Source organism: Mastigoproctus giganteus, chromosome 7, assembly GCF_048544385.1.
Source record: "Mastigoproctus giganteus isolate SK-2022 chromosome 7, ASM4854438v1, whole genome shotgun sequence".
Classification (NCBI taxonomy): domain Eukaryota; kingdom Metazoa; phylum Arthropoda; class Arachnida; order Uropygi; family Thelyphonidae; genus Mastigoproctus; species Mastigoproctus giganteus.
The window spans coordinates 230072610-230216788 of record NC_143581.1 but is presented as its reverse complement, the minus strand read 5'-3'; the positions used below and the strand labels follow the sequence as shown (position 1 = coordinate 230216788).

General features: G+C 36.6%; 1 protein-coding gene across 1 annotated transcript; it reads right to left on the bottom strand.

Moving 5' to 3' along the window:
• Positions 1 to 57207: 57207 nt before the first annotated feature.
• Positions 57208 to 131028, bottom strand: ChT (choline transporter). Its single transcript, XM_090377472.1, has 8 exons — positions 130840 to 131028; positions 93199 to 93306; positions 92860 to 93015; positions 90874 to 91022; positions 90559 to 90708; positions 90143 to 90272; positions 62339 to 62556; positions 57208 to 58196 (listed from the first exon to the last, which is right to left on the bottom strand). The coding sequence occupies exons 1-8, from the start codon at positions 131012 to 131014 to the stop codon at positions 57528 to 57530; spliced, it is 1755 nt and encodes a 584-aa protein (XP_090233598.1). The 5' UTR covers positions 131015 to 131028; the 3' UTR covers positions 57208 to 57527.
• Positions 131029 to 144179: the final 13151 nt, after the last annotated feature.

Below are 144179 nucleotides of genomic sequence, written 5' to 3'. Positions count from 1 at the left end.
AACCCTTCCCTTTACCCTTAATGATAGTTACCTCTCTGAGTAAATCCCACTTCAGCATACTGTGATCACTGCCACCTAGTGGTTCCTTTGTCTGCAGATTCTTAATGCGTAAAGAATCATTACTGATAATCATATCAAGAGTATTACTTCCTCTAGTTGCCTCCCGAGAACATGCTGATGTAGAAAATAATCAAATAAATCTGAGGTTGGTCACTCGCACTAGTGTGCGAGTGACCAACCTCAAATTCCAGTCAATATCTGGCAATCTGATTTACTGTCCCACTCTATTTCTCTGTACATTTGTTCATTGTACTCATCAGAGTCATTAGGCCTACTCCTACTCTCAATTTTGTTTTCCCAGTGCTTATGTCGCACACCAAACTGACCCAACATTGCACTGTCCACCCATGTCAACTGGATGCACTTCCTTAGATTTGATGTGTTTCTTAACTTAACCATTCTACCTTCCTATCCTGTCTACCCTTTCTGTACATATTATGTCCCAAATTCCAATTCTGCATTCCTATATCTGTGTGATACCATGTCTCTGATATCCCAACAATATCTGCCTTTGATGTTCTGAACAATACCTCAAATTCATCAAATTTATTTACCAAACTCCTAGAATTAGTGTACATGCAAGTATACATGCACCTGTTCCTGTTCTTAGTTACTCTAACACTTAGTTGCCCATGTATTTACTTTTTGTGCGATGGCTCCCAGCAGTCCTAGTAATCCCCAGCATCTTGTTTTCAGACTTGTGCTCATTTGAAGAGAAGCAGCACACGAATCACTTTCACCTCTGCCTATTATTAATCTATTAGTCTGTGTATCCCCCCCCCAGGTGTTATATGCCAAATGGCTGTGATGAGTATACCAAACAACTATACATTTAAATAGAATGGGACAGTAAATCAGAATCTCATATAATGGGGGATTTTAAGATTCTGGATATCAACTAGAATATGTGGGTTGGTAACTCACACAGTAGCAGAACTTTTGGACTTTTTTGGATTTACTGGATAACTGTTTCCTGCACCAGCATACTAGCAAAGTAACTCTTTATCTGGTTATCAGCAGTGACTGGTGATGTATTATGAATCTCTAAATAAAGAACCACTAGTTGGCAATGATCATAATCTATTGTGTAGGATTTACTTGAGGAAAACTAGTGTCGAGGGTAAAGAAAAGAGATTTTGTTTTCATAAAGGTGGCTACAATAGTCTTATCCTGAAAGAGGCCTCTGAGGTCGGGAAAATCCATGTCTAAGAAATAAGTAAACTTAGACACCAACCATTAGATGAATTTTATTGTAACTAAAGTTTTTAAAAATAAATATCAAAAAACAATTTATATAATTTACAATAAACTGATGGCTGTATATTGCGGAATGCTAAAACTATAATAAAATATTTACTATAAAATATGCTAAAATATGCTCTCAAGAGTGTCAGCTCCCTTCCTGAACAGTGATAAGACTTCCTGCAACATCTCCTTATACAACAGGCTCACGGTACCTCCACATGTGGTATTCCTCCACGTGATTCCGTCGGCGCATGGGCAGAACCGGAAGCGGACATAGCTCGGGTATGTGGCAAACAAAATCGTTCATCTGTACTGCAGACAACTGCTTCAAAAATAGGATGTATGCGTATACCTCTGTCTCTATTCATGGTATTCTTACTGGATGAGCCAATCTGTAAACCCTCTAGCCACTTACGCTCCCAGTACCCATGCATGTTGTCCACGATGATCGCATCCTCTGGGGAGCTGCTTCTCCCAAAAATGTTCGGCCACAGCAGACTTGTCATCGGCGGTTTTTATAGCATTTAAATGCTCCCCCAGATGATCCCTGAGCCATCGTTTTGTTTCCCCCCACATAACACTCGCCACAATCCAGGCATTCTATTCTGTATACAACTCCACTACTGAGGTCTTTTGGTATATGGTCTTTCACCTGGGACACAGCTGTGCACAGCCTCTGCCCAGGAAGCTGTACACAGCGTATCTTATATAACCCCATAAAATTCTTTTTAGATGCTCAGTAAGGCCCGGATAATAGGGGATGTATGCGGTGGCTACCGAAACGAATGGCTCTCTACGTTCAGACACTCTACTATATCTGTCCAGGATCCTCTGGGGGCATCCGCATTTTCTAAGGTCTGCTGTGACACAATTAATTTCCTTTTCTTTATCCTCAGAGGTGGTGCAGTGTGATCACGCTCTATCAAATAGAGCTTTTACTACACTGTTCTTATATTGTCCAGCTTGTGCTGAGTTGTAGTGGGTGTATTGGCCTCTACACATGGGTTTCTTAAGTCTGGAACCCATCCCAGAGACCAATACATCCAAAAATGACAGGGTACCGCCTATTTCCACCTCTGAGGTAAATTTTATAAATTGGGAGAAGCTATTAAGCCAGCAAACTGCATCATCCTCCCTCCCTCCCCTTCTGGACCAGGGCAAAAATATCATCAACATATCTCTTCCAATTTCTAATAGGAAACGAACGCCCACTAAAAACCCTACTTTCTAACTCCTCCATGGCCAAATTGGCCACGGTGGTACTAATGGGCGAACCCATGGCCGTACCATGAACCTGTTTGTACATAGTTCCTTGACATAACATGGTAGTACTAGCCAGACATAATTCCACCCCGGCACAAATATCCTCTATACCAAGCAGTGATCTGTTACCAAGTGAGACATTCTCATTATCATTTATAGTCAAATTCCCCACAAAATTTACAAACTGTCTACTGTCTTTAATAACATATTCGGACTGCCCCACTTGAGCGCAATTAATTTAGCCAAGTATCCCGATAGAGCATATGAAGGACTCCCTATAAATGATACTATGGGTCTCAGAGGTACTTCAGCCTTATGACTTTTGGCAGTCCATAAAACCTAGGGAGTTGACTACCTGTAGTGCATAATGCCCAGAAAGTCTCCTTGGAAATCTTCTCCGTAATTCAACCAAGATTGCACTAATTTATTGACTCGCTGTTCCAGGCCCACCAACGGCTTCCTCTGGGTCACCTTATAAGTATTATTATCTTACAGAAGATCCAATGCCTTATTATTTTTGAAGCAGTTGTCCACAGTACGGACGAACGATTTTGTTTGCCATGTACCCGAGCCATGTCCGGTTCTGCCCATGCGTCAAGGGAATCACGTGGAGGAATACCACATGTGGAGGTACCGTGAGCCTGTTATATAAGGAGATGTTGTAGGAAGTCTTATCACTGTTGAGGAAGGGAGCTGACTCGAAAGCTTCAGGCTTTTAGCGCTTTTAATTTTTATATTTTAGCATATTTTATAGTAAATATTTTATTATAGTTTTAGCATTCCACAATATACAGCCATCAGTTTATTGTAAATTAGAGTAAATTATATAAATTGTTTTTTGATATTTATTTGTAAAAACTTTAGTTACAATAAAATTCATCTAATGGTTGGTGTATAAGTTCACTTATTTCTTAGACATACAATAGTCTTATGTGGTTTTTAAATCATTATTAATTTTTAAAGTAATAAAGGTAATTTTTAAAGCATTAAAATCTAAGTGTTCAAGGAAGAAATCATACAAGCTACTAAGCTTTTTATACCAGCTAGGAGATATTGTTCAAGGTTTAGATCTAAATGGAAGTCTGATGAAATTATAAGACTAAGGAAGGGGATTAGGTGAACTAAGGCAGATTATGAGAAGTTTTCAGCTAAGAATGCAAAGAAAAGTAGCAAAGGATTCTTTGCTTATGTTAACACTAGAAGAAAAGAAATGATGCACACTGATAGACTAGATATGAATGGCGGTTGACAAATGAGGACCTTGCAGCAAAAAGGGTGCAGTTCCAAAATTGCTAACTTTTTGGAAATTAAAAATACTTAAGAAAACTACTCCCTGGAGATTCAAAAAAATTGTCCATAACATAGTGTCACATAATTTTCAGTTACTAACATTTTAGAATATTCATAACCTCACATTTTTTGGGAAGGCTTCAAAAGTTGGGAGCTCCACCCTTTTTGCACCAATAATTAAAATTAAGAAAATTTAATTTTTTTAAAATAAAACACATTTTTTGTAATCTTCTTTATTTACATATCAGAACTGTTTGAATAATAAGCAATATAAACACAAACAAACTCATAGAAATGGAAAACAAAATTTAAAGGAAAGAAATGGGAAGCATTCAAAGATAAAGGAACCACTAGGTGGCAGTGATCACAGTGGGATTTACTCAAAGAGGTAACTACCATCAAGGGCAAAGGGAAGGGTTATTGCTTTCGTAAAGGCGACTACGATGGTCTGAGACAGTATTTAAATCCTATACAGTGGGACCAACAGAAGATGTTACCAACAGCAAATTCAAAATGGGAAGCATTCAAAGAACTTATCTTGGAAGCTACTAGGCTTTACATACCAACTAAGAAATATTGTTCAAGGTTTAGGCCTAAATGGATGTCAGATGAACTAATGAGACAAATGACAGAGAAGAAAAATGCATGGGATACATATAAATTAACACGTGACACAGAAGCCTATGATAGATACAAGTTGATCTGTAACCAAGTTACAAAGGGGGTTAGGCAGGCAAAGGCAGATTGCGAAAAATCTTTGGCAAGGGATGCAAAGAAAAACAGCAAAGAGTTCTTTACTTATGTAAACTCTAGAAGGAAGGGGATGAATCAGATTGGTCCACTTGATATCGATGGGTCAACTGTTGATGATCCTGCTCAGGTAGCTAACAAACTAAATGAATATTTTGCATCGACATTCACACATGAGGAGTTATTCAGCGAGGGGAATGCCAGAGGTGTATTCAACTCTGGCAGTAAGCTAGAGAATCTTGTAATAACTGAGAGTAAAGTGGAGGAGAAATTGTTGAAGATAAAACACAAGAAAGGCACCTGGGGTGGATGGGATCTATCCAGTTATATTAAAGGAGGCAGCATAGGAAGTAAGCAAACCCTTAGCCATAATTATGAGAGCTTCCTTGGACTCAGGGGAGGTACCCACAGACTGGAGATGTGCAAATGTGACCCCAATTCACAAAGGAGGATCAAAGGCCGACACGAGTAATTATAGACCTGTGAGTTTAACTTCTGTTCCAGGAAAATTAATGGAGGTACTGGTTAAAGAAGCACTGGAACAGAACTTAAACTCACAGGTCTATACCTGTGACCAATTTGATTGGATACTATGATGCAGTCACAAAAGAACTGGATGCAGGGAATAACTTTGATATTATATACTTGGATCTTAGAAAGGCTTTTGATGCTGTTACACATGGAAGACTGCTGCACAAATTGGAGCAGTGATTGGAGGCAAATTGCTGCTACGGATAAAGGGGTGGTTGAGGGGGAGAAGACAGAGTGGTAATCAATGGACACTGCTCATCGTGGACTAATGTTATTAGTGGAGTCCCTCGGGGTTCAGCATTGGGTCCGTTATTGTTTTCTGTATTTATAAATAATATTGATGATGGTATATCAAGCTTAATGTCCAAGTTTGCAGACGATACAAAGGTTGACAGGGTTGTTAAGGACATTACTGATGCAATGCTGCTGCAACAGGATCTGGAAAGGTTGAGCAGATGGGCTGAGAGGTGGTAAATGAAGTTTAACATTGACAAATGTAAAGTGCTACGTATGGGAAACAGCAACCCTAGAGCAACATATCAACTCTGTGGTACTGCACTGACAGTGGCAGGGAATGAAAAGGACCTGGGGTAATTGTGCAGGCAGATATGAAGTTCTCTGAGCAGTGCAGACTGGCTGCAAGAGTAGCTCATGGTGTCTTATCAATGATATACAAGAATTTTTCTAGCAGGGATAAGGAGGTGATTATTCCCTTGTATAAGGCAATGGTCAGGCCATACCTTGAGTACTGTATACAGGTCTGGAGACCTCATTTCAAGAAGGATGTAGAGCTGCTGGAACGAGTACAGAGAAGGGCAACAAGATTAGTGAATGGAACAAAGGCTTAAGTTTTGCAAATTACAGTGTCTCGAGACTAGGCACCGGCGAGGTGCCTAGTCTGATAGATGTGTATAACGCCTTGAATGGTTTGAGCATGCTCAATGCTGATGGGATTCTTCCTCTTGCTCAGAATAATCACCTGAGAGAGCATAAATTCAAATTGAGGAAAGACAGATGTAGGATATATGTGGGGAAATTTGCCTTTAGCCAGCAAGTAGTTGGTTGGTGGAACAGACTTCCATCCCTTGTTGTGGAAGTTGATAGTCTAAATAAATTTAAGGCTCAGCTGGACAGGTATTTCGAAAGAATGGAAGGGTGAATTGGAAGTTTTTTTTTTTTTTTTTTTTTTTGGCTGATTGATGTTGCATAAGCTTGCTTTCTTGCATAATATGCCTCTGCTAATGCTAATTCATGTAATTTTTAATTTGAACCAAGTTCTCTTGAATCACTATATCATTTATATTCTATTCATTCACCAGATGTGGTAAAATCAATGTGCTGGAAGAAAGAGGTAGATCTGGAGCTGCCTCTTTCTTCCACCATAAAACTGTGGAGGTAGATACATTTAGAGCTATTACTGACTACCTACTCATTGTATCTGCACCCTTCTTGTACCAATAAATGCAAGTAATTTTTTATTTTACATATATTACATACATTAACTCAAAAGTGACCAAAAATGGAGTTGCATCCTTCTTGCTGTAGGGTCCTCAATTCTGTTCAGGTTACTGACAATTTTTAGGAATAGAAGTTAAATGATTTTGTAATAACAGGGAACTGTTGAAGCTAAAAGTATGAAAGGCACCTGGGCCTGACAGAATCTATCCAGTTATATTTAAAGAAGCAGGAAAAGAGGTTAACAAATGTTGTGGAAGTTGATAGTGTAAACAAATTCAAGAAGAAAGAACTAGACAAACTACTGGAGAAAATGGATAGGTGAAATGGGAATTTTTTTTTTTTTTTCCGGCTGATGCTGTATAAGCTTGCTTTCTTGTATCGTATATGCTAATCTTTTGCAATAATTATGAGAGGACTCAGAGATTGCTACAGATTGGAGATGTGCAAATTTGTAAATCCTATTCACAAAGTGGAAACGAAGTGGAAAGTAAGTCAATATAGACCTCTAAACTTGACTTCTGTTGCAGGGAAAATAATGGTTAAAACAAGTGGTTAAAGAATTGATGCAGGAACATCTTAATAGGAAACAGCAATCACAATGTAGCTTGTTGAGGAAGTTCTTGTGTGACTAGTCTAATTAGCTACTGTGAGGTAGTTACAAAGAACTTTGATGCAAAAAATGATTTTAACATCATATACTTACGTTTCAATAAAGCTTGTGAAAGTTTAGCAGTAGTGGCATGTGACACAATAAAGCAAGTGCTATGAGCTTATGCAGCATCAGCCAGAAAAAAAAATTTACTAAACAATTCCATCTAAATGTTTGTCCAGTTCCTCCTTAAATTTATTTAACCTATCAACTTCCACAACGACAGATGGAAGTTTGTTCCAGCAATTAACCACCCACTGGCTAAAGGCAAATTTCTGCACATCTATTCTACATCTGTCTTTCCTCAATTTGAATTTATGCTCCCTTACGTTTGTAATCTGAACAAGTGGAAGAATCCCATCAGAATTCAGTGTGCTCAACCCATTCAAGGCCTTATACACCTCAATCAGATCACCTTGCAGAAGCCTAGTCTCCAGCCACTGCAATTTGCAGAACTTAAGCCTCTCGTGGTAAGAGGATCCCTTCACCAATCTTGTTGCCCTTCTCTGTACACGCTCAAGCAAATCTACATCCTTCCTAAAATGAGGCCTCCAGACCTGAACACAGCACTCAAGGCATGGCCTGACCATTGCCTTATACAGAGGGACAATCACCTCCTTTTCCCCGCTAGCAATATTCCTGTATATCATTAACAAAACCCCATGACCTGCCTTGGCAGCCTGTCTGCATTGTTCAGAAAACTTCATATCTGACTGCATAATTATGTCTTTTTCATTTTCTACCACCTTAAGTGTAGTACCACACAGTTGGTACATTTCTCTGGGGTTACTTCTACCCACATGCAGTATTTTGCATTTGTCAATGTTAAACTTCAGTTGCCACTTCTCAGCCCATTTGCCCAAATTTTCTAGATCCTGTTGCAGTAGCACACTGCCACTACTGTCATTAATAAGCCTGCCAACTTTGTATCATTTGCAAACTTTGACACTAAGCCTGATATACCTTCATCAATATCATTGATAAATATACAAAACAACAGTGGACCCAACACTGAACCCTGTGGGACTCCACTAATAACATTAGTCCACAAAGAGCAGCACCCATTGATTACCACCCTCTATCTTCTCCCACTCAACCATCATTTTATCCATTGTAGCAACTTACTCTTAATACCATTCTGCTCCAATTTGTACAGTAGTCTTCCAGGTGCAACAGTGTCAAACGCTTTCCTGAAATCCAAGTATATGATATCAAAATTATTTTTTACATCCGGTTCCTTTGTAACCACATCATAATACCCAATCAAATTTGTCAGACAAGACTTTCCCTTAACAAACCCATGCTGTGTCTGAATTATTGTTGAAGTCTTGTCTAGATGATCCTGCAATGCATCTTTAACCAGACTCCATTATTTTACCCGGAACAGAAGCTAAACTAACGTCTGTAATTACTCATGTCATCCTTCGATCACCCTTTGTGAACTGGGGGATACATTTGCACATCTCCAGTCGGTGAGGACCTCCCCTGAATCCAAGGATGCTCTCATAATTATGGCTATGGGTTTGCTTACCTCCTTTGCCACCTCCTTTAATATAACTGGATAGATCCCATCCACCCGAGGTGCCTTTCTTATGTTTAACTTCAACAATTTCTCCTCCACTTTGTTCTGTTATTACAAAATCATTAAGCACCCTGCGACAATTTGATAACCTTGCATTTTCAAGCCTTAATAACTTCTGATGTTCACAGAAGTTATTAAGTTATTTCACACATGAGGAGTTATTAAGAGACTGTAGATGCAAAATACTCATTCAGTTTGTTTGCTATCTGAGCAGGATCATCAACAGTCAAACCATCTATATCAAGTGGACTAATCAAATTCATCCCCTTCCTTTTAGTTTATGTAAGTAAAGAAATCCTTGCTGTTTTTCTTAGCATCCTTTGCCAAAGATTTCTCATAATCTGCCTTCGCCTTCCTAACCTCCTTTGTGACTTGATTACAGACTAGCTTATATCTGCTATAGACTTCTGTGTTGCCTGATAATTTATATGCATCCCATGCATTTTTCTTCTCTGTCACGACTCTCATTAGTTCATTTGACAACCATTTAGGCCTAAACCTTGAACAACATTTCTTAATAGGTTGAAACATTTTTAGCTTCCAAGGTTAATTCCTTGAATGCTTCTGACTTAGAATTTGCTGTTGGTAACATCATCAGTTGATCCCACTGTACAGAATTTAAAACTGGCTGAGACCACTGTAGTCACCTTTACGGAAGCAAAAACCCTTTTCTTTACCCCTGATAGTAATTATATCTTTAAGTAAATCCCACATCAGTACACTGTGATTACTGCCACCCAGTGGTTCCTTTATCTGCAAATTCTTAATACACGAATGATCACTGCCATCTAGTGGTTCCTTTAACTGCAAATTCTTAATACACGAATGATCACTGCTGATTACCAGATCAAGAGTATTACCCTCTCTGGTTGCCTCACAAACATGCTGCTACAGAAAACAATCATCGTAATGCTTGTCCAATAAATCCACAAAAGTGGATTTATTGGACAAGCATTAGGGGCAAGCTACTGCTAGGGATGACTGAATAGCAGGAGATAGTGGTTATGAATGGAGTTCCACAGGGTTTGTGCTTTTCTCCCTTGCTGTTTTCAGTACTTATTAATAAACTAGCTGATGATATACACATTTGTAGGATAATTAATGACAGTAATCAGGTTTGCTTGATCGTCGTAGGATTTTAGGTGCATCAGCGACTTAGTTTATATTGTACCATATATATATATATATATATATATATATATATATATATATATATATATATATATATATATATATATATATATTGTCTGTAAATTGTGTGTTCTATGGTCAATTTGTCTGTTTGCTGAATGAAAAAAAACCCAAGTTTTCAGGAGCAAAAATCATGCTACCCTCACCTGAGATCAAATAACTCAGCTACATTGTGAAAAAGGCCCATAAAAATTCCTCACATCATCTACGGAATTCAAACTCGGGTCTTTTCCACCCGTGTGGGGAGGATGGTAATTCTACCAACTGTGCTATTTGCAAGGGCATGATAATCAGGATATGTCGCTCCACTAAGATCCGAATAAATTAGGAAGACTGACTGAAAAGTATTAATTGAGGTTTAACATTGATAAATGCAAGTAATTGATAAATACAATTCCAAAATAATATATACCAACCGGGTGATATCATGCTCAAAGTAGTGGAAAATGAAAATGACAGCTAGTGGTAATAGTACAGTTCATTATGAATTTCTCTGAGCACAACAGACAGGCTGCTAGGGCAGCCCATAGTGTCTTGTCAATGATAAACAGCAATTTTACGAGAAGAGACAAGGAGGTGATTATCCTGTTATATAAGGAAATAGTTAAGCTGCACCTTGAGTACCACAAATAGATCTCATTTTAGGAAGAATACAGATCTATTGTAATGCATGCAGAGAAGGGCAGCAAAATTAATCAGGGGTGCTCTTACTTAAGTTCTATAAATTGCAGCAGCTAAAGTATGCACCTGTGAGGAGACCTGATTGATGTGTTTAAACCTTTAAATAAAACTAAATGCTGATGACATCCCCCTCTCGCTCTCAGATGACATGCACAAGGAGATATGGCGCCTCTGTAGCCGGGTGGGCAGGAGCAGCAGTGCATAGCACACACTTCTTGATTAGACCGGAGTTCAAGCCAGTGACTACCAAATGCGGAGGATGCGGAAAGGTCAGGGAATGACCACCGCATATCCCAGAGCAATATGGCCTTAGTTGCTAATGCTCCTAAAAACCAAATAACAAACAAACAAGGAGATATAAATTTAAATTAGAAAAGGGTGAGTGGAGGAAAAATTTTCCAAAATTTGGTTTCTGGAACAGGCTGTTATCTAGTGTCATGGAAGTTAGTAGATTGAATAAATTTAACAAAGGATTAAGCAAATTATCAGAAGGGATGGACAAATGAAGCGTGTAATTTGTATTTTCTGATGCTATGTAGGTTTGCTTCCTTGCATCATTTTGCTACTAGAATATAAATTGAGATGCCACACATTGATTCTTGTCATCAGGAATCAATGTGGAATCTAAAAATGTCACCAATTATTAATTAGTTGTGTGTTGATGTTGTATCATTAATATTGACAATGTTTAACTTACTTAATGTAATACTTTGTATACAGTAAAGTTCACTTGATAACGTTATGTGGATTAATGTTATATTTCAAATTATTTCATTATGAGCAACCATATTAATATCCTCTCAACAGACTAATGAAAAGCAACACTTTTCCAAATTATTTCATTAAGAATTTTCTGTTATTAGCTTTCATTAGATGCAACTAAACTGAAACAGGTTTAATGTATGCAAAGGAGATTTGAGGCAAAAACAAGGATTTAGTTTAAAACTGTTTCTCGTTAAAAAAAAAAAAATTTACTGTGGTCAAATTCATAATATTCCTGAAAAGCACTGAAGCTTACAGTTTGATAAGAATACCCACTTAATTTTTTATGTTGAAATTATTGGAATAAATCACACCTCAAATGCAAAATGTATAGTTAAAATATCTACTATATCTTAACTATAGATATATAGGTGACAATGTAACTTGACTTTTAGAGTTAGATATACTGTTTGATGCTATTGTAAATTGTAAATATTGTAATTTTGAAATTAATGAATGCTAGATCTTGTGCAACTATGATCTTTGCTTGCCTTATTGCAAAAAAAAAAAAAGAAAAAATTCCCATCAAGAATTAACAATTACATTATAAACAATAATAAATTTTTCCTGAATATTAATTACAATCAGTAAAATTATGGGATTTTAGCAAGCTGTGACATTGCTGTGCAATACTAAGTGTAGTTAACAATATCTAGTCCTACTATTTTAGCAACTTTGAAACTTTTCATTTGCTAATAATTGCCTTTATTGGAATATGTAATCCTAAAACATTATCTAGGTGTTAAGTCACAGAAACGTAAGATTGGATTACCACCAAAATTAAAATAACTGATTTTCTGAAAGAAGAGAAGAATGCAATATTTTGTGGCCAGTGAGCTCTTTTATAATTGCTTCTAAGCAATTCAAATGAAAGGAATCAATAGAAATAAGCTATAATTGCAACAACTCCAAATATTTCTGATGAAAATGAGCATCAGAAATTGAAAGAATAAACAGACTATATGTACAACCCCAGGGGCTCACATTTAGTGAGTATGGGCTTGGCACACCCAGGGTCCTGAGCTGGATATCATCATTTTTCTCTTTCTTGGTGATTCCTTTCTACTCCCCTCTCTCTCTCAGGGTAACTCGGAAATTTTTTTTTTTTTTGGCCAGTGCAGCATAAGCCTCAGGCTTCCTTGTACCATATGGCTAATAATAATAATAATAGTGTCTTGAACATTACGATGGAGAAATTAGTGTGAATTCATATTAGATGTCCTAAACATTGACAGTAGCCCAGAAGGCAGGCATCTGATTTTCTAGAAAAATTTAAACACTGTTGAAGAAAATCATGAAACATTTCTTTCTACAATTGACTTGACACGAAACATGTTCACCAATTGGACTTTTGATATAAATCACGAATTAATACAGTAGAAACTGGATGACTCATGCCTTTGAAAAGAATGCCATGATGTGGGAAACATGAAATTTTTAGCGCTTTTTTTTTTTTTTTTTTTTTAGCACATATTTCTCAAGGAATAAAGAAACCGTAATGAGAAGACTGTTGGTGATCTAACTGAAGCTATAGCTGCCTTTCCTAACTTTCTGGGAAAAAAAAATTAAGAGGATACAAAAATTTTAAATCAAGGATGCATAATCCCTCTCACATGTTGAAATGAATGACAAGGTATGAAAACTACAACACTGTTCGGCAATTGAATTTTTGACAAAAGAAAGGAATATTAAAATTCATGAGATGTTCATTGCAATGAATTGAATCCAGGCAGGGCCGGCCCGAACAAAAGCGGGGCCCGGTGCAAAGTTGACATGCGGAGCCTTGATACAAATTCGTACAACAAAATAATTTATTGCATTTTAATATTTATTACATTGCACAAATTGGTTTAGTAAGGATGACATGAAAATGATAAATAATTAAATTATTTTAATAAACTTAACATTTCAATCACAAAAAACTCTTTAATAAATCAAATAAGAAAAATAATTGCTTCATATACTTATAAAATACAATTTCGTATGCGACTTAATCGAATAAGGTCCCAATATGTGACTTTTGTTTCAATTTCTTACATGTTTTATAGCAAATTCGTTGATAATATCATCATAATTTAGATTTTTGGTTATTTCGGATTCGATAGATAAAATGGCTAAGGAGGTGAATCGTTCTTGACTAATGCTAGATCTCAAGTAATTTTTTTATTATTTTCAATCTTGAGAAGGATCTTTCTGCAGATGCGACGGTAATTGGTAAGGTTAATATAATTTTCAGAACAGTAACAAAATTTGGATACAATTCAAATAAATTATTTTTCAGTAAATATTGTAATATGTGTAATATTGTGATCCTAGAAGGCAAAACTCGACGACAAATTTTGATTTCATTAAATAAATCAATGCAATCAATATCGTCTTGCAAGGTAGCATTTAAGTCTTTGCAACATTTAAGAAGATCGTTTTCAGTCAGTTTTTGAATATTATCTGAATTATATAAAAAACCATATGATGTCTCATGTTCGTGATAAATTTCGAATCTTTTCTTAAAAGAAATAATCGCACTATCAATTATGACTAGAAAATATTGAATTATGAAATATTCTTCGCCTGATGAAATAGGCTAATCGGTTCCTTCATAACAAAATTGCTTTGTTTTTCGTCCAGTTCTTTAATTCTTAAATTCAGATGTCACTTGTAATTCTTCAGCTATTTCCTTTGCTGTTATTAAAGAAGATTTGAATCCCGATTCACGATACTGTTCAAAAAAATTTAAAAGGCCTTTTAAATGTGAATTTGCAGTACCGATATCTATATTTGAATTTTGAAATATCTTGCTCACAATATTTACTTCATTCGTACAGTATGTCATACCAAATGACCAAACTTAATAAAAATTCAAATGAAGTAAGTTTATTTTCGATTGATTGGATTTCGTTTTCATGTCACTGGTATGTTCATAAAGGTATTTCAAAGCTAGAGAAAATTGTGGTAGTTGGTATCTCACACATTTCACACTTTCGAGGCGACATTCCCACCTCGTTGCTGACAGTGGTTTTGGAGTAAGATGTTTGACATGCTCTTTTAAGATATCCCAGCATATCACAGAACTTGCAAAAATATTATACAGGGTGATTCACTACCAGTGCGACAAACTTGCAGGAGGTGTGGGTGGCACAAAGACGAATCGGAATCACATAGCATTGCAGGGTCCGAAATGCCTTCGTCACGCGGTAGAGGACGTTGAACGGGAGGTCGCGTGAACAGCGATCCCGCTGGAAGTCAGCATTTGCGAACCGTTTCTGTTGAAGAAACCAAGTAGCAAAAGTCCTCCGGAGTGGATAACCCGCAAGCTCCAATGATTGGAATTGCAGATGGTATGAACTCATTTGGTTTGTTGACAGTATCCTCCATACAGTGGATTGGGAAATACCCAATCGTTGGCTTATCGCTCGAGTACTCGTACTCGGATTGCCTTCTGCAAGACATAGGACATTCTCCTCATTGTCTGGCGTCCTCGTCGTTCGCTCTTGATTCATGGTACCTCTCGTGAAACAACCAGTCTCACCGTAACCTTCTGTGCACACGTGCGAAAATCGTATGATGAGGAGCACGCCTGTGCGGGAAACGTTCCTGGCACAAGCGCAGAGCGGCGCGCTCGTTACAGTCCGCAGCTCCATACGCGAGGTGCATGTCGGCCAGTTCAACATTTGAATACTCGTCCATACTACTGCCTCGGGATACCGGTTCGCAAATGCTGACTTCCAGCGGGATCGCTGTTCACGCGACCTCCCGTTCAACGTCCTCTACCGCATGACAAAGGCATTTCGGACCCTGCAATGCTATGTGATTCCGATTCGTCTTTGTGCCCCCTACACTTCCTGCAAGTTTGTCGCACTGGTAGTGAATCACCCTGTATATGCTTTGTAAAGTCTCAAAAAATGAATTTGCAAGAGAAGATAATTTTGAAATGTCTCCAAGAACTAAATTCAAATTATGACTTCTGCAGGGCATATACTGTGCTTTGGAATTCCTTTGCAGGATAAGTGCTTTGGTCAAACCAGTATTATTAACTTAAAATTTTCTCAGAAGAAAATTTAAGTCGACTTTTTGAATAATTTCGAATTCACTCGATCTGTCGAAGGTAGAAAGTGAAAAAGGGCCGAGAAAACCTAGTCGGTGGTATATATAGCCTTTAGAGTACGATAACTATGCAAACACTGGCAACATATAATAATCGTACGTCTGAGCGACTTGTAAGGAAAGATATTTTAAATATATTTGAAAGAAAATATATTTTTCCGTGTTCTTTGGAGAATTCTTGGCGGGCTTTCAGATAATGTTAATAACATGATTATTGACATTTTATTTCTTATGTATATTAAAAATATGGCCATTTTATGGCGATGTCGCTAGATTTTGCGACAGTATTAAAACAAAAAAAAAAAAAATGAAACCATTTTTATTTTGCAAAATCAGTCAGCGGCGCGGGGCCTTCAGAAACGCGGGGCCTTGTGCGCTCGCACCGTTCGCACCCCCCTCGGGCCGGCTCTGAATCCAGGTGTGCACTGTTTGAGAATGAAGCTTCATCCAAATTCCACTATACTAATCTAGTTCCTATTAATTTCTTCTTGTTCCAACATTTTAAATAATACCTCCCTACCTATATATACCTATATATAGCATCCAATAACACGTGTGTAGATCCAGTAGCATAGCTACTGGATCTACACATGTGTTATTGGATGCTAGTTCTTTGCCAAAACATGTTCTTTCCCGGAGGCAAAGAACATGTTTGGGCCCCTACTTAATTTATGAAAATTGCAAAAACAGGAGACAGCCAAAGACGCCAGACTCCTAAAGGGCCCGGGCCCAGTGGCAATCGCCTTGCCTGCCTACATGGTAGCTACGCCACTGTGTAGATTTGTCTGTATGGTTACTGTTCTATTAATGACTTGAGGACTGAAATTTTATTTGGAAGATTATCTACCTTTAAGTCAACTGAAATAAAGGATTGAGTTAAAGAGTTAAAAATTATAGGGGAAATATGTTATCTTTTCTCTTTGCCCCTTCTTCAACATCAGACCATAATTGTAACAGAATGGAGTAATAAATGTTCTGACTGGTAAATTCATATTTAAATTTTATGCTGAAAATAGTATTGTAAATAAATATTTGTTCTTGTTAGTAATATATTAAAAAAAATAAATAAACCATATTTTTGCATCTCAGATTTATTCATTATTTTAACAATTACCATACATATGTACGTACATACAACAATATATATATTATATCTCTATGTAGTAACAACACTACTACATAAATGATTTGTCTGACTCAGTCTCAGCTGCTGTCAGAATTTCAATACTGTTTGGCAGTTACTGATTTGTCTACTGTACAAAAATATATGCATGGTTACTTCACAGTTGATTCACAGAGGGGTTTGGGTATCATCACTGGAGGCAGAAAAAATTGTGTAATGCTGGCTATACACTAAATGCACATAGCAAGGATAGCAGTAAGTGGGCAAGGCAAAGCATGATTTTCAGCAACAAGAACTCTGAAATTATCCCCTCTTACAACCATTAAGCAGTTCAATAAAGCATTTATATCACAAGGAACACATTTTTCAAAATGCAGTAACTTTTCATTAGTGCAAAGACTGTAAAAATTAAATTTTTGTCACTTAAAGCATTTTTAAACCAATATTTTCAAAATAAATTTCAGGCACAGAGACCTCATGCTATATGATAATTTTTTTCCAATCTTTTTTAGGAAAGACTGCAACAAACACAACATATTAACATACAGTAGTGTACAGGACTAATAAAATAATAAATTAACCTTAATGTACATTTCTTGTGTGATGGGAATGCCCAACTTTTGGGAACACATTTTATCATGATTTAATTGTATGAATCAGACATTTTTTTGCTTTTTTGTTATAATTACTTTAAAATATGGCATTCAAAGTTTAATTATGAGCTAAATACAAAATGCCTTTATCTACAATACAAAAATGTACTACTTCATACAACACTTTTTCTTGTCATCAGAAGTGCATTTTGTAAATCAAGATATTGTCCAATGAAAAACTATATTGCCAGTAGAGACTAATTGTTTTATTCACTACTATTTAGTGAACACCTTGGACACATTCTTAGTTGAACTTGGCCCATTATGCTGCTTAAGCACCACAAAACATTAAAAAGCCAACCAACCAACCAACCAACCATTTATTGAACTTGGACAAATATTATTTGATATGCTTATACAGAGGAAGTCTTGTTATGCTGTCTCCATAGTTTTATATTTTTATATAAATATCCCTGTGGTGTATTATTTGCATAAATGTTTTCTACTTTTATTTTTTTTATATTAAATTATTTTATTATCTAACTTCACCTTTTTTTAAATTACTTGGTTAATATATATATATAAAATATATATATATATATCCTTGCAGAAATGCAATTTTTTTTAAATATGTAATGTAAGTACAGCCCCCTACTGTATTTATCTATATATTTCTGAATACAGTAATATATGGATTATGACAATTCATGGGGACTACATTTCCACAGATGGCAAAGGGAGGGTAGGTCACAAAATATTTTTGTATAAAATTTATTTGAGTACTAAATGAATATATTTGATACATATTTATTGGTTAATGATACTTTTAGGTGTATACTGAGTATAAATATAGAATTTATCATTTTGGAGTCTGTGTATAAATAACTTTTACTGTCAACAATTGAGGTTAAACACTATGCTCACTTGGTAGTACAAAAGTCATGTGAATGACTTTTGTACATAGTGTTCCAAATTTTTACCAATGGCTCAAGGTAGTCAATGTGCAGAATTCAAAGTTAAATAATGAAAATAAAACTAAACTCCTTTTCATCACACACATGAGGGAAGCCTCATGTGTGTGATGAAAATCAATTCTGTCAATTTCTATTGGCAGAAATGATCATATGATCATTTCTGCCAATAGAAATTTTATATCTAAAATCAAAATCCTGCAGATTTTGATTTTAGATATAAAATGAAAAAGAACTCTGATGGCCAGTGGCATAACTAGGGTATGGCAACTGTGACCCTGACCACAGGCACCAATTCATAATTAGTGCTGAATGTAGCTAAAGACTTAGAATAACTCAATTTATAATTTAATTGCATTTTAATTAATATTATAATTAATTCAAAAATATTAATATTATAGTTAGATTATTTTTATAAAATCAAAGGTGCATTTCTATATTTGGCTATAGATGTTAAAATTCATAGTTTCATTAGCAGAAACCTATAAAATTCATTAGCAGAAACCTATAAAATTCATTCATAGGTTTCTGCTAATGGCAGATAATTTTTAATGAACTGCAGCATCATTTCCATTTGTAATCATCACCATGATTACAAAATCACCTCAGGGGCTCACATCTGGTGAGTACGGGCTTGCCACACCCAGGGTCCTGAGCTGGATATCATCATTCTTCTCTTTCTTAGTGATTCCTTTCTACCTCTCTCTTTCTTTCTCTCCCTCTCTCAGGGTAATTCAGGAATTTTTTTTTTGGCTGGTGCAGCATAAGCCTCAGGCTTCCTTGAACCATATGGCTAATAATAATAATGATAATAAAATAAGATTACATGTTGAACTGACAACTGTACACAACACTATACATCCTTCCACTCCCCACACACTTTTTAAATCTCTGGCCTTCGCAGAGTTCTGTGCTATACAAACAGAGTACACAATGCGGAGATGGGGGAAACCCCTGGTGCAGTCAGACAACTAACACACTTTGCACTTGTTGAACTGACTGACAGGCATTTCCAAGTATGACAAAGTTTAAATAACAGGAGCTGCCAAGTAAAGTCAGATTTGGTGAATGATCAGGTGATTTGAATATACTTTTCCTGTTTGATTAGCAACAGAAAAAGTATAATAAAAGTAGAAACCAAAAATAGTCAAAGCAGCTGCTCCACAATCCAGAAAACAAGGTCTTAAAGTTAACAATGAATAAGTAAATCAGTGAACAGCAAAGTTCTCTTTATCAGAATTATTGTTAAGTTTTTCTCCCCCTGCCTCCTATGAAAATGCCCAAGTTTTGCATATTATAAAAAAAAAAAAAAGATTCTATGCTGTTTTATTATTTCATGCATTTTATAAAAGACTTAATATCTAAAAAATAAATAAATAATATGAAACTCAAAACAATATCACTATGACATGAACAACTAGATTACTAAATTTTTTGCGGCAATAAGGGATTTGTCTCTTTTGGACCTAAAATTTTAATCATGAGGATGATAATAAAATAAGATTACAGATTGAACTGACTCAACGGTACACACGATCGATACTCAACGATCCCTTGAAGGAATCTGGAACTTCACAAAACATGTTTTCTCGCTGTGAATCGACTAGCAACTTTTTTGTGTTAAAAACACAAAAGGTTGTAGTTCCATCACCATCTTTTAGGTCATAAGTTGGGCATTCCTATCTTTCAACAAACCGTGATTTAGGTATCAAATGGAATAAATGGTCACTATACAGCTTGGATTTATTATCAGTATTAAATCTATCATTCACCTTCACAAAAATTCAAATGTCACCTTTATTACTGGTGCATATATATACACAAGTAGACTTAAAATATGAAATCTATGATACATTTACTTGTTCTTTTTTATTGCTTCTAATACAATCATCAATATTTTTCACACCCCGTTAAGTACATCTTGGGCACAAAATGAAATCTTAAGAATAATTACGTGAAAATTAGAATTTTTGTTTTTCCCTTATTTATCTTCAAATTTAAGATAACTCAAAGCATATAAATATTTTTGAGTAAATCCAATATTTCTTTGGTCACTGACCAGTAAATAACCATTGGCAGAATTTTAATATTCTATATAAAATACACTGAAAGTGATAATGCCTAGTAACAAAAATTTTAACACATAAAACTAAAAGCTTTTATTTTGCTCCATATATTTGGCATTACAGCACTCAAATCTGATTCACATCATATTCTGAATGGTTTGCAGTTGTTTCTGATTTGTGAAAAAACAAACCAAATGTCTTGCAAAGTACCACAACCCTTGGTGACGTAATTTTTTGTTTGAAAATTACCACAATCCTTAATTTTTTTTTTCTTATTCTATTAAAAGATGTGTGAAATAATGAGTTGAATTGTGTAGGAATAATTTTCATATTTAGTCATATTCAAAGCTGCCCTCTGAATATGATTTCTGAGAAGGAAAACAAAAAAAACATAAATCAACCATTATGCAATAATATAACAAATTTTGTAAAACTAGCAGCATTAAACACTTAGACAGGCTCCCATTCAACTTGCACTTTTTACTTAAGGTAACCTTGCAAGCATTAATGCCAGTCCAAAGTAATATACTGACTCACACTGAAGAGCGGTGTGACTGTAGCTAAAAATATTTTTCAAAATTGAATCTACAAAGTGTAAGTCTGGCTGGATTGTTATCAGAACTTACAGAATAATACAGGACAGGAACAAATCCCCATGTCCAGCACCTTTACATTCTAAGAAAGTTTGTGTGTGGTGTACAGTATTATAGATGTGGAATTTGATCAGTTTAATGAATACTGATCTTCAAATGTTTATATGAAATATGGTTTAGAAATTTATTACTGTCCTGAAGTTCGGCAGACCAAAGCTTACCTAGTATATACAGGATCATGCCATAGGCCATACAATTAATTGACAATCTGAGCCTAAATTTCTTGGCTGCCTTTTTTCAACCAGATCATAATCCCTTAGGAGAATCATAAGACCATAATAAATTAAAAACAAAATCTCAAAAAATTTAATCTCAAAGGAAATAGTTCTTTATGATCAGTAAGGAAGTATTGGAATGTTCACAAATTCTGATCACTTAGAAAAGGGACTGCCAGAATAAACAGGATAAGAAACACTACCAGACTTTTCTTGTCACTTTTTTTTCTGATTAATATTCAGAAAACCATCAGTCACTTATTAGTGTAATACAAATCTATTTAAATATAGATTGTAAGATGTATACATTTATGCCGAAATAATACCAGACAAGTTTCATTATCTCTGTGAATGTATGAGTTCTGGTACTTTACAAAATATCACGTACATTATAAAATTCTGACAAAACTGAAAATGGTCATTTTAAGTAACTTTTTATCAGAATGATAAATGAGGAAATTAAGATTTATAGTCAATAAAATGTACCAGGTGGTACATTTTACTAAAGACAAAATACTACAATGTACCACAAAGTCCCTTTGCATGGAATATTTTCTTCTCTGACAACTGCAAAAAATAAGTCTGGAAACAAAATATAATACAATATTTCTGAACAATAAAAGCATATATTTTTGGAATAAGTATATATTCTGTGCAGTAGGATTTTATGGCTATTCTACAATACAAATAGGCAAAGCAAAATTACCAAATGAAAATATTAAAAAGCACATTACTATAAAGACATAAAATGATTTGACTGTATATAAGAAAAGCTTTTCACTCATAATTTATTTCATTATATTTCAGTTAAATAACAAACAAATAGTCAATAAAATTATTAAGTGGACAAGGGAAATGCATTAAGAATAACTTCTTTTCCCTCATATGATATGTGTGGAGATTCTGATGATGTGAATGAATAAATACCAAATTGGATCAAACAACTGTGCATATCAAAATCAGTTTTTTTTTTTTTTTTATTGTGGGGGAAACTGCTTTTATCTCTGGACTAATGGAAAAGTTCAATGGTATGTAGCAGTTTAGTGTGCGTTTACTCAACACACACACCTACAGTATTTTATTTTCCTAAAAAATCTTGACATAAAAATATTTTCCTATTGTTGAAAATGAATTTTCATTATTAAGAACACTCATCATCAGCCATTACATCAATAAAACATTCATTATTTTAGGCATGCTGCCAGTGTGTAAATATTCACTACTTTCTTAGCAGGGGGGGGGAGCATCCAAAGATTCCCTCTTAATATTATTTTTCTCTTAGAGAAATACAAATGTTACAATATAATCTTAACTATGCATTGAGTTCCATAAATTGTAAATCAAACAAAGAGAAAGCACTAAAATGAAATTTTTGATTTACACTGATTATTATATGGCCCATCCTTGACTTTAAGTAATATTTAAGCAGCTGTTTTCAACAACAGGTCACTCTTTGTGTGACAGGAATTTACAGTTAGTCAACAGAGTTGTCAGAAAAGTTAACTATAAATTTTTAATTATAAATATAACAGTTCTCCAAGTGCAACAGATTGCCCCAAGATATATCTCTATAAGGAGAGAGAATTTTTCAATCTTCTGATAACAAAGGAAGAAATTTAGCCTTCAACATTACATTCTGTACAATAATTATGTTCAAACAGTATCTGAAAAGCTTTTGAAAAACTAAGGCAGTATCAGAACAGTTATTATGTACTGTATTTTGTTTCAAGAACATGCCACATTTAGTGCATATATATAATTTTATAATAAGGTACCTATTTTTAATGTGAATTCTTATTACTATTCATAAGTGTTATAAAATGAATATTATTATGCAGGGTGGGTTACAGTCTACTACTCATATAAGGAAACTTTTAACTCTCACACAATACAACTACTTAATATTTGACAATGTTTCTGAATTCCATGTTGGAGCCTGTCATCAGGCCTAAGTACTGGGATTAATGAGAAGACCAAATTACTCAAAGTCAGCACATATGTTGACTATGCATCTCATTATTAGATCATCAAAATGATCTAATAATGAGATAGAAGCTATATTATGTAACTGTAGTGCCATCCTCCAAGTTGATTCGGTGTGTATCTCAATTTAAACTGTCTAGACATGAAAGCATTAGAAAAGAAACTTGTATTAAGTTATACTTTTCAAACAAAAGTGGTTGAAAAGAAAAACTTAGTACATCATTAACTGTAAAGTACTTTGATTGTACTTTGCTGTTGTTTCTACCTTACTTCTAGTACACAATCCTTTGTATACAGTAATTACTGTATTCAGTGGCTTAATTAGTATTAATTTTATCACATTAATTCTTTATGAGCAATCATGTTCATAAAGCATGTGAAGCCCCCTCTCAGGGCCGGCCCCAAAATTTGCACACCCTGATCAAGAATTACTTGCGAGTCCTGTTTGTTATTTCCTTACCTTCAGAAGTTAAAAACAATACAGATATTATTCAAAGCGAGTATAACAAAAATTACATTTTTAAATAACGTCCTATGTTCGATATCAAATGAAATACTGTATACACATTGAGAATGAACTATGTGCTCTACTGCTAGAAATTTTCAAGTCTACTCGTGTAAGCACTCTTGGAGTGACAATAATATAGGTAACTAGACATTAAGACAATGGTAGGCCCGTTGATAGAAATGCAGAAACGACGTGGATGATATTATTATTTAGACCATTTGAGTGCAGGGCCCTGTTTGACAGAACCAGTTGAACACGTTTGGCCCTGGCCCCTCTCCCACACTGTAACTATTTTTATTTTGAGCATGGTAATTCAAAATTAACTAACTGTTTGGGGGTTTTATTTCACTGCTCGGCCAAATGAGACACAGACGGCTGAAAAAATGAACAGAATCTTAGAGAAACCAAAGTGATCCCCCCATATAAAATTCTAATCACCAAAGAAAACCTAAAGAATTGCTTCCTTGGATTCTCTTTGGAACCTAAGGAATTGTCTTCCTAAATTGCCTTCCTGTTTTAATACTGTATCATAAACTTATAAAACTTGGTATGACACTGGGTGAAAATGCTTCTATTTCAAGATCCACTAGACCCATTAAGCAGAATAAATTCTTTCCTACTATAATTTCTTTGACCAAGGGAAGGAAGCCAATGTGATTGACGCCCTTTCCTTCTAGTGTTTATATAAGTAAAGAAGGCTTTGCTGTTTTTCTTTATATAATTTTTTCCAAAGATTTCTCGTAATTTGCCTTGGTTTGCCTACAGACTACTTTATATCTACCATAGGCTTCTGTATCACCTGATAATTTATATGCATCTTTCTTCTCTTTCACATGTCTCATTAGATCATCTGACCTCTTCATTAGGATGACTTCATTAGTTATGGGAATATAGAAGTTCAAATTAGTACATAGATGGTTAGTGAATTCATTGAATTCAATAAATTAAAACCATATATAGTGGTTTTAATTTATACATATGGGAAGTTTTTTTACAGAACTTCATATCTTTCAGGGATGGATTTCACTTATATGGATATGGTTTCAGATATGTCTTTCTTTTTTATGTTTAATATGATTGATTTCTACATATTTGACATTAATTTACTTTTCTTTTATTTTCAGAGTTATGTTAGTGTAGTTCTGATCAGTTCAATGGGTTTTTTTATCAGTTTATTTTATGGTTTAATTTGTTTTGATATTCTATAGTTCTGTTTATTAATTAATGGGATCTTTTGGTTCAAGAATTATAGTAAGAAATTTGTTGTTTTATGTACATAATAGGTCTTGAAATGGAAGCATTTTCACTCAAAGAGACCAAATGAAGGCAATCGATGATCTGCCCAACGAGGCCACTGCTAGACTGGATAAAGTCACATTGTTCATAGTTAAGACGCATAGCCCATTTATAATAAATATATATCACTACACATCTATCAGCAAATAATAAAATCTGGAGTGTTCTCGCAAACTTGGGGAAATTAAAGTGTAACCTAAACACCGATGATTAAAAACCCAAAATTCTCTAAAGATCACAAGTCAGCTGTTGTAAGTTGTACCCTACAGAAGATCTTTGAAAAAGCAATGTTTCCAACCATAAACCAAGACTGCTTCAGCAACAGCCATATAAGTCATTCCAGCTAGATCGGTAACAACAAACTGTTTTTTCATGCAGAGAGTATTAAACAATAAAAAACAAAAGCATATTACTTTATTTGGATATTAATGTAGCATACAACAATATTTCAATTCCAATGCTCATTGAAATTTTAAAAAATTATTTTAATATAAGAGTAAACTTGCTGAACATAAATAAAGGACCCTTACTGTTTAGCACCAACAGCTACAACCTTCTTTTACCATTACTCAAGGAGTCCCATAGGGAGAAGCTATTTTGGCCACCCTTTTCATGGTCACACTTGAGCCTATTTATTGACTGGAATTGAACTTTAGAATGTCTGCTGATGATGTTAAGTTGTTAATTACATCCAAAGACCTGAATCAGTATATGTTTGTCAGCTGGTGAATCTGAGAATATAAGAACTATCTAGAGCTACTAGGCTTTCACATTTCACATAAATCAATCTGAATGACCACAGTGAACAAGCAAAGAAACAATAATATCTCAATGCAGATCTAGTATAGCAAAAGTGTATTCTCACTACATCTGAGTCTGAAGCAGGCAACAACTCAATTTTGCTCAATACTTTGCTTACATGAAGTCAAAAACATAGGCTGCTTTATGAGCTACTAGATGTGAACTTGTAAAATTTACAAAACCTCTCCTAGAAACCCAATACATTTCAAAGCACGTCCTTCCTATTTCATATCTGTATTTCAAATTTGAGCCTGTGTTCCTGATTCACACTTGATCCAGTCTTGGATTGAGTATTGCTCATAGGATAGCTTAATAGAGTAGCTGGCCATCCTCTACTTAAATTTTAGCATTATTTGCTAATAGCATATTCTGTTATTTGCCTTACAATCTAGATAAGGCAAATAATCAATAGAATATAAAGTGTGGAAATAAAGTTCCTGGATTGATGCTGTTTCAGTCATGTTCAATGAATTTGAATATAAACAAAAGTGGTACGTAGAAATTTGTGCAAACTTCCTACAACAGAGGCTGACAGCGTTGAAAGTAACAACCAGTTTTGTTAGTAGCATTAACATTCCATGTTACAATTTTGTAATGGAGCAATGAACCAAATATCAAATTTTTCCTTTAAAATGGGAAAATGCATGACTGGTACATATGAAATGTTAAAATGTGTACAGTGAAAAAGCATTAAGTTGTATCAATGTTGTTTTAATGGCATAAGCGGTTCAAGGATAGACATGAGAATACTCATGAGAGCATATGTCAACCTCTCGAAATGATAATATAGTTGCAAAAGTTTGGGAAATTGTGGCAAGAGATCATTGCTTGACCCTCAGAATGATGGCTTGATGAGTTGGATATGAATAAGGAGATGATTTGTCAAATTCTGTATGAAGATTTAGGGAAAAGGAAGGTTAGTACAAAATTTGTGCCACACAGCCTCATGGATGAGCAGAAACAATAAAGAGTGTCATCATGTAAAGATTTCATCCAGACTTGTCAAGACAATTTTAATTTCCTCACATGTATCTTTACTGGAAATGAGTGTTGGGTGTTTTAGTACAACCCAAAGACAAAGCATCAGAGCAAATGGTCTGATGATACTGCCAGAAATGACATCCAAGAGAAAGTTAAATTTCTTTTGGATGGTGGGAAGGATTCTATATGAACAGTAAGACTACATCTCTTTATGCACTGATTTACCCTTAGCTAACTGAAACCATATTTCAAATGGCGTACAGTGTTTACTTTAAAAAGATCAATATTTCTTTTAATGGACAAGTGTACAGTCATTATCCTTTTGGGATAGTGATGTGGGAAAAACTAATAAAATATTTGTGAAATATGTATACATTTCTAATGAAATATGTATATTCTGTGGTCTTTTTAGTGACTTAAAGCTATCTGAAATTATGTGTTTGACATAATCAAATACTGCCATTTTCAAATGATGATTTTAATTCAAGGTTTGTGCTGACAGTGGCAGCATACCCTTTCCAGTATGAGAATGGGAGTGTGGAGAGAGGAACACGTATAAACATGGTGACAAACTGCAAAGAATTACTAACAATGATGCAGCTGGAAATTCTGTCCAATTAATTTTCAAGATTGGTTACTGTGGAGTTTAGGTGCATCAGCAACTTAGACTATATTACGGCATATAATACATCCGTAAATTGTGTTTGTTCTGTGGTTGATTTGCTGTTTGCTGGACAAAATACCAGAGTTTCTGTGAGAAAGAACCATGCTACCCTCACATGACACCAACTAAATCAGCCATTTTGTGAAAAAGACCAATAAAAATTCCTTGTGTCATTGACAGGATTTGAACTCAGGTCTTTTCCACCCAGTGCTGGGAGAATGGTGTTTATACCAATTGGGTTTATGCCGTGGGAATGCATTTCCCCTTGATAACATCTAAATGTATTTATGTAAAAAAATGTGCATCATTTATGTAGGAACTACCTGTATTATCTGTTCCTGCATTACCAGCATTAACAAAGGCAAATTGATTGAAGGTAGGTAGACTTATTTAGCCATAGTAAGCTAAACTTTTGCACTATAAAAAAAATTAAAAAAAAAAAAAAAAAACTCCTTTACTATGCCACTGATATCTCATATTGTGAGGCTACTGCTTTGACATTGTACTACAAATAAACAGCCCTTCCAAAATGAGAAATATATTACTATTCATTTTTAACAAATTCAATTATAATTAATTTAAACTTGAGTATGTAAAGCCTTATTCTTTAAAATAACCAAGTTGAAACCTCATAAATCCTTATAGCATCACTCATATCTGTGAATATTTACATCACTAGGTTTCTCAAGTATTGAAATAATGGGTGCCTACTTACACACCAATGAACGAGATAATCCCCATAACAGCCATGCAGTGCTGGAACACAATACAAATAAAGAGAAATATATTTCTCATTTTTGGGAGATCTGTTTGTTTGCAGTGCAACAGTAATTTACAATGTTGCCCACATATAAATAGAAATTAATGCCACAATAAAAGACTGGGTCTTTTACAGTGCAATTTTTATTTGTTATTAATAAGCAAGGGCAGACTGTATTAATACATGGAACAATCTGCTAGGATTACCAACACTTGTCTTGAGGCAGATCAGGAAAAAAAAAACTCTTTCAGGAGTGGGAGGGAGAAAGGGTAAGAGGGTACAACAATTAACAATAATAAATAAAATCTAAACTAGTCTTTTAATTAAGTTTTAATTTGCACAGCAACAGACAAAACTGAGAATGTATAACTCAAATATTTATCAACTCAAACTTACTTGATTGAGTAAGGTCAGTGGGGTTGTTGCAGAAGTGGATAGTTTGTATAAAATCAAGAAACAGCTAGACAAATTCTTAAAAGCTATGAATGGAATAATTGCAGTGTTTTTTTTTTTTTTTGGCTGATGCTATATAAGCTTGCATTCTTTCATCATTTTCCGCTGCTGCTACTACTACTACTAATATCTATAATTTTGTGTAATAAAGATTATTAACTTAGACCTGATTGATAAAATTATATATTTTAGTGCTTTGTCCCAGCTGTGTAAACTGTAATAAAAGTATTACGTTTATCCTCCAAGTTTAAAATTAGTGTCAAAAATTATAGTGACACTAATTTTACATTAATATTATTTATTATTAGTATTATTATTATTTTATTTATATATTAATTGGCTAATAAAAACATTATGCACTACTATGGAAACAAGGTAAAATTATTATAATGTGTGTGAAAAAAATAATGGGTAGGATAATACATTTTTAGCACCTTAACACTCCCTAAGCATATAATTTTTATTGTGATGCCATCTACTTGCCTAAAATAATTAGCTTTCATACTTTGGCTGCAGTTTTACTATAGTGACTTTGATGTTGGCACAGCAGATGATACTGGATGCAAAATACACCATGCAACCATTAATGTTGGAGAAATGTAGTAATAGTAGTAGTAGTGGCATGTGACAAGAAAGCAAGTGTATGAGCTTATGCAGAATCAGGCAAAAAAAAAAAAAAAAAAATGACACCATTCCCTCCAAATGCCTGTCCAGTTCCTCCTTAAATTTATTTAACCTATCAACTTCCACAATGACAGATCGAAGTTTGTTCCAGCAATTAACCACCCACAAGCTAAATGCAAATTTCTGCACATCTATTCTACATCAGTCTTTTCTTTTTCTTAATTTGAATTTATGCCCCCTTAGGTTCGTAATCTGAACAAGTGGAAGGATCCCATCAGAATTCAGTGTGCTCAACCCATTCAAGGCCTTATACACCTCAATCAGATCAATGTGCAGGTGCCTAGTCTCCAGCCACTGCAATTTGCAGAACTTAAGCCTCTCTTGGTAAGATAATCCCTTCATTCCCCTCACCAATCTTGTTGCCCTTCTCTGTACACGCTCAAGTAAATTTACATCTTCCCTAAAATGAGGCCTCCAGACCTGTACGCAGTACTCAAGGTGTAGCCTGACCACTGCCTTATACAGAGGGACAATCACCTCCTTCTCCCTGCTAGCAAAATTCCTATATATCATTGACAAAACCCCATGACCTTGAAGGTTAAACTTCAGTTGCCACTTCTTAGCCCATCTGCCCAAATTATCTAGATCCTGTTGCAGTAGTACACTGCCATTACTGTCATTAACAATCCTGCCAACCTTTGTATCATCTGCAAACTTCGACATTAAGCCTGATATACCTTCATCAATATCATTGATAAATATACAAAACAACAGTGGACCCAACACCGAACCCTGTGGGACTCCACTAATAATATTAGTCCACGAAGAGCAGCACCCATTGATTACCACCCTCTGTCTTCTCCCACTTAACCATCCTTTTATCCATTGTAGCAACTTACCCTTAATACCATTCTGCTCCAATTTGTACTATAGTCTTTCATGCGCAACAGTGTCAAAAGCTTTCCTGAAATCCAAATATATGATATCAAAATTATTTTTTGCATCCAGTTCCTTTGTAACCACATCATAGTATCCTATCAAATTTGTCAGACAAGACTTTCCCTTAACAAACCCATGCTGTGTCTGAATTATTGCTGCAGTCTTGTCTAGATGATCCTGCAATGCATCTTTAACCAGTGACTCCATTATTTTACCCGAAACAGAAGTTAAACTAACTGGTCTGTAATTACTCGTGTCACCCTTCGATCCCCCTTTGTGAATTGGGAATACATTTGCACATCTCCAGTCCGTGGGAACCTCCCCTGAGTCCAAGGATGCTCTCATAATCATGGCTAAGGGTTTGCTTAGTTGCTTTGCTGTCTCCTTTAATATAACTGGATAGATCTCATCCACCCCACGTGCTTTTCTTATGTTTAACTTCAACAATTTCTCCTCCACTTTGCTTTCAGTTATTACAAAATCATTAAGTATCCTGCTACAATTTGATAACCTTCTGCCATTTTCAAACCTTAATAATTCCTCATGTGTGAATGCAGATGCAATATACTCATTCAGTTTGTTTGCTTTCTGAGCAGGATCATCAACAGTCGAACCATCGATGTCAAGTGGACTAAATATTATAGCTGTTCTAAGTGTGTTTTTTTGGGCTTTTTTTTTTTTTTTTTTTCAGTACTGGGTTACAAACTAAGGTAATCCCAGAAAATCAGATGTTCTGGCAATTCCACTGTTATTGCATCTTATTAAAAATATTAAATTAAGCTGATTATTAAATGTTAACTCAAACAATGGTTGTCTGTTTTTTGTAAAGTATGATGTTTTACAACTATTACAGTTTTCTAAGACAATTTTAATTAATTCAAAATATACTAATTTATTGTAATTATACTACAGTAATTTTTTTTTTTTTGCTGCAATTTTTATTTCTTTTTATTATTTGCATAGCCCACCTGTTATAGACAATAATAATGTTTAAGAATCCTAATGATTTGCTTTAAATAGAAAAGGGTCATGCTACATTTATGCAGCAAGTGGTCACATGCTGGTATATTTTGCTAATTAAAAAATGCAAAATAAATTGGTGGATAGGAAGGGAAAAGAATGGTACAATGTGGCACCCAGAAATATTGAAATGGTAAGTTGCATATTACACACTGGTAGTTTTTATAAACAATCAACACTTGTCAGTACAATTATATAATATAAAATAAATGTTCTTGTGGGCTTTACTTTTTTTTAAGAAATGAAGTTGGTATAAATTATAAGTTGTTTTAATTACTAGGCACTATTTTAATTGGCTACAAAACAATATTATTATTATTTATCCTATACACAATTGAACATGTTGGCACATGCAGTTATGTACTGTTACAATTTTATGTTACTGGTGTGGGTTCTGTATCTTCATATGGATGAAACAATGCAAAGTAGTTATTAATGAATGGATATATAATTCCTATTAATAGATATATAATAAAAAAAAAATAATGTGCAAAACTTATAAATAGGATGGATAGTGACACGTTGAAAAAAATTGTAAAGAACTAGAGTCCCCTCTGCAAACAAAGTAGAAAAAGGCCAAGAAGAAGATGGAAGGATGATCTATCCTAAACCTAACAAGCAGCATGCAACATGGGAAAAGAAGGGGTGGGTAGTAGCAGTCAGCATACTGATAATGGAGACCTATATTCAGCAGAGCTCCCGTGAGTCCAGGCTTACAGTGTCAGAGACATGGGTTTCAAGAACAAATACAGTATGTTTTACTTTGTGTTCATATGGATGAGACAATGCACAACTATATGATTATAGCAACATTTTATATATTATTTAGTGTTAAATTTAATTAAAGCACTACATTAGTAGTGCTTAAAATTTATTATTTACAGGTAATGTTTTTTTGGCTGGAAACTTTCAAAAATCAGAATACAATTTACAGCGCTAAGTTTGAAACCATCTCCTTTATATAGAAAAATAATATAAAAAATATGCCAGTTCCAAAATAACACCATAGAATATTCAAGCTAGAGAATTCAAGCACAATGAAACTAATTATACAGCATATATATAATTATTATTATTACATCTTTTATTAACTCCGATATATTCCGTTTCTTTTTTCTTTTTTTTTTTTTAATAAAAACAAAATTGAGCATCATGCATGAGTTTTTGAATTCCCCATCCCTCAACCTGAAATCTCAAAGTGAATAACATAATCAGTATCGGAACCGAGGAATTATTTTAATGAGACCATTTCAAATAGTTATTTTTATCATATTTTTGGCAATTTAATTGCTGTATTACCTGTTTTAACCACAACAAGCATTGTATGCGAGACGTACTGCCACACCCAGAATCTAATGATATGAGATAGTTTATTGTTCTTGAATTTCACACAAACAAAATCAGTTAGTTACTCAATAACCCTATTTTCCAACCTAACGCACATGCATAGCCTGTTACAATTAAACTATGACATTCAATTGGCCATGCAATTAGTAACCACCTCTGTGCGTGTGTGGTGCCATTTATGACTAATTAATTTTAATCGACCAGCCCAGTGGTTTTCAACCTTTTTTTTAATAACGGCACACCTAAGTAATTTATTTTATTTTGAGGCACCCCTACTCAATTTTCTGCCTGTTAGATCCGATTCTCTGTGTGTGTGTATATATGTATAATATTAAAAAATATATGTTATATGATATTTATTACGATAATATAATTATAAAAATTACATTTCATAATACAAATTATATATATACAGTACATAATTTTATTCTTTATAGAGAGATACTAAGTAAACATCAATTATAGATCACCACAACATTAAAAAGATACTGTACACCTTTTTATAATGATATAAACATATAAATTAAAAAATAATAATAAGTTTAAGTAACTTAAACCCAAATTACGTGGCACCCCTGGAATGTTGTTGCGACGCTCCGGTTGAAAACCACTGGTCTAGCCTCTGAAGCCTTAAACATTCTCCTGTGCATGCTTTGCACAATGTTCTCGTAGATAATTTTCCTTTCTGTTATTAACCGACATCATTAGACTTAGTTGCCTAAATCCCAGCAATTTATTATATTTAATTCATCCACTTACAAATATTGCATACTGCAGCATTTCAATATACTGTAGTCACAATGTACGGGTCAGCTTTCCAAAGCAAGTGTTGCATCTGTTTGTTTGTGTATGTGGCGCAAGGGCAACACGGCCATAATGCGCCTATGGTAAAGTTCAATGCACTGTTTTTATGAATAGCGGTTGAAGTTTAGGGTGCATTATAGTATAGCAAAATGTATCCGTTTGAGGGGTGTTGCAAAGAGTATCACCAAATTTTTCTATCATATCAGCATTGTTCTCGCTCTGATTACCTTTTAATGCACATATTAATGAAACATTGAAATATTGTCCTTGAGTAACACATCAAAATGTACAACATTTATTTTTTCACTTACTTCATACTCGGCGCCCTGGTGGGTAGCATGTTGGTAAGTTCGCTGTCATTCCCACACCGGGTAAAAAACACGTAAGTTCAAGTCCCGTCGATGACGTGAGGAATTTTTATGGACCTTTTCACAACGTGGCTGAGTTAGTCGGTCTCAGGCGAGGTAGCATGACTATTTCCTCCAGGAAACTTGGGTTTTTGTACAGCAAACAAAAAATCGACCACAGAACACATGCAATTTACAGACATAATATATAGGATGCAATATGGTCTAAGTCGCTGATACGACTTAGACCTAAAACGTTACAACAACCCATCATCTTCGTCTATCAACCATCCTCTCAATTCATCCATCATTGCTTTCCACAATTTCAGTCTGTGCCTCTTCCCATCAACTTTTCCATCATCATCACCCATTCACCTCTCCACACATGACCAATCCAATTTCTCTTTCGCCTTCTGGTCACGTCAGTCAAACATTTCTTCTTATTCACCTTCTCAGACCTCATTTCATCAATTCATTTTATCTTTTCCATCTTCTCCATACCCACATTTAAAAAAAAAAAAAAAACTTTCCAAACTTCCAATATCTTTCAATCTCAGTTTCCATACCAGACTTCGTACCAATATTTTCGTAAACCAATTCCTAACCACCCACATAATATTCTTCTTCTTTGCTTCTCAAAAACTCGTTTACCCAGTGTTATTCTTTTTTCTATGTTGCTCTTTGCTTCTTCCAAAATTAGGCTTTCCAAATACTCTATCTATATATTCGCTCACTTGTTCGATTAACTTTCCTATTTCAATATTTAACATAAGCTTTGCTCTTCCCACTCATGTCCTTTGTCTTCTCGGTATTTATTCTCATTACGACCTATCACCACTTCCTTTCAGCCTATTAACAAATTTTTACAATTCTTTATGCTATATCATCTGCAAATTTAACGCTCTTAATAACACTTCCCCCAACCTTCACTCATACAATTCTCCATCAGCCATATTTCCTTTATCAAATGCCTCCTTAACCATTTCTTCTACCTACTAATTTTTGTCTCCATTATAATCTGCTACTCATTCTTTTATCTTTCCGCTTCAGTTCTTTCCCGTATATTCAATCTGATCAAAAGCCTTCTTCAAATCTATGAAACATATATCTTTGTTCACTTCCAGATGTCTTTCTGTCAACATTCTCATCACACCAATTAATCCCTTATTTTTTTTCTCCTCCTGAAACCAAAATGTCCTTCGAGGTTTCCCCACATTCTTCTTATCATCATGCTATTTAATATTTTTGGTATTATCTTTGCTGAATGAGGTACAAAACTAAGGTACAAAACTAATAGTTTTGTACCTTTGCATTTCACTCATGGCTTTCTTATTTATTTGCATCATTACTGTGGTCTTAAAATCTTTTGGCAATTCCTCTTGCTCATGCATTAACCTACATTGACCCCAGGCTTCCTTGCACCATATGGCTAATAATAATATCCTTTAAAACTACAATTATATTGCTCCATTACGATGGCCACAACATAGATTCCACTTTGCTCCATTATCACTGGTCCTCAACTGGTACATAATGTATCGGCATCAAAAAAAAAAAAAAAAAAAAGTCTGGGAAAGAGTGCTCTCCAAATTTGGCGTACAATGCCATAATTAATAATGCCTTTACCTTGCAGAAAGGAGCACCTGCGACCATTTATTATTTATAGCAAGTAAAGTGGTTATTAGGTTTGAATAGGTATTGGTTTTGTTACTAAATCACGAGTAATTTAAAAGCAACAGCAAACTTCACAAGGACCGAAAAGTTTCTAAGCTAAGATTACGAAAATGTTAAATTTTTGAAAAATAATTAATAAATAAATTTCCAAAATGTTAAGACGATCATTGCCGATTACATTTTGGGCACATTCAAAATTAAACTATATCCAGTTCTAAATGGAAGTATAACATACAAACAAATAACACAGAATTATGCAATATTTATTTGCTATATTCATCAATTATTCAAATACACAAATTATTTCATTCTCTTTCATTCACGTCTTCTTTTTCAAAAACTATTGTTTAAAGTGGCACAAAGTGAGTGAGTATATAAACTAGTGTGAGCTGACAAAGGCTTCTATGTACAGTATCTTCTATATACTGCACTTTCACGTGCAAAACAAGTGTTTATCCTGATGAAAGATATATTATATTTACAGAACTATTTTTATCCTGCAGTAAGATATATTTACAGAACAAGTGTTCATACCCAGAGGCTCACATCTGGTAAGTATGGGCTTGGCACACCCGGGATCAGTGGAGGATTAACGATAGTTGGGGCCCCTAGGCATATTATATTTGGGGCCCACAAAAAATAATAATAATAAAAAAAAGAATAAAAAATAAATAAAAGTTAGGTGGCAAATAAATGAAATTTTGTACTTTTGAATTTTTTGCTTAAATTTTTGCTTAAATTAATCAAGATTTTTATGATGTTTACTGAAAACATTAATCTATTTTAGAACACTATAGGAAAATGTCTTGGCTTGGGGCCCCCCAAAGCCTGGGACCCCTAGGCACGTGCCTCATTGCCTTAATGGGTAATCTGCCACTGCCCGGGGTGGATATCATCATTCTTCTCTTTCTTGGCGTTTTCCCTTCTTTCTTTCTTTCTTTCTCTCTCTCTCTCTCTCTCTCTCTCTCTCTCAGGGTAATTTAGAAATTTTTTTTGGCTAGTGCAACATAAGCCTCAGGCTTCCTTGCACCATATGGCTAATTATAACAATACTGGAAGAATTACATATTTACAGAACAAGTAATCCTCGCGGTAGCACAATACATATGATCACCTTTACACATCGCGAAGAAAAGGCTCGAGTTTGACTCCCGTCAATGCGCGAGGAATTTTTATGGGCTTTTTCACAACATGGCTCTTAAGCAAAGTTGCAGTCTCAGCAAACGAGGCAAATCAGCCACATAATACACACAATTTACAGGGCAATATACTGATGCTTCATAGCCTCAATTGATTTGGCGCTTTTAACACACACACAAGGCAAGTATTTGCAGTGACAAAGTATGGGCTTGTGAAGGTGTAAACGGAAAGTATTTTACCCTAACACGAACAAAATTATTGTAATATACGTGAGCGGTTATTAAAAAATACTTTATTAAGTATTACGCAATGAGTGTTTATACGATTCATACTGCTTATAGACAGTATGAGTACTAAAATAATATCACAAACTGTTATTTTGGCGTGACTACAGACTCTTCACCCTGAGTGAAGAGTCCGTAGTCACGAATGGTCGTTAGTGTAGTATCTCAAATAGAGAGCTTTATGGTAACTGAATAAAGTTTCTAGCACCCCGGCTTGGCCTAAAACTGAAGAACTAACGAAAACGTTGACAAGGGTGGGAGAAGCGACTCAGACTTCTTTCTGGAGAAGCGATTAAAGTCTTGGGAGAGAAGCAACTGGCAGGTGAGGGCCGCGCAAGACTCCGCGCAGGCGCCTCCCCATCACCGCCGCCTCAACACTGGCTCTCTGAGTACCTCCCTGCCGGGACAACTCCAGCTTTGAAAATTGTTAAAAAATACTTCTCATCGCAAAATTTATAAATGACCTTTATAGAATTATTAACTAACTATTTAGCAAACTTGTTGTCACCAAAAGGAGAGTTACTTAGTACAAAGAAGCGCGCTATCGAAGTGCAACAAAAAATTATTATTTTTTTATTTTAACACAAAAAGTAAATGATAGATTTCGATCGGAATAGTTTTCCCTTGATAAGCATCGAATAACGCATAGCTAATGTGATTTTTAAATTTTTAGTTCATTAGCGACGGAAATAGAGGGGGAGACACGAAAATTACTCACATTTTCCTGTCTGGCGCCGCCATTTTTAATTTTAAAAATATTTTAAACCTACTCGTTGAGCTCTTTCCAACGGTGTACAATAAGCTATATGTTGACATCTTTTTGTCCCCCCTACATTTTACCCCGCCATTTCTCAGACAAATTTTTGTCAACAACGATCAATATGGCGTTATGATGTAGAAACTCATGCAAAATTTCAAGTCAATAGGTTGAGTGGTTCTTGATATAATGCTGTGACGGACGGACAGACAGACAGACAACCGAGTGACATTATAAGGGTTCTTCGTTAGACTACGGACCCTAAAAAGGAGCAGCGTTCAAGTTCTTTGTCATCAGTCCTGCTCTTTTGCATATATAAGATATAATTATGATTTTTGATTTGCAGGATAAAATCAAATAAAATAAAATTAATAATAAAAGTATAATTAATTTATAACCATACCTTAATTTGTCCAGTACTCAGAGGCGAGTACTAGACAAATTAAGTTATTGTTATAAATTATGAGAAAATAGACTATTTTAAGTTCTAACTATAAAAAACCTTCTATTAAAATTATATAAAATAAAGTTTATTCTCTTTATCGTACTTGACCATAGTATGAATATTTACTATGAACTTAAGCAACGAAAAAAAAAAGAATATGCTATGATTTTTCGTCCTTTGCAAAAATTTGATTCATTTCGTTCAGTAAGTTAATAAGGGGACTTGAGACTAAAATTGAAATTAGGCACTCTCGATGTTAAGAAATAAATAAGGAAAATTACAGAGGAACCATTAAAACCAGGTCACAGTATACGAATATCTATAAAACACCTCTTCCAATATCCTCTGTGATCTGGCACTGAATGAGGAGAGAAATTAATCTGTTGCAGTTCTGAATAAAGAAATTATAGTTTAAGAAATGACGCTCAATGGTGGCATGTTCATATTATCTTTAAGATTTTTTTCTGAATGTATGTATGTTATAGTGAAGACTCATTCATTAATCTTTAATCAAACAGAAAATGCTTGAACAAAACGTCAAAGTCTGTTTGAAGATTGTGTCAACAGCCAATCAAGCTGAAGAGTTCTTGCAAAAAATGTTTCTACACTTCTTGCTACATGCAAAAATAACAGGTTATCTTGTGTGGGTATCGTGTTTGCTTTAAGCATGCAGAGTACAAAACGCTGCCAAGAGCCGTTGTAAAAGGTTGACAAGAGCCGCTTATCTCTGAATTAAATAAACTTTTGAAAGACATTATCTTGCAAGAAAAATTATCTTACAAGAAATACTTTATTTTTATAAAGGAAACTGATATAAATAATATGCATAACAAAAATGATAAAAAAAAAAAAGATTTTGTCATGCTGCCGGCTTTCGAAATCTATTCTTTCCCTTCCTGATTATAGCTTCAATCCACATGAATTATAATTATTCTAAATTTATAGTTTTAATTAAAAGCTGTCAATCATATTCTCCATGACTTTCGGCCACTGAGCGCCATTCTACAGAATGACACTTCACAGAGACAGAGAATTATCACAGATAAGGATATCAATCATTTCCTTTATAAAACGGCGCAAAAATTCAACATCTCTGAGAGAGAAGGATGCTGAGATCGCAAGAAAAATTCCGAATTACTTCGTTTGTGTATTGGAAGCGAGCATGAGCTTTTTAGTATGCACTAGGATTGCCATTACTCTGAGTTTACAGTCTAATCACCGGACCAGGGCCGGCTTTCGGATAAGGCTTAGTAGGTACTGGCCTACGGGCATCAAGATTTAGGGAGCGCAAACGTCTCTAAACCTAGTTTTTATGAAGAGTTTTAATTTTAGTGTTACATTGCGTATAATTTAATTTTTGTAAGTAAATAAAATGTAAAATTAATCATTCTAAAAAATGAAAACCTTCGCATCGGCAGGAGAGGGCGCCATTAGTCAATGTGGACTAGGGATACCATATATTCTTGAGCCGGCCCTGCTGCGGACTTTAACGAAACTTCTCAGGTTTCAATCATAAAGGAAGAACCAATAAAGTGCGGGCTAAGAATATACTAAGACGAGTTAAAGTCTTTAATTCCTCCCCCCCCCCGCTACTAGGGGTGCAGCTTCCACCCCAGGAGGTAGAAGAAACTGAAACTCCAAGTATAACGAAATTTGTACGTCGTAACTCCAGTTTAGACTGATGAATACCTTACGAAATAACGTAATACTAACTCACACAAGAACAGAAAGTGTCTATTATAAGTGATGCTTAATTAATTTTATTTACTATTGCTTTGTTTAATAAACTTTCGTAAAATGATTTAAATAGTGTGCTCGTTCTTATTCTTCCTAGAAAGTTACAATTTCGATTAAAGGGAGTTAACAGAAATGACTCAAAAAGGAACGGCGATTTATTTATAGTTAAACTTTTTAAGGATTTAATTATTTAAACCTTTAACATTAGAAACGGGTTCAATTAAAATAATTTACCCTTTAAAATAATCAACGGAGCGAGAAGGTTGTTTTAAAATACAATTTTTTTTTTAGTTTTTTATTTTTAATTCCGATTGAACAAAACCTTAAAAAAGGTACATAACAATGAAGCAGCGATATGATGAAATATGCACTGCCGAAAGAAAAGTTTCTGAATGTTTACCAGAACAAACAAACAAACAAATAATATAAATTTTTTTTTTAAAGTCAATTCCTACTTAGGTCAACAAAGAAATTTTATTTTAGTTACTTTTTATTAAATAATTACAATTAATATAAATATGTATATACATATGACAGAATCACAATATTAAGTGGCAAAATAGAAAGCGAATTTCCTTGCAATATTCCATTTTCCTTTCTATATATGGTGTTGGACTATTATTTTTATTCACATGTTTCATTTTCCATTTTGTTCCCTCCTTGACTCAGACTAGAACCCAGAATGAAAAAAGAATCTGAAAAAGAAATTTTTTTCCAGCGATCTACACGCTTCGCCACTGACGGTATTTATTCCTAAATTTATATCCTGCTAAATATCTTATATAAGAGAAATTTTTTTTCTCCCATATAAAACTAAAATTAATTAATTAAATTTAATTAATGAATTAATATTTGAAAAAAAACTGTATTAACATCAAGTGTCATCCACTACAAGTTTAAAAAAATTTATTTGAACTTGAGTGGATGAATAAAAAGTATTTTATTAACGATTGAAAATTTGAACAAGATATATAAATATATATAGGGAGAGTGTGAACTAATAGTAGGAATTGAACAAAAAAAAAAAAAAAAACACGGTATACACATGCAGCAAATACAATCTACGCTGCGGTTTTATTTATTTATTTTTTTTTTTTTTTTGGTAGTTGTTGGTGCATCAGCTTCTGTGCCCATAATGCACCTCCCAAGGTTTTTGCATTTTTTACTGTGATTGAAGCTCGAGCGCGAACCTTCGAACGCGCGACCTTTGGGTTGCCAGGCAGGCACTGTACCCACCTGGCTAGCCCGGTCGGCAATCTATGCTGCCTGTGTCCTGCTAATGATGAATTTGTGTTTCGGAGAAAAGCTACAAAATATCAGCTGCAGCTAAAAAAATATCACCTTTGAAGCTAAAGTGTTAACGAACATTAACACGCATCTGGAATTCAAGGTTCTCTTGCCCACAAACTAATTTCACACAAACAAAATTCTAAACAAGAGCACTTTCCCAGTCCCAGTTATACAATAAGTTTTTTCCCTAATTGTGTAACTGTAATGCCATCATATCTGAGACACACACACAATGTATATATGTATTTAATCGATATAATTTAATTTAACAATTCCATATGCTAATGTTGGTAAAATAGCTATGACACCTGTAACCCTATTGGCGCATGCGCTGTGTACAGGGGTTAAAACTGAATAAATAATAACATAAATTGCAATACGACTGAGGAATGAAACTGCCTGATACAGTCGAATGAAAAGTAGTCCACGCCTTCTCAATACCAAACCTAATTTTGATGCACAGTGCGTGTGCATCACTGTCTCCCAGTTTTTTTTTTGATTAGTTCATATAGTATAATGAACGCGCCCACAGCTTTATCATAATATTCCTAATGGAGGGTGTAACTTCCAAAAACTATTAAATATATATATATCAACTTTATATGGGCCTGGACTGATCCTTAAAAAATAAAGCAATTATACAACTATCGACCGTAGTTGTATTTTTGTTGATATTATTATATATACAAAAAAATTATATATTTTTTCTTTCTTTTCTTAATGTACATATTCATTTAGAAATACTGTACAGAAATACTATTGAGAAGCGAGGAGCGTTTCTGCCTTTTAAAACACCATGATACAGTTTGTTGGTTTCAAGCCGAGATGGTTTTATAAATTGCTCGGCCAGAAAAAAAAAAAATAAATAAATAAAAAAAAAAATATATATATATATATATAATAAAAATATCCTTACATGAAACCCTACGGAGCGAAATTCAGAATAAATAAATAATTAAAATATTTTTTTCAATTAATGGGGCTCGAAGCAATGATTTCATGCTATTTTTTATTTTTAAAAATATAGTTAATGATCACAGCATGTAGGTAATTGAATTAAAGCAACAGAGCCTGTGTTGGGAGTTGTCATGGCAGACTAGATCATATCGCATTCCTATATCTTTAATCCCCCAAAGAACTAAGGAACTTATCTCTCCTTGATAGGCCTTGCGTCACTCAGCTGCGTGGACTTTCTTTTTATTTCCTTTTCTTGCAAATAGGCCATGGTCATTTAGAAGTTCGATTGGCCATTTCTGTAATGACATGATATATTCTTTCCACTTTCACTTTCCAGCAGAAAGAATCTTAGGATTTATACCTAAAGAGTTATCGTAAGTCTCCGCAAACCGCCTGCCGATATTTCTTCTAATAGTAAATCTAATTGGATTTAAAGCTCATTTTAAGCCGCAATAACAATATTTCAAAATGACTGCTTATTCTGAGATAGCTGCTCGCTTGCGCTAAACACGGCTTGTCAACGTTTATCTTTATTAGACGAAGCCCTGTTTGGATTATAAAATGTTGGCGATAGTTTCAGTAAGTTGTGTACGCACGGTCGGAAAAATTAAGTTTATGGCTGTTTCACGTTTACATTTCGTGCAATATTCCCAACGGTAGTTTCAAATCAGTATTTTATACGATTTTCTGTGATACTTCCTGTCTCAAATATATTTCTAATTGTTCCTACCTCATCAAAAAAAAAAACATTTGCGCTCAGTTTCGCACGTTATTGGGTTATTACATATAGTGAAGGAGATATGGAGTTGCTTAAAAATTTATTACTCATTCCTATGAATTCGTTACTACAGTTTTTTTTTTTTTTTTTTATTTGATTCAAACGGTCACATCGACACTACTATGTGGTTTTTAACAACACAATTTCATAAGGCAAAATCGTTTTCAACACAAAATTGCGCATTCCTTCGCCCCCTTATTAAAAAAACAGCAACAAATTGCATATCATTAAAATTTTGTGGCTTTCAATTGTTTGTGTGCAGTATTATTTTCTCAATTGCGTTTGAGAGATATTCGCTTTTCCTTCGTTGGATATCAAATTAATATATACAGAGGGAACCAAAGAGTCAGAACAAAATCAACATTAACATGCAGCTTTTCAACTTCTGCCATGTTGAAAAGTTTCGTTAATTATGAAAAATGAAATTACCAACATTACTGCGTGAATGCGAAAAAGATGTATGCAAAGCAGGAATCTGTTTAAAATAGCAAGATATCGTAAACAAGCAAAATGAGTTGCAAGCACTTAGGTTGTGTCAAAGTGGCTTAATCATCGGATGATCAGCAATTTGTGATGTCTGTCACGGCCCCAAAAAGTCAATCTTAACAGATGTTGTGAAAAGGTGAAGGAACAAGAAAAATATGGGGGAGTGTGTGGAAATCGACAAGTAGGCCGTAAAAAAAAAAAAAAAAATAAAAAAATAACAGATATCAATTTCAAATTCTTTAAGAAAGTCGTGAAAGCGAACCGAGGAATGTTCTTAGAAAATGTTGCGATTAACTCCAGATGTCCACAGTTGGAAGTGCACTGCATGGCGTTTCATCAGAGCTGCAAAGTGCAAATTCCACACGAACGAACGCCAGAAGTTATTTACAGTGGTGCCTGCTCACGTTCTTGAATCAATGGACCGTGGAAATAGCCCTGTGCAATGGCGAGTCGTGTTTCAGGGGCTTCAGATCAGACGGTCGAGTATAAGTGTGGAGAATGTCCCGGGGAACGGCCTCTATCATAGTGTATTGTGCCCACAATTAATTTCAGAAGACGAGGTTCAGACGCAGTTGATTGTAGTGCCAAAATCCATCAATGCCGAGCGGGACACTGGAATCTTGAACATTTTCGTGGTGCAGTTATATGGAAATGGAACTCTGGCAGTTATATGGAACCCTCCTCCAAGTTCCAGCATATTAATGCTACATCCTGTACAGCAAGCAGTGTAAACACCTGGTTTGAATAAACCAAAATCCAACAACTCGCATGGCCAGTAATAAAATAAAATAAACTACCTATTTGACTCCCTCCACACGTTGGTGTCTATCCAACTGTCCTTTGCATTTCCTCAAGCTGTCAGCCTCAACGACGCATGAAGATAACGTATTCCAGATTAAAAAGCTTCCTGCACTCCAGTCTAAATCTCTTCCCTGGTAATTCGAATTTGTGGCCCCTAGTACTGGAATTATTTATTTATAACCGTGAAACTTTCCCTCTCATTTATTTTACTTCTGCCTCTCAGAACCGTATACACCTCAGTCAAGTCTCCTCTAAGGAACCTATCTAGTTTTCAAGCTCTATAGCCCAAATACACAAAAGAGCATCCTCATATGGATGCCCTTTTCTTGATTTCACGTCTTTGGATCCGTTCAGGAAGCGCAATGCCTTTTATTTATTTTTTTTTTAAGTGCGGTCACCGTACTTGAACACAGTATATCAAGTGCAGCCTTAACAATTTCCTTATATATTGGGATTATGAACTCTCTCTTCAAAACTCTATAAAAAGAAATGTACGATAAATCAACCGATCTTAACATCTGACCAGGGTAGTGGCATTATACCAAAACAGCACTGGCCCCAGACCCGTGAAGTACTGGGGCCAGTGATGTTTTGGTGTAATGCCAGTACCCTGAGGATCCCCCACTTTTTATGTTAGCTCAATCTAAAAAAAAAAATAACCATTAATCACGACCCTCTGCCTCCTGCCCTGCAGCCAACCTGCAATTCGTCTAATAGTTTCCCTTCTGATTAAAGGGGAAACTATTAGACGAGTGAATGTCTATGTTCTCCCCGACAACTTGAACAGCATGACCATAAAGAATCCCAACTCAAGATCTTCTCATTAAAATATATGCAACCTCAAATCATCCTACAAAGACTAAAAGCTACAGACTGGAAAAAAATTGCTGCTAGCCAACCTGATCAAACGCTTACCAATTTAGCAAACTTGTTAAAAGACATCGCCTGTGAAGGGGCCTCCAAATCTGTACGCCTGTCTCCCAGGACCAAGAACTGGTTTACCAGCGACGCAAAACTCGCCTTCATCATGAAACAGAAACTATACAGGAAATGGCAAAAAACACGGGATCTAGCCGACTACCAACTCTATAAAAAACATCGGGCACGCTTTCTACGCATTCGGAGGAAGGCGCAGAATGACTGGATTGCACACAGAATGAAACTTGGGAAAAGAATCTTCAACAACAAGAATCAACAGTCCCCCATGTCCACTGACACCTTCCTTGCATGGGCTAACTCGCTCGCAACTAAGCCCCTATCTGCCCCAAACCCCTTTATTCGGGTTAATCCACCAGCTAACCAGACATCACTGGATAAAATAGCCATCACAAAGGAACGCCTTACTGAGGTCATCAACAGTCTTCCCAACAAGTCTACCACTGGCCCGGATGGATTCCCTATTTTCATGGTTAAACTGTGCAGTGTATATATCATTGATCTCTTGCTTGATGCATTCAATTCCGTCCTCGTAACAGGAGTTTACCCTGCTATCTGGAACACATATTATGTTTCTCCAGTTCCAAAAAAGTCTAACCCAAAATTGCCTAATGACTACAGACCAATTTCTGTAGGATGCACTTTTCTCAAAATCTTGGAAAGAGCCATACTTCCTGCTCTCATCCATCACATGTTCGGCCACAAACCTCCATACCTCCATAGTGTACTACCTGGACGTTCCACGATCACCAACCTCTTGGACACACTGTTCAGAATTGAAAGTACCTTAAGCAACAAAGAGCAACTGGATATTGTGTTTCTCGACATTAAGGCGGCCTTTGACAATCTGTCCACCCATGCATTATGTACCATACTGTGCAACTATTTCAAAATCTCTGGCAACATCTTAGTTCTCCTTAGGAAACTCCTTCAGTCCAGGATCCTATGGATCAGAAATCAAAACCATAATCACCACATTCTGTGCTCCAGAGGGCTCCCCCAAGGGGGCGTTCTCTCTGCCGCCCTCTTCGCCGCATCTTTAGAACCCTTCCTATCAAACCGTACTAATTTTACCACCTACGCAGATGATATTAAGTTCTTCATCATCACAAAATGCCCCCAGTCTCTCCAGTCTATTACTGTGAGCTCCAACCGACAGCTACATGAACTGGAAAACTACCTTCATGCGATTGGGCTCTCCATTAATAAAGAGAAAACTGCACAACTCTCTATCACTAAGAAGAAAAATACCAACGAGGTGGACATCATTATTGCGAATTCTCCAGTTAAAAAAGTCACCCAACATAAAGATTTGGGTATCATCTGGGACAAAGACCTCACCTTCTTGCCTCACTTTAATGCCACTCGAACGAAAACATATTCGGCTTTATGGGCAGTAAAACAAGAGATCTCCAACTTCCATAACCCGGACCTTATCATCAAATACATTCTTCGTTGTATTTTCCCAATTCCATTATATGCCTCGACTATATGGTCCTCAGCACCCTCATCATACCAAGCCAGGTTCCTCTCCCTGGAATTCTGGATCTTGAAATGGCTAAATAGGGTTGCTGGGCTAACACCTACAATCTCAAAATCTGTTCTGGTCACCAATCTTAATACGCTTCCTTGGAGGTATCACATCATCTCTAGGAACCTTCTTACCCTCTCTCAGCTTCTATCCGGAAAACTGAAGTCACCCGATATTTGGGATATCATCGCCAGACCGTCCGACAGTAGAAGATGCCAGTCCAACACCTCCCCATACAGGTCGAAGCTGCGTAGCATGTCCTCCTTGGACAACATGTTTCCACACAACTCCTTCCAAATATTTAACAGATTAGCCATAGACGCTGAGAAACTTTGCAAGGACAGAACCTACAGATCTTCCATTCTTGCAGACATGTATGCCTTAGTCAAGCTCTAGGTGGACTCTCTGTGATACCGCAATATCCATTCTTCGATGTATCCGGATGCACTTTTATTTGTTGTAACTTTATGTTTTTGTACTTGTTGTAACTTTATGTTTTTGTATTTCTTATAACTTTATGTTTTTGTATCTTCACCAGTGGCTGTTTAAGGCCGTATATTGTATCTGGCTCTGTATGCAATGCATATGTCTGTATTTTATGTTTTTTTTCTCTGTATATAACTCATGTCCTCTAGCTGCATAGCTGTAAAAGGACAGTTCTTCGGAAATAAATTGATATTAATAATAATAATAATAATAATAATATGTTCCACTTAACTTTAAAGAGAATGAAGCAACAACTTGGCTGGTCGAGCCAGACTACAGCTCTGAATCCATTTTTAATGGAGCTTGTTCTCCTTGAGTTACGCAATGTGTTAAGAGTCCTCCGATGGTCTAAATAATGCCCCAATCTTGTTAATTAAATACATTTATCGTGAACTGAGCCAATTAATTTTCTCGAGAATATGATTTTTAAAAATATTAGTAGTAGAAGATTAATATTACAATAAAAGCTCAGCTATCTGGCATCCATCCATCCATTCATCCATCCATCGCGGAAAGCTCATACAAGGGGCACAAAATCGTTTATTAAAAAAAGGAACAGTTGTACCACGACGACAGTAGCAAAGAGAGTTCATTGTATACTGCAGACAGAGGTGTTAGCTACCACAGTGTAAGAATTAACAAAGCGTAAGGACTCATGATGGTAGTGATGACTCACGAGTCTGTCCCATTACATTTTTTTTATAATTTTTATAGAAGGAAAACTATATCAAATAATAATATTATTATTTATATAATAGCAGAGGATCACCAAGCGTTATTTCTTACGTTCCCAGTAGAGGAAAATTAGAGAAAAAAACCAGGTTAAATGATCTAGTTACACTAGCTTTAAAGAAAAAAAACTCCAAAATGGCCCTAAAAGAACTAATTAGTAATTTTGCAAGGAAAATTAATTTTTAAATAAGAACCAAATTTATATTTGTGATCCATTCATTTTAATAAATTTTGTTTTGAAGTTATTTCCACAATACTTATTTCAGCACAACTTACACGCAATGAGAACTTAGATGGCGTTGCTAATGCTTTCGCTACAGAGTAGTAAGATATCTCACTATGTGCTTTTGCTAACAGGAAAAGTCGAAAAAAAAACCAGAATTTATCTTACAAAGCTGTGTTCAAAAATTAGTTTTGTATAATTTTATTGTTGGAATAAAATTGTTAAATTCTACTTGAATTATATTTTTTGCAGGATTTTTTTTTCCCCGTAGGCTCCAAAAATTTCGTGAATCCTAGGCTCAGTGAAAAGACGGCTCTGGGAGTGATGGGTTCAAATGCAGTACAGTACATGATTTTCGTATAAGTGTACTCGTTTTGCTGTTTCATTGTTCATACTTTTATGCCTTGTGTCTCCCTTAAAATATTTCATAAATTTCACTCCCCCTTCCAGAACAAGTGCATATTTTATTTCGCATTAAAAATATTAGTATGCTTTTATACACAGATTTTAAATAAAATTTAGCAATGAGTATACCTACTTTTATAAATAAATAAATGCTTCAATATATTTAACTTAAAGATTGAAATAATATTGATAATGAATGGAATAAATTGATGAAATGCATTGATGATGATAAAATGAAGTCAACTTAATTATCATGTTGGCTACTAACTGTGACACACGTTCTTTGGGGGAGGGGGAAATCTGGTTGAAGATAGCAGCCGTAATAGTTCTTTCTATATCGATCACTGATTGCTAAAATATACACTGATGGCTAAAATAAAATAAAACAATTAAAATATACTTGCTAAAATCAATTAAAATAAAATAAGACAGACAAAAGATTATTTTTCTCACCAGTAGGAACATATTCAAGTCTCGTATTAACTTTTATGTTAATGGCTTCACAAGATGTATTCTATATGTATATAGAGAATTGATAAATCCATCTTACGCATCCATCTTAGCACTTAAAAAGTGCTAAGATGGATGCGTAAATATGGATACCTGATTATGTACCAATATTTACTTTTAGCTAACATTATATTTTAATTTCATAATTTCTCTACCCCTTTTTTTTGGATCTATTACCAAAATTAACCACCCATATCTGATGCTAGCTGCTACTCCTTATATTAATTTAAATCATTTTTGCTTTACAGTTCCATGCTGTCTAATTGACTTTGCAATTTAGCCTACAATCACATTCTTTCTCTCTTTCTCACACCTATAATATCTATTTCTGCTGTCCTTCTATTAGTTATGGCATTTTGTGTAATTTAATCCATCTTCGCAATTTTTAACAGACTTATCAATTGTATCTCTCGAGCATAATCATCTTATGTATGCTTTGTTGCTGCTTTGCGCACACAGGTGCATTTGTCATATCATCTTGGTATTTATTTCTATCTTTTTTTATCTCTCCGTTACACTTTTCAATCCATTATTTCATATATATATATATATATATATATATATATATCGGCATATGAATACAACAAACAGCACCTGTGCATGTCCGATTCCTAAATCACTGCCTCGGGGGTTCCAGCTACTTTGTTTCCGATATACTGATGGTATCCGACTTCATACTGATGGTATGCGTAACTGTTCAGTTGACAGATAGTCCGTAGCATTGCAAAGGGTTACAGTTATTGCTCTGGACTTTTAGTACAGTATTTGAGAATCTTAAGAATTGTAATTTATGAACAGACAGGAAGTTTTACAGTACAATGATCGACATTAAAGAATTGACAGATATGATGGAAATTTAATCAAAAATAGTTCTTTAAGTTTACTGGAGTTATACAAGCACATCTAAGGCTTTAAATAGATTGAGTAAACTAAATTCTGGTGGCGGCATTCATACTTTCTCGAACAACAGACATTAAGGAAAATTAAATTAAAACAAGTATGGTTGCATGACAGATGTATGAAATTCACAGCTGTGACAACTGCAAGAAATTTTAATTTTAAATCGTTACCGTGAAGGAAGAAATCCTGTGGAGTATACCCGCAACCAGGACAAGCTCTCACACACACACAAATTTTGCAAAATGTTGGCTTGACAAATAACAGCATGGCAGATCGATATCCGCCATGATGATGTGGCAAGGCAGCTTGCCACATCATCATGGCGCTATCATTTACAGTTTTTATGTCATCAGTCACAATTTTTATGTTTTTGGAAGACTAAAAAATAATGTATCAGAGGTCGAATCCACACAAGGACGATGAAATGATGGAAGTTGTCACAGATGGTGGAAACGTAATCAAAGGACTTTTATGAACAGAATATATAAAATCTAGAGTGAAGACTGGATAGATACCTAAACTGTGGTGCAATTTCTTTTATTTTATTTATTTTTGGAAAATGAAGTAACTGTTGATGATAAAAATAAATTCGTTTTGATTTGATTCACTCCCGTAAATTAAATCAAATAATATTGATATAGTATCAGAAGGTACATGAAAAGAAAATTTTTTTGTCTTCCTGTTATGGTTACCAGCAACCCAAAAGTTTTCCGATACTGAAAGTTAAGCAGATACTTCCTTAAGATCTAGAAAGTAGAATTACTCGTGGTCGAATTAGCAATGATTTTTATAGATTTTTGCGAATATCCTGCTGAATCATAATTGTACAGTAAGTAAAAAATAAGATTTTATTTGGTTTTATGCATTCTTGTACAAATGCCCACTCATCCCTGATTGGAAAGATCTAGGTTGGACTCTTGATGAAAATTTATTAAAACCTTTTTAAGCGATACAACCTGGCTAAATAGACTGAAAAGGAGGGAGCCTAGTTTCTCAATGTTTTTTCCCTTTCGTTCAAGTGTACAAACCGGCCTAAGAACACACAACATAATTTACAGACGATGTACCAATGTCACAAGACCCGGGTTAATTCAAACTACGCAACCTTCTCAAAATTTCTCGCAACCTTTCGATTTCCACGCATACACATACGCACATATATACACATACACACGCGTACACAAAAGCATCTGCGGGTGCTGAGGAGCTCATTTGCTGAGTATATATTTATTGCTTTTTACACTAATGTTTCCTTAGTTCATTAAACGTAATGGACAAGTCAAAGTAAATGGTTCATGAACCGAAACAGCTGAATTTTGTGCGCCTTTCAGATTTTCTCATCATAAATTACAGTTAAATGCTTATTGTATTAAGAGCTGCAACACACACACACACACACATACTTCCGATCCTAGTTAATTATTTCGATTTCAATCTTAATGGATTACCTTTGGAAATTACAGAAAACTCTTGTTGCAACTGATATCAATTAAAAAATATCTTTATGGAAGAAAAACATGCGTCATCGCATTAACTGTTATTTTAACTTCGGTAGCCTGTTTTTTTGCATTTTTAAAATTCTTATTTTGAATTTTCTGATTATTAATTACAAATGTAATTAATTTTTCCAAAATATCTGAAGTTTAATGCCATGTTTCTATTAATAAGGCAACCTTAGCATTACGACGACTAGTTTTTAATATTATCTGTATTTCAGTTTCAAAGCGTAATATATCAGATATTCTTCTAAGTTATGAGAATAAGACAATTCTATAAGATGCATTTTTATACTAACCTCTTTGTTATGTGCCTGATAACTGGAACTGCACTCAAGATATACAAATATGGTTTAAATAAATGTTAATGAATAAATAAAACGGTCATTTTTAAACATAGTTACAATCAAAATAAATGGAAGACTACAAAATAGGCAAATAAACACAGCGAGGTTAACTTAAAAAAACTGTGCTGTTTCTCGTATTCTGTGACTTCTTCTGACCGTGTGGTCTTCACGCAGTATAAGCAGAAAATTTATTTATATATTTTTTATTATATAAAACAGAGGTGTCAAACTCAGAAGTGCACATGAGTCGCTTGTGCAGCCTATGGGCACTTTTTTGGAGACACGCGGCATTCTCATAACCAGCTACATTTATAAATTTTATTTAAATTTCATATTAGTGTTATATTTTAAGTATCAACATTTACTACTGTTTTCATAAGGGCTATCATTGTTAACCTCTAAAAGATAACATTTATCAAACTGTTGAGACTGCACGTGGACCACTAGTTTGGCACCTGCAATATCCAGTATCACATATACACAGTTTTTTCTGCCAAGCAGCTTAGAGAATTTAGGTCATATCGGGTCTCACTACATGGCGTACTGCTGCGGACAGCCAAAATGACACGATCAGGCGCCAGTTTGATTTTTTTTTTGATTTGGTAGTTGTTGGCGCATCGGCTTCTGTGGCCATATTGCACCTCCCAAGGTTTTTGCAGTACTTTGATCCAAGTCCGAGGCGAGAATCGAACCCGCGACCTTTGGGTTGCCGGGCAGGTACTTTACCCACTCGGCTAGCCCGGTCGGTCGGCAACGCCAGTTTGAAATGCCTGGTATAAAGCGTTCTGAAACTGGGTAAAGTACTAAGAAAATTTTAGAGAGAGAAGGAGAGATGTTCTGTTTATACTACGGCACGACAGGTTGATCAGTGGCGTTTTAATTTAAGTCATTTTATAGGATAATCGACTGTATTTTTTGGTCACGTGGGTTCGTACCTCCGGTCAAATCAGAACAGGTGTGCTACTCAGGGTTTGGAATGGGTACCGGATTAACTTTCTTTTGCATGAATTATTGTAGACAAGTGTTCTGTATTGTAAAATTTTTCATTTCTAATTTTACTGTCAGATTCAGCTATGTTTGGTGTTTATTCAAACGTTTCTAAAGGTAACAGACTTAATCCCTTATCAGTGAAGTTAGTGCGAAAAATTAGCTGTACAAGCCCAATATAGCACAAGAACAACTAAGAAAGGAGAAAACTGAAAAATGATCATAAAACAACCAAAGCCAAGTATTAGATGTGTTAACATCTGACTTCTATAGCTTGTTGCTAGTATCGGCTGTCCATTAAATATAAGTGGCGTGTGTGCATTCTTCAATTTTGGGTCCTGAAAAAGGGCAAGTTTCATGAATGTTTGGACAGGGATTAAGTTTCATATGTATTTAGAAAAAAATATCCACCCGTCATAACTTGTAGGGAGGCTATATGTCCAGTCTCGTGAAACTATTCGATCATCGATAACTGCCGTACCTCATGATCTATGATTTCAGAACATCCTGATACGATGGACACATCAGGATGTTCCAAAATTACTGCAGATGTAGGGATAGGAAGTGCTTCTCCAAACTTCGCCCTATGTGGTTACTTTTTCATTGTTCAGTGAGAAAGCCACTCCGAGGACACCAGTTGGAATATGCAGGCTCTATCAACACGGCTAGAGGATCATTACGTCACCTGAGAACTGGCGATTACAAAGCTGCTATTGGTGATGCTGCTTACAGTTGCAATGATTACAACTATTATCGCACTGATGGAAGAGGTGCGAAATTGGTTGTTTTAGAATTAGCGACTATTAACAGCTAAGGCCATGAGGCTTCAGTATACAAGGATTCGAAACTAGGCCATTTTTTATGGAAGCACAGTGGTCGTAACTAGTACAAACTCCGCGAGGGCATCGACCTTGGTGATAATTTCTTTGAACAAAGGGTTGATCAGGTTGTCTACAGAGTGTATCGATCACATATAGGAAATAATTTTTGTATATGTCAGTTCCAGCCAATTTTATATATAAATGCACTGAAGAAGCGATTAATTTTACTTCGCAGATTTCGGAGATGTTCACTTACTTAATGAGGTTATTTCAACTTTTTTGTAACCCTATCGGTTATAGAACGCCTTATATGGCATTTTTAATAAACCTTGCTGTGTTTATTAAAGTAGGAAAGTGGACCATCCAATAATTTATTACGAACAACGTTACTTATGTAGAAACCCAGATATACTGTATCCAAAATTAATTTGTTTAGAACGTATCTAAAGGAACCACAGATTTTCTTTTAATTTTCAATAAAATGCTGATTACTGTTTTTTTTTTTTTTTTGTTTTGTTTTTTTAAAGGAAAGTGAAAATAGTCCAAAAGGGATGCATTTTAGAGAAACGTTATTAATAGTTACAGCTATGAGAATCACTGAAATAATGAAATAACTTCTATAAAATGAAGATTTGGAGTAGCATTCAGTCGTTAAAGTACTCCGGTAACTTTAACTAAATTATAGACTACAAAAATTTAACTCTCCTGTGATTCCGGATAAAGTTAACTTAAAATAGTTGCGAAAACTGTTATTTTAATTATTTTTATAATTAAGTCAATATATGTTTGTATCATGAATGTTGAATTCATTTTTAATTTTAATTAATTCAAAAACTTATTTTTAGTATTAATGTTGCTTTTATCATATTTCTTAGTAATAACTAAAAAATGTGATAACTTCCTCTCTTTTCCCCAAATTTGTAGGAATTTCTCAGTATTTACACTCTCATCTTTCACTCCCCTTCCCCCACACACGAATAATGCAGTGAAAGGTTAAGGGTTCTCTTAGTAGTTTTGATCACCGTCTGTTATTAGAGTTGATATTTCTTTTGTATGCTTTAATTTCTGGGAGTGTGGATAAATAAAGCTAAAGTACACTTTTAATAAAATATTCTATTTTAGTTTTTATTTTATTAGACGACGCACTTCGAAATAAAAATCTAAGCCGATATCTTCTTCTGATCTATTTATCAAACAGTTTATCAATCTGTGAGAATTTTAACTGATATTTTAAACAGTATTTTTATATAATCGTCATTTGACAAAACAAGATACAAAACTCTGAAAAAAAAAAAAAAAAAAAAAAAAAAACATATACTGTATATATAATCTCTGAAATTCAATAGATTATGCTTCCCGAATGAATCGGAAGGAGATTTCTGTTATGCTTTTCGATTCAAGAAGCATAATAGAAATATTTTCCAAACATTTCCGCACATGGGTATTTTAATTTTTGAGCGTTCTTTCAAATTTATATACATCTGGAGCATTTATATTTCTTACAATGACACTCAGAATTCTTATCGATATAATGCTGTGGATGTTTCTTACAAATCAAGATATACATATCGATAAACATTTTAGCAAACTTGAACATTTGAATAAATCAATGTTGATAGCACCATTCTAATACCCACTGTTACCTATTCATTCGGAGGAATCTTGATAACAGTATATTTAAAACAAATTTCCCCCTCAGAAAAATAAAGATTTATCCATAAACTACATCGAAATACAGACACGCAGAAAACTTTTTTGATTTAATATTTGATTTCAATTATTTAATACTAATAATCTTATTTTCCAACAGTTTGCTTCGAATCTTATAAGGAAATGTCTACGAAACACTCTTCAACTGCTTAAAATTTATATGGAATTTCAATGGGAAAACAGGAAACAAAATCGGTAATTGTGAGAAGTCACTCAGGGACAAAATTTAAATTAGTCTAGGACCTCGACTTTTCTAAATCAAATGGGATTTAATGCATTAAGTTGCATCTTTAACTTTTTTCTTCTGTTTACTCTTTGGATTCTATGGAAATATTAATGTGAAAATATATAAATCAAAAGTGCCTTTTAAAAGCTATGGGCTTTGGCATTTTTACTAAGCGTATATTACCTTCAAGATTAAATAATTTTATTTCTGCTACGTAGATGACAATTAATATATTTTTTAAATTTAGTCTTGCTTAGGTATAATTAATAATATATCAACCGTTTATCACGAATAATAAGTAATATGAAATTGTCCTATTAATATATTTATAATGAAGTCGTAAACAACAACAATAATTTTTCATACTTGGTCGTATCATATAACATTCACATTACCTTCAATAAAATAAAATAAAATGAATAATCTGCTCTGTCTATAAAAGATTTCTTATCCTTGTGGAAACGACTTACTGCTCGCGATTCGGTCTTTGACTGATTTATTCTCAACGTTCTATCTTAATTCTAATAATATCATTTAGGTATATTATTTGAAAATAAATAAAAACTTCAATTTGTAAAAAGTTATTTAATATATTTGATATTCATTAAAATTATCATATCTTTCAATATTTATTTTTTTATAATAAATGGAAACAAATACATAAATTCAAGCTGCAAATTTTATTTTGTAATCGGTGTCATCGACATCTTGTTATTTGGTTTTATATCTGTTTCTGGTTGTTATTTGTGGTTTGTAATTTCCTGCTTTTTCACAACTGTAAAATTAATGATATTAAATCGCGATCTATTGTTATTTTAATGAAGGAATGTTACTCGTCTAGCACATTTCGGATGAAAATTTAGTTCTCATCTTTCAGGTATGATTTTGAAGTTATAATTTTATTTATTGTTTTGAAACATACTCGTGCTATAATTTTAAAATAAAAGTGAATTATTGAAGCGTGTGCTATATCTTGCTTGAGAAATTTATTTAAAATGTGATTTCCATAAATATATCTAAATCGACTATTGATATGTCCCTGCTTTGATTGTGAAATTAAATCCGTTGATAAGTGTCAACAGAATTGATATTTTTGATATGTTTTCGTAAAGTAAGAGGGAAGCAAAAAGTATTCCAAGCCGAAATGTAGATATGTATAAAGTTGTTTGTATTTATAGCTGGCGGAAAATATGTTCATTTTCTTCACAATGTTTAAAATGCGAGTAAAAGGTTATTTCGAAATCTAAATGTTTAGAAAAATCAGATTTTTCATTTTATCATCTGCAATTTCTAATGCGCATAGTTTTCAAGAGGTACCGTAAAATGGAATAATTTGCAGTTAGCTACATGAGTCCAAATAGATTTTAGCTGTATTGCAGTATATTTAAATGAAATTTACGGCTTATTTGATCTAATAATAAATCTTTATATAAAAAAATATTTTCTGCGCTTCATCAGCATATAAGTAAAACTGTAGGCATTAAATATAAGGAAAATGGTATAGGGAGATCTTGGTAAATGTTCGACTGTTTTTCAATCGTTACCTTTATCTCTACAGCATGATTTATTTATATGTGCAGCAATGTGATATTTAAATTCTCTATTTTCAAAGTTAAAAACAGCAACATATAAATTCTATAATTTCTCAACAAAATCTATTTCGGCATATTCTTATTTCTAGAATTTAAATAATATTTCAACGTTCGCTGTATAAAATATATAACTGTTATGAAACCGAAGTTATTCCTCTCTCCAGCCTTTGTACACAGTTACAATCATCGTCATATACATATATATATATATATACTTTGTTAAAACCAAAACCTCTTGAGAGTTATTTCTTCCACGTCAGTCCAAAATTCCACGGCTACTTTAGCAGGACGACACATATGATACATACCAAGCTTTGTGCGGATACCAAGCTATTTTAAAACTTCTGTATATCCACATGGAACTGTCATCTCCGTTAATTAAGCACAAACACACACACACAAGTTCCGTACAGTAGAATGCGGAATAAATCTTCCATGCACCAACACCAGAAACTACAGGGTGTACAACTTACCCACTCTGGGGGAACGCTAGGGGGTCACAAGTTCACACTATGATCCATACTAATCGTCTAAAACGTACAACATTTCTTTTCAAAATGGTAATTTAGAGCTTCGTAGTATAATCTGTCCCTGCGCAGTTATATTGGGGTGGTGGATCCATAGAATTTGTCATTGACATCTGATCTTTCAACTCTTCGGCTTCATCATTGGTCAAGTTGAGAGCGGGGTTCACTCGCCCGTTCATCTCCGATTGATACTTTTTCGACATCGACACATTAAGAACAGTCATTTCGCCTTCTTGAGGTTCTTGGACCTTCATGATGTCCTCTGGAATGTTGACAATGCAGTGGAAAATATCGTACCTAGCAGGAAGCTTTCCGGCTTCAAAGACCCATTTGAAGAACGCCGATACACCCAGCAAGGTAGCAAAACTAAACAGCATAGAGAGAGTCCGAAAAGGAAATAGTTGTTCTCCAAGTTCGTGGCTGTAGAAGGGATAACGAATGAGGGGTGGAATACCTATAATTTCTTCTCCCCCAAGGGCTCTCATGAGTAAGCCAACGATGTAGGCGGTTAAAGATCCATACGTGTTGCAGCGCTCATTAAAATATACGACGCACACTAGTTGAGGAAAGAGTATGACATAGACAAGATCAGATGATAAGTACCACAAACCATAAATGGACTTTACTGTTAAGGCCATAGCGGTGGCTAATGTCCCAACCATTAGAATGGCAACTCGCATCACCCAAATGACTTCTCTCTCTGATGCCTAAAGAATGAAAAATAAATAAAAAGAAAGAATAAAAAACTGAATTAGTACGAATGTTTCAGAATAAAACAATCAATTACTGAACTGGTCAATTTGGAAGATTTACAATAAACAGCAAACCTTTATAAATATCTGAGACAATATTGAAACTGCTACTTCATATCAAGCTAGCGTATTTTTTTAAAATTTTTTTTTTTTTTGATTTATCATTGGTCTCACTCCAACAGAACAACGATGGAGGGGATAGTCGGGTGCATTACGGCGCAGAAAAAAAAATTAAAATCGAATTTAGTTTTATGAACTGTAATTTTTCATTTATCTTTTTACATGAATATTTCTGCTGCATTTCCTTCCTTCAAACTCCTGGTTGCGCCACTGATCTCATTAAATTAACAAAAGGCCTCCCCCATTGAAGCGGTCATATGACAAAGGCAAGCCAGAAACCTTCGCTTCTATTAATTTAGCAACGCAGAGTATTAGTAATTAGGCATTACTAATTACTGCCAAGTATTAAAAATCTTAACATCGGCATATTATCTCATCAGGTGCCTCTATCCTTGTGGCATCCGCATTGTACTGGCCTTAATAGTAGGTTTCCTTTGTTGTGTATTCGATTCTGATATATTTGACGCTCTAGCACTATTGGATTGTCTATTGTACTTCATAACGGAATATTCTGTACGCGGAAATAATCTTGTTGTCATGGGCATATGTCCCCTCAAAAATATTAACACCCGTCCTAAAGATTATGAGGGCCATGTACATGGTCATAAAGAGCAGTTATTAAAGATATGCAGGAAACATCACGTATAGCAATAGCAACCAATATGAGTGAAGTAAATTGCTTGCGGACTTCGAAGATGTGTGTAATTGTTCGGTTGCCATGTCCTTAATGTGTCACTAAATGTTTGAGCCTTGTGAAGTGATCAGTGCCCGATGTCGGGAAAAGATTAAAAGCTGAGGACGATCAAGAAAACTAGATTAAGAGTAGGCCAAGAAAATTAGAGTACATGTATATTGATTGACGAGCCGTTTAAAGATAATGATTACATTATTCCTGGATACGTTGAACATCGGACAGCATCTTCAGGAATTATGTTGGATACTGACACAAGCATCGGAATGTCAGCCTCCAACAAAATACTAGTAGTTGCTTCTGATACAAACTCTAGATCTTCATTGTGGCATTGCGATTATACAAATGAGAGTGGATTGCTATTTGATGAGTTTTTAATATCTAGTAATTGACATGTTCGTAAACTTGTATTACCTTTTACATTTTCGACTACTCAAGGTGAGTCTAATATTGATGTGAAATTACGTCACAAAATTGTCTTGTTTTGTAACTAATTGGGTTGTTTTTACTAAATTAACTAACAGTGATCACCGTGCGATTTCTTTTATTATTACTGGAAGTTCTTCAGGTTTTCATATGCACAGTCTCAAAACTTGAGGCGTTTTTCCATTAAAGGCATTGATTGGAGAGATTTGCGGAATTCTTGTGTAGAATTATCAAGTGATAAAATTGTTGAGTTCAACTCAGAGCGCAACAGAATATGTTAGTTGTGTACAAAACACTTTATGTACTGAATATTTCGACAAAAAGAAAAGTTAAACGCACTACTAATATTTTATGGTGGTCAGCTGACCTCACACGGCTTAGAAGGGAAGTGTTTACAGGACGTGATGCTGTTCAGCCTCACTGGTGGCCAGACTCAGAAGTTCAATACTACAGGTTTAATGATAGCAATAAAAAAGAAAGCTTATCATTTGGCAATTCAGGAACATAAATTTAAGTCATGGAAAGACTGTTTCTACAGCTGGTAACACTGACCCATGGAGTCTCATTTATAGAATCTCTCGAAATAAAATGATTACTAATGATATATTTAACACAATAATATATGAAGGCAATGAAACAACTGATTGGAACACCACAATTTCTGCTATTCTTTCACAATTGTTTCCTGTGGATGATCAATCTACTGATCTTCCTGTACAGAACGACATTAGGTTAGCTAATAAAGAATCTATTTCAAGTGAATAATCTGTCTATTACAAACAATAAGTTAAATAATAAAAAATGACCAGGCCCCTACTTGGTGGAAAATATAGTTATAAAGAAAACCGGCTGAATTATATCCTCATGGTTTATTAAATTTCTATAATAAATATTTGTTGTCGGGTGTTTTTCCAGGTATCTGGAAATTAGCTTTACTTGAAGTCCTTCCAAAACCATGAAAATCAAGTACAGATCCTAAGGCATACCGTTCAATTTCCTTACTTCCAAATTTAGGGAAACATTTTGAACGTTTGCTGTACAGTCATCTTCATAGGATGTTTTTGGATCATAACCTTTATTCTTCAGATCAGTATGGTTTTTGTAAGAGTTGTTCAACTGAAGGTGCTATTGGAGCATTGATTGATGATCGTAATAATTCTGAGATAAATATATTTTGGCTATTTTTATTGACTTCCTTTGGTTGGAGAGTGCCCTCAGGTCATTACGTGAAGCTTTTTGTGAACAACAAATATATCACGTAATGTGTTCATACTTTCAGGACAGGAGAATTATGGTTTCGGCCCAACATCATCCATTTTCAATCCACTGCAAGATGAAGACCTCTCCAGCAACTTTCTAGTTCCTCTGTTTTGTGCAATGGCCATTCATTTACTATTCACGAACTCGTGAATTTCATCTGTCCATCTCTGTGTTTCTATATTATAAAGTAATATTTTTACCCATAGTTTTTTATGCAGCTTCTCTGTGGTTTCATCGAGTTCAGCAGATTAAGATCAAAGGCAAGTTAATGTCCATCCAACGTTTTATGCTTCTTGCAATTTTGGAAGTTTGTATTTCCGATAAACGTAATATGAAATATTAAAAAAACAAGCAGTGTTCCGAACTAATTTGAACTACAGTCCACTGCCTAATATAAGATTAACACATCAACTATCTGTGTAAGATGCTTTAAGAAGTTAACAACCAATAGGCTGTCTCGGATGCTGTTGGAGAAAGTTGTAGGGTCGTTTGCGCTCTGTCTTTTGTGGGATTCAGCTTTTCCGTAGCAGTATTACAGATATCTGTGACAGGGGTTGGGAATCTGTGGGCACTGGTGTGAAAGGCGGCACTAGAGAATACCTTGATTGGAATCACGAGGCAGTTTCATTTAATTATCCCAACAACGTATTCCCATGGAAGTCGTCACGAAGACACGCAAGGTATGCTCGGGTTCCGAATTAACTCAAAGTGAAATATCACAAAATAATTTCAAAACTTCCAACTCACTCTTGGATGCACTTATTTTTGCAAAATAACATCGCAAATGTCAAACATCAATCATCGCAAAATATCACAAATGCACTTTAAAACTTCCAACTCACTCTCTGTGTACTCATTTTTGCAAAATAACATCAGATAGTTTCCTGAACAGATTCCTAATTTGAAACATTTTTCACTGATACAAGGAATCCCACACCAGCGTAAAGCCGGCACTTAGGTCTTACATCATAGTGAACGCTATAATCTGCTCTTCAAAGTTTGCCTGAGTTATAATAGACAGTACTTTTTGTTTTCTGAAATATTTGATAAAATTGGTACTCTGTTCTGAATAGTATATTATTTTATGTCATATGACCTCTATGTCATTTTATGCGTTCCCCTATGTGTATTTTAGTTGACTGTATACTGTTTGACCATTGTCGATTCCTGGCTTATGCGAAAGTAGGGTTACAGTCCCAGGGTAGCGTCATAGAAGGGACTCTCAGACGTTCATTAAATTGTAATTACAAAAAGAGTAATGGGGGAGGTCTCCCCTCAAAAAAACCAAATGTACACTCAAGTCCTAAGATATTATTTCATGGGTTTTGCCCAGGGCAAGAACCATGGATTATTTTGATGATGCAACCATGGGTTGTATCATTGAAATAATCTAATTCAATTTATTCAGAGTAGATATAAGCTTAGCCTTCCAATATATTGCGTGGCATGTTTGTTAGATAATTTTCTTTTTTAAAAAAGATTAATCCATGAGATCATCCTAGAAATAAGTTTAAGTGTACAAAGGTTCCTACATGATATAAAAGTGGTAATTTTAAATACAGGCTTTACATTTAAATTTATACTTAAAGTAATAACTTACGTTTTGTCTGAATATCAGTTTGTAAATATTTCTGGCAAACATGGAACTGGCACTGAGAATTGAGGAATCTGACGACGACATTACTGCAGCAGAAACAGCACCCAAACCGACAAAGGACACTGCAGCAGGGGTTAAGTATTGAAGAACCATAGGAAGGACCAAGGCTGTGTGTTCTTTGTCCAGAGGAAGAGGACCAGGAAAATCCGTTTCATTCCAAGCTGGAAAGAAAAAATAATAATAATAATTGCTTATTTTCATGAATTTACTATCAGCGTAATGATCTGGTAGCAGTTTGCTTTTGTCTGCCTAATTGTTAAGCAGAAGTTTTGGGTAGTGATATTTTATTCATTAGGTACAGTAAACGTTCGCATGCAATCAATCACCTTTACCCTGTTGATAGGTCATTCTGAGATACACATATACATAAAAGACCCCGCGAATATATTCAACTCACCTAATTTTTTTGCTAACATGCTTAAAATAAGCTTCACTCTACTAAAATTGATGCCGATGATGCAAATAACAAGCAAAAAGTGCAAGTGCAGTTTTTTCGATTATATTTTATTTTTATGTCACGTGACAGTAGCTACATTTATTGTGCTATTTAAAAGAGAATAAACCTTTATTCATTAAAAAAAAACCAAATATTTAAGACGACACAGAAAAGTGGTCAAAAATTCAATAAAATAATTTTTTTCTCTTATACATGCTTTCACATTCTTTTTTAAAAAAACAACAGTACTTACTCATGATGTGTCTTCGTAGCTGAGTGGTCAAGAGCAGGAGTGCAGTAGCACACGCTCTTTGAGTAGACTGGAATTCAAGCCCTTGACTGCCAAATACGGTCGATCTGCCAACCCGCCTTGGACCAGCGTGGCAGATTATGGTCAATTTCCCTCAACCTGAATTGCTGGAGGCTTCCATCTTGCAGTGGATTGATAATGGCTGCTGCTTACCTTACCGTACTTACTTTTGCTTAGGGCCAGCTTTAGCTCGGGAAGAGATCCATTTTATATGAGGGATGGTAGGTTGAGTTGCTGTTCCTAATAGATAATTGTTCTGGAGGTGGTGAGATCGTCTAGGGGAAGCAAGCGATCCAGGATGGCATTAACTGAGTCATTGCACTTGTGGTTTCTGTATCGTTGTTCACTACAGTGTTGTATACTTCATGAGAGTGACTTATTTTTGATAATTTTATATAATAGACCCCAGGGATCAGAATTTCCTGTGGAGTAAGTATTACCAAGAGGAAAGTTTTTGTTTTGAAATTGCATTTACATATTCTTTCCGCTGGCTTTATAGGTATTTTTTTAGTCTAGTGACTTCTGGTTCAGGCCGGGACCTTCTCCGCTGAAAGTCTCTGCGTGCTTGTGGGGATCAGTTCTGGGACCCCTATTCTGGAACATAGTTTTGGACAGCTGGCTCATGCAAAAAACCTGACAAATATCTCTGCCTTCGCCTACAATTTGGTTCTTCTAATTCCAAATCGATCGCGTTTTTTCAACTATAATAATCAGCCAATATAACTCTTTCTGAGCTAATCAAGTGGTCTTGATTAGCTCAGAAAGTCTGCCATAAAAACAAAACCGATGGTTTTTTTAAGGCCAAGTTAGATTGCAGATTACCTCCTAATATAAAGATAGACGGTAAGCAAATCCCTTTTGTACCTGAATTAAAACATCTTGGCGTAATTTTAGATGACAGGTTAACCTTCTCCTCTCATATTGATCACCTCGCCTCGAAAATTAAGAAGTTCACTGCAGCAATTATCTGCATTTCCAAATCGGACTGGGGATTAAATAGGAAGACTCTCTTACTATATTACACAACAGTACCAATAACAACATATGCTGCGGGAGGCTGGTTCCATAGAGCCGTTAATGTTAAACTCCGTTCCAAGCTCATCTCCATTGAACGAATTTGTTGCTTGCCATACTCCGGGCCTGCAAGACAGTATCCACTGCTGCTCTGCAGGTCCTTGCTGGAGTCTTACCATTAGATCTGCATGTCATCTTCAATGGACTGTGCTATCGTCTAAAGCACGGAGTTCCTGGCGAGATTCTCGACTTCTCACGTAACCTAACTGCTGACATCAAAGACGAGAAACGGAGAATTTGGAATGAACTGATCAATGTGTGGCAATCACGATGGGATTCCAGTACTGCTGGTCAAGTCACCCGCTCTTTTGTTCCTGCAGTCACCTCCCCTCTCAACAAGACCTTTTGCCAATGGTTTTCTCCCAGCTTAACAACATCATATATACTTACTGGGCACGGCTCCATCAATTGCAAACTATTTCAGTTTGGCTTGTCTGATACCAATCTCTGCTTGTGTGGTGCTGAGGAAATCTGGATGCACATTCTGCATCGCTGCAACCTGTACCACGACGACAGTTCTACACTACAAACTGCTGTCAGCAACTTTTCTGAAGGAAATGAAGTGGTACTGACTGAAAATTCTCTACCTTTATCAGCTCTACAACAATTCTCCTTGCTGTTTTCACCAAGAGAAAGCAACTCTTCTCGAGTCCATCATTATCTCAACAACAAGAAACCAACCAAATAAAACCTGCAATGTCTATCGATATCTCTAAAATCTGATATCACCTGCCATCTCCTTTTTTTTTTACCTCTTAGCTAGTACCCCAGTTTGGGCAGCTGTGGGTACGGGATTAGCTAGCATCCACTGGTATAGCACTACAGTGGGTGTGGTTTTCGTCCTTCCTAGGACAGACAAAGACTGTTGTCTTGTGGTTCCTTTTGCCACAATTTATATTTCTAATTAGTTGCGTGATGTGATTTGTTGTGTGGACACGTTACATGTCCAGTTCACTTATGACATTTTAATTACCATCACTCTGACTCTGTATATCATTATATATGTTAAAGGAATATGCCCAAAAACTATTTTCTAGGCGTAAAACACTGATAGCCATCAACAGAAGAAACAGATAAAAAAAAGAGACACAGAACACGCGTGGAGAGGACTCAAGGAGAACCTCCCTCAGGAACCTGCTCACTACTAATCATCTAAAACCAGCGAACGCAAGAATAACCCATGGAGATGCGGATCTTCCCATGATGAAGAGAACCACATCCATTGATAACAGACTGACAACGGACCTGACTTGTGTTCATAGCCGAGGAGGACAAATCTGGATACTAAAGGCTACCGATGACAGAGAAGACCGACGAAGATATAGAAATTCCAAGTTGCCGCTTTGATAGAGCCATATTGGCTCAAGGCTCTGCACTCTTGTGCAGTGCAATCCTTTTTCTCCCACACCCGGCAGGGTGGAGGTGACGGCTCGCTGTTTCCTCCCTTCTCTGCCACACCATGCCTTCCCTCTGATGGGGCATGGGCATACCTCACTGAATAATTGGGGGGTCACCTACCCTATCGACCCTCTTCTTCCTATTTAACCCCCAGCCTTCACTCTCCCATCCCAGCACTTTCTCTTGCACAGTGTATAACCCTACACGTCCAAATTTAAAATACACCAAAAAATTTTCGCCCAATCTTTTAGGCACTTTAGAAACAGACCTTCAGCGTCAAACTCCGTAGTAGCGTTTTAATGTAAGTGAGCTAAAATCAACCGCGGTCGTATCAATTTTATTTTAGGTGCTAGCCACTAAAATCCCAGGAAAGTAAGTGGCAAGACCTGCCAGAGTACAATTGACTCACTGGTAACACCAGGTTAGCCTCCACGTGGCGAGGTATGGGCAACGTCGGGTTCCATTAGGGGCCTGTCGGCCAATAAGCCGGATAAACAATGGGCACAACATATAACACTACTCATGAACCACACACTTCTAAATCTCTGGCTTTGACAGGGTACTGGCACCGATACATAGAACATTCGTGGAGATGGGAGAAATCCCAGCAGCCGCTAGACCCTCAATATACCTCATACCTCATGTATATAAAATGTATATATATATAGCGGATCTGCCAGTTTCTGGCTAGGGGCCGCTTGTGTTGTTGTTAAAGTAATAAAAAAAACACGACACTTACTCATGATGTCTGGGCCCACTTTCCTTGATAGCATTGTTCCATTATACTTACTCGTACTGGTTGAACACCGGGGAAAAAATCAGATACGAATGTAAAAATCTAATTTAAGAAACATTCGGCAAGTTAAAGCTTTATAGTTATGCAACATTTCTTCCACCAGCCGTTTATAATTTTCCTTTCTATTACCTAAAAACGCATGAAATAAAGATTTGAAATGCAGCAATAAGCTGACAAGGCCTGGCGTAACCGATTGGTCAGCGCAGAATCCATACACGAGTTCGAATTGACCGTAGTTTTAGCACATGTGAACGCTAAATGCAGTTAATGAGTAATACTTCCCAAAATGATTACTTGTAAATTTATATGGCCGATCCGGTCCTGTTGGGGTAGAAATATACCATTTTAAGTGAACAGGGATTACCGTTTGTTCGAAACTTGGGTCCAATAGCCTTTCTTTCTTTGAATTTCGCATCACTTAATTTTGGAAAGTTTTCCTTTAAATACTTCAAACTTTCTTTATCCAAAGAAATTCGTTAAATTTTCAGTGAGGGCCCACGAGTTGCTGGCATTTAAATTACTTTTTTCCAAGAGCGAACTCTTGTTGTCCTGGCCAATCCTTGATAGTTTAAGGCTTTTCTGTTGCTTGACTATCTCACAAGCAGAAGAAATAGCAATACTTAGTGAACCCAGCCCACTGACATTAAAATCACCACAAAACTGACAGCGATGTTCCTTATATTTGATTGCATCAATATTCGGGACACTTGTAAGTTTAGTTCATTCCAACAGAATAGCCTTCAGGTATTGAAGGCTTTGTTTCCGATATATAATAAAAAACTGCCTTTAATTTACTTGAGATGAATCAGTGACCATTCGCTATTCTTGAGCTTTGTGTTCAAATCCCGATTCTCTTCCACCAGTCCATTTATATCGAGGCACATAAAGGAGATTTTCACACTATAAAATGTCGATAGTTTTCATTTATCTTTTTAAATAAGGAAATCCTTGTTCAATTAGATAGCAATTTTCATTTTTTTCTGTTTTAAACTCAAAAGTTATTCATGTTCTTACTAGGTCATTAATCTCAAGTTTTTCAAATTAGGTGTGTTTCTTTACCATTCTGTGAAATATCAATGTTTCAGTTGGATCTTTCATTGGGTTTTTTGTTTCGTTTCGGGAATGGAAAGTTCTTTCCAATTAGTTTGTGATACAGGAGTAGGAAGACCTTCTCTACGCAGGACTGTCTTCATTGCAGAAGCAACTATTTCATTTTTACTGCTTCTCAAAAAGTTGAATTTTTTAAGACAGAAATAGCAGCATTCATTATGGCTGGATGGTCATGATACACGATGGAAACAGCGAAGAAGCGTACGCTCTTCTTTTCTTTCATTTAATGAAGTTTACACTTCTGTCTCGATCTCCCAAATGACGTCCAAAGCAGAGATAATAGGCATGTCTAACCGTTTTTGTTATAAACCGGTTTTGTGGTTATTTTGGTGTAAATTGTCAGTTCACACAGCCACGGTTGTGTAGTTTCTCCATATTCAGAAAACAACTTTATACAAAGAAAAACAAAGATAATAAAATAAAACACAACTGGCTCAAATGAGCATATATGACCGTTATGTACTGTAACTTCCAGTGTGTCCAGATTCGGAATTAACATAACAGAATTAATTTAAAAATTGAATTTATACCAATAAATTAAAAAGTTAGTTTCGTTTTATGTTTCACTTACTAAACCTTGTTCAATAGCATAATTATTTATAAGTATTATAATTCGGATTCTAATTATTGAATAAATAAATTATATTTATTCAACTTCACAGAAAGTGTTGGGTCCCTTTCAGCTAGCTTCACTGCATCACAAACGTGCTCAGATAAAAGCTGCTACGTTTACACCATGAGGAATATTTTCTGTAATATTCTAAATTAATTTTTATTGAACGTCCCTATTTTAAATCCTCTCAAGGAGTTCTAAGTAGAACTAATGGAGATTACGTTTGGTTCACTTCTTGGAACATGGCGAATGCTGGAATAAAGATAGCGAATCGCATTGAAAGCACCCTCCATAGGAATATCCTAATATTTTGTCATAAGTATTTATTAATGTGATTTGCCTTGTAAGAGAACCCACAATGAGATTTTTGTTACTTACTGTTATAGGATTTAAAAAAAAAAGAAGTTGTTTGAAATATATGCAGAGGAAACTAAGGCCAACCTTCAGTATACTGTATTGCGTGTGTATATTATTATATGGTCGGGCGCCTGTTTAGCAGAATGAAAAACCAATTTGCCCTCGGGTTCTAGATGCAATTGCTTCTGGGAGTCCACCTTAATAACACGGCCTTATATTAATTCGTAGTATATAATGTATATTATACATACTACGAATATTACAAGTATCTGAAGACTGCCCATGTTCTCAGTATTTTGTCATTTTTCAACATGATTAAGAGATAACTACAATTAAAAACGATGTTTACTGCACGATAATTTTTTATATAAAGAACATCACATTCGAGAACCTATATCGGTTCTTTAATCACATGCATAACTCCTGTCGGTGGTCAGGAAGGCAAGTGAAAGATGGGAAATGACGTCACAGGATAAGATAGAGCAATTAACCTCCGGTTGGTCACTTAGAGAAACCCAGTAATATATTCTATCTAATAAAGATTAGTTATCTTGTAATTATGTACAATTATTTTAAATCCCGAGTGAAAAAACGAATATATATATTCTGCTGCCGCAAAGATGCATCCATAATTCACTTATATCCTTCTCCAATCTTTAAATTTTCTTATATACATAGCTTTTTCAACTTTTCTTTTTATAAAATGTCATTTCCTCTCCGATAATTTCAATTTTTTTACATTAAAATCGTGGGAATAGGCCTGCTCTGCTATTCCCCTTTTCTTCGTGTTTCAGCGAGGTAACATTTTCGTAGTTTTCCTTTTATTTGCATATGATTTTTGTCAACCATACCACGTGGAAACATATTGGTAGAAAGGATTATGTAGATGTGTTTAATTTCCTCTAATTTCTTTGTACCGTAAATTCTTATTACTCTGCACGTTAGCATTTTGATAATGCTATTTTTGATATTCATCGGATGATTCGAATTAATATCTCTCTCGTCGTTGAAACATGCAAAAATTCCCGTGATTAAATTTGATTTATTCTATTTTTCCTTAAAACGTTCTGCAAATCAGAATTTAAGAGTTGTGACTGAAGTGTAAGAATTCCTAAAATTATATGATTCTGTTCATTCTTAATCCTCTGTGGCCCATTGTAACTTCAGGGTAATAAATAATTTTTTGCTTCAGTTTTGTACAGTTCTTTTGATACAGTTGTGGACTACTGTGGAAACCAAGCTACTCTGCCTTCCTTTGTATTAGTTTCAGTTTTACCGTCAAGATGAGTTAAAAATAAAATAGAATACATTATCACAATATATTTACTTAAACGTTTTAGCAATTTAATTCCAAAGTGGATGTCATGTGCACATGCTAGTCTCTGTAGTGCAGTTACATCCATTAAGTATACTAGCTCCTTTTTCTTTTGTGCAGTGGAGAAAACTGCACTTTAACAATATGTAAAAAGGCTAATTGATGAAAACGTTTTTCATCGATAGTTTTCTTCATAATTATTCGAAAATTAGCTTTGCGACTCCCACGTCACATTGGGACTAAAATGTTTTTCAGTTTTTGTACAGTGGAATATTTTCCATGGTCTCCTATTGGAAATAGTGTAGAGACTTACAAATATTATGCTATAAACTGTACTTTGATAATTGGTTTACAACCTGAAACAGTAGGAATGTCGTGTCAGAGATGAAGAAAAGAGGTTATGCTGAAGAAATGAGTAATAAGATGGACGGATGACTGTAACATCACTGAAATAGTATTCGACAGTAAATTTTCAAGGAAATATCCCACCTACGCAGATGGGCAAAAGTAAAAGGGAAGAGTCGATGTCAAATGCCCAGGTATTGTATGCTTTAATTAGGAGTTTATTTACTCTGGGACGGGTTCATGATATAACGTTTGTGTTGCATTTATTCAGTAACTTTAATTCTATACCAGTAGATGGCAGCAGTGGAGCAATCGATTCTCTGCAGTAGTCATACGGTCGATATCGTTTGTATATGTAATGAGTAGGAGGAGGCATGGATGGTCAAACGACTAGCATCCTGAGATACTACCCCCTCCACACGCATGCTACACATCCACTCTACCTACAAATGTTATATGCTGGCCCAAGGAATCTTTTATAAATTGTGATAGCAATGATCACCAGGCTGCATAAGATTTATTATACAAAGAAGTTCTCTTTACCTACTGGTAACGTTGCTGCAGTGCTCGCTGAGAACGTGCTTCAAAAATGAATAAAATTTAAGGGGGAAAACTAAAAGAAACTATATAATTAGCTTTTTTTTTCTTTTTCAATTATTCAAGCACCAATGTGAAACTTCTTTGAGCAAATGATAGCATGTGGTGAATATAATCAAATGTCGAGAAATTAAACCCCTTCGTCATTATTACAAAATTACAGTCGAGTTTCAATTCTCAAAGACTGTGATAGATTATTACCTAACTTCATAGATGAGTATCACAAAAATAGTGTTAAGAAAGAAAATAAATAATTATAATCACCTTGATAAGATAAAAAATCTTGTACCCATGTCTTCAAATAAGAAGGTAGAGGATTTTTACGATTCAATACAAAAATTTTGAAATCAGTTTATGTCGCAGTTACAATGCGAACATATCTAAAAGTCGGTTTTCGGTGGCTGGTTTCAAGAGTTCTATTGTAGAAATGGCCAACTCGCAATTATGATCTGACTGAAAATCATAAAGTCCTATTTGAAAATTTAACGTTGTGATTTTCCCTGACATTTCGAGGGAAGAAAAGTTCCATGGCTTGAAAGTAAGATCCACAAAGCATCCAAACTAGATCCTCATGAGCTTCATACTTTCTTCTGAGAGGCGGTATAGAAAAGGATTTGATCTCTCCGGGTTTTTTTTTATTCTAGTATACATTTCAAAACATTTAAATTCTGATTTTTTTTAATTTTCTTTTTCTCGAGTTAGTATGCTCAGCGAGCCGAGTTGCAGCTCGCTCCTTTCTGATAATTACGATGCTATCAGCTTAGTTAACAACACCATTACGAACGGCATGACGGAGCCAGCAAAAATATGGAACCACATTTTACTGAAACAGAACCAATATTCGTTCTTCTTAGGAGAATAATGCTCCCCATCACTTGACACTAAGCCTGTCAGGGGAACCTGTGATCAAGGAGTAGGTACATATTGTAAATCATTTTGTTGTTCAGGTAATCTGTTATTAGTAGTTCAGATGTGATTAAAGTGTAAGGAGCAAATTCATGGTGTAACTGATTTTAGGGAACTTATTTTAAGTGTTTTGTTATGTTATTCTTAGTTCCAGAAATTAACACAAGCTTCCTATATACTGGCATACCAAAAGTCGTGCATTTGTGCAGCTATGGCCAAAACGTGTATTTACTCAAAAAAAATTAATAGTATGTTGACTGCTTCAGTGTGACGTAGAAGAATTTTTACTTTTTTCTAGTAGAAAGCTTGTAATATTGTACTCTACTCCAATCCTCCTCCTTCAAAGCATTCATGAGCTTCTAAAAAAGAGGGCTGTCTTGGCCTTTCCCTAATTCTGCGCTCAAATTCATCACAGTCGACGGTGTTCAATCGAGTTGAGCTCAGGCTCTACTCCTCTCAATTTCGCAGCTGAGACAACACACTCAGGTAGTGAACGTTCTCCACGCATCGTTCATACTCAAGCAAGTGCACCAGAATGGAAGAGCGTGTAGCGTCACTCGTCCATCCCATAGGACCGATTTATATTGATCCTTAGTCCAGTTTCGGTAAGTGTTACCACAACATCTAGAGAGCTGCATGCTAATGGAATGCAGTCTTCTTGATGCCGTGGAAATACAAGTTTGTTTTGTCTATGGCCGCTCACAGCTCCAAACTAGATCCTCAAGAGCCTGATGGCAAGTAACTAGCCTAGTATTTTATACTTAAGTGATCGTTTCTCTGGTTTGGTTTGGATGTCACTTCTGGACTTCCATATCTTCAGAACATTGCCTTGCCAGTGTCGACTTCATCATCATATATTTTAGTCATAACTGGTCCATGACGGGCACAAAATCGCAATAGCCCTCCCCTTCAGTCTATGATACCCATAAGCCTCTATCAAATCACCTTCTCAGTCTCTCTCTCCCATCACTTTTCCTTCATTTGCATCCCTTAAACTCTTGTCCCCCCTCGTTAGTACATGTAAAATCCTATTTTACTTTATTTTCTTTATACCCTTCATGACATTTGTTTTTACTCTCTTTATTACTTCCTCATATCTGACCCTTTTTGTCCATTTCTCCTTTCAAGCTTCCACCACTCCTACTTTTCTAAAGCTTCAGTTATTCTAAATACAGTATAATTCTTCTTTACTCGTGTCTCAACCCCATAAATCGTGACACGCCATAAAAAATAAATAACTAACCTGGCTTAACTCAGTATTTGTTTTCACGATATACATTATAACCTTCGTAATCTTCTTAAATGCTGACTTACCCATTACAGTTTTGGTTCTAACTTCTTGATTACTTTTCCCATTACTTTTTAGCAGACTGCCAACGTACTATTTAATAGTTATTTCATTTTCATCCCTTTCGAATCATAGCTTTAGTCGTCAATTTATTGCCATCGTGGATGTGTGGTAGCTTTAAAACAATCTTGTGTGGTTTACCACAGTAGAAAAAATTTAAGTTTATTTTTATTTGCCCTACAAAATGTTTCGTGATCATTTTGAGGTAAAATTATTAAATTATCTGGCTTCAGCGGCTACTATTTCCTTAACTAATCCACAGCAGGTTCAAGTGCAATTTCTTCAGTGCCATTGTCAAATTCATCAAATTCATTGAATAAACGAAATCAGAGCTTTCTCATCTTTGTTGTTTCAGGCTTTTAGTTGCAAGAGAATATGCCATCCTCTTCTCTAGTGAAAACCTCAAGGAAAGGAAATACAACTCGAACCATCCTTTCATTACTCTTTTGTAATCGTTATTTGGCTTTACGGATGCCAAATACAGAATTAGCTTTTTGAAGATTCGTATTTCCTTCAAAGACCGCTTTCACAGCATTTTTTTCCATCATCTTCCATTGTCACTAAAAAGGCCATGATAGTCGGATAAGTGTATAATAAATACTACAGACACGACTATGTGTAAAATCTTTGTTAAAATAAAATGATTATACGAATGAAAATGGTATATAAATAAAATCACATAAAATAAATAAAACCAGAAATGGTAGTCTTTCGAGCATCGGCTACACTGTTTATCAACAGAAGCTTCGAAGGACACAGGTGATATATAAAGGGGCATCTCAGGGATAAATAACTAGAGGGTCATGCATATAAGCAGAAAGCATGGAGAAAAGCGAGCCCCCCCCCACACACACACGGAGACAGAGATCGAAGTGAAAGGAAAGCGAAGAAAATCGGGACTGACAAAACGAAAGGAACAAGAATAGAGCAGAAATAAATATGCACACCACCGGTGTCAGGGAAGATGCAGCGGAGGGAACCCAACGAATATCTTACCGCAGCACTACCGACTCAATGCACATACCTAGATCTCGATTAATATTCTTAGGTTTCATCTTCCACTATCTCTGGTTTTGTCCATTCCTTTTACACATTTCAAATAACTTCTAACGTATAATACCAAACGCCAAAAACATGCGATGATCTTCAGTAGTTGAAAAGGATCACTACCAAACTGCATTCAGTGTATCCACCAAAATTATTTGATAGTACTCGAATGCACACAGGGAAAATTTTGCACCCTACGAGTCACCACGAATCCCTACAAGTGGACTGGTTCTTAGCAATATAAAGTGGCCGAATTATAACGAGTTATCCGATTTTGAAAGGCAAAAATTAAAACCTCGTAAAATGCGGCACACATAAAAGAAAAAAAAAATTGAAAACCCTTGTGTATTGCTTTAAAAACTGCATCTTAACCGAACACGAATTAACATATTGGAGGAGAGTGGCTGTTACAAAATGTTGATAGTAGATAGGATTACAATGAGTTTAGCAGTTGTTTGATCGTTAATATCAGACTAACCGCCATGAATATTCGAAGATTTCGTCCCACAAATGTCACGTTGCAATTCATTCATATCTTTTAAGTCTACTTTTCTTAATAACCGAACTTTTTTTTTTTTTTTTTTGTAAATCGGTATCGAATTACAGAAGTTCGGCTACTCTATGTTGTTGTTACCGAATAATGAATTTATTTTGTCGGATACTCTGACAAAATTCATTGCTCGGATTTACTCTCCTGTTTAAATTATTCACTGTAAAGCCTCATTTTATTTCGGCACGGTCGCATATACAGTATATATATGCGCACGTTGTCTTCCCATTTCCGTCCTTTTGTACGTCCGTTCGCATGTAATGAAGGAACTCCAAGTTGATGGATTTTCATAAAATTTTATATTTGAGCCTTTTAAAAATATCTGTTGAGCCGTTCCAAATTTCATTAAAATCGGACCAATGCAAATCCGACAATTGATATTCCTTTTTCCAAACAAATTGTATGGAAAAAAGAAACTCATAAATTATATATAGTTTTAAGAGTATTGTGCACGCTTCGTGCGTACTGTTATATAAGACTCGTGAACGTGGTGTCGCTTGTAAACATTCATATATACGTAGAGAGAAAAAGAGACTTAAAAGCATATGGGAGAAGAGTAATAAATATTATACAGTTGAATTGAACGGCTAAAGTTTTCTCGAAACTTTAGCCTTCCTAATCCGATTTTTTTATCTGAGTAATTAATTGATAAGGAGATAACTATGTTTTCTTTTTCCATCCATCATAGAAAAAAAATCAATTAATTTAAGGAAAAAAATCGGACTTGCCTACCAGGCGCTGGCTCAGCACTTGACAATCTAGCGATAATTTACATCTCAAAGTGAAATCCAAAATGATGCTGGAGGAAAGAAACTTCAACTAAATAAAAGGAGCTTTATCAGCTTCATTCCCACTAGTTTGCGTGTGTGAGATAATGTATAAATATGATATTGATGCGTTCGTACCACACAAAGTTTGCTCACAGCTGCGTTAGTTGCTGCTTTTGTACTGTTACATTACAGGGTCCAGTCACATTATTATGATCACCTATCAGAATATGCGCTTTTCGCAGCATGTGCACCGCAGCCAGCCGCTGTGGGAGGGACTCAATAAGTCTGCGGAAGGTTGCTATGGGTATCTGTGACCATGCAGACTGCAGTGCATCTCGAAGTTCCTGTAGGTTCCTTTCTGGAGCTTCCATCCATCTGATGTGTCGATCAGGTGGTCCCATAGATTTTCAATTGGGTTAGATCCGAGGAATTCAGTGACCAAAGGAGTAAAAGCTTGAAGTCTTCGTCGTGCTCCTCAAACCACTCACGGAATTCTGGCGACATGGCATGGTCTTGCTGATAGATGCCATCACCCCCAGGGAACACGGTCAACATGTACGGGTGTACCTGATCGGCGATGATCGATAGGTAACCATTTGCGTTCGGGTTCCCTCTAGAAGTATCAGCGGATTCAAGCCTTGCCATGAAAACATTCCCCAGACCATAACCCCGCCCCCCACCAGCCTGCCTTCTTTCAACAATCGTGTCCGGTGTCTGTTCGCGGAGGTTTCATGCCTAATACGCCACCGTCCATCCACTCGGCAAGCAGAAACCGTGACTCATCGGAGAAGGCCACCCATTGCAACTCGACCGTGGTCGGTATTGCTGTGTAAACTGATGGAGTTGTTTGCGATGAACGGCCGTCAGCATGGGTGCTGTCACCAAGCGTCTGCTCAGGGAGCCCAATGTGCAACAGGATTCGCTGCACTGTCGTGTTGGAGACCTTTCTGGTGACCCCACGGTTCATTTGGACGGCCAGTTGAGCAACAGTAGCGCGCCGATCGGTCCTGATCAACCGTTTCAGCCGAGGATCAATGGCGCATGGGACTCCACAATTGGCATGTCGTGTCGTCAAAACTGTCCAATTCGTCCAGTCTTAACACACTTTCACCACTGCAGCACGTGAACATTTCACAAAGTCCACTGTTTCGGAAATGCTGGCACCCCTGGCCCGATAGCCGACGATCATGCCGTTTTCCAGGTCTGATAGGTCGCGTGCTTTGTCCATGACAGAGGCTGTTACTGTGTTCACGGATGTCGAACATAAAGCCTTATATGTTTGCGGTGTGTGAACTTGACACGTGCGCTGTATGATTCGCTAGGCGTGTGTGATATCTGCATTGGGGAGTGGTCATAATATTGTGACTGGACTCTGTATATTTGTGAGATAATTTAATAAGAATAAACATGGACAGCCAATCTCAGTTCTTTCATTTTATGCTTGTCTTTATTAGCCCAAATACACCAGAGTGACTTAATTTGTGCTTAGTATATTCTGCCTTTAATCACACTGTAAAACAATTGAGGCAGTCCAAGTGTATCTTTCTTCCGTGACGTTATGATTTCGCCACTTGTCACTCGTTTGGAGAGGCCTGGGTTCGATTCACGTCTATGACTGGAGGAATTTCTAAAGTCCTCTTCAAGACTGTAGTTAGCCGATCTGAGGCGGTGGGAGTAGGGTTTCCCCATGACTTATTCCGGGTTTTTGGCCCGCATAACACGTAAATCGGTCCGTGAAAACATACTTGTAGAGATATAATATACCATATTTAATTCTGAATTAGAGTATTTTGCTCTCATTCAGTGAGTTGTCATAGATACATTGCTCAAACAATGTAGTCGAAATAAAAGCATATATTGTCTGAATATTAGGGTCAGTATTCATTTCTCCATTTGCTTCATGCTGAATAATTGGGGGAGGGGCTAATTCATTTTTTAGACGTCTGCTCTATGACTCGTAACAGCATACTAACTGAAACTTATTTTGTTGATGTTATCCTCATCAAAAAGAAAAACGTTTGGCCCGACAGTACGTGCAGTAGCTACCTCAGTTGAGGGAGATACTTCTCGTTTTGATGGAGCACGTGACAAAGTCGGCACGCATGCACTGTATTACAGAGTGAATACAATGCATGTGTCTCTGTCATACAGATGATAAACAGCGAGGCTGTAAAATCCACTGCACTCCAAACATCATATCGGTCTGATTTACTTTCACAAAACTTAGTTGTCTTAGCTATCTTATCTAGAGTGACCATATCAATGCCAATGCGGCGCACTGGGGCCAAAAAGGGACCTACTGCCCGAAACAGAAAAAAATTTAATTGAGTAAATTTTTTAGTTATGTTTATGATAAAATTTACTACGTTTATGAACAATAATTTTTTTTTCATAGCTGCTGCTTCCAGGGCAATTTTTAAGGATTTTTTATTTTTACCAAACCAAATATTTTCAGGAAGGTCCACACTAAACTTTGCATTGGGGCCTACATTTTCTAGTTACGACACTGCTTATCTATAAATACTAATTGCATGGAAACACCTAGAGATTTCCCGGTACGAACCTGCCATCATTTTAGCAGCATTTTGGCGATTGGTGCACTCATCTAGGACTTATTTATATGGTATATATTAACAAACCTAAAAAAAGGGACAAACCCTAAGGCAGATACATACACGTATTCCAATGTAGATACATTGGAATTCAGTAATAGTGTATGCATACTGAAGACACTTTACACTAAAATAATTTATTAGTAGTGTAGAAATTGCTGCTTTTGGGAGCAAGAGAAGTGAAAATATCTAAATTCTGGTTATAGTGGCTTAAGAAAATCAATTTTAAATTGGGGATAACAAATGTATAACGAGTTTCGGTGTTTATCAGGGGATTTCGAAGTTAATTTTGAGGTCAGTAGATGTAATTTTAAACTATTGTTGGATCAGGACGGGAAGAATTTTTATTTGCTCTTTTCACACCGTCTCAGCTAAGTTAGTTGATTTTGGGCAAGGGTTACATGGTTCCTGAGACAGCGCGGGAACTCAGTGTGTCATTCAGCAACCCAGGCAAATCGACAAAGATATATGTTATCGACAAACAACTCGTTGGATCGTCAATACAGTTTCATTAAAGAGGAGAACATTCATCAGGGATACCTGAGGACTTTTCGCTGAATCTACTCTTCCGTACATTTCGATTTAGCTGACATAATTAAATCTTGTAATGTTAGACTTCTAACACACGGAGACGATATTAAATTCCTTTAATTAAATTCCATTTGTTAACTCGAATTTAAATAAGAAATTCAAGAATCGTTGCAGGAACTTTATACATGGTTTTCACAAAATATCTAGTTAACCCGTTAAAATGTAATATGGTAACGTATGCAATGTGAGGAAGCGATAATTAACTTCTAAATATATGTGTAGTAGATAAAAGTAGATATCTCAATCAAATAAGTACATGTGATCATCGCTCGGACGTGCAAATACGGATGAGGATGAGATTTTGTCCAGTGTGAATTCTGTATTAACAGCTTGGCTGGGCGTTCTATTTAACTGTCGATTTTTTTTTTTTTCTTTCAAAATAAGGATATTTCCCTAGTGGAGTAGCGACTGGGGCTTTTCAGACATGATGCAGGGTTCATGATGAACTGCTCTCCTTACGGGTGGGCCTCAATTACGGTTCCATGATTGTTATTATAAAAGGAAGAGGTTTATCTTTTAAGTAAAATAGTCTTTACTTAAAACTGAGGAGAGATTACTGCGTTTCAGTTCTCTATTTATATCAAGGATTGAGACTTTTTTCGTGTCGCTGACCAACTAAAATTCATCTTGGGATATATATATATATATACACTGTATTTCCCCATGTATAAGACGCACTTTTTTTCGAAAAATTTGGGGTCTAAAAACTGGGTGCGACTTATACAGTGGTTGTAGATTTTTTTTTTTTTTTTTTTTTTTACTTGCTTGTTGTTGTTGTTTGTTGTTTGGTTTTTTTTTTTTTTTTTAGGAGCATTAGCAACTAAGGCCATATTGCTCCGGGATATGCGGTGGTCATTCCCTGACCTTTCCGCATCCTCCATATTTGGTGGTGACGGGCTCGAACCCCGGTCTAATCAAGAAGCGTGTGCTATGCACTGCTGCTCCTTCCCACCTGGCTACGGAGGCGCCCTTTTTACTTGCATTTCCCTTTTTCGTGCTTGTTGTCTTTGCGCTCATTGTTTCGCACTTGTTACAGGTATATTAGGCTACGTTTTGCCACGTTCTGCCCAGAAATGGCTCAGAAAAGATTTTCGTACAGTGCTGAATTCAAGTTAAAAGTGATCCAGTTTGCAAAAGTGAATGGAAATCGTGCTGCTGAACGTAAGTTTGGCCCTCCTCCTACTGAGAAAACAATCCGAGACTGGCTACGGGAAGAAGAAACCCTACTGAAAACGCCACGGCAGAAGAAGGCCATGAGAGGCAAGTCAGCAAAATGGCCTGATTTAGAGAGGGAATTGAAGATATGGATTGAAGAGCAAAGGGCAATTGGAATTCCTGTGTCGACAAAGATGGTTCAGCATAAGGCAAGAAGAATTGCTGATGAAAAAGAAGTTACTAATTTCAAAGGAGGACACAATTGGTGCTTCAGGTTCATGAAACGGAATAGACTAAGCATGTGTACACGCACCAGACTTGCCCAAAAGATGCCTGAAAGCTATGAGCAGAAGGTCCTTGAATTTCATCGTTTTGTCATTCAATGTCGGAAGACACATCACAGTTTGAGTTAGGACAGATTGCAAATATGGACAAAGTCCCCCTTCAATTTGATGTCCCAAGTAACAGAACTATTGATAAGAATGGGATGAAAACTGTAACTGTGAAGACAAGTGGACATGAAAAGAGCCATTATACAGTTGTTCTAGCTTGTTGTGCCAACGGAACCAAGCTGCCTCCTGTGCTGATTTTCAAACGCAAAACAATGCCAAAAGAAGACATTCCTCGAGGAGTGATTGTCCACGTTCATGACAAGGGTTGGATGGATCAGGATGGGATGAAGATCTGGTTTGAGAAAGTTTGGAGCAGGAGACACCAGGTGGGCTCTTACGCAAACCTGCTCTATTGGTGCTTGATCAGTTCAGGGCACACATAACAAAAAATACAAAGAAGATTGCTGCAGAGCAAAAAACAAACCTTGCTGTCATACCTGGAGGCTTGACATCCCAGCTCCAACCACTTGATGTCAGCATTAACAAACCCTTCAAAGCTGCCATGAGAGACGAATGGAACCAATGGATGAAGTCTTCTGGGGACAATTTGACACCAGCAGGAAGAGTGAAGAAACCAACTATAGGAGAAGTTTGTACCTGGGTGAAAAGATCCTGGGATAATATCAAGACTGAGATCGTTGTCAAGTCATTTAAGAAGTGTGGCATTTCAAATGCCATAGATGGAACTGAGGACGAGGCAATATATGAAGACAGTGATTCGTCATCAGACACAGATGAGGACAAGCTAATGGATGGGAGTTTTGACAGTCATGAGTTGTATGAATTTTATGATGAATAAAACTTGAGTTCAATAACTTTATGTAATACATTTTTTTTTCAAATTTCTGGCCCCAAAATTAAGGTGCGTCTTATACATGGGAGCGTCTTATACATGGGGAAATATGGTGTATATATATAAGTAACAATATATAGAAAATGACACAATAATTACTTAATATTTCTACAATTATAATAATGATTTATTAATTTTGTTTTAAGAAAATACTCAGTTGTCAATAACACTATAAAATAACATTTAACAAGCAGGAAACAAGACATAATACCATCTAAAGTTCTGATTTACATTCTAACTCGTTTTCTAACACCAAGTTAGTTAATACACGCAGCATTCATTTTATGCATGTTAGCAAATAGAAATAATTCATGATTTGTAACAAAAAAAAGAGCAAAAAGCAATGGCCTTTATGTGCGAATCGAGAACATTTCGTTTGTGCGCATCCGGCATATTGACCAATCAAACAGCTCAAGGTAACAGACATAGTATCCAGTGTTTCAGCTACAATATATGGTATATGATTAGCCTATGTGATATGTATGAAAAATAAATAATAATTGCCGGATTTCTATTGGTCCGATTTTAATTAAATTTGGGGAGACTTTATCGTTGTTGTTGTGTTTTGAGGGTTTTTGGTCACGAACACTCAAAATAGTGGGTGTATGTCATAGCCATACACCCACTGTTCGTCACCAGTAATGATAGCAAAAACAGTGTGATCAGCAGCACGTTGACAAAGATCCTGACATATCAGAACATGTCGCTTTTTTTGATCATCAATGAGGATGCGAGGTGCTAACTTGGCTGAAACGTTCGCATTCCCAAAACTTGTATTAAAATTCAATGCTCGGCCCTTAAGAAATACCAATTTCACTAGCAAATTCTCGGATAGTTAAACATTGATCGCTCCCGACTGGGTCACAGACACGACCGTTTGAATCATTGGTTTTATAGTTGAAGGGTGGCCAGAACGAGAATCACCTTTGGCGGAAAAGGGTACCCTCTTTTATGGACCATAGAAAAGTCAAACGACACATCGACACATTTTAAAAAAACAGCATCTTCTCCGAAAGCTGTTTTTTTAACACCTCTTCGGTTTCTGTTGCATATTTCCCTAATTTGAAACAAAATTTGGTGAAAATTGGTTGCCCAGTAAAATCACTCATTTTGAACTTCAGCGAAACGCATATAACATCTGATATCCAACGCACACTAATTCGGACTGACAGCAGATGAACCGATGATTCTTAGACGATTCACTGAACATGTGTCAACGAATCGCAACTCGTTATGATGTCGCAGTTTCCGGATACAAAATTAGCCCCAAAACTTTTTGATCACACCTTATGTCAGTAAATATGAGGTTCATAAATTTCAAATTTGCTATCCCGAAATGAGGCGATCCCTTTGTAGAGACCTTAAAAGAATTATCTAATGAATATCCATTAACTTTTTTTTTTTGTTTCATCAAATATTAATCACGTCTTCAAATTGTGTCAAAGTAAGTAAATGACTCGCACAATTACGACTCGTGTATTATTTTTGTTCTTAGCGTTTGAAATTTCTGTTGACTAGATAAATTTGATATAAATAATTATGCACTAAATTTATCCAGCTTGCCCCTCCCATTTTATTCATATTTTAAATATCGCGTTTCTTCGAATTTAACGTCTCCATACGAACTTGAATAGGCGAGCTCTTAATTTCACAAAAAGGAACTAAATACCATATTTTTAATAAAAATAACTGTTGATATGATTCTTTTGTTTTACATTGAATGTAAAATATATTAATTTAACAGTATAAATATGTTAATTTGTGCGAAATAAAAATAAAGGATATTTAAATAATTTTCTCTAAATGCTTGGTGAGTGCATACTGCGATAAAATGTATCATTATTTACTTGTCTCGTTACGTTTCTGATCACGTGAAACAAAATTCACGTGATCTACTTCTTGACCAATAAGATGTTTTGTTTATTTGCCAAACGATTGTGTGGCGCTCGTTTTGATTTAGAAGGGGTTCTAATAAGTCAGAGCAGGAAAGAGTAAAGAGACGTGAAAAGGTATCAGTGGTGAAAGTTTGGTTATTTTTTTGTGAGGAAATATTAATTTGAATAGTTAAAATAAATGCAAGTGTTTAGAAGCGTTAAGGATCGAGTTTGTTACTTGTATTATGATGGAGCTTGTTTGTGTATAAACTGTTTTCACTCCTGAATCCACTAGATTAAGGAATTTGCAATCGTCGTTTGCTTGCCAAGCCGATATAATTTAAGAGATATATTTTGGATATTGTGCTTCTTAAAGAAATATTTCCTATTTAAAGAACTTGGAGGATGAACTGCGATCGCCTCTAAATTCACGCAATATTTCCGAGAGCGTCTCCAATTCAAGTCGGAAGGTAGGATAGTTTTTATTAGTATTCTTATCTAATTTTTAGTTATGTAGCGAACATTTTCGGAATTTCGAATCAAGAGGCATATCTGCATATGAATAAATAATTAGTTAAATGTTTATATGCCATTATTTTTGTATTATAAGGAAATAAGGCTTCTTGTGATTTTTGGGCCTTTTTTCGCATTCAATATGAATTTCATATCATCGAGTATCTATAATGCCAAGAAATACAAATTTAATATATATATATATAGTTTGGGATGGTCCCCTCTTTTCATTAGGAAATCTATAATCTCCGGATGAGCTAATTATATTTAATGAGAAGGAGTCACAAAATAGTGTTATAGTTGAAGTCCTGCGTGGTAGTATTGTGGTTTTAAGGGTTGTCATTCCGGTAATAGTATAATAGTATTCAATGATAGTATAGTACACTGCTCGACAAAATTAACAGAACAAAATGCTTTTCATGAATATTTTTTTGTGAACAATAAAATAAATAAATTTTATTGAATTTAATTATTTTTTAAAATTTAATTTATCAATTTTTAATTATTGATTTAATTTTTAATAAAATTAATTTTATTGCTAATATAATAGGCATCCCAGCATGTAACTTCCGAGTATCCAATAGAAATCGATCTACCACCTTACAGAGCCGCACATTATGCATATTATCCATGCTTATAGAAACACTGGTTGCGACCACATTACCTCATTCCCGTTTTTTGGTTTGCTCAGTGGGACAGCCACATCTCCAGTACTTAGGATGGCAAGTCATCATAATTTAGATGATTCTTTGAGATGGGCGGGCCGTTGGACGACTTAAAGATAGCAAGCGGAGTTGGCACATTGGCTTAATGTGTCATGCAGTATTGTCTTGGCACTGGAAGCAGTTACAGGAGACAAGATCCATCACAAGAAGAGCTGGCAGGAGGCTACGTCAAACAGGACAGACGGTTATCTGTCTCTAACAGCAAGACGGAACCCTACGATGCTCTGTCATCAACTGTCTCTTGAAGTTGCTGCGGCCCAGATGAAAACATTTCCAACAAAACCGTTAAGAAGGCTCAATTCAAGTGGACTCTACGCAAGGAAGCCAGTGCTTTATATCCGTTAACCCGAAACTGCTGCAGAGCTCGTCGAAACTGGTGCCATGAATATGTAACTTGAATCCTTGACAAATGGGCCACAGTTCTGTTATCTGAAGAGTCCCGTTTTAGCCTGCAAACAGATGCTCGATGTTATTTCTTCTGGGGACAACAAGGAATGCGGTACCATCCCTCCAACACCAGAGAAACGGACACTTACAGTGGAGATGGAATAATGATCAACGGCTGCACCCCTCCATGTTTTTGATAGGGGTATCGTATTTGATAGAGGTCCGATTACCTCTGCGTATTCGTATGTGCGACTTTTTAGGGATGCGGTTGGCCCAGATTTTCTTTTCATGCATGTCAACGCATAGAGCTCAAGTGGTGGAGGATTATCTTGAAACTGAAGATATTCAACGACTGCTGTGGCCAGCACGATCACCAGACTTAAATCCGCTGGAACATGTGTTTGACTCCCTTTGGGCATCTCATTGCACGCCGACAGCCAACTCTTCGGTCTTCACTGGTGGTAGAATGGAATTTCTTTCCACGGAATCTTATAGACATCCTTATATCGAGCATGGTTGACCGCTGTCAGGCCTGTTTAGCAATTGGAGGGGATCATACGCCGTACTAATATCATGGACCATATTTTCGAGCATCTTTTATTGACTTCTGTAATGTGACCTTTTTGGGTAATTCTTATAGAACCGCTATAAATGCTCCTTATACCTGTCCGAAGTTTCTCACTGTCACCTCATTTCATCGTTCTGTGGTACATCACCACAGAATAACCCTCCACTTCATCTCAAGCTGCACGAGTTACACCACGTTTTCTACGTGTTCTGTTAATTTTGTTGAACAGCGTAGATTCGTTTCTTGTTACTCATTAGGGGAAGGCTGGGTTCAGATCCCCTCGAAGGAATTCTTAATATCACAGTGTTTCCGAGCAGATTTAAATTACAACGGATTAATATTTTTATTTAATTTTTTGATATTCATTTAATTAATTGCGTCTTTAGTGCTTCTTAAAAATTTGCAAAATTTCCAAGAAAATTTTAAATTTTATTCAAAATTGGTACGTACAGTTGCCCTTTTAATAGGCACAACCCTCTGATATGCTTAATGTGAATACTCAATTTAAAGGGGTTTTTTTTCATTTACTTTATCTTTTATTTATGATATTAACATTAATAGCTATCGCAAAATTTCAAAGTTAAATTTAAAGATCTCATTTACAGACATGAAATATGTTTAATTTATTAAGAGAATAATTTTCTTATTTTGTATAATTCACTTGATTAATTTACAACATTGAAATTAGCTAATATCGCAAGTTTTGTAAACAAATTAATTCGAAGTTTTCTTTCGTTCTGTCGTATTCGTTAAGTTGGTAAAATAACATTTATGTCGTCCTCTTTCGTATATAACATGCCATTTAATATCGGAATGGATGGTAGCAATTAGAAATGAGAAATTTTAATAATTATTGAAAGAATTTAATGCGCTAAAAATAACAACAGGTGCACACCCTAGAATTCCTTTAGTGCTCATGCACGGCTTCAGGTCTCTAAATTTAGGGTCGTAAAGCTATTGTGTTGACACGCGCGCGCACACATTCTTTTGTTATTATAGACTTAGCCTTGCCAAATGAAATCATTTCAAATTTGTACTCCGTTACAAAGAGCAGCTCACAGCTGTTTTATTACAGTAGGTATACAAGAGCAACAAAGTTTGTGAGGGTGTACAGCGTATAGGTTCCACTCGTTTCGTATGTATCTCTGTCCCTGTACTTTTTCCAGGACCAAAGCCATCTGGACCGCTGTTATGTTTGTAACACAGTATTTAAATACTGTATTACGAACAAAATTTACTGTAATAAGCAAGCGATTTGGTCACCTGTTTAAATAAAAGTGGTATTTTTTATAAATAATTTTAAAAATGGAGAAAAACAATGTAGCTTGACTTTTTACAAGTGAATAAGTAAGTGTTTTTCCCCCACCATCCTTTAGCTGTACAAAAGGGCACGCACAGGTTCCATTATTAATGAGGCATAATATAATTTTTTTTATTAACTTTACCACTTTTTTTTGTTTACATATTTGTAAAAAGCGGCACAGTTTTGGAAGTTTGTCAACAGTGATACGAATTTGTTTGCATAGTCAGGTTCTTTCTTAGTTTCTACAGGCAGCAGTCAGATTCCACAATATCTGTAGTGGGAGTGGTGTATACATTTGGAATATTGATCCAGATTGCGAGAATTAGTATTCCATTCCGAAATTATGCGGTTTACCAAAGAGCGCATGCGTAGTATGATAGTGTTCTCAAGTGGGTTTGTTTGCGTGAGCTGAAAATACAGAACTTAGCATTAGTAGAGGCATATGATGCAATAAGGCAACTTATACAGCATTGTCCCGCACAGTTGGCACGCTATTCTGGGGTTACTGCTACCCATGTGCAGTACTTTTCATTTGTCAACGGTAAACTTCAGTTGCCACTTCTCATCACATCTGCTCATCTTTTCTAGATCCTGTTGCAGTAGCGTACTGTCATTAGTGTTATTAACAACCCTGCCAATCTTTGTATCATCTGCAAACTTGGACATTAAGCCTGATATACTTTCTTCAATATCATTGATAAATATACAAAACAACAATCTGTTCAACATCGAACCCTGGGGGACTCCACTAATAACATTAGTCCATGAAGAGCAGTGTCCATTGATTACCACTCTTTGTTGTCTCCTACTCAACCGTGCATTTATCCATTGTAGCACCTTGCCCTTAATGCCATTCTGCTCCAATTTGTACAGTAGTCTTCATGTGCAACAGTGTCAAAAGCCTTCCTGAAATCCAAGTATATGATATGAAAATTATTTTTTGCATCCAGTTCCTTTGTGACCACATCGTAGTATCCAATGAAATTTGTCAGACAAGTCTTCCCCTTAATAACAACCCATTTTGTGTCTTTCCTCCCGGAGACTCGGGTTTTGCGTCTGCAGAATACACGCAATTTAATATATAGAAAACGCACTGATGGGGAACACTTGCTCCCTCCGTCTAAAATGAGCTAACTACAGCCCAGACTGAAGATATCTTTAATTAATGTGAATATTATAGAGGAAAAAGGGCGCTATAAATTGAATGGAAGAAAGCTTTTACGTTACTTTGATTAGATATTCTATGAGACATTCCCGCTAAGCAACTTCTCTCACCAATAAAGTACTGCATATTTCCTAAGATAAAATATAAAAAAAATCCTAATGCTTGGATAGGAAAAGCCCATTCAGCGTTCAGGCCGCGCGTAGTCGCAAGTAAAGCCCGACCGCCCTGCGCGTAGCATGTTGAATACAATCACCGTCTTCCCAACACTGGTGGAAGAGGCTTGAATTCGAATCTTGTCAGTGGTACAAGGAACTTTTATCAGCATTTCTTCACAACGTGGGTGAATTGGCTGTTCTCAGGTGCGGGCTGCATGTTTTTTCTTCCCGGAAAAAACATGCAGTTTAATAGACAGAATGTACTGACGCTTCATAGTTTTAGTTGATTTGGCGCCTTAGAGGTTGTTGTTATTGTTGTTATTTGGTTTTTAGGAGCATTAGCAACTAAGGCCATATTGCTCCGGGATATGCGGTGGTCATTCCCTGACCTTTCCGCATCCTCCGTATTTGGTGGTGACGGGCTCGAACCCCGGTCTAATCAAGAAGCGTGTGCTACGCACTGCTGCTCCTTCCCACCTGGCTACGGAGGCGCCGGCGCCTTAGAGAGAGAGAGAGAGAGAGAGAGAGAGAGAGAGAGAGAGAGAGAGAGAGAGAGAGAGAGAGAGAGAGAGAGAGAGAGAGAGAGAGAGCGCCTCACCAGCTAACATTTCAGCGGTCCTTCGATAAATAGTTAACCAATGGTAGCGGAACTTTCTGTTACTAGCTGACTACTTTCGCAAGACACTGACAGGCATTTTTTGCGGATTCAAAATCTGACGAACTACGCATCTTGCCACCTGCCACAAAGCTTAACAAATTTGGTACTGTGGCTCGTTGCATAGCAGTTGCAATCGCTGTCATTCCACAGCGTGTGGAAAAGACCTAGGTTCGAATCCAGGAGGTTTTTTTTTTTTTTTTTTTTTTTTTTTTTGCAGTGACCAATTAAATCGGTCTTTGGTGAGAGCTGCAATGTTTCCGTCCGAAAACAGGCAAACCGAGTACATGCCTCATAGTTTTCGTTGCTTCAGATGGCGAAATCAGAAAACAAACCTCTTGTTTGGAAGAAAATTCAACAATAAAGCTTAATGGCAAACATGCTGTTGCGCATAATAGGTGGTTCATTTTCTGGTAGTTCGCCGAAAGCTTACCCAAACTGGGAAACGGAGCTTTTGATCGACGAAGAAAGTATTTCAATAGAAACCGTTACAAAAAATGCAACATTTCACGAACTAAAAGAAATATTTTCAGTATTGCACATCATTTAAATGATCACAAATAGTTTTCCCAAAGAAATATCCTGGTACCAAAAAAATTGCCTGACTGATACCGAAGTACACACCAATGACGCAGTCATCTACCCAACAGAATTTATTCGCGATGCAGCACTAGACTCGGGTAGCCTCGCAGTTTAAGCGATCAATGCCTTTGCAAAGACTTTTCTTTTCATTCATCTCTTGCCTGCTCTATAAAAAATACACAAGCTTTAAAACAAATTTAATTATGAGTGATGAAGTTATTTTCTCAATTTTAATAAGTACTAAGTACAAGCAATTCTATAATTAACACAAGTTCGTCGTCAAATAAAAATATAATGTGCGTGAGAGAGAGAGTGTCAATGAAAATATCACAAAAAAGTACCTACCACCTTAAGTTTTTTTAAAGGTTAGTGTTGGCATATATTATATATTTAAAACATGTGTCTGTTCTCTTTTCACCTTTATGCTGTCTGCGGGTATGGAACATCTGCAGAATCTCTCATGTTATATCGAGGACAGCAGTTTCCGCGATGCACCATAAATTCCCTGGAGTATTTCACGTGACTTCAAGCGTAGATAGGAAACGTGCTTGGGAAGTCAAAAGTTTGGTTTACGGAAAAGAAGAATCGAATTCCCTGTAGTTTCTTAAAAATTGGATTTTCCTTACAGATGTCACGAACACATTTGAAGTCTTTCACATGACTTCTGATATTGCTCTTATATCTTACTATAAATTGTCGACAGCCTAATTCATAGCGGCTACTACTACATTAGTCGAGCCACAATTCGTCGAGTGTGTTATGCCTTGTGAGCGCTAACTGGTGAAATGACCTGTGCATTCATGAATCTAAAATGTACAGTTCTGTAACTATAATTCCAAACCCCGTGTTGCAAAAATTACCCTGGGAAAAAAAAGAAAAACCCAACACCTGTAGCCCTCCGGCAAGTTCCGCCTCATGCGCCGTACACCCGACCTTTCATTATCTAATTGTAAAAACTGACAGATTTTTTTTTCTCTTCACAATCTCTCTCATTTTACCGTTGGGACATTCAAAAGTTTGATGAAAAGAATGGGATGTTGAGCGGGGTTATCAAGCGGGGTTATGAAATTTAAGTGTAAACGAATAACATTACAGTACTTTCTTTTCAACTTAATACCAGCCTATAAAACAAAAAAGTATATACTAGCGATCTCTAAAGCCAAAAGATTTTTTTTGTTCTACCATTTAAATTCTACAGATCCTGCTCAACAGTGTACTGTCTTAGCTCTTAGGTCTAAGTCTTACCTGTGGCTTTAGCTACGGCTCCAATGATCATGGGAGGAATCGCCATGATAATGCATCCTAGGGCTGCCACGTAAGACAGGATTTGGGCTCGGAAGGCACTCTTGGACGACAGCACCCTTTGGAAGTAAACCTGCAAGAAATAAAAGCCTTCACTAGATTTTTTTAAAGCAGATTTTCTATGCGTGTTTCTGTAATTCTTTAATTACTCATGAACCTTTTTTCAGCTTCTAAGCGAAATTGATTTGTTTTAACTCGTGGATGGTATATAAAAAGGAAATATAAATAAATTTAATGAGAATATGTTTTAATGTACGGTATATTCCTGGAGTACGAGTTTAAATACATCTGTGTTATTTTCAACTGAATATTGATAAGTTTACTTGATCTTTTAAAATATGAGACAACGAATAGCTTACCTGCCATGGAATCCCTCCCAGAACCAGGAGTAAGCCGTAATCTATGTACTGACCAACTGTGTAAGGTTCCACCTCCCCTAGCCAGTCGGTATTATTCAGAGATAGACTCCCAACTGCTTCGTTGGTGAGGCTGAAGGGTATGCATAGCCACTATAAAAGGAGCAGAATTTCATACACTCGATATAATTTTTTAGACAACTTACACTAAAACAAAATTGTGCGGATATAGTGAAAAAATAATAGCAAATTGTGATGAATATTGTATAAGTGTTGCATATTAGCCTTATAAAGGAAAAGATCTGTTGATATTCTTACCAAGCCAATGAAGATGCAAAACAACTGGATGACATCCGTATAAGCAACAGAATAGAGACCCCCAAATAAGGTGTAGAAGAGAGCAATACAGGCAGACACAATGATGGAAGTGTTGTTGTCCAAGTCTATAATGACGCTCACAGTTGCTCCTAATGGGAAATGTAATGGTAACTTGTATTCTTTAACAAGGTGCGGTATATTTTATTAATTAAAACATCAGTAGTTGCAAAATTCAGAAATGCCTCGACACATTACAATTAGCCCAAATTTTATTCTTCAAACTTTTTTGCCGAAATATTAGTTGATACCAAAATACAGTTACTATTAAAAGACGTCTGAATAATTCAATTGGAGTAGAGCGTGATTAATTCATTATTTTTCTCTGATTACACTCGTCAACAAAACTTTTTTTTTTACATTAAAGTGTAAGCACACTTTTCTAAACCAGTTTTGCGCGCTGATTTCATATATGTAATTATTTTTTTAGACGTATAGTTTTCGTAATACGACTGCCCATAATATCAGTACAAGCTAATTAAGACGATTTCATTACAAAACCCCACAAGATTAGTTACAATTACATTTTTATTACTTTTACAGTTTAAATCCAATACACTTTATATACATAATTCAAGTAACACAATATAGTATTGTAAAAAAAAAAAAGGATATACAATAAAAAATAAATGTACGGCTAATTTCTTTGGAACATTCTGGACCAAAATATGTGTCCAGAATGTTACGATACAACATACATTCGTTCCAGAAATAGTTTCTGCTGTAGTCTCGAGGCGAGAAGTTCGGCTTTATCTTATGGAGAAGGTTAGATCTCTAAGAGCCATCGCAGCTTCGCCTACGATGGCTCTTCGTTGGGCGTGTATTCGGGATTGGATGAAGCACTCATGTCTCCCATTGCACCTTCACTGCATGACATTTAATTTTCTGTGGAATCTAATTCATGATCCATGGAAGTACCGGAATTGGCATACTGTCATTAGGAGGGATTGATCTCATCACTGATTTCAGGTTTCGATAAACAAAAAAAAATGTGCTTGTTCTTTGCTGAGAATTGTTACACGAACATTACAAAAGTAATAATCAGCGTGGTGGTCGTTGGGCTCACCCTATGGGTATGGCAAACGGCTTCGGCTTTTGTTCAACAGTAAACTAATTTATTCGAACAAGATAACATGTGGTACCCACATGTTTACCTAGAGTACAGCCAAGGCATAGCTGGTAAATTTTCCGAATATCCTTCGTGATTATACGCCGTTCTGATTTAGTTAGGAAAGAATCGCGTTGCGCGCACACCTGTATTTGTTTGGGTGATTTTTACGCTTTCCGTAAAAGCTTTAGGCATGTTGATGAATGCGTTTCCGTAATTCACCAGATCTTACCTGAAACAATTTATAATAAAATAATTAAATTATGAAATAACAAGGATATAAGTATATTCAAACAGTTACATGAATATTAATGTATAAACAACAATAGTAATAAATAAATAATTATATTTATTTAGGTTGGCTGCATTGGTACGAGTAGTATAATGTCTCATATTCATGTAACCGGTCTCATTACAAAAACTGAACGTGTTAGAGGGAAAACAGATTTGTAATCAGCCTCCAAAGAACTTATCCAGTCCACATTTTTTTTTCCCGGTGAAAAAAAAAAAACCTGACCTATGTAATTTATGTCTTAAGGCAAAATCCTCCATCTTTTCGAATTGACATAAAATATGCAGAATCTGTTTTACCGACTGCGAGTGGATAACACTCGCAAATAGATTATTTGTTGCGGGATCTACCATCATAGCAGCAATATAAAAACTAATCTTTATCTTTACTTGAATATTTTTAGCGAAAATTTTTAGGCGAGTGAACAAGATTTAAAATGTATTTTCAGTGTACACACCCTAATAGTTTCGATCATTTCTGTGATGTCAGACCAATGCAAGTTCTTAGCGAAGAATTATTGATTGCTTACCTAACGCAGCCAAGATGGCTGCCGACCAAAACACTTCTCCGCACAGGGCGGGGATGAAGAGCAGTCCGCCCATTCTGCTTCCAAATGTCTCTTGGAAGGGATCCAACATTGTCACATAACCTTGCTCTCGCATCTTATTGGCGAAGAAAAGGCCACCTGAAACAAAAGAGATGTTTAAATACAGTGAAGTGGGTAGGGCACTCAGAGATCTACTCCTCCGCCTAAAATGCCCTATTTATAATAATAAAAGACCAAATTTGATTTATTTAATAACAAGTAAATAAGAAAGAAATAATTGTTTTCTATTTTCTACTCCAAGGGAGAGAGAGATTTACTTACCTATAACTAGGCTCATCGCATATCCAAAAGGAGCTTGGCACCACACGATCCCACTATTGTAAATAGCTTCTGCTGTTCCGTTAATATAACCACCTCCTACCCAAGTGGCTGAAAAAGGTTAATTAATTGTTATTATTATAGATACTTAAGTATTTATAATATTCATTTGCTGTATTGTTTATTAATATAAATATTTATTGCATATTAAATATACTGTATATGACATTTTTATTTTACGATATTGCATATCCTAGATTACCCTAAAACCCTGTTCTATTCTCTATTCCGTAGAACAGGTAGAAATTCTGGAAAAGAACTTTTCTATATTTAAAGATAACCTTACTTATAACCTTTCTTGGAACATTCCACAAATATTTGCATAGAAAAAGCTAAGTTCTCTCTCTCTCTCTCTCTCTCTCTCAGGCGTTTTGTTTACATGTTTTTACCTTTTTAGGCTCGTTCGCGCATATATATATGTATATATATATATATATATATATGTATATATATATATATATATATGTATATATATATATATGTATATATATATATATGTATATGTATATATATATATATGTATATATATATATATGTATATATATATATATGTATATATATATATATATATATATATATATATGTATATATATATATATATATATATATGTGTGTGTGTATGTATATAAAGATGAAACATGTAATTTAAACATGAAAAAGAGAAAATGCCAGATCCTCGAGTACATGACACAAAATTCAAAATTGGGAGCGTTTTTCAGATTTTGTTTGTTTTGAGCTAATTGCATTTTTATCACTATTCTTTGTACTCTTTTAGAAGCGTTATTTGAATTAACGGAAGCTCTTAAAACAGAAACGCAGTAACGTTGCACTGTTGTGTGATTCGTGTATAGCACAGTACAGTATAATTGAATACAGTATATACGAGTACGAATTGATTTCATTGCGATATTTTGTATTGATAGAGAAAATGGCGAGCAACTAGCATTTACGTATTTACTTCAAATGTTACTACTAAATTCAGTAGTACATTTTTTATCTTAAGTATTTTTTACTTAATTGTTAATATCTGCTCTCTGGGGGCGATTGGTATTATATACCTCCGCTTTTATTGCAAGTATTATAACGATAATTTATTTTTACACACATGTTTGAAATATTTTCAAAATTATATTTGCACATATATGGATATAATAGAATTTTTTACAAGCGAGGTCAGTAGAGGTTCGAAATTGATCATGCACAAAAAGAAAATAAATAATATTGAAGAAATCTATCCTGCACTGTTTTTTTATTTAGCGCTCGTAATGGTGATAAAATATGATATGAATTATCAAAACTTCAATTGGTTTTTTTACAGTATCTTCCCAGTCGTATTGTGAGAGATTATACACTATTTTAATAATAAAAATAAGGAAATTGTCCCAAATTTTATTTAATGTACTAGAAAGTGAAGTTGATTTTAAGCAGTAATGACTATAAGAAATGAATTTGTGTAGGTCTGATATAATTCCTTCCATTTAATGAAGTTTTCAGGTTTAAAAAATTTACCCGTAATTACTCGCTTCGCTCTTTGATCTTTCTTTATGATTAGGGGAAACATTTGCACATCTTCAGTCTGTGATAAAACCCAGGGATGCTCTCATAACTATAGCAAAGCTTTGCTTACCTCCTTGTTGCTTCTTTTAATATAATTGGATTCCATCGGCCTAGATAGATTCTCTTAAATCTTCAACAACTTCTTTCCGATATTCTTCTCAGTTATGACAAAATTATTTGGCTCTAGTTAGAATTAGATATACTTCGTCACTAAAACGTTCTTCGCGCCTGAATGCCAAAATATTTATTTAGTTAACAACTTGAACAATAGTTATGCCATTCATATCTAATGGACCAGTGTGGTTAATTTCCTTCCTTCGAGATTTCCTTAATTTCCTTCGAGTGTGTTAACATTAAGAAATTTTCGCTACTTTTCTTCTCATTCTTGGCCAAAGACTTCTCATACTCTGCCTTAACTTACCTAACCTCCTTAGTGACTTTATTGCTGGTTAGTTTGTATTTACTGTAGGGTACTGTGTTCCCTGATGATTTTAATTAGTTCCACTCATTTTTATTTCTGCCATTAGCCTCATCAGTTCGTCTGGCAACCACTGAGGTCAAAACCTTGAGCAATATCTCTTTCTTTTTCTGGTATAAAAAGCATAGTAGCTTTTATTATTACTTCCCGGAACACTTCTCATTTAGAATTTGCAGTCGGTAACGTTATCACTTGGTCCCACTGAAAGGAATTTAAAAACTGCCTGGCCATGTAGTCACCTTTGTGAAAGTAAAATTCTTCCTCTTCCTTTACCATTGACAGTAGTTATATCTTTAATTAAATCCCACATCAATACACTGGATATTCTTATTAATGCATGAAGAGTCACTGCTGGTAATCAGATCAAGAGTATTACTTTCTCATGTTGCCTCTCTAATATGCTGGTGTAGAAAACAGTCATCCAATAAATCTGGAAAAGTCCTCTTCTGTGATCACCCGTTTTGCCCTTAAAAGAATAACTGTTCTACATCATTATTAACCTTAGCCCCTGGCAGGTACACCCAAGTCTATTCCATCTATCCTTTTTACACAGTATATTTCCCGTGTCCATGGAAATATAGTCTCCGACAATACCTGCTTCTTATGGGATAGCAGCACTTTCCTAGCTTTGGGATTTAGCTGTATTATCTAATCCACAAGTGTAAACTGAAGTGTTGAGCTGAGCGTTTAATGAGTTCGCTTTAATTCCTTCGAGGACATTATCCCTCTTCTTCATGCTTTCTTATTCTCCTGTCAGACAGCTGAATTTGTGCATAAGCGACTCACTCTCTTTTTTATTGAAAACACACAAAGGAATTCGCTTTGGATGTGTCATTCCCGCTACAGTTTTCTTACTTTTAGTTAGATAAATACACGAAATGTAATTATATGCAACCTTTGATAAACTATAGGCCCGTGTCGTATGTGGCGCACATTGTAAGTTCTGATTCTTAAAACTGTCCTAGCCAAACCCTGAGCCTAAGCATCGCCAAAAATAAAGTGATTTAGTGGTGTCAAGTTAGTTTAACTTGACACCACTAAATCTGAAGGAAACTCCATAAGTTTCCTCCTTTTGTATACATCCTTTTGTACACAATAAAGATTATATATATAACGATACGGAGGCTATAAAGTTAATCGGCGTCTATCTAGTGTTGTTAGCTATGATTTTTGGCCTCCTCACCAAGTATCAGAAATGCTCCTTTGATTTTCACTAATAGTGCAAAGTATAGGCACATAGTTTGGTTTGGGATACTAATTTTTAGGCGCGTTAGTATATATGCTTAATGCGTCTATTATCTTTATTATTTCTATCCATCCGTCCTTCCACACGTATTAACTGGGCTCCTAGTAGATGGATTTTCATGGATTTGTATATTTCAGCTTTTAAAAGCTTTGTCGAGCCATCCCAAATTTCATTAAAATCGAACCAACAGAAATCCTTCAATTGTTCTTTCTTTTTTTCCGTCCTGATATGACTCGACTTCCATGGACGGATGAAATTTTATGATTCGCTCTGTCGAAACGATTCGTCAAGCCTTCCAAACTGCATTAAAATCAGACCAATAGAAACTAGCAGTTATTTTTTTTTCCCACATATCTAATAGACTATCCATATAGCGTATATTGTAGCTGAAGCATTGGATATTATTTTTGTTGCCTTGCGCTGGTTGGAGGAATGATTAGCAATGTGGCGGATGCGGAGAAACGAAATTTTCTCGGTTCGTGCGTAAAGGTACTTGCTTTTTTCTCGTTTTTTTTTTTAAATTAGTAATAAGTCATGAATTATTACTATTTGCTAACACTCCTCTAATGTAAAGCATCGCATACATTAACTTACTTGTTTAGTATCTCCTGACGACCTGAAGCTTCCCGTTCAGTGAGATGCTGAAGAATCAGCCCCTGAGATATATCAGGAGATTATACAGATCGTTCCTAAACTTGGCAGTATACATTCACACCTTTCATTAATGCATAATAAAACACAAAGTTGGGTTTGCTACATTAATAAGTCAGTTTAGGAAACCAGAATCTCGTAGAAACAGATTGCTGGAGTATCAACAAAAAGAGAAATCAAAGACACCAAGAGCATGAGTAAAAACTATAAACTCTAAACTAATAAGCAACCTTATACAAAATATGCAGAACATAGCCAATAAAACGCATTCCCTACAGACACTAGTAATTTCGCAGGAACATGAAAGAATAGGATAGAAAGAAACATGACGGTTTGAGGACATTGCCTTCGCGAGTAGCATAGTGGTTATAATGGCCACTCTGCTAGTCGTAGTTTCAAAGAGGCAAATCGATCATAGAACGCTCGCAATTTACAGACATAATACATATATACTGTGCGATATGGTCTAAATCGCTGATACACCTGAAATCTAACAACGGTGTTTTGTTTTTCTCCATTTTTGCATTCACAGAAATGCAGTTATGTGTCAATTATAGCACGGATTTTATTAAGGAGAAACTTGTCTGACTAATCTGATTAGTTACTATGATACAGTAACAAACGCAAAAAAAATTTTGACATATGAGGGTTAAAACAGGAAGTTGTATACTTAGATTTCAGTTGTTGTAGTAGGGTTTTAGGAGCATCAGCGACTAAGGCCGTATTGCTCCATGTATACCGTCTGTAAATTGCGTGTGTATTCTGTGGTCGGTTTTCTGTACAAAAAACCCATGCTACTCTCGCCTAACTCAGCTATGGTGTGAGAAAGGCTCATAAAAATTAAAATTCTTCACGTCATCGATGGGACTCGAACTCGGGTCTTTTCCACCCGGTGTGGGTAGGACAGCGATTCCACCAACTGTGTTATCCACGTGGGCTTAGATTTCAGTAACTTTTTTGATACTGTTTCACATGAAAGACACAGATTGGAGCCATATGTGGCATTAGGGGAAAATTACTTCCACTATTTAAGTGGCAGCAGAGAGTGGCTAGTAATGGGCATTGTTCCTCTTGGAGCAATGTTGTCAGTGGAGCCCTTTATTGTTTAGTGCTAGATCTTCCCTGTTGTTTTGAATATTTATAACCATACAATATCTGGTTTAATGTACAAGTTTTCTAACAGGGTGTTAATGATAAGAATCGGGATATTTTATTGCAACAGGCCTTAGAGAAATTAGACGGATGGTCCGAGAATGGTGATTGAGGTTTAAATTGATAAATTCAAGGTACTGTATATCGTTAGTAATAATCCTAGAATAACATACTAGTTGGGTGGCACCTCACTCAAGGTAGTAGGAGAACGAAAAAGAATAAGAGTATGTGTACAGTCCACCTGAAGTTCTCTGAACATTGTAGTCAGGCTGCTAGGGTAGTTCACGGTGGTTCTGTCAATAATATACAGGAATTTTTACAGCAAAGACAAGGAAATGATTAACCCGTTGTATAAGTCAGTGGAAGGCCCCCGTAGCCGAGTGGTCATGAGCAGGAGTGCAGTAGCACACGCTCTTTGAGTAGACCGGGGTTCAAGCCCCTGACTGCTAAATACGGTCGATCTGCCACCTCGCACTGGACCAGCGTGGCAGATTATGGTACATTTTCCCCTCAGCATGAGTTGTTGAGGAGGCTTCCATCCTTCAGTGGGTTGATAATGGCTGCAGTTTACCTTTTATAAGTCAGTGGTTCCGCTGCACCTCGAGCAGTGCATACGGGTTCGGAAGCCTCATTTTATAAAGGATATACAGTAGATCTGTTTGAACATGTGAGAGAAGAGAGAAACGATGATTTCAGGGACACAAAAGTTCATTCATACCAAGAAAGACTTCAGTTCTGCAAATTGCAGCGTCTGGAAACTAGGGATCGTCGAGTAGACCTGTTTGAAGTGTTTAAGGCTTTAAATAGATCAAATAAACTAAATGCTGATGGCATCCTTACTCGTTTCTGATGACACACGTAAGGGAACACAAATTTAAACTGGAAAAGAAAGCTGGTTATAGGATAGATGTCTGCAAATAGATAAATGTTAGTGGACGTGTACGGATGAGGTGAATTATTTTTTTTCTGATACTGTATAAACTTGCTTCCTTGCATCATTTGCCACTACTAATATTTATTATAGATCCCATTTCAAACATTATTTAAGCAGTAAGAGAACAGAGTCCAAGAGAAAAAAAAGATCTTTAGTTTTCTCTTTGGATCCATCGTGTTTGTTATTTATAACAATGAACTTTCCAAATAAATAAAGGGATTTTTCCATTAAGTTAGTGAACTACGTAGACACTCTTAAACTTCTGAAATTACATATTATCATTAGGATTCTGTTGAACTAAGTTGTGCATGATCAGAATGGGTAAAATGTCTCCTATTCAATACACAAATATGCTTACTGATGTTCTTTTGTTGCGCATGTAAAGATGAAAGTTTTTAGTATGTCAGGAATAATATATCAGTTGCAAGATATACTAAAAGAGAGACATCTATCTTCATGATAGGAGTTCAGGTCACTTTAAAACACAAAGATAATTAAACCAACAAAAAAGCACATGTTTATAATGCTTCTTTTCATAACTTTTCTTTTCCTATTTTGTTGTTGTCTTTCCAATCAGTGAACACAAGTTGCTCATGGTCTCCCTCTTTCATATAAAAAGAATTACAAAGTTAAAAAAAAAGTTAAAAAGAATACAAAAAATTATCTACGTTATAAAAACGTTTTCTAAGTAGAAGACAACTTTAATCGATAAAATACGTTGAATGGTGTAGATAACATTATGGAATTTGCTGACACATCGAAAAATTGCGGATTTAAGATTTATGAAGAAATTAGTTTCTGGTAACGCTGATTCACCCTTTCTTCTAAACGAACTAAATTTCTCCCCGTATCTTTGTTCCCTTGCATCAGATTTTTAATTTTATTTCGAAATTAATTGTAAATCTGGGGAGGAGCGAGAAGTGGGGGACGAGAGCTGTGGCGATATAGCAGTTACAATTAATACACCGTATACGTTGCTGTATAAGGGTATTGAAACCAAGAGTTACTTATTACCTCTCCCCGGTGAAATATTAACATTTTGCACACAATATAGTTTAACCTCGATTTTCCGATCTGGAAAGGAGGGGAGGAGTCAGGATTATATAGAAGTCCGGAATATATGCTTAATTCTTTAAATTTAGGTTTAGCAAGTTCTATTTACTCACTGAAAATACTTTTTTCATTCTGCTGATTAGCAAAAAAGAAAAAAATAATAAATAATTATAACGAAAAGTGTCAAATGGCGTTATTTTATCCATGTGGAATACAGTAATGTCACTTTTCGGAAATATGCCGAAATGAGAAAACTGGATTATCTAAGTAGAAGATAATTCATTTCAATCTGTATCCAAACATATTACTTGAGGCTGCCCAAAGGTCTATGTTTGGGCCCCTTATGTGGTAAAAGATAAAATCCACTGCATGAGGAATCCTCCTCGACGATTCATGTTGAGGGATATGGGCCATAATCTGCCACTCTGGTTCAACGCGGGTTGGCAGATCGACCGTATTTAGCACTCAGGAGCTTGAACCCCGGTCTACTCAAAGAGCGTGTGCTGCTGTACTCCTGCTCATAACCACTCGGCTACGGAGGCCTTCTTCCTGGTATGGAACTTATTCCTAAATGATTGGCTTCTCCTTAATGATGACCTAACAAATATAAATACAATAGCTTACGCCGATGACTTATCCATGTCCACGGAAATTGCAGAAGGGATTTAAAAGTGACTGGGCCACTAAAAATAAGCTCACAGTTTCAGTGACAAAAACAAAAATGAAGGTCTTTAAGGGAAGACTAAATTATGCTAGGCCTCCAGTGATAAAATATCAGGGAAATTCACTTCCTTTAGTACACACACACACACACTGGTTTTCTCCTGGATGACCGTCTAGCCTTCTCTTCACCATTAAAGCATCTCTCTCTAAAAAGAATAAGAACTTTACAGCAATGCTCTTCAGAATTTATAGGAACGAATGGAGACTAAAATATAATACTCTCCGTATCTTGTATCGTACTGTCTTTATCTCAATTCTGTCATCTGCCTCCTGTATTTGGTTCCAAAGGGCCACCCTTCTGACTGTAAAATTCCAACTGGAAACTATACAAAGACCTTTTCTCTTGACATTGCTACGAACATGCCGTACAGTTTCCACACCGGCGCTACAAGCTATCGCAGGCACTTTACCCGTTGATCTTCATGTTATTTATAAAGGTCTCTGCTATTATATTAGGAAAGGGATACACCCATTATCTTCCTAAATATTACTGTCGATCCGGCTGCTGACTCAAAGTCTTCTGTTTTGCCATGTGTCTTCCAATTTCGTTTTGGTTGTCTAACTGAAATATTATACAACGGCTATAAGGCTTTGCCTGCAATGACTAGACTGCTGATTGCAATCCCCTGCCTAGGCAGTATAACGACTACTGAATAAATCTGTATGCTCCGTATCTCACTTTCTCTTTTCAGTATTCCTGATGGCCTTTTTTTTCCCTTAAAGGTATTTTCAACATTCATTTATTTTATTTTTTTGTCAATTTAATTTTTTAATAATTTGTATGTACTTATTACTTTTATTTATTTACTTCTTTTTTTTTTTTTTGCCAGTACCACCGGGTTTGGGTTCCCAGTGGTACAGGATCTATTGAATCCACTGGAATTGATTTTTCCTTCAGTGGATGCAGGATTCTTACCTATCTGTGGAAAACAGCGTCGATTGAAGTACCGATCTTTATAGTTGAAGCGACATATGCAGCTGTTAGCTACTAAGGAGCAGCCATCCTGGTAATCGATGCTCCTTAGTAGCCAGGAACAAGCGACACAGTTCAGCCATAACACCATACTCGTATCTGGCATTTTACAGAGTTGTGTATTCATCACAGTGTACCATGGAGGAGTTGAACTAACGTTTAGGTGCCGCCGTACATAAGACAACATATGTCCAGTTCATTTCTATTAAATTATACAGAGGGGTATGTCCTCTTGAGCCTTTATTCACTATCATAATCAGCACAGAGGCAGCATTGCACAATTTCAGTTTTCTCCAGAAGTTCTGTACAACAAAATTCGTGAAACTAGTAATTGCTTCTACCTGCAGCTTTGTCACCACAAAATTGATGTTTGATGTTGCTAAAAATACAGTTTTGATATACAGTTTTACACTAAAATTATCACGCTAGAATGTCGTATTGAACTTCCTGCATTCCCTTAATTCTTCCTATGAGAATTCTATCCGCTTGAAGAAAAAGAATAAGAAATTGAATAAGAAAATAGAAAAAAAGTATCATTTCTTCAGTTACCTTTGACACCACATTTGGATTAGCTCTTGAGAGCTAAAAACAATAAAATACATTTATTTCATATCTGACTGGTTTGTATATAATACGAATTCATTGGTTTGTATATAATACGAATCTGTAATTTAGCAAATTTTTAAATTTAGTATGCATACTAAGTGAAGGAAACCTGTTGACTGCGAGAAAGGAGGTTCTGAAACAGTGGAAAGAGCATTTTGAGAGCATCTTGACAGGAAGTAAAACTGAAACAAAACAGCTATTGTACTATACAGTAGAACCATGCATTACATGTTTCTTTGTTTGTTTGTTATTTGGTTTTTAGGAGCATTAGCAACTAAGGCCATATTGCTCCGGGATATGCGGTGGTCATTACCTGACCTTTCCGCATCCTCCGTATTTGGTGGTGACGGCATTACATGTGACAAGATTGAAGATGAATGGACTTGCATAAAGGAAGCAATTCTGGGTGCAGCACACGTAACCTTGGGTGAGACCTCAAGACCGAGAAATGAGGAATGGTACGATGAAGAGTACCGAGAAGCAAAAAAAGTTATGATAAAAAAGTTATTAGGGTCGCCCATAAATGATCACATATACCCGGTTATGTAAATTGCGTGTGTTTTCTGGTCGATTTGCCTGTTTTGCTGAACGAAAAAAACCCCAGTTTCTGGGGAAAAATAAAACTTTGTTATCTACGCCTGAGACCGACTAACTCAACCACGGAGTGAAAAAAACCATTACAGTTTCTCGCGTCATCGACGGGATTCGAACCCGATGTGTGGAGGATGGTGACGATACCACTGTGCTACTCGCTTAGACAGTGCCGAGAAGCAGTAGAATTGAAGAGACAAGCCAGGGTGAAATGTTTGCAGCGGAATAGCAGAGCGAATAACGGATCGCCACAGCTAGGATATGTAGAAAGAAAAAGAGAGACGCTTTGAGGAGGAAGGTCGACGATATGGTGGATCATTACAACAGGAAGGAAAGTTGAAAGTTTCATAAGAAGATTAAAAAAAGTACACAGGAATTCCGATAAAAAGTTACTGCATGTAGAGATAGTGAAGGAAACCTACTGAGTGAGAGAAACGAGATTCTGAAATGGTGGAAAGAGTATTTTGAGAGCATCTTGACAGGAGGTAAGACTGAAACGAAACATCTATTGTACTATACACTAGAACCGTGCATTGAAAACCCTACCTTCGAAGAAATTCGAAAAGTTATTAAGTACTTAAAGAATTTAAAAGCACTGGGAGCTGATGGAATAACGGCAGAGTTGCTTAAGAAAGGTGAAGTGACACTATGGAGAAGAATACATAATCTGATACTATTAATATGATCTGAGGAAAAAACCCTGGATGAATGGACACTTGGAATCATACAGCCAATTCACAAGAAGGGTGATAAACTGCTTTGTTCTAACTATAGAGTTATTATATTACTGAGCGTTACTTACAAGGTTTTATCGGTTATTTACAAAGTTATTTACGACAGACTGGCAGCATATTCAGAGAAAATCATTGGAAAATATCAGTGTGGTTTCAGACCCAATCGCTCAGTTGACCAGATTTTCATCTTGAGAGGCAGATACAGGAAAAAGCATTTAAGCAAAATACACTTATTTAACCTTTTTGTAGATTTCAAACAAGCTTTTGATTGTCTCATTAGATAGGAAATGATAAATGATCTTTTTGGCATACCTGCAAAAATTGTTAGGCTCATAAAAGCAAGTCTGGCTGGCTCTAAAGCAGTGGTGAGAATTGACCCCTTTGACATTAACACTGGTGTTAGACAAGGCAATGCACTCTACTGTGTTATTTAACTTGGTTTTGGAGGCGGCTGTTAGAAAATTAGAAGTGACTGGACAGATAGGCACAAAACAAATGCAGGTCAGTGCATATGCTTATGATGTCGCTATTGTGTAAAGGAGCACTGGTGGAAACAGAGGCCAGGCTGCATAGTGAAGCACAAAGAAGAGGACTCAGGATAAATGAAGCGAAGACAAAATATATGGAAGTCTGGAGAACAGTAGATAACATGGAAAATTTAAGAACCAGCGGCTTCTCGTTTGAGCATGTTCGGAATTTTGCGTACCTAGGTTCGCAGATAAACCAGTCCAACTCTTATTACTAATGAAATTAAGTCCCGTATTCTGAGTGTAAACATGTTTCTATGCACATGAAAACCTAATGACGTCCAGAGTATTCAACAGACATTTAAAATTCAGAATATACAAAAGCCAAATTAGACAAATTGTGACATACGGTTGTGAAGCTTAGCTATTAACGAGTAAAGATGAATAGTTGTTGAGTGTTTGAGCGTAGAATTTTACGAAAGTTTTTGGGCCCGTACAAGATGTTGAAGGCGCCTCCGTAGCCAGGTGGGAAGGAGCAGCAGTGCGTAGCACACGCTTCTTGATTAGACCGGGGTTCGAGCCCGTCACCACCAAATACGGAGGATGCGGAAAGGTCAGGGAATGACCACCGCATATCCCGGAGCAATATGGCCTTAGTTGCTAATGCTCCTAAAAACCAAATAACTAACTAACTAACTAACAAGATGTTGATGGATACTGGAGGATCAGAATGAACCATGAACTTGACGATCTTATTCAGGGTGCGGACATCGTCAGATTTGTGAAGAGACAGACTTGCCTGATTGGGACGTGTTATGAGAATGGATGACAGCAGAACAACTAAGAGTATAATGAAATGGAAACCTACCTGGAGGAAGGCAAGAGGAAGACTGCGGAAAAGATGGATGGATGATGATGTAGAAGAGGACTTAAAGACCATGAGAATAAGAAGTTGGAGAAGTTTGACTTCTGGGAGGGCATATTGGTGGAGCATCGTCGAGAAGGCTAAGACTCACTCTGGGTTATAACGCCAGAAGAAGAAATATGTATGAAACGCATTTTAAATTAGAAAATGTGGATGGCGTTATTGTATCCATTGAACGTGGCATTATTGCATCCAACTCTGTTATCACACAAAATGTTCGTATTACTGCAAAAAGGTCCGGTTCAGAAGTTTCATTGCTGTACCGAAGAAGTGTATTATGCGTTTAGTAGGATTGAGGGGGAAAGGCACGTGGTGCACTTTACGGCAAAATAAGTACAGAACAATAAGTATATTGCACAGTTTTTATATTAAACAAATACATTACCAGTCATTTGCATCAGAATCAGGTTTTTGCTGTGGTGGTTATGGTGTTTTCAGTGACGATTGATGCCCTTCTTATAACATTCCACCGATGTAGATCTTGAAGAAGCAGTACGTTTTAAGAAGATATGAATTTTAAGTTGAGTGTATCCTTTCGTGTAATTTCCATCAAAATTCTCAAGCTGTCATAAGGCTGAATATCATGATCAGCATTTAGATAAATGAATTTAATACAGTACTTAAGGAAAGGATAGATGAAAATTTTCTACGTTCTGGTGCATATATTTAGTATCACTCCTCTCTCTCTTCTTCCTCCAAAGCAACAATAGTAATTTTTTTTTTCGTTTTGCTATTTTTAACTTTGCACAACGTGATAACCCAGATCTTCAACTGTTCCACTCTTTTTCTCTGATAATATTAGTCTTGTCTGCATCTATCACCCCCTCACGACCATAGTCCAGTGGGACTTTGGTCGTGAGTTCAGTGTGCTGGTAAATAATTACGCACACAACATTATACCCCAAAATACGAAATATGGTAAAAATTCTTATTCTTATACTATATCACTACAGGCAGACTTCTCTGTCTGTAGTGATATATATAACAGCAGATTTATTAATTTTATTAAAGAAGTGCTTGTTCCAGCCAGCTATATCTCCTTCCTTTTGAACTTCCTTTTCCCGGGATTCCTGAAAAGACGTTTCAGGAATCCCGGGAAAAGAATTAGTGTACCCCTCCTCCCTGCAGTCAAATGCTACACCCCTGTGCACTACAGATTTTAAAAGTCTAGATTACAAATTAGCAGTTCACAGTTACAGTGTGAAGTGAAGGCAGTTCTGATAAACAAAGTATCAAACAAAGGCAGTTCTGCTGCAAGTAGAATTGTCACATTGACTGGGACTTGTAAATACTACCCACTCCAATATACTTAGATTAAAGATCCTCCTCAGTGTAAAGATTGTAGTATTCTCAAAACAGTTGCACTCCTTCTACTGAATTGCACATTTTTAATTCCACGTAAAGTTGCTTTTTTTTTTCCAGTCTTTTCGGAAAAGATGTGCTACTGATATTTCTGGGTTTTATAGCTCAACAAAACCTACTCACAGAAAAGACGTTTCCCACTTGCGTTTTTAATAAATTAGTGCCAATCTTTATTGAATATATACATATAGCAATCTAAACCCTCACGGCTTTAAGGCTAAGGATATTCCAGAGAGGTTCCAAGATTAGATTACGTGATATTTATTGAAAATGTAAATAAGAGTAAATAATTATAAGAAATCAATAAATAGTAATTAATAAGCAATAAATTACCATTACTGTCTCTAGTCAAATAGGCAGAAAACATTTTTATAAAATTCATGGAACTAGTCCTTGCTTCTACATCCAGCATTATCGCTATGAAACTTTTGCTTGATGTTCAGTTTCACACCAGAATTATCTAGAATGCCATTTTCAACTTCCTGCATTCCCTTGATTCTTTCTATGAAAATTCTACCTCTTTCATAAAGTATTAAAAAATAATTTTTCTTCTTTATAGAAAGAAGAAAGGGTATTCTTCCCATTTACCTTTAGAAGAAAACTTCATGCTTTAAAATCAATTATTGTTCTCTAAATAATGAATACCACCACCAGAAGACTAAATGGTTAATAGCGGACCTTACTCAACCAAGGTCTGGTGTCATATGTTTGGTGCCTTAGTCGGTGATGCGCCATTAAACTCCCAATGAATAAACCAACCATCCTCTATAATTGCATAATCTGCGCGGGTAGTAGCACAGTGGTATCGTCACTGTCATCCCCGCACCGGGTGGAAAAGGCCCGGGTTCGAATCTCGTCGATGAAGCGACGAACTTTAATGGGGTTTTTTCACTCCGTGGCCGAGTTAGTCAGGCTCAGGCGTAGATAGGAAGTTTTTTCCCCCTCAGAAACTGGAGTTTTTTCTTCCAGTAAAACAGGGAAATCGACCAGAGAACACACGCACTTTACAGACTAAATACATATATGGGTATATGGGAGAAGTTCTGGGTGACCATAAAATGTCTTTTTTTTTTTTGTATAATTGCATAGGCAAAAAAATGGCATTTGGGATATTGCAATATGGTGCTGTTTCTTGTATTCTGTCTCTCTACCTTGTGAACTCCTCTGACCGTGTGGTCGTCCCGGACTATAAACAGAAAATTCATTCATTTGTTGATGAATGCAAGATGGATGTATTTTGATAGTAGTGAATCGAGAAGAGAATATCTGATAATGAAAAAAAAAAAAAAAAAAAAGACTTTGGAGTAATTCTATAGTCCGACATCTGAAACGAAGTTCTCTGAACACTGCCGGTAAATTGTAGTAAGTGGAAATCAGTATTTCGCGGAGACCTGTGATGTTTAATGTTTTAAAAGGGTTGAATATACTAAAGGTTAATGGCATCTCAGAGGACACACCCTTCCTTTTTCAATTTAAGAAAATTTCAATTGAAAAAAAAAAAAAAAAAAAAGAAGGTTGCAGAACAGATGAGGAAATTTTCCATCAGACAGAGAAACTGATCACTGGAAAAACTTCTAGTGTTTTAGAAGTAGGTGATTTCAATAAATTTAAAATAAGTATGTCTTCTTTTTTGGTGTGCTGTATAGGCTTGCTTTCTTTCGCCATTTTGCTAATACTAATGCTTACGAATTACTTCCTGAAATACTAAAAAAAAAAAAAAAAAAAAAACCGCCCGCGTTGAGGATCGCTTAACGTAGGAATGCAAATATTTGGAGAACATTTAATTTAACTTGCTTGTGGACATCACCTACTGATAATTCAGTAACTGGATTATTGAGTTATCGAAAAAGGTACGTCAGGGCGTAAATAGTCCTGTCTGCTCAAGAAACATTTACAAAATTTCACGTGATGGCAGAGTGAAGTGAGTCTGTGTAATAGCACTCCTTAACGGAGGGCGCATAGGAGATTGGGCTAACTTCTCAACATAAAATTTGGTTCAAAAGTGCCTAAGAATATAGAATAATATAAATATATCATGAAATTTTGGAAATGATGACAGACAGCTGCTGTTTAAAATATGTAGCAGTTTTTCTATATTCAGAAAAAACTGGAGGATATGGAATTGAGAGTAAAAATCGCGGAGCGAACAGAACATACACTGAAAATTTAGTGTCGATCTGATTTTTCCTTAGCTCGAGTATTCGAACATACTTTCATTTACACTACTCTCCAAAAGAGGATTCGGACGCACGTCGGTTTCACACTGACGTCACCAGCGAACCATAGGTAGCATCTGGTGTAGTTCCACCTGCAGAACAGTGACCAGTTGAGCTACCAGTGTGGAACGTGTTCCATTTCATCTCATATGTTCTGTAGGGTTCAAACCGGACTCTGCGCCTGCAATTCCAACATTTTCACATTCATGTCTATGAACCATACTCGAACAACACTGGCGTTATATTTATGTGGCATTATCTTGTTGAAACAAACACGCATCAATACCAAAAAAAAAACTTCCACATCGTAGGGAGCATGGAATTGTCCAAAATGTTAAGGTAGGCGTCCGTGTTCATAGTTTTTTGCACAACTATCAACAACAAAAGTCCTACGTCATACCATGAGAAACAGCACTACACCATAACTCCATCTCCTCCCTACTTCATTGTTATCACAATGCGTTCCGACAGCAGCCAGGTGTTAGGTGCCAAAGCAACTAAGACTATGAGGCGCCTGTAATTGCGTCTATATATTCTGTGGTCTATTTGCCTATTTCTGGCGAAAAACCCGAGATACTCATCATGGTTGATATTCAACCATGCTTGAGCGGATAGAACGTTACCATCATTTTATGAATCCATTCCAAGGTAAAGACTGCTGCTCTGGCAGCATATAGAGATCTACAGTTATTAGGAACACCACTTAATATTATGTGGTGTTTCTAATAAACTGTCCAGTGAGTGTACTTTACACGATTTCCTCATGCCAAAAAACACAAGGAACAGAAGTTTTCGAAAAATGTAAGCTTTGCAACGCTTCTGTATCTCCTTTCGTATGCTATCTACAGTACGTTTTCATATGGAGGATTTTACTCAGTAATCCTGCCATTCACAATACGTAAAATAGGGCAGACGCTGCTACATTTTGATTTATGCTCTATTTTATTTTATTCTGGTGCTCTCATTTAGTGTCCTGTTTTCAGTTTCTCGGAGAGTTCAGATCAAAGTATCCGTTGATGTCACTGCTGTGTAAGCTTATGAAATATTCAGACTGTATGAAGAATGTTAGAATTGCAAACAAGAGTAGTCTGAGATACGATAAATATTCGCAGGCTACAGAATTAAAGCTCCACAAAGGTGAAATCCCCAGACAAATAATGAAATAGAAAACAACTCAGAAATGTCTTATTTTTGAGGTTACGGATTTTCTTTCTTTTTCTTTCTTCGCTACAATGTAAAGCTGTTTGCGCTTAAAAAAAATAGGAATTTATTTGACCCTTTCATTTATGTAGTACCTATGTATGCATTGACGTCAGAATGCAGAAAACACACAGGACATGTGTTGTTACACTTAGATTTATTCTATCTCCACTCCGCCGTATGACTCAAAGTTGGTGCATGTGTATTTTAAAATTTAGTGAATAAAAATTCGTGTTCCGCCATTCTAAAGGTGTGTGATTTTTATTCAGATTTGTTGATTATATTTTCTTGCATAAATGTCTACTACTTTTTTATTAAATTTTCTTGTACAGAAGAAGATTTGGGGAAATGAAGCTGAATACGTGGCAAAATTTACCGTAGGAATTTTACATTTACAATTGTTGTTGCTATTTGGTTTTTGGGAGCATTAGCAACTAAGTTCATATTGCTCCGGGGATATGCGGTGGTCATTGCCTGACTTTTCCGCATCCTCCGTATTTGGTGGTCACGGGCTCGAACCCCGGTCTAATCAAGAAGGGTGTATTACGCACTGCTGCTGCTCCTGCCCACCTGGCTACGGAGGCGCCACATTTACAATTGCACATATTTAACACACTCATAGCAGAAGTCGAATGACTTTATGAATAAATTTAGTAAACTGTGAACTTAGTTTGGCGAAAAGACTTGTTAATTTCTAAGACTAAAGTAGGTTTTCTTACGTCAATTGAAAGTCTGCTGTCTCTAAACAGAATTCATAGATTGTAAGTTTTTCAACTGAGTTTTCGGAATTCCTAAGTTAAATATTATTTAACATTACTCAGATTAGCTCTATTCATCCAATAGAACTATTCGCAGAACAAGTTTTTTTTAAGCCAAACTGAAATGAATCAATTTTCCGACAAAAAAAAAAAAAAAAAAAAAAAAAAAAAAAAAAAAACACATCACCGTAGGTTCCAATTCTGACATTATTATTGAAAAATAAGTAATAAATAGATATTTTCTAGTATCAGACTTCCTTTTATAATAATGAAATATGAAAAGATTGATGTACAGCGGTTGATATGAAAAATCTGATGTACTATGTTAGCTAACTAATAAATATACAAAGTTTGAAATATAACCAATTGTCCTAGGTCTCGCTTGTCATTCTAGAGAACTTCTTCAAATTCCAGAAGAAATTCAAATTCCTCACAGCAGCCAGGTGGAAAAAAAAACTGAGTGCGGATTTGTTATTCTTATTGCATATTCAGCCAGGTGAAAAAAAATAATAAAATAATTGAATTAAGATCTCTTTCTGGTGAAGCCAACTTGACAGCCAACTCTAAACGGGAGTGATTTTGATTGCTTCTTTTCTGAAGCAATCAAAATTAGTTTATGTCTAACACACAATCCAAAGTGAAATCCAACGACAGAAAATTCCTAAGTAAGCTTACCTTTTGAAAACATACTGTACTGGTAAAGTGATATGGCTGTATTTTAACACAAAATGCGTATTCTTATTGAAATTTAATTTCGAGGGCAGTGCGGAATTTAAAAAAAAAAAACCCTGCTTTTTCCGAAAAATCTTTTGTTTCCGCTCCTGTTTTTTGCGAAGGACTTCCTTTTTTTTTTTTTTTTTTTTTTTTTTTTATTTTCCTCCTGCTTACAATTATCCGATCTCCATATTTTCAAAAGTTGACTTGTTTATTCCTGTTGGTAGTGAAGCACTATCTTTCGTCGTAGGCGGGTAATATCAGTTTTTTTCAGTGTAATTTTTAAAAAATAAGGAGCGACAAAGACTTTTGTTTCTTCGCGCTTCATTATATAATAAAAGCGGAATATTATTGTCTGAGTACAATTTCAAGCACCTTATCTTGTTTCCAAAGTGGAGCTTCTAAAGCTAACTACAAAGCAGGGTAGTTATCTTTCGAAAATATTAATCTTTAATATTGTCAGTTATGCTAAAAGACATGTATTAGATCTCTAAAGCTAATGGAGCAATAGTGTTCTTTGCTCCTTCCACTTTTTATGCAAAAAGTGGAATAAGTAGAGAACTCCATTGATGAAAGATTACATACAAAAGATAGATAGCCTGTATAAAAGCAACTGCGTTCACTCTAGGAGTAACTAGATTAACGAAATATGGTAAATGGATTGAGGCGTTGAGCTTAGCTACTTCCAACTGGAAGTGATTATAGGATTCCGTCTTAGTTCAGTGTACTTGTGCCTTTGACTTGACGCAAAGCTGCAATTCACTATATCAATTACCTTAAAAATAAACAGTTTCGAGATCCATCTATCGGAATTTTTTACATGTGTATTTCTATCAACGTTTTACGAAATCAGTAGTAAGAAGTAAAATTTTTAAGAAGTATAACATTTAATATAGAATTTTTGTAATAACTACTAAAACTCATTAATTTTTTTGAAATATTTAGGTTCTTTTATTGTATGTATATTTTATTTCTGTGCTCTGCGATCGGCCGGTCGGTCATGGTCGACCATTTTCCCCCTGTTCTAGCAGTGGCTGACTTAATCACCAAATAGCAATGGTATTGCTATTTGGTGATTAAGTCAGCTGCTACTACCAGCACCTCAGGAGAGTGGTACATGGATCCCTTACCTCATGGAATACCGTCAAAAGGAGGAGTTCATAGAGGCTGACAAAGTGAAAGGACGATATATCGGCACACAAACCAAACAACACAGCGTCGACTTTACTGTTATAACAACCTATCGTAATTGGCCACTGAAACATAATGAAGCGAAGAATCGTGGTACACGCCGTTTTTGAATCTGGCGGATGCCAGCAGAATGTTATTTACTAGTGGTCGTCTCAACTCTGAAATTTGGCAAAGTGCTGTCACTGTGTGGAGTTATTTATCGTGATTTGGGTAGTTGTTGCCGAAACAATGAATGTGTGCGGTATATTGACGTTTTGGACAATTCCGCTCTTCGTACACTGGGGCATAAGTACGGAGAGGGCGCCCTTTTCTACTTCAGAAAAGGTGAACCATATCATTCTGTAGTGGGTAAAGACTTTGCTGAAGACTTAACTTATAAAAGCTTCATTTGCCTGCTCATAGCTCTGACATTACCCCTACGGAACACCTTTGGGATGAAGTGTAATGTCGACTTTGGGACTAGGCCAATAATCAATAGCTAAATTGACCATTGTTTGGAAGGAGGAATGGGCCAAAATACCTCCTTTCTGTACTAAGGACTTATCTTAAGTACTAACCTCAATAGTAAATTGGAGTATTTAGACCAAAAGTGGCCTAACATGTTATTAAATATTAGAACTCTTTATTGCTATATAAGCTTGCTTTCTCTCATATTCGTGACAAACTATGCAAGAAAGCAAGCTTATACAGCATCAGCAAAAGAAAAAAACCCACCCACATTTGTCTAGTCCCCCGCTCTAGTAATTTTTTTAATTCTTAATTTTTTTCAAACTGCCCACTTCCAAATATACATAAAGTACAACGCTGTAAACAACTTCTTTCTTAGCTACAAGCCAGGAGTTAAACGAAAAGATGATAAACACCGATGCATAAATTATAACAAAGCAATGATAATAATAGCAATGATAGGAAATTAGATAATAATATGATAAAAATTAGAGAACAATAAATTTACAAATTCACATAGGATCACAATACAGTATGTTAGGAAGTAAATATAAATACTATCTTTGGTAAAGCTTTTTTATAATTCAGGACAACACCAAGAGTCATGATATGAGGGTCCATCAGTGTTCCACACTTCACTATTACTTTCTCGCGGCTATGATGGAAGTCCAGGAAAGCCTCGTTCTGAGCACATATTTGAACAGTTTATTTCAGGCAAATGCGGTACTTAGGTCGCAAGTGATCAGCAACGCTGCAGAGAAGTTGGCACACTGGAGTGATTTTACTGTAGAGTTGACATGACAATCCTCAGGAGCTGCCTTGTGACGTGAGTCTAGGAAGTCACCGTCTAGCGTTTGTATGTATCCCATAATTTGCATGGGTAAGATCCGATACGATAGTTTTAACTAGTTCGGGTGGCCTTAAGGCTTGGGTCTGGGATCGTCCAGTTGCAGTGATCCCAGAATTCTGGTTGAGATTATCCTGACAGCAAAGACGAGTCTTCCTCTTGAATGATCGCTAGAAGACATTTGATGTTTCGCCACAATCTGGGTGATGCTTAGAGATACATACACATATATTAACAGCTTCGCCCTATGCGTCCCTCCAGAGCACAAAGCCCATATGCAATAATTATCAAGATCAAAAGACCATGTGTACAGCCTTTGATTTAAAATTGTATTGAAAATTTTAAATCAAAATTCCTTAGAGGTAAAGTGTGTTATTGTCATACGGCACCAGGGGTTTCCCCCATCTCCGCGTTGCTTTCATTGTGGGTGTACCAGTTCGCTGGGAAATGCCAGAGATTTAAAAGTGTGTGGGAGTTGTTCATGTGTAGTGTCGTGTACCGTTCTTCATCGTGCAATGAGTTCGTACTATTTTTACTACCTGTGGTGGCTTTTTTTTTTGTGCCTAACGTAATTTAACCTAATTTGAAGCCACAGTTGAATATTAGAATTAAAAATTTAAGTAAAAGGGTGGGGTATTCCTTGATACAGTTAATAAGGATGACACATTCACAGAAATTCTGGGTTGAGGAAGGCACTGCCATCACCAATTTAACGCCCTACTGGGCAACTCCCCCCCAATAAAATGTGTGAATTGTAGATCACGTAGAGCAATCTCTTCTGTATTGCTGTCCAGAATAATCAAATATCGACAATTCATTCCTGCCCATATAAGTGACTACAGGCTAATAACCTACAAATTTGTTAACTCCTAAATATCCAGGTGATTCAACTTATGATGTTGCAAGATTTGTCCTTGAATATATTAGAAATCCCTTTGATAATCTTGTTAGTATGCCATTACTCCACCCCAGGTGCCAATTCCTTATTGATACTCTAAATTCCACCCAAAAAGGGGAAAAAATGTGTAAAATATTCTATATCAAGTATCCCTCTCCACTGTGTACAGAAAATATTGCCCTGCCTTTGATTATTGGTTAACTCTGGGGATTTCCTGTCTTCTCACTATAGTCCACCCTGTGGCAGTGGAGTTCGGGGGGAAACATTTTGGTTGGCTGAGTTAGAAGTGAACTCCTGAAAGATTTATTATAAATCTGTTTGCCAGCAATAAGCTGAGACAATAAAAATCACCGAGGCTTGATAGACTTTTATTCCTGACAGACTTCGAAGACTGTCAGGAATAAAATTAGCATAGGAGAAATTTTAAATTTCATAATGTATCAAGATTCTGTTGAATACATAGGGCATAAAAACAAAAAATTCTGGATCTCATCTCTTGAGATGTTTAGCTAATGCTAACAGACTGTTCTGTTAACTTTGAATCATTGGTGATCTTTACCAACATGTGGTCCTTGCTAACCCCCTGACCTTTCTTAACTGCTGCCACAGGCAATTTTTCTCTGTCAATGTGAGATCATTGCTGACCCCTGAACTTGCTCAGAACAGGATAGCTATTGGCTCAGGCAGTCATTGTCTATGCAGGAACTTTTCTGTCTCTGTGGGATCATTGCTACCTTCTAAGATCCAGAAGTGGAATTCATGCTGGCACGGCGCCTCCTTAGCCAGGTGGGCAGGAACAGCAGTGCTTAGCACACGCTTCTTGATGAGACCGGGGTTCGAGCCCATGATCCACCAAATACAGAGGATGCGGAAAGGTCAGGGAATGACCACCACATATCCCCGGAGCAATATGGTCTTAGTTGCTAATGCTCCTAAAAACCAAATAATAACAATAACAACATCCTGGCACCATCAAATGTGTTTCTCTGTCATCATGGGATTTCTCACTCTGGTGCATCTGCCTTAGCCCAGGTAGCATACACCTCCTCCAAGCCTTCTAATACCCAAGGAACCCTGTTCTTTTCTACTTCTATTTCCTGCCTGTTCACTCATGTGTCAGTGTTTTGACAGTACCGTTCTTCATCTGGTCATTTAGCCGCTAGACCCCTGCTGAGGCCAGTGTTGCCCCACTTACGCCCCATGGCGGCAGACCAGGAACCCAGCAGACTCAGTTTTATTCTGGCAGGTCCTGCCGCTTACTTTCCTGAGATTTCGGCGGCTAGAACCTTAAAAAAAAAAAAAAAAAAAAAAAAAAAAATCCGTTAGGTTAGTGACGATGTACACATATACACCGATGAGCCAAAACATTATGACCAGCGAGTCGTTATGCAAATCGAAGCAACTGCAGGTAAACTACGGCGCGTGCGCAGGTCGGGACATGAGCTCCATTAATCAGTGTTACTCTTGTTCTTCAGATGGGAAAGGTAGCAGACTTAAGCGAGTTTGTCAAAGGCCAAATTGTAATGGCCAGACGACTCGGTCAGAGAATGTCCGAAACGGCATGGCTGGAGGATGCTCACGGTCAGCCGTGGTTTGTACCTACCGAAAGTGGTCCGAGGAGGGGGAACCCACGAACGGCCGGCGAGGTGTGGGACGACCACGGCTTATCAATGACGAGGTGAGCGAAGGCTCTCTCGGATGGTACATGGCAACAGAAGAGCGACTATGGCGCAACTCACCGGCAGTTGGAATGCAGGTGACGCAAGTAATGTGTCACAACACACAATACATTGAACCCTGCTGAAAATGGGGCTGCATAGCCGCAGGCCGCTCCAAGTGCCCATGCTAACCACGGTTCACCGGCGACAGCGCCTACAATTGGCACGCGAGCATCGAAACTGGACCTTGAGTGATTGGAAGAAGGTCGTTGGTCCGATGAATCACGTTTCCTGTTGCACCATGTGAACAGCCAGGTACGTGTGCGTCGTTTACCTGGGAAAGTGATGGCGCCTTGATGCACCGTGGGACGAAAACAAGCCGGTGACGGCAGTGTCAAGCTTCGGGCGATGTTCTTCTGAGATACTCTGGGTCCAGTCATCCATGTGCCGGGCACTCTGACCTCTACCACCTACCTAAACCTCTTTTATTTTATTTATTTTTTTTCTATTTCTTTTTCTTTTTTTTCTTTTTTTTTTTTTTAGATTCTCGCCACTGAAATCTTAGGAAAATAGGTGGCAGGACCTGCCAGAGTAAATGCAAATTACTGGGTACTTGGTCTGTCTCCACGGGGCAAAGGTGGGGCAATGTCGGGCCTCAGCAGGGGCCTGGCGGCTAAATGGCCAGAAGAACAACGGTACATGACACCACACATTTCAAGATCCATACACTTTTAAATCTCTGGCCTTTACAGTGAACTGTATCACCACACAAAGTAAACTATGCGGAGATGGGGGAAACCCCTGGTGCCGTTTGACCCTAGATACACTTTACACTTTACCTAAACCTCTGGCATTGACAGTGTTCTGTTTCACACCCACAATGTATAGCACGCGGAGATGGGGGGGGGGGGACCTCTGGTGCAGTTTCACACTAAACACACTCTACACTCTCTACCTAAACAGTGACTAGAAGATTCCTCCCCAGTCCCTGCGGGCGACGCTAGCGATGAGGGCGTCGTATCTTCTTATCTTTTGTTTAATACACCTAGAATATATTAAACAAAAGATAAGAAGATATGCGACCCTCGTCATTAGAGTCACCCGTAGAGGACTCAGCCGTACTACCCTGTCCCTCTACTACAAAGCTCTCTTCATCCTGCCAACACGTATGGCTCCCCTGTCTGGTACGCGAGGGCGGGTCTAGAAGTGAATAAAAGGATCCTCGAAACCATTCAGAGGACCATCCTCCTTACCATGACGAGAGCAACTAGAACGACTAGCACGGCTATCCTCCAGATCCTGGCTGGGTTTCTTCCCCTGGACCTCGAGGCTACTCTCTGCAGTCTGCTCTACCATCGTGATAGAAACACATTGTCCACAATGTATAACCTGACCACTGACATCACTAATGACCGCAAATGTGAGAAGAGTAGAATCACCGACCACCTCGTCCAGATTTGGCAGAGGATATGGAGCGGCACAGAAAAAGGCGCAGTGACTAGAAGATTCCCTCCTATTGTCACCAAGCTTTATCCCAAGGCGCCAGCGTGGTTTCACCCCGGTAGGAATACCACTTTCCTCCTTATAGGACACGGCCCGTTTAAACCTAAGCTTCACCAACTTGGCATCATAGAAAACGCAGACTGTTCCTGTGGCAACCCGGAGTCCTGGAGAGACTTAATATTTGACTGCGATCTGTATGACGACCTACGACTACGCCTAATAACGGCAATCCAATATATGCCAGACAACCAAGAACCCAGACTGTTAGACACTAAAGAGGACTACAAGGCACTAAGTCAATATGCCCAGGATCTATTTTCCAGAAGGAAAACAATGATAACAATACACCAAAGGCAACCCGACTAGAAAGACTGCAGGAGGTCAAACAAGAACGTGACACACAAATAAAACTTACCATAATGTATTAAGCTATTCCACAGCACCCACTCTGTGATACCCAGTTTGAACACCAATCCAAAATTCCCATTCCTGAAAGTAAACTCCAAATCACTGTACGACAAAGGACCAATAATAAAAATTACAGAACCCCAGACCCCGGCTTGCCAGGACAAGACCTTGCTCGTTGAGTCAGTGATGACACCACTGGACCTTACACCACCATTTGGATTACAGCGGAGATATAATAGGTGATATGGCCTATTGGCGACCCAAAACGCACTGCCTTGTGCGGACCTGTTTTTTCCTATTTCCTGGGGAGGGGGAGGAGAGTTTTCTCTCTCTTCTCCCCTCCCCATTTTCACTCTGGTGGGGCATGCCCCACTAAAAATGGGATTCACCTTCCTATCCGACCCCTCCTCTTCTTATTTCATCCCCCCAGTCTTCACCCTCTCCTCCCAACACTTCTCTTGTACAGCGACTGCCCCACATGTCCAAATTTAAATCACAAAGTTTGCCCGACCTTTTAGGCTCTCTAGAAATAGTTCTTTCAGCGTAAAACCCCACGCAGCGCTTTCTAAATGCAATTTTACCTAAATCAACCGCGATCGCTCCAACCTTTATTTTAGGTCCTAGCCACCAAATTCCAGGAAAGTAAGTGGCAGGACCTGCCAGCGTATAATTAGTCTCTTGGTACACCCGGCCAGCGTCCCCGTCTGTAGGTATGGTAACGCCGGGTCCGACTAGGGCCCGGCGGCCAACAGGCTGGATGCACGATGGCACAACAAACTACATACCACATGACCCGTACATTATTTTTAAACCTCAGGCATAGACAGGGTACTGTCACTCGATACATAGAACATATGCGGAGATGGGAGAAATCCCCGGAGCCGTCTGGCCCTCAACAGTTACCTATACATCATTGCTGACCAGGTACACCCTTTCATGGCAACGGCCTTCCCCTCTGGCGGTGCTGTCTTTCAGCAGAATAAAGCGCCATGCCACACCGCCCGGATTGTTCGAGACGGGTTGCCTGAGTGGAGCGTGGAGTTTCTCCCATTAGCCGACCTAAACATTATTCTGACCAGGTACACCCTTTCATGGCAACGGTCTTTCCTTCTGGCGGTGCTGTCTTTCAGTAGGATAATGCGCAATGCCACACTGCCCGGATTGTTCGAGACTTGTTCGCGGAACATGAAGACTTCCAGGTATTGCCCTGGCCTGCAAATTCCCCAGATATCAATCCCATCGAGCATCTGTGGTTTGTGTTGGAACAGAAACTCCGATCTGCGGCGTCTCAACCACGGACCTTACAGGAGTTAGGATCTGCTAGTTACGTGTTGGTACCAGATACCACAAGGCACATTTAGAAATCTTGTAGCGTCCATGCCTCGCCGAGTACGAGCTGTTTTGGTTGCACGTGGAGGGCCAACATCATATTAGGTAGGTGATCATAATGTTTTGGCTCATCGGTGTATAGTGTAAGCTTTCTTCTCTTAATTCATATCTTGCCTCTCAGGAAGCACAATGATTATAATCACCGTTCCTTCATTTCCAGGTGGAAAAGGCCCGAGTTCAAATCTCGTCCGTAACGTGAGGAATTTTTCACAACTTGGCTGAGTAGTTGGAATTAGGCGAGGAGTTTGCATAGTTTTTAATCCCGGAAACGCGGGTTTTTTAGCTTACCAACCGAGAATACACACAGTGACGGACACAATATATTGATACCTCATAGTCTCAGCTTCTTTGGTGCAATACAAATCTAACCTAATTCATACATCATCTTCTTTATTTTCTTGGGAGTACTTGCTAACAAGTTAATCATCTTCAAAATGAAGGTTATTTTAAGTGTTTACTGTCTATTTCCATTCTTTTATCCTCCCATTTTAATTTTTTTTAAAAACGTTTTTGCTGTGAATAGTTTGGGGCATATTGTATCTCCCCATCGGACCCGATTTTTGTGTTTTTATTATATCTGTCTTCTCTTTCGATTTTAATTTTTGACCTACCCCCTGATATAAATTTCCTTAATTGTTTGATAGCATTTTTTTCTATTCCTTGGTCTGTTTCTTTTCATTAATTTCAGTATTTCTATTATTGCATTGTCGTAATCTGTGAAATATCAATAGACGCTACGGAACTAGTCCGATAGCTTTTAAAGTTGAAAAACCCCTTCGGCCTATATGCTTCGGTTATCTGGTCCTCTGAACTTTTTTGCAAAAGCGTGTGCTGTACAGTATATGTGTTGCATTACTGGATGATGAGAAGTTTGACTCCACCATATCAAAATTAGTCCTCTATGCCACACGACGTTACACCTTAACGTAACCACCGCATTCACTGCTTTCCGACGCCGGACCAGGCTTTCTTTCTTGCACGTTTTTTCTTCTTTTTCTTCTTCATCTTGCTACCACGAGATGTGAACTCAGACAACCAAAAAATCTTCTACTTCAACCCGCAACTCAAGACTTTTTTTGACCACAGAAAAGTCAGATACCGAATGGACACTATCTCAAATTACTCCCCCGAACTTTACTCTTTCTCTCAAGTTTGGAACGCCTCCCCCCCCAAGTACTCAACCAATCTCCATACTGTTTAATTTTTTCATTCCTTCCTATTTGCTAAAACAACTCACCCCAGCTGTCTCCCTAGCGCACAAACCAACCCTTCTCTAGAAATTTCTTTTTTTTTTTTTTTTTTACACGGCAGTATGGCCTTTTCAAGTTGTCATGTTCACACCTCTGCTAAATATATCGAGCTTATCCAATTTATCAGTTACCCCGACGCCGTTTCTTTTTGATGCGAACATTGGACGTCCACTCATTTCCTGTTTACTTCCTAACGGTGGCTTAGATCAAAAGAGACGCTTCGTAATCCCATTTTACGGTCCTGTTGTTCTTGCCCTCAGCAACCCTTTCTCGCCTATTCTCAAATGGCACCCTTTTCTTAGGCATTGCGCTGTCTCTGTTTGTTCTCGTATTATTTAAATTACTTGTTTACCTTTAGCCGCTATTTTAATTCACACTAAAGCTGTCCATTACTAAATTCAGTGTTTCTTCAAACTTTAACAGGAAATGAGAATTAACATTAATACTCGGGCATTAATGCTAATTCTCACTTTCCATCACCCTTCCTTTTATCAAAACAAATATTTCTATTTTAATTTGTAAGATCTACATCTTACAATCTGATATTTATAGCAAACCATTCAACACCATTCATTTTTAGCTTTTTTATATTAACCTGTGATCTTTCTGATGAAAGCTGTAGAACGGTTCGAAGTAAAGGCTATTCTAAATAAAAATAAATCTGATCTTATCCAGAAAATTAAAAAATCTAGTCGCGGATTGTTTCGAGGATTTAACAAAATAAATCAATTAATAAAGATTTCTAAATCCTAGTATTACCGACGGTGAGCATGACTGAAACAGATTCTTTTCTTACATCGATCCTATGAATTGTAAGAAAAATGCTGACTGATTGGATGTTTTTCGCATGCGGAAACATTTATGCATATATCATCAAGAAAGCACAGTAACATATATCTCTTCTGTGACTCGAGGGATGTTCCACAAAGAACTACAGGCGCCTTGGGTCCGTTAGAAATTCAGTCCACGACGATACAAACAGAAGGATAATGAGATAAGTAAGGCTGCCATCTAATGTTTTGGGTCCAGATGAAGTCTTATGAAGGTTTTTAAAACTAGTCACGTTCAGATAACACCTTGGATAGTCTCGTATACCCAGGCTATTTTTGGCGCTTTGGTTACAGAAATAGCAATTGTGAAAGCGGTACTTTTAGACTTTCTTAGAAAACAGAAAGTACCAGAGCAGGCAATGAAAATTGCATTCACTTCAGGAAACTGTAGAAATAAAACCGTTGCTTGAAACTTCTCACAGCATTTTCCACACATATGACAACCGGATTTAGAATGTCGTGTTTATCGTGCGTGATAAGTCGCCTATTTCGACTCCCGTGAGCAAGAGAGAGAGATGCGTTTTCTTAGACAATGCCCTTGTCTGATTTTGTTAGTTTTATTTTTTTTGTTACATTTTCTTTAAAGATATTTTTTCCGTAAGATGTCCAACTTTTATATTTTATTAAAACGCAAAAACTACAACATTTATTTTTGATTTTTTAGTTTAATTGTAAACTAACGTTTGTTGCATCAATAGAATAAAATACGTGGAAATGGATTTCCAAATTTCATCGCTTAAAAAATAGAAAGAATCATAATCAATACAAAACAACAAGGTGAATTTTGGCAGATGGCCTTAGTAAAGATCCCCCGGAGAGATTGTAGTGGTAATTAGCCAAATAATTGCAGTGCTTCAGGAGAAAAGTTAATTACAAGCAAAAATAATTCATCTGGCAAACTCAGCGAGCTTAAACAACTCTTCATTTAATAAATTTCTTATGGAAACTTCTTTATTTTAAAGGATGAGACGATTACATTGAACAACAACGAAAATTCGATTTTAATGTATTTTTGATGCAGATTCCGAATGTGCAACCCGTTTATTCTTAGCATCCTCAATTCGCCAGATATGTCGTATTTTAGTTTTCATGTAGCCCTCGTGGGTAACGCAGTTGGTGTAATCACTGCTCTCCCCCATACCGAATGAAAAAGACCCAAGTTCGAATCTCGTCAATGATGGGAGAAATTTTTATGGATTTTTTTCACAACGTGGCTGAATTAGTCAGTCTCAGGGGAGGGTAGAATGGTTTTTTCTGTGGAAACGCGGGTTTTTCATCCAACAAACAGCAAGTCGACCACAGAACACACAATTTACAGACATATTTTATATGGCCTAAGTTGCTGATGCATTTAAAAACCCTACGACAACCAACCAGTTTTCAGATACTTATATATTTTTTATTTTATTTATTTATTACTGGTGCCTCGGTACGGGATATTACTGGCAATTGATGGGTTGCGGGATCCAGTTTTTTTTTTTTTTTTTTTTTTTGCCCGTCTCCACGTGCCGAGGGACGGACACCAGGAATAAGTTACCCAGGTATTAGCTGTCTGGTGACAAAGTGGCCTGACATAAACAACACATACTACAGTACACGCACTAACACATACATAAATACGCACTAATACTGTCTCTGTGTGAGGCCTGTTTTACAGAGATTTTGTATTCCATCACAGAGACATTAGGTGGAGATAGGCTTAGGAGCCACCATAGACAGGAAACACATACATGTCTGTTCATTTTAGTTGAACTACGGTTTGAGAAGTTCTGAAATTTTTTAAAATTTTACTGCAGTGGTCAGTTTCCACAAATTTCTGTTATGTTCTATTCCAGCCTGTCCCCAGCATCGTCAGATGCTGGAGGCATCTGACAGATCAATTAGTAGGAGAGCTAATGGTTACGTATTAGTAAAAAAAAAAAGATTTTTTTATAGTTTTCTGGTGTCAATTGAAGTGCTTATAAAATTTCTCTAATTTGTGATAGTTCACCAGATAGTTTTTGTTATGTGTGCGTGTAGTAATTGCGCATTTAAATCTCACAGACAGCCTATAATTCCCGTATTAAAGAAAGCATGTGAACTTTACTTTAGCTGCGATTAGGTGGTTAGAACAAGAAGTGGGCTCCTAATATATGCTACACTAAATATAGTTTGCGTCTCAGATGCTGGGTTAAACAATAAACTTAAAGTATCACTGCCATCTGCTGTTCGTATGGTGTCATTTGAATGAGCTCTCATCCTAGTCGCCACCCGAAAGCCCAGGTGGCGACTAGGATGAGGACTAGTTCTCATTTGTGCATTGTGCCTATAACCACTTTAAGGCCAACTGAAATCACAAGGCAAGTTCAAATGATAGAAACGAACATTTGGCCTCGTGCCGGGGATAGGCATCACCACCCCCACCACGAGGAGGTAGGTCGCCCTATCTAACAATTCGTATCTCTTCTTATAAATGCACTCTTAATAAAGTAGGCAAACAAGCCGTAGTACCACTGTTTGTTTTCACAAAGCTCCACCAATGCTTAGCGGAAGAGAGCGAGCGTTCCTAGTTCCAGATATTGTGGACATTGCAGCACAATGTGAAGGCCGGTTTCTGGCTCTCCACAAGAGCACATTTCTGAGGTAACAAGCCTCGACCTCAGGCCATGTCCAGTCAGGACACAGCAGGCCGCCAGGCCAAACTGGAGTCATGGCCTTCGCATATCACAGCTTTTATGGAGAGAGTAAAGGCGTATACTGGCGTCTTTTCTCAGAATTGGTCCATTGAAGTTATCATACGGCCTCCAGTTCATCGTTGATTCGCCTCCGTTCTGATGGTAAATCCAAGGCAAGACCCGCCTGCCCAACTTGGCATGACCGGACGTCGAAAACCTGTCGGGGAGGCTGGTTAAAAAAATAAACCTAAAGTATCACAGCCATTCACTGTTCGCATGGTGCGGAGAAAGCCAACAAATCATGTCAAAGACTGCTATTTTTTCGATAACTGAAATAGAAAGAAATAGTTGTCTGAATATCGCATCAACCATTTGACCAGTTAGTCATAGTCACGAATTACCTCTTCCTGTTCCTCCAAAAACCTGGTCATTAGAAGAAGAAAATACAGATAACACAATGTACAAGTTAGTGAAATTGCATCATTTCAGTACACAGCCAACTACTTAGTTATAAATTGGCCATCATTAAGTATATATGGAAACACTTCGTACGAGCTCTAAATCAGAGTACCCAAAAACTCATCTTGTAACTCAAGGTGAATTAAAAGATCTTGTGTTTTCTATATAAGGTACAAGCTAGTTACTACAAAACTAACTATATTTCATAAATGACAAAAACGAGCTTTCTTCATATCTTTATTTGGAAGATTCGTTTTGCCATTGTAATGTTGATGGACTGCTTGATGCCCTTGGACGAGAGCATAAGCCAAAAGAGTGGAGGCTTATCGTGAACTCTTCGAAATTAAGTCTGAAAAAAAAAAAAAAAAATATATGTATATATATATATATATATACACACACATCTATATCGATCGGTTATGCTATTCACATGAAAGAATCCTCTGAGAATGCGGAACCTTCTTAAGAAACTACACTACGCTAAATACGATGGTACATCTGCGGAGATTTCATAGTTATAGGGATCCTTTTAGTTCTACAACCTGGCTATACGATTTTTTTTTTGTGCGAGTAGGGTAGGTGAGGCAGTTCCGTTATTGCGAAACTAAGGTTTGTGCCCTCACATGAATCTTTTACCTGGAAAGAAAAATTTGTTTGACCACTAGCTGATCGAACAAACAAATTTTCTACCGTTTTACATTAAAATTAGATCTAATAAAGAATTTTAAATATTTAAAACTTATAAAGTTGCTACTCTGAGGCGCCTTGCTGAGCTCTGTGGACTACATATCTGAAGTCTCTCCTCATACGGGTGCCCTTTCAAGAAGCTCTATCTTTTTTAGGTGTGGCCTGCATACTTGAATACAGTATTCCAAATGCAGTCTTACAGTTGTTTTATATAATGAGATTGACCTCCCTGTCTCTATAAGCAAATGTTCGATAAATCATCAGTAGAACATGATGGGCCGTCCTTGCCACCAGTCTGCACTGCACGTGGTATTTCATGTCTGATCGCGTTGTAACTCTCAAATCTCTTTCTTCTTCTTCTGCTGTTTTTAATTCAGTCCTACCAAATGAATAACGTATTTTGGGGTTTCTATTCCTGAAGTAAGATCTTGAATTTTATACCTTAAAACATAGCTGCCAGTTATCTGACCATCTTTGAAGCCTGTCCAGTTCATTCAAGTTCACATGATCTTCGTAGTAGTAGTAGTAGTAGTGGCACATGATGCAAGAAAGCAAGTGTAGGAGCTTATGCAGCATCAGCCAAAAAAAAAAAAAAAAAAAAAAAAAAATCATCACACCATTCCCTCCAAATGCCTGTCCAGTTCCTCCTTAAATTTATTTAACCTATCAACTTCCACAACGACAGATGGAAGTTTGTTCCAGCAATTAACCACCCGCTGGCTAAAGGCAAATTTCCGCACATCTATTCTACATCTGTCCTTTCTTAATTTGAACTTATGTCCCCGTAGGTTCGTAATCTGAACAAGTGGAAGGATCCCATCAGAATTCAGCGTGCTCAACCCATTCAAGGCCTTATAGACCTCAGTCAGATCACCGCGCAGGTGCCTAGTCTCCAGCCACTGCAATTTGCAGAACTTAAGCCTCTCTTGGTAAGAGAATCCCTTCATTCCCCTCACCAATCGTGTTGCTCTTCTCTGTACACGCTCAAGCAAATCTACATCCTTCCTAAAATGAGGCCTCCAGACTTGTACGCAATACTCAAGGCGTGGCCTGACCATTGCCTTATACAGAGGGACAATCACCTCCTTTTCCCTGCTAGCAAAATTCCTATATATCATTGACAAAACCCCATGACCTGCCCTAGCAGCCTGTCTGCATTGCTCAGAAAACTTCATATCTGACTGCACAATTACTCCCAGGTCTTTTTCATTTTCTACCACCTTAAGTGTAGTACCACACAGTTGGTACGTTTCTCTGGGGTTACTTCTACCCATATGCAGTACTTTGCATTTGTCAAGGTTGAACTTCAGTTGCCACTTCTTAGCCCATCTGCCCAAATTATCTAGATCCTGTTGCAGTAGCACACTGCCATTACTGTCATTAACAACCCTGCCAACCTTTGTGTCATCTGCAAACTTCGACATTAAGCCTGATATACCTTCATCAATATCATTGATAAATACACAAAACAACAGTGGACCCAACACCGAACCCTGTGGGACTCCACTAATAACATTAGTCCACGAAGAGCAGCACCCATTGATTACCACCCTCTGTCTTCTCCCACTTAACCATCCTTTTATCCATTGTAGCAACTTACCCTTAATACCATTCTGCTCCAATTTGTACAGTAGTCTTCCATGCGCAACAGTGTCAAAAGCTTTCCTGAAATCCAAGTATATGATATCAAAATTATTTTTCGCATCCAGTTCCTTTGTGACCACATCATAATAACCAATCAAATTTGTCAGACAAGACTTTCCCTTAACAAACCCATGCTGTGTTTGAATTATTGCTGCAGTCTTGTCTAGATGATCCTGCAATGCATCTTTAACCAGTGACTCCATTATTTTACCCGGAACAGAAGTTAAACTAACTGGTCTGTAATTACTCGTGTCACCCTTCGATCCACCTTTGTGAATTGGGGACACATTTGCACATCTCCAGTCCGTGGGAACCTCCCCTGAGTCCAAGGATGCTCTCATAATTATGGCTAAGGGTTTGCTTAGTTGCTTTGCCGCCTCCTTTAAAATAACTGGATAGATCCCATCCACCCCAGGTGCCTTTCTTATGTTTAACTTCAACAATTTCTCCTCCACTTTGCTCTCAGTTATTACAAAATCATTAAGCACACTGCTACAATTTGATAACCTTCTTCCATTTTCAAACTGTAATAATTCCTCACGTGTGAATGTAGATGCAAAATACTCATTCAGTTTGTTTGCTATCTGAGCAGGATCATCAACAGTCGAACCATCGATGTCAAGTGGACCAATCATATTCAACCCCTTCCTTTTAGAGTTTATATAAGTAAAGAAATCCTTGCTGTTTTTCTTAGCATCCTTTGCCAAAGATTTCTCGTAATCCGCCTTCGCCTGCCGAACCTCCTTTGTGACCTGATTACAGACTAGCTTATATCTGCCACAGGCTTCTGCGTCACCTGATAATTTATATGCATCCCATGCATTTTTCTTCTCTGTCACGAGTCTCATTAGTTCATTTGATAACCATTTAGGCCTAAACCTTGAACGATATTTCTTAATCGGTATATAAAGTCTAGTAGCTTCCACGATTAATTCCTTGAATGCTTCCCACTTAGAATTTACTGTTGGTAACATCGTCAGTTGATCCCACTGTACAGAATTTAAAAACTGTCTGAGACCACTGTACTCCCCTTTACGGAAGCAAAAACCCTTTCCTTTACCCCTGACGGTAGTTACCTCTTTGAGTAAATCCCACTTCAGCACACTGTGATCACTGCCACCTAGTGGTTCCTTTATCTGCAAATTCTTAATACACGAATGATCACTGCTGATAACCAGATCAAGAGTGTTACTTTCTCTGGTTGCCTCTCGAACATGCTGCTGCAGAAAACAATCATCCAATAAATCCACAAAAGTCTGACTGGTGTGTGAGTGACCAACCCACAAGTTCCAGTCAATATCTGGGAAGTTAAAATCCCCCATTATAAGACATTCAGATTTACTGGCCCACTATTTCTCTGTACAATTGTTCATTGTACTCATTCAAGTCATTAGGCCTATAACACACTCCTACCCTTATTTTTCCTTTCGCAGTGCTTATCTCGCACCAAACTGACTCAACAGAGCACTGTTCATCTATATTAACTGGGTGCACTTCCTTTGATTTTACGTTTTTCTTAATTAACAGCATAACACCCCCTCCCTTTCTGTCCTGTCTATCCTTTCTGTACACATTGTACTCTCCAAATTCTAGTTCTGCATTCCTTATATCTTTGTGACACCACGTCTCTGCTATCCCAACAATATCCGTCTTTGATGTCTTGACCAACACTTCAAATTCATCAAATTTATTTACTATACTTCTAGCATTGGTATACATGCAAGCATACATGCTCCTATGCCTATTCCTTGTTACCCTAACACATCCCATATACCCAACTATTCCATGATGACTGCCATCCGTCCCTGAAACCCCCAACACCCCTCGCTCCAGGTCGCTTCTTATTCTAATAGAAGTTGTGCAAGAATCACCTTCACCTCTGCCTGCGGTTACTGTTAAACTATTAGTCTTTGTATCCCCCAAACTAGCAGTTTTCCGACCATTTGCGTTCTCTCGTGCATCAGTTGAATAGTGGTAAGAATGAGTTTTAAAGGAAGGACGTTACTTTATATTTTCTTGGATTTCTCTGCAGGCCGAAGTGTGAAAGGTTATAATACTGGTTATTCTTTATTGATTTTGTAAAGTTGAACAGTTGACCTAATCTTCGTTAAGAATTTGAGGTAGCCAGCGTATTTTGTAGTGCAGTGAATGTCAAAATAATTCAGATTGTTCATCATCCCCACCATGAAGCATATGGATAACCTCTCCGACAAGTGTAGTACTGCATTTCCAGCACATCACAGACTGTAGCGGATTTCTTTCCTCACCATTTTTGCAGTGCAGGTCATTTTGTTCTCCTCGATGATTAGCGCCAGTCGTATTGGACCAAGTCGCAACTATGGCAGTTGCAATATTCAAAACTTTGCTGAAAAGAATGGTTTTAGTATGGTGAGTGTTGTAAGTTTTTTTTCCAGCGTAATGTCAGTGTAGAACATGGTTGGTATATACTTCCTTGCTGTTGTGGGGTTCTTTGTATAGAGAAATTTCTGTTTTTTGAGTCATCTCTTCCTGGTCATTCTCATTTGTTGATTCTCGAGATGGTGATGAACGTAACTTGGCATCAAACGCCACTCCAGGGCAGTTTGTTTGTCAGCAGTGAGGATTTGCGTTCTCTCGTGCATCAGTTGAATAGTGGTAAGAATGAGTTTTAAAGGAAGGACGTTACTTTATATTTTCTTGGATTTCTCTGCAGGCCGAAGTGTGAAAGGTTATAATACTGGTTATTCTTTATTGATTTTGTAAAGTTGAACAGTTGACCTAATCTTCGTTAAGAATTTGAGGTAGCCAGCGTATTTTGTGATGTTTCCAAAATTATGAGGGGAGTAATAATGGGGGTAAATAGAACACTGACAGAACAGCACATGTGTTGATAAATCTGGTGCGAGCAACAAAATCATAAAATTACAATGGAGTTAAATCTGTTAAATGCCTAACTCTTAAATTTAAATGAAAAAGATACAATGTTGGTTACGTTTATAATAATCAAAATTAAACAATGATCGATCAAAATGTGATTGGATATTTAAAATTTCCAACACCAGGTGACAGCATCTGTGTTTCCACATAAAACATAAGTGATTAAAGGCTTTTTGGCGCATGGGCTACCAGGGCCAAAATATGCAATAAAGAAGACTGAGGTGTCGCTCCCATACAGCCAGTGTTATGAAACCAAAGTGAATAGCATTCTAAATTTTTGTCCAAATGTCATATTATAATGACGAATCATTATTTGCCGTCTTTTCGAATTCAAAATTTTAATAAGCTTTGCATTTTAGTGAATGTTTCTGAAACAGTTCAAAAATCTTTTATTTGAATGTTTGCCATGTTTAATATTTAGCATATATTAACATTTCATATTTAAACGAAAGCTTTAGCTTACCTGTCATCGTAAATATCCCAACAAACATTCCAATATTCCTGCCCGCTAACATCACCTCTTCGCTTTCTAAATCGTCTGCACCAGATTTCTTCTTTCGTCCTGCCCATATTCCAACCAGGAGGATCAAAACATAAAAAATAATAACAGACACTATTCCTGGGACGTTGACCGTCATCTTGTTGTGAAAGACTTAAGTTGATATCCTGTAAAAAAGTGCAAATTAACGTAAAGCTTTGAAGGAGAATTTATAAAGAAAAAACATAATTAAACATTAAAAATATATTAGAAAGAATTAGATGTTTAATTTAAATTTTAGTTTCCCATCTCCACAGGCCTAGTTTAGCAATGAGACTTTATTTATGTGATAAAGTCGTGCCCCGTGGGATGCTATAGGGCAAGCCTTTGCTTGGTAATGTTCCGAAGGTTACGGTATCGAACATTGTATGCAAGTGAAAAGCTGTTGGCCGTGTCAAAGTTGAACATCGACTAAAGGAACAATACGCTTTGATAATGAAAGTTCTTCAAACAGATGTCGCCGGAAAACCCATGCTGAAGCTTGCCAAAGGCTCATCCAAGAAAGTCTGAAACGTCTAGAACAGTTGTCAATGTGCATATTGTACCCACACCATTACATCAATGGAGGTTCCACGAGACGAGTTCTCCGCTCCCAAAACCTTCAATCGCTAAATTTACTGCGCAGATACTGATGCAGGGGTGTTATGCTAGCTGGAACTAGCCTCTGAATGGGTGGACAATTCTTTGTAATTACGATTCCTACTGTTTTCAATAAATGGAAGAATTTAGGTATGGTGCTAACTTGGAGAACATTTTCCCTTCAGTAGTACCATCTAAGAAAATCTAAGGTGGTGCTGTTGAAGGGAAGGCTTAGTGAAGGAATACATCCCCACCATTAGGATTTTTCATAATCCATTTCATATGTTCCATTGGTCATGTACCGAGGCGTACTTGGTGGATGAAACTATCATTCTTGTCCCATGTGGGACCGTTAGAGAACGAGTATGGCTGGTATACTTTCAAATAAAAATAATGGTGTGACTTGAGTGTGGAATAAAGGAAAAGTTTCTAAATCTCCTATATAAATGTGTCTATGGTAGGGTATGCATGTGGCTGAAAGACAAAAGTGTAGTCATAAGAAGATGCCTGATTTCGCACAGAAGTTTTCTCCTCTTGGGGTGACCTCATCTGCCAAATCGTCTAAAATGATGCCTTTCAGGTCATTAGTGTTCATCAGAACATTGCAGGTCAATATTAAAATTATAGATAAATAATCGGGCAATAGCAAATTTTATCCTCCACTAGAAAATTTCCAGTTTGAAAGAGTATATCTTTCTTAAAGGGGAAATAGTGGAAATAATTTCCATAATTTCTTCTGATTTTCTCTGTAATTTATAGTAACTCATTATATAATTTATGATTTGTTCTTCTCTAATTGAATAGCCATTTTATTTTTTTATTTGGTTTAATGGCCTGTTATTAGTTAAGTCCCCGGAATCCATTTAATTTACGCTGATTTCTGCTTTCGTTTGAAGATTATTAATACATTTCTTAGTTGAGCAGAGTTAAATAATGATTCTGTATTTTCAATTTTTAAGGTCAGAGTAGTGAAAATGATATTAAGAAAGTGTTGCCTTGTCGCAAAAGTAACATCGCTGTTTCAGATCATGTCCTGTGTAACAATGGAATTTAATAATCTTTATGTTGTCAGACATACCAGCCTACATCTGGGCTGGTATGTCTGACAAATCAAAATCTTCAGCAAGTAGCAAGTTTGCATTAGGAAGTAGTTAATTGCAGAGTTTGGTATAAATGTTCCAATTCTGATTCGATTTTAAGGTTCCTTCTAGGTTTATCAAAATAAAAGCGATCGTTTGAATACTTGTTACCTTTCTTATCCCTACCACTGAAGAATTTATCTTGATTATTCACATTAACATCATTTCTCTTTTACTCCAATTGGATTCTCCTATTTTCTCTACCTTAAGATGCCTGTAGCTCAATAGACTACTTTTGGTTACCTTTTACTGATGCCAAAGTATTAGTATATGAACTATCAGTTATTTTAATTTCTTAATTACTAAGTAAATTAAACTGAAACATTAAAATGTTTCAACCAGATTATGTTGAAACATGTTTCTTAATGTTTATCCTTATGTTTGGTTATTTGATTCACAGAGAAGTTTCTTTACTTTCTCCGGTTTTCTGAAATCGAGAATTAGAATTAACACTTGAAGAGAGATTACTTGTTTGTGTTCTCAAGTTAATCATGTCATTTTTTAAAATATAGTATTTCTAATAGAATAATACCAATATGCGAATCTTTAAAAAGTTTCGTTTATTGTATAATTTCTTATCTTTAATAGCTACTGTTAATAGCTAATATAGTTGCTATTATTCGTTCGTCTTGCATTGTATTATCAGTTGTGAGAGACAGTAAAATATTTATTATTATTAATAGCAGTAGCATATGATGCAAGAAAGCAAACTTATAAAGCATTAGCCAAAAAAAAAAAAAAAAAAATGGTAGTAGAGATATAGTGGATATATCATCTTTAACAAGATCATTCATTTCCAACTCTGAAACGGTTCCTCACGTTCCAATTGACAAATAATATAATTTGAATCTGTTAGCTTAATTTTAATTACCTGATCAATTAAAAGTAACATAAGCTTAAACTTTTGTATTTCATTGTATCAAATTTATCATTCATTTTTGAAATTAATTGTATTATATATATTTGCGAGTTGTTAGCCACAAATAGACAATAATTCATTTCCTAGAACTATTCAGTTAAGTAGAGAGAGTTTGTTTTCTACTTAAGATTTGTCTCGTGTCGAGGCGATCTAAAGTCCTGTAATTCAAGTTGGGTTGTCGTAGGTAATGAGAAAAGTCTTGAATGGAGACCTATACCAGATGATTTATTAACAGCAATCAAAATTTGCCGTAATAGTTACGCTGAGGTTCCAATATCAATAAAGTTGGTAGTTTCTTAAAATATTCACCATGCGTGAAGTCCAGGCAGCGAATTAATCAAAGTTTCGTTTGTTCACAAAATCCTTTCCGCAGACTACATTTATAGAAGCACTGATGGCATAGGACATTTGCGGTAGAATCCAATGCCACTGAATTTAAGGCAAATTGATTGTTTAGAAATACTGTAGATCAAATAGTCGTTATTTTCCTTTATACTGTTTTTGCAAGGACAGCAAATGATTAATTTCTCCATCATGCAAACTGTACCTTAACTTTTTTTTGAACGTTAGAAAGTCAAAAGCTGAAGTCATGAAAGTGCAGTGAATTGTACAGCTTCAAGACGGTTAGAACGTTTATTAAATTAACATATTGGAGTTGATTTAAAACACAGCTTACCTGAGGCAAGTAGTCTAATCATACTAAATTAGGTTTCAGGTCAAGTAAAATCAACATGGCGATCTATAGTTACACCCTCCTTGCTTTGTGACTGAGGAATAAACAGGGAAGCAAGTTATAACAGCGCCACCTAAGGATAATTTTTTTAAAATGCATAGGAGCTTTTGGCTACTGTATGTAGCCTTTATCATAATTGCTGACTTCATAGCTTTAGTTTTCACAACATGGTGGAGTCAGTCGGTCTCAGGAGAGGGCTGCATGGTCCATTATTCTCCCAGCCGTTCCAGGTGCTCAATTGGATTGAGGTCAGGCGAATTTGGAGGCCATTCAAGATGGGTGATATGTTCACTGTGTTCCTCGAACCACTCGTGCACAGTGTGGGCCCAATGACACGGAGCATTATCTTGGAAGATCTTGTTTCTGTCCTGGAAAAAATGCAACATGGCGGGGAGCACATTGTCTCCTAACAGCTGCCAGTAGACCTCATCAGTGAAACGTTGGTCCATAAGCACCTGGGGTTCTAGTTCGTGCCAGTAAAACCAAATTAAGCAACAACCGGCATCTGCCTGGATAGTGGGGGCACCATGCACGATGGGTCAATAGACTCGTGTTGCTTTTGCCACGCACGAAGGCGTCCGTAGGTGTTGCACCAGGTATTTAGACTCATCCGACCAGCAAACTCGTTTCCAGTCCTCCAGTGTCCAACCAGCGTGTTGTTGACACCACAGAATTGGACGTCGACGATTAACAGCGGTGAGGAGAGGAGAGTATGTTTTGGGTCGCCTGCTGTGGACCCCCCCCCCCCCCATACGTCTGAGTGTGCCTCGCATCGTCATTTGGGGTATTCTTCCTGTATTCCTCATAATGTATTGCGATGTCAAGGTCGCACGGTGACCTGCCGTTGAGTCCGTATAACGCGCTGTACCCTTCGCTCACTACGAACATCCTCTTTAGTAATCCTTTACAGTTCTGTCGGAAGGAGGCAGTTTGATTCGTTCGCACCATTCGTTGTAAACCTTAACCACAGCGGGTCGGGAGCAACCGACAAGACGTGCCATTTCCGATATGGAAGACGCACGAGCTCCCACGATCATACCCTTTTGAAATTCCGTAATATCTTTGCTACATCCCATAACCGCTACTTTATCACTTTGGCTTGCTCGACCAGATGCAAATTACCACTGCTTAGCCTACGAAGCTGTTTCGGCGTTTTATACTGCGAGCTATGCAGCATAGTCCATTACGGACGCGGTGGTCATAATTCAGTGATGACCAAGTGTAATTACCGTCCTCCACACATTGGGTAAGGGAAATAGGTTCAAATCCCATCAGTTACGCGTAGAACATTTATAGACTTTTAACAATTTAGCTAAGTAATCGGCCTCAGACGAGGGTTGCATGGTTTTATCTCCACGAAGCTTGGATTTTTCGCCCAGCAAACAACAAATCTATCACAGAACGCGATTTACAGACAAAGTATACTAATGTCTCATAGCTTTAGTTGCTTTGCTTTGTCACTTAATACCTTTGAGTCAGCAACCATTGAGGTACTAACCTAAAATATTTAATTTAATACTCTTAATAGCACAGCAAATTTCGGCCTCAGGCAACGGTTTTATGATTTTTCCTCCTTTTGGAAACTCCCGTATACATGGAACAGAATACGCTCAATTACAGACGCACACTTCCGCCTTAAAAGTTTAGAATCATTTTTAATTTTTTTTTTTTTAATTTTCAAAGTTTTTATTGAAATAGGGCCAATTTTTCTTAAAATATTTTATGTTATGTATAAATATCAAAAAGTTATAATATTTAAGAAATATTTTTAAAAATTCTAGAATATTCGAGAATATCACATAAAGGTGCAGAAGACTCCTGAACGTTGCAGAACATTCTAGAAAGTGGGAATATTGTTTTAAATGTTATAGAAGATTGTAGTGATTCTAGTGATTCTAGTGTTTTGCAATAATAAAATTGAGGAGTAAGAGCTGTATTAATAAAATCGAACACCTCATTCAGTGTTCGGTGTAAGTTTTTATGTTTCGTTATAAACAGTGTAAGAAATAGGACTGAGTGTTGAAAAAAGAAGTGCATGATACCTATATATAAAGCAAGTTATTCCGTGAGAATATTGGCACAAAAGCTAGGTGTGTCATTTAAAGGAGTACAAACTACCATTCAATGATTCAAGGATACTGGCAATTTAAAGGACAGACGATAATTAAGATGACACTGTGCATAACGGAAGCACAAGATAAAACCATAACAAGCTGATTTCTAAATGCCATTGGCGACTTAATGCACCCGTAATCCTAGTTGAGTTCAATAGGAACAGGGAAACTCCCGTGCCTACATCCACTGTTAAAAACCGTTATTAAAGCCGGTAAACGGAAAGAAACGGTTGGCTTGGACTAAGCGTCATCAATATTGGACAATTGAAAGGTGGAAAAACGTACTATGGACGAATGAAACCAAATTTGAAATTTTGTGATCCAAGTGTAGAGTTTATGTGAGCTGAACGACTGAAGAAAAAAAGGTGCTACATTGTTTAGTGCATACAGTCAAGTTTAATGCTTGATTGTAGGCACTAATCCCACATCATTGTTTAGTGCTTGACTGTAGGCACTAAACAATGATCTGGGGTTGCTTCTGTTTTCTGGAGTGGGTGACATGACGTAAGAATTGAACAAATTCTAAGAAAAGAAGGCTATAAAAACATTCGTGAACATAAGCAATGTCCTGTGGGCATCGACTTTGTGGAAGAAATCTTGTATTACAACAAGACAATGACTCGAAGCACAATGCTAAGCTGTGCAGGGACTTTCTAGCAACTAAACAACGGGTGTGTGGGGGGGGGGGTTATTTCAAATTATGGTGTGGCCAGCCCACTTTAATCCAATAGAGCTCTTATGGGATCATATAGGCCTAATCTAACCTTTAAATGGGTTAAAGGTTAGATTAGTCCAGCCAGCTATTCTGAGGGCGAGGTACTTGGGTTCCCCTCGCATGTTATTCTGGATTTTTCAGCCTGCACATGCCAAACAGTCCGTGAGCATTCATTTGTATCAACATAGTACGTGATAAATCATATGAACTGGTCCACTATAACTAAAGTATCAATACACCAAAAATCTCCAAACAACTAACGAACTAATGATGTTGTCCACAGAGGACAACGTCACTTAAAAGCACAATTAAAAATCTATTCTTATGTGTTATCTGAAAATCATTAATGTAGGGAATAAACATCAATGATTAGGAAAGAATAAATTTACATCACTAAATTTAAGGAGCCTTACATATATTAAGGAGCTTTTTTTTCATAATTAAAAACTGTTTTGTTCTGCTACGGGAATGGAGTGGAAAAATCCATCACATGTCATGATTAGTGATAAACGTTCAACGAACACTACGTGCTGTATTACTGACGAAAGAAGGGTAGTTCGTGGTATCGAAATCGATATTTAACCTTTTTTTTATCTCTTGGTTGTAAACTGTATATATGCATGTCTGCGCGTGTAGCACAGTGGTATCGTCACCTTCTTCCCCACACCGGGTGGAAAAGGTTCGAATCCCGTCAATGACGCGAGGAACTTTAATGGGCTTTTTTTCACTCTGTAGCTGAGTTAGTCAGTCTGAAGCATAGATAGCAAGGTCTTCCCCCCCCCCAGCTAGTGGGTTTTTTTTAGTCCAGCAAAACAGGCAAATCGACCAGAGAACACTCGCAGTTTACAGACATATACATATCGGTATATACGAGATATAAGAAATTATGGGTGGGCCTAATATAATAGTTTGACTTTTTTTGTTTGTTTGTTTTGTATATATGTATGCATACAGTTGCTGATTGCTGCTGTTAGATTTCCTCCCGAAAGCTGATGCCCAAAATTTCGGATAAGAATCTTTACCATAAGTTCTACCTAATTTCAATCCTGTGTAGTTGCTGTGCAGTTTGTGTATGAATTCATCACAGTGAGTAGCAACGTCGGAGATTTGTTATTAGGAGGCAGAATGGTGGTACATGCCAGTTCGTGTTACTATTGTGTTAACGGGGAGCCCAATTGAAACAAATAATAGAATAAGAAATAACGGAGGTCATTACGAACAGCCCTTCGGTGGAAAAGGAAAGCGAAGTGTATTGTCGCAATGTGAGAGGGACTCATGTACGGTTTAAACAATTCTTAGCTCAGAAGACACGCGCGACAAACAGAGATGAGTCAGTGATGCGAATACTCACGTAATCACCTTTAACTTGTGGGGCAAATGGAGCGCTTAATTAGACTCTCCGTAGTCATGGATTTGCCTCGTGTATAACAAACGCGGTAGCCGAGCACGAGGCAGACGAACGAAAGCCGGATAACCCGCCTTACAAAACTCACGATGGACGGTAGGTTGTTTGTACAGCATTAGGGACATGGAATAATCGGATGCCTTGTTAGGGAAGGATGGAGGTTAGGGGCCTTCCTAATTGACGAAGCCGAAGAAAGCGGACGGGAGAAGCAATCAGTCATTTCAGTGTTGTATTTCAACGTAAGATATACTGTTTAGAAAGACAGGAGACGTTTAATGCTGTCGAGAAGAAGGAAATAAATGAGTAATTGCATATTCATTCTCAGAATTCAGGAAAAAAGGTACAATCTTATTTTAGAAATATTTAGGAGGTCCGATGTAGCCGAGTGGTCAAGTGCCAGAGTGCAGTAGCACGCATGTTTGAAGTGGATCATGGTTAAAGCCTGTGCGAGTGCTAAATACGGTTAACAATTCTATTCAATGCCGAAATGATTAATTTTAAACTGCTCTGACCTAGTGGTCGTGCCGGAGTATATGAATAAATATTTTTCAGCATAAAATAAAGAAAAAAAATCACAAGCTCTCATGATAAAGTAAAATAAATTGGTACAGCATTTTGTAAAATATTTCAGCTAAAGCATCTTATTGAATAACTCTGAAATATATAATTCAATGAAGATTATTTGTTAACCTTAAATTGCACACTCCTCTGACTGTCTTTTAATGAAATCAAGTTAATTGTCTGCATTTTACTACTGCCGTTTAATCAAAAGTTTATTTTCTAATTGAATGTAACTAAGAATTGAAATTGGAAGTACGAATTGTATAAAGGGTGAAGAAAACTCCTGTTTCTGAAGATGATGGGATCTGGGCTTTTATTTCTGTTTTTAAAGTCAGTTGAATAAAGAAATCAATATTCAGATTGTCAGCTCTGAATTTTTCAAATTTTAATTATCGAAATTAATTTGTATATTGGATCGTTCATATGAAATTTAAGTTCAGATAACGTATTCCTCAAGCTATCACAAAGGGTTACTCAGAGGGAACTTTCCTGGGTTTCTTATCTTTCTGCATTTGTAATAACTACTTTCCCTTAGTGCTGAATATATTTTGTAACCTTAAGAGCTATAAAATGCGAATGATTTGAAAATTTTTGCACGTATATTTTTTTTCAACAGTATAAACTAAATTAGTTTTCAGTTTAACTTATTAATTTTCAAATTAAATTTCAAAACTAATCAGTCTTTATACTGAAATTTGTTGCTTTAGCTACAAATTTCCGTATAAATTCTGATTAATGTCAATTATAACCTTTGCGGATATCAAAAGAATGAATTATAATTTATTTATAAATTTTGTTCATATATACTGACCAACAAAATAAAAGGTCTCCTACGTAGTTCTTCCTGGATTCCTAGCCATGTTGGTATCAGAGGCAATGACTTAGCTGATGCAGCGGCAAAATCAGCAGCGCTACAAAATCCCATCCGCTTGTCAGTCCCCTATACAGACTGCAAGCAACTGATCTACAAAAAATTATGTGCGCGTTGGCAAGAATCTTGGAATGGGTGCCCTACCAACAAGCTGAATGAAATTAAGCCTGTAATAATGCACTGGCATTCTAGTCAGCGCAGGGTCCGACGGGAGGAAGTAATTTTGGCTCGGCTACGCATAGGACATTCTCACCTGACGCATTCGTATTTGCTGAGGGCTGATGAATGTCCTGTGTGTAGACATTGTAAAGCAATTTTAACCATCCGTCACATTTTAGTCGAATGTACTTTTTTTAGTAATGAACGCCGCTCATGTTTTAACCATCTGTCTGAGCCTTATACACTCAGACAGATTTTATCCGACGATGACAATGTGTCAGATGTATTCAGGTTCTTACAACTGATTAATTTACATAGTTTTATTTAGATTGCTCTAATGTTTAATATACTGTAAATGTTTTATGCCATATTTTAGTGTTTATAATATATTAACTAGATATGCTACTTTATATTTCTAAATATTTACATTTTATTACCTTAGACTTGGCGCATGATAGCCTTGATGCTGATGCGCCATTAAACATCAAATAACCAACCAACCAACATAGTTCTTCTGTTTTGATATATAAAAAAAATACGTGATCTCTTACAGAGTTTTCATGAAGCTCTCCTCCAAATTTCAGAGTTTTTCATTTTTTTAAATCTCCTCCCACAAAGTTTTTTAAAAAAATTTACCTTCAATTTTATTTTCATCAGTTATGTTGACAGTCTCGTACAAATGGACTTCCAGAAACTTTGTTTTGGTAAGCATTTTGCTCTAACTTTCAATCACGTGCAATTAATAAGTAAGGAAATATACACACCGCAATACATTTAAGGCACGTTGGATTTTCAGTAACGTACCACAGGGATTAAAGCCTTTTATATGGGCATTGGAAAACTAGTGGTACGTACAGTTTACACTGGCATTGGCAAACCAGTGGTACGCTAATATCATAAGAAGAAAAACGAGCTGCTTGAGCGGGCTTTTGTTTTTCTACTTACTTTAATAAACAGTTATACTATGAAGAAGTATTTTGAAGATAATTGCCATCTGCCAGTCACATGGAGCAGTGAAAACCGCTAGATATGACTGATAGATTCCTTCAAATAGGGAAAGAAAAGGAGAACTTACTGGTGTATTTAATGAAATAAACAAACAGTTCTGTTGAATTAATCACTCTTAAACCATGCGAAATTAATAATGCTGAAACTACAGTATATTACCAATTTAACTACTGCTGCTACCATATTACAAAAAAAAAAAAAAAAAAACCGCCAACAATAAAACCCTACTTTCACCACGGAAATAGTCCCTCAGTCCTTTCGAGCTTGGTGCTGTACTGTTGCTTGTGTAACGCAAAAAGACCAAAGAAATCAATCCCTAAAGACAAAAGCAGACTCCCAAATAAGAAATTAACTGAAATCAAAAAATAAGAAAGAATAGCGATATCACAAGCATGATTTCTTTATGGAAGCATAAACACATCTGTCGACACCCAAAAGGTTGTATTTCCATAGTGAAATGCTAAAATACAGCGAAGCATTCTCTGGTGTCCCAGTAGTAGTAGTGGCATGTGATGCAAGAAAGCAAGTGTATGAGCTTATGCAGCATCAGCCAAAAAAAAAAAAAAAAAATCACATCATTCCCTCCAAATGCCTGTCCAGTTCCTCCTTAAATTTATTCAACCTATCAACTTCTACAACGACAGATGGAAGTTTGTTCCAGCAATTAACCACCCGCTGGCTAAAGGCAAATTTCTGCACATCTATTCTACACCTGTCCTTTCTTAAGTTGAATTTATGCCCCCTTAGGTTCGTAATCTGAACAAGTGGAAGGATCCCATCAGAATTCAGCGTGCTCAACCCATTCAAGGCCTGGAACTTGAATGGATTGAGTTGATATTGACTGGAACTTGTGCGTTGGTCACTCACACACTAGTCAGACTTTTGTGGATTTATTGGATGATTGTTTTCTGCAGCAGCATGTTCGAGAGGCAACCAGAGAAAGTAATACTCTTGATCTGGTTATCAGCAGTGATCATTCGTGTATTAAGAATTTGCAGGTAAAGGAACCACTAGGTGGCAGTGATCACAGTGTACTGATGTGGGATTTACTTAAAGATTTAATTACCATCAGGGGTAAAGGAAAGGGTTTTTGCTTCCGTAAAGGTGAGTACAGTGGTCTCCGACAGTTTTTAAATTCTGTACAGTGGGATCAACTGACGATGTTACCAACAGTAAATTCTAAGTGGGAAACATTCAAGGAATTAATCGTGGAAACTACTAAAAGTTTCATACCTTAAGAAATATTGTTCAAGGTTTAGGCCTAAATGGTTATCTAATGAACTAATGAGACTCGTAACAGAGAAGAAAAATGCATGGGATGCATATAAATTATCAAGCGACCTAGAAGCCTATGGCAGATATAACTAGTTTGTAATCAGGTCACAAAAGAGGTTAGGCAGGCGAAGGCAGATTACGAGAAATCCTTGGCAAAAGATGCTAAGAAAAACAGCAAGGATTTCTTTACTTATATAAACTCTAAAAGGAAGGGGATGAATCTGTTTGGTCCACTTGACATCGATGGTTCGACTGTTGATGATCCTGCTCAGATAGCAAACAAACCGAATGAGTATTTTGCATCTACATTCACACATGTGGAATTATTAAGGTTTGAAAATGGCAGAAGGTTATCAAATTGTAGCAGGATACTTAATGATTTTGTAATAACTGAGAGCAAAGTGGAGGAGAAATTGTTGAAATCAAACATAAGAAAAGCACCTGGGGTAGATGGGATCTATCCAGTTATATTAAAGGAGGCGGCAAAGCAACTAAGCAAACCCTTAGCCATAATTATGAGAGCATCCTTGGACTCAGGGGAAGTCCCCACGGACTGGAGATCTGCAAATGTATCCCCAATTCATAAAGGGGGATCGAAGGGTGACACGAGTAATTACAGACCAGTTAGTTTTACAGACCAGTTAGTTAGAAGGGTAAAATAATGGAGTCACTGGTTAAAGATGCATTGCAGAATCATCTAGACAAGACTGCAGCAATAATTCAGACACATCATGGGTTTGTTAAGGGAAAGTCTTGTCTGACAAATTTGATAGGATATTATGATGTGGTTACAAAGGAACTGGATGCAAAAAAATAATTTTGATATCATATATTTGGATTTCAGGAAAGCTTTTGACACTGTTGCGCATGGAAGACTATTGTACAAATTGGAGCAGAATGGTATTAAGGGTAAGTTGCTACAATGGATAAAAGGATGGTTAAGTGGGAGAAGACAGAGGGTGGTAATCAATGGGTGCTGCTCTTCGTGGACTAATGTTATTAGTGGAGTCCCACTAGTACTATTGTGACAGAACAAAGCGAGAGAACTAAATAACTTGCAAAAACATGAACTCAGTTGCAGCCAGGCTTTAAAGTAAAGCCTCTTCAGGCTTTACTGCGCTAAAAAAGTGTTGAACAAAATTTCGCCACGTGATGTTTCAGTGATCGATAACTGTGTGGTGGTATTTGTATAACAATACAATACAACGGTTTCAAAGAAGAATTTAATTTTTTTTTGTCGATTGAAGTTTTGTACAAAAGAATCAGAACATCCGTTACAAATTGATAGCACGTTTCTGTAGGGGGAATTAGTGATGGTGGGTTTAAAACTTCCTGCGAGCATAGAACATGCTAGAAAACTTAGGTGCCGATTCGACGTTTCCTTATTCAGTAATGCCCGAACATCTAAGAAACGGGCAAGGGTTTTTGCTGCAATGCCACTGAGGAGACGTTAAGAGCTCAGGGAAACTGTTAATTCGGAAGTTTAGAAATAACGTAGATCAGTGACATGGGCCAAAATCACGCTTGCCCTGATTTGTTATTTAACTTATGCACAGAAAGAAACATTGGTATGATTGAAATAGATGAAAAAACCACCAGCAGTCACATGCCACCTGTAGAAAAGTGTTTAAGCAGCTATAAAGGATGCATAGGGGTTGTAAAAAGCTGAAAAAAAATACAAGATGTAATTTGTCTATATAGTAATTCCAGGAATAGAATAGAATAGAATACTTTAAATAAATCAAAGGATTGGAGCTTCTGGTTAGCAACCAATGCTAATATACACC

Bases quoted from the DNA above. Each gene is read 5' to 3' on its own strand.
- ChT (XM_090377472.1), bottom strand. From the start codon at position 131,014: ATGACGGTCAACGTCCCAGGAATAGTGTCTGTTATTATTTTTTATGTT. The intron at 93,016-93,198 runs GTAAGTAAATCT...CTTTTGTTTCAG, and splicing joins TGCGATGAGCCTAGTTATAG to GTGGCCTTTTCTTCGCCAAT. The intron at 91,023-92,859 runs GTAAGCAATCAA...ATTTCCCATTAG, and splicing joins AGCCATCTTGGCTGCGTTAG to GAGCAACTGTGAGCGTCATT.